At 37.8% G+C, this 144,179-nt stretch overlaps 9 protein-coding genes across 9 annotated transcripts; 5 read left to right on the top strand and 4 right to left on the bottom strand.

The window, feature by feature from the left end:
• The first annotated feature begins 33,597 nt into the window (after positions 1 to 33,597).
• LOC107828826 (aspartyl protease AED3) lies at positions 33,598 to 36,214 on the top strand. Its single transcript, XM_016656205.2, has 3 exons — positions 33,598 to 34,115; positions 35,122 to 35,596; positions 35,681 to 36,214. Exons 1-3 carry the CDS (start codon positions 33,624 to 33,626, stop codon positions 36,040 to 36,042), a joined length of 1,329 nt encoding a protein of 442 aa, XP_016511691.1. The 5' UTR covers positions 33,598 to 33,623; the 3' UTR covers positions 36,043 to 36,214.
• A 1,882-nt stretch (positions 36,215 to 38,096) lies between these two features.
• LOC107828824 (uncharacterized) lies at positions 38,097 to 41,625 on the top strand. Its single transcript, XM_075218684.1, has 6 exons — positions 38,097 to 38,388; positions 38,555 to 39,364; positions 39,487 to 40,407; positions 40,576 to 40,723; positions 40,841 to 41,512; positions 41,595 to 41,625. Exons 1-6 carry the CDS (start codon positions 38,097 to 38,099, stop codon positions 41,623 to 41,625), a joined length of 2,874 nt encoding a protein of 957 aa, XP_075074785.1.
• A 4,289-nt stretch (positions 41,626 to 45,914) lies between these two features.
• On the bottom strand, positions 45,915 to 47,283 carry LOC142162339 (uncharacterized). The gene is made up of 2 exons (XM_075218683.1): positions 46,839 to 47,283; positions 45,915 to 46,753 (listed from the first exon to the last, which is right to left on the bottom strand). Exons 1-2 carry the CDS (start codon positions 47,281 to 47,283, stop codon positions 45,915 to 45,917), a joined length of 1,284 nt encoding a protein of 427 aa, XP_075074784.1.
• A 2,197-nt stretch (positions 47,284 to 49,480) lies between these two features.
• Positions 49,481 to 50,775, top strand: LOC107775514 (U-box domain-containing protein 4). Its single transcript, XM_016595252.2, has one exon. It carries the CDS (start codon positions 49,634 to 49,636, stop codon positions 50,573 to 50,575), a length of 942 nt encoding a protein of 313 aa, XP_016450738.1. The 5' UTR covers positions 49,481 to 49,633; the 3' UTR covers positions 50,576 to 50,775.
• An 8,868-nt stretch (positions 50,776 to 59,643) lies between these two features.
• Positions 59,644 to 66,116, top strand: LOC107775513 (uncharacterized). Its single transcript, XM_016595251.2, has 2 exons — positions 59,644 to 60,386; positions 65,527 to 66,116. The coding sequence occupies exons 1-2, from the start codon at positions 59,808 to 59,810 to the stop codon at positions 65,932 to 65,934; spliced, it is 987 nt and encodes a 328-aa protein (XP_016450737.1). The 5' UTR covers positions 59,644 to 59,807; the 3' UTR covers positions 65,935 to 66,116.
• A 4,069-nt stretch (positions 66,117 to 70,185) lies between these two features.
• On the bottom strand, positions 70,186 to 72,842 carry LOC107792569 (uncharacterized). The gene is made up of 5 exons (XM_075218682.1): positions 72,497 to 72,842; positions 72,123 to 72,327; positions 71,381 to 71,931; positions 70,642 to 70,907; positions 70,186 to 70,356 (listed from the first exon to the last, which is right to left on the bottom strand). The coding sequence occupies exons 1-5, from the start codon at positions 72,840 to 72,842 to the stop codon at positions 70,186 to 70,188; spliced, it is 1,539 nt and encodes a 512-aa protein (XP_075074783.1).
• A 353-nt stretch (positions 72,843 to 73,195) lies between these two features.
• Positions 73,196 to 76,256, top strand: LOC107775512 (thioredoxin-like protein CITRX1, chloroplastic). Its single transcript, XM_016595249.2, has 4 exons — positions 73,196 to 73,523; positions 73,885 to 74,007; positions 75,587 to 75,667; positions 75,890 to 76,256. Exons 1-4 carry the CDS (start codon positions 73,308 to 73,310, stop codon positions 76,004 to 76,006), a joined length of 537 nt encoding a protein of 178 aa, XP_016450735.1. The 5' UTR covers positions 73,196 to 73,307; the 3' UTR covers positions 76,007 to 76,256.
• Positions 76,257 to 76,629: 373 nt separating this feature from the next.
• LOC107775515 (E3 ubiquitin-protein ligase KEG-like) lies at positions 76,630 to 94,768 on the bottom strand. Its single transcript, XM_075217791.1, has 16 exons — positions 93,719 to 94,768; positions 90,136 to 90,498; positions 89,790 to 90,020; positions 89,443 to 89,565; positions 88,779 to 89,115; positions 87,876 to 88,033; positions 86,202 to 86,359; positions 85,929 to 86,050; positions 85,043 to 85,177; positions 81,889 to 82,013; positions 81,654 to 81,758; positions 81,311 to 81,544; positions 79,454 to 79,787; positions 79,024 to 79,212; positions 78,524 to 78,829; positions 76,630 to 78,351 (listed from the first exon to the last, which is right to left on the bottom strand). The coding sequence occupies exons 1-16, from the start codon at positions 94,450 to 94,452 to the stop codon at positions 77,128 to 77,130; spliced, it is 4,878 nt and encodes a 1,625-aa protein (XP_075073892.1). The 5' UTR covers positions 94,453 to 94,768; the 3' UTR covers positions 76,630 to 77,127.
• A 1,161-nt stretch (positions 94,769 to 95,929) lies between these two features.
• Positions 95,930 to 104,681, bottom strand: LOC107775511 (sphingoid long-chain bases kinase 1). The gene is made up of 9 exons (XM_016595248.2): positions 104,262 to 104,681; positions 103,343 to 103,899; positions 102,901 to 103,251; positions 100,797 to 100,890; positions 100,655 to 100,692; positions 99,383 to 99,529; positions 98,984 to 99,083; positions 96,644 to 97,584; positions 95,930 to 96,354 (listed from the first exon to the last, which is right to left on the bottom strand). The coding sequence occupies exons 2-9, from the start codon at positions 103,763 to 103,765 to the stop codon at positions 96,205 to 96,207; spliced, it is 2,244 nt and encodes a 747-aa protein (XP_016450734.1). The 5' UTR covers positions 103,766 to 103,899; positions 104,262 to 104,681; the 3' UTR covers positions 95,930 to 96,204.
• Positions 104,682 to 144,179: the final 39,498 nt, after the last annotated feature.

The following is a 144,179-nucleotide window of genomic DNA, read 5'->3' as shown; positions in this document are numbered from 1 at the left end:
GAACCGATGCATCTCTATGACAAACCAGTATAATACTTGTGATGACAGAATCAGAGGCAACAGCCTCGGTATGGGTAGGAAGGGCATAGTATCGGGCATGGCCTCCCCCTCTAGGGCAACCTCTACCACCCCAACCTCCACCTCTAGCTGGCTGAGCAGGTGGGGTAGCAATTGGAGCTGTAACCATAGCCTAAGAACTCTGCGGGGCACACTATAGCTGAGAAGTCTGTGGAGGTGCACCCCTCCCAAGTCTAGGGCAATCGCTCACCACGTGGCATGTGTCACCACACTCAAAACAAACTCTGGGAGGACGTGGCAGCTGTGACTGGCTCGGGCCAGGCCTACTGGACTGACCTCTGAAAGTATCCCGCGTAGGAGGTGTGCTAGACACCAGAGGCGCATAATAAGGATCCTGAGGCATAGGAGGAGCTGGAGCACTACTTGCTGCTGGAAGAGCTGAATGAACAGGGCGACTCATATAACCCCTACCATGACGACCTGCAGCTAGGGTACGGGCACCAGAGAAGTGGCCTGACTCTCGAGACCTCTTGGCCTCCCTCTCCTCTCTCTCTCTAGCATGCATACCCTCAATCCTCCTAGCAATGCTCACCACCTACTGATAAGAAATATCCATCTCCAACTCACGAGCCATGCTAGATCTGATGCTGGGAATAAGGCCCCCAATAAACCAGTGAACCCTCTCGCGGACAATAGAAACCAAGGCTGGTGCATGTCTAGCCAAGCTGGTGTAATGGATTGCATACTCTGAGACAGTCATAGAACCCTGGTGCAAATGCTCAAACTCAGCGCGCCATGCGTCCCTAAGGCTCTGAGGAGAATACTCTCTCAGGAACAGATTTGAAAACTGAGTCCAAGTTAGTGAAGCAGCCTCATCCGGACTGTCTAACTCATAGGTGTGCCACCACACATAGGCGGCTCCTCAAAGCTGGAAGGTAGTGAAGGAAACCCCGCTCGATCTTAATATACCCATGGTACGAAGAATGCGGTAACTCTCATATAGAAATCCCAGAGTATCCTCTGATGTTAGGCCGCTGAATACAGGAAGCTTGTACCTCTTGAATCTCTCAAGCCTCAGCTGCTCCTCCTCGGAAGCCGATGCCCTATCCTCGGGCTGAACTGGCACTGCAGGCGGTACAGGAATAATCTTAGGGACCTGCTCAACATGCACTCACTTCTCGGGAGTGCGGGCAGCGGGAGTCTGGGCTCCTCCCCCGGCCTGACATGTGGCTGCAGCAAGGGGAAGCAACCCTGCCTAAGCCAGAGTGGTGTACATGCTCATTAACTGTGCCAAAGTCTCCTGGAGAGCTGGAGTAGTGGTAGCAGTAGGCGTGTCAGGTGCCTGGACTCCGGCTGGAACTGCTGGTGGTACCTCAGCGGCAGCTCGCACATGTGCTCTGGCTGCACCACGTGCGCGTCCTCGGCCTCTACCCCGTCCCCGGCCTTTGACGGCTGCAGTAAGGGGCGCAGGTGCCTGATCATCTCGAGTAGCACGTGTCCTCACCATCTGTGAGAGAATAGAAGATAGAAGTTTATAATTGTGATGTCAAAATATCGCACGACAAGGAAATCAAATGAAGTGGAATTTTCCTAACAGCTACATAGCCTCTCGTAGATAAGTACAGACGTCTCTGTACCGATCAGCGAGACTCTAATAAACAGGCTTGTGATTCATGACTCCTATGAACCTAGAGCTCTGATACCAACTTGTCACGACCCCAGTTCGCCCTCCGTGAACCATCGTGATGGCACCTAGTCTCTACGACTAGGTAAGCCTAACAAATACGGAAAATGAACTAACTTGCGGAATAAATAATCAAAAGCTGAAAACAACTGAAGGAAATAATATTTAAATGTCGCTCGGCATATACACATTACTTCTCATAATCTGATACACTATCCAAAAACCGGGAAACTCACGGATCCACAAGCTGAGAAAAACACTACATAGCTCTAATCTTCGGAATGTCTAACAAGAACAAAAGTACAGAAGGGCTAAATACCAAATGCAGGAATAGAAAGGGACTCCTCGGTCTGCGGACGCGGCAGATGTACATCGAAGTCTCTAAGTAGTTGCCTCCCTCAAGGATGGTAGGCCTGAGTAGCGGTACCTAGATCTGCACATGAAAAGCATGCGTATAAGAGGCATGAGTATACCACAGCGGTACTCAGTAAGTGCTAAGCCTAACCTCGGTTGGGTAGTGACAAGGAAGGTTAGGGCCCTACTGAGATTAAATAAGAAATAAGGGTTAACAGTGTGGACTAAAACAGTATAAATAAGTGCAATAACAAGAAATAACATAGGATTGAAAGAACAAAAACAACTAGAACAGAGTCAGAATAAATCACGGAAGGGAAATACAGCTCAACACAGAGATAACAATCGAGCATCTTCCAGGATACCGTCTTGTGGTCCCAATTACAACTGTCCAGTGGATCTCCCGGGATACCATCCCATAGTCCATCATATATATATCTGAAGGATCTCTAGGGATCCTGTCCCGTAGTCCAACTATCAGTGCGCGGGGATCTATCGAGAATCTAACCCGCAACCCCAAATGTAAATACCTAGTACTGGGGGAATCTACCGGGTGCATTCCCGTAGTTCTATATAACTGTGCAGGGGGATCTATCGGGAATCTAACCCGCAGTCCCAAAGCAAATGTGCATGGGAATATATCGGGAATCTAACCCGCAGTCCCAAAGTAAACAGACAAGGGGGAGCTACTGGAATCCCACATCCGTAGTCCCAAAATAAATACACAGCAGCAGCAGCAGGAAGATATACAGAAATGACAATATTTCATATTGAGGCAACAAGTGATTCTAGCCTAGCATGCTGCACATAATTCAAGTAAGGCAGGTTGAATAAATAAAGCAATTAAATCACTTACATGCTTTCCAAAGCTAACAACAGACTTAATAGTGCAAGTAATAGAAACAGGAAAGTAAACATGCTAGTAATTACTTAAAGAAAACTGGATTTCCAATAATTTGCACAAGTACACACTCGTTACCTCACGTACAAGGCATTTCAATTACTAAATATATCAATCCTAAGGGGAAGGTTCCCCACACAAGGTTAGACAAGCCACTTACCTCGAACTAGCTCAAAATCAACCCGACACCACGTCTTTGCCACGAGTACTCGACTCCAAATGGCCCAAATCTATTCAATTTAATTTTATAACATAAATAACACTTCAAGGAACTGATTCTACGATAAAATTCTAAGCTAATACGCAAAATTATGTAAAATGACCAAAATGCCCCTCGGGCCCACATCTCAGAATCGGGTGAAATTTATATTTTCAGAAACTTCGTACTCTCACGAGTCTATACATAACAAGAATACTGAAAGCGGAGTCCAAATGGCCCCTCAAATCCTCATTCAAAGTTCTCTTAAATTCAAGCCCTAATTACCCATTTTTTCTAAATTTTCCACCACTAATTAGGTCTTTAATCACATAAAAACGAGTTATGAAGTCAAGGATGTTACCTCCAAGTGATTCCCCTCGAACCGTTCTCCTATCCCCTTCAAGGAGTTCTAAAAACGATTGGAAATGGTGGAAATAAACCCCCAAGTCACGGAACCCCTTTTAAAATAATGCCCATCAGTTTCCGCATCTGCGGTCCCGCTTCTATGGAAAAAGTGTCGCATCTGCGACTTCCCACCTAAAGGACAAATTTCGCATTTGCGGCCCTTTACCCGTAGATGCGGTACTGCTTCTGCGGAAAATATGCCGCATATGCGGTTCCTGGAGAGATGGCCAATTTTCGCTTCTGCGGCTCCGCATCTGCGGTCCCCAAACCGCAGATGTAAAATACCAGAAAAACAGCTGTTGCAGCAACTTCACTCCAAAAATTTCCTCTGTCAACCATCTGAATTCATCCCGAGGCCCCCGGGACCTCAACCAAAGGCATCAACATATCCTAAAGCCTTATTCAAACTTGTACAAATCTTTAAAACACTTCAAACAACATCAAAACAACCAAAATACCTCGGATTCAAGCCTAAATTTCTAAAATCTTCCGAATTCCATTTTTGATCAAAAACCTAACCAAAACACGTCTGAATGACCTAAAATTTTGCACACACATCCCAAATGACTTAACGAAACTACTGCAACTCTCAGAATTCCATTCTGACCCTCGGATCAAAATCTCACTATCGAACCGGAAACTTACAAAATTCAACTTTCGGCATTTCAAGCCTATATTAGCTACGGACCTCCAAAATACCATCTGATCATGCTCCTAACCCCAAAATACCCAACAGAGCTAACATAACCATCAGATTTCCATTCTGAGGTCGTCTTCACACTGTTCCGACTACGATCAACTTTCCAACACTTAACCTCTCATTTATGGACTAAGTGTCCCAAAACTCCCCGAAACTCAAAACCGGACATCCCGACAAATCACATTAGCAGAAATAAACTTGGGGAAAACAGTTAATAGGGGATCGGGGCGTTAATTATTAAGATGACCGGCCGGGTCGTCACAAAAGTACACTTAACCAGGAGGATCCAAGACGTAGTAAATGTCAAAGAATGTCTACTTTATTTGGACCAGATTTTGTGACTTTCTTATTGAAAAATGAGCCTCAAACATTTAAAGAAGCTATATCTTATTTGGAATCATTGTTATGGAAAGAGGCAGTCAATAGTGAAATAGAATCCATATTGAACAACCATACATGGGAATTGGTTGATCTTCCTCCTGGAAATAAACCATTGGGTTCTAAATGGATCTTTAAGAGGAAATGAAAGATGATGACACTATTGATAAATATAAGGCAAGACTTGTGGTCAAAGGGTATAGACAACGAGAAGGTCTTGACTATTTTGATACATACTCTTCAGTTACAAGAATTACGTCAATACGAACGTTAGTAGCGTTAGCTGCAGTTTATGGTCTTGAAATTCATCAAATAGATTTTAAGACGGCCTTCTTAAATGGAGAGTTGGAGGAAGAAATCTACATGGAACAACCTGAAGGGTTTGTGGTTCCAAGTAAAGAAAAGAAGGTCTGTAGACATGTTAAGTCCCTTTACGGATTAAAACAAGCACCCAAACAATGGCATGCGAAATTTGACCAAACAATGTTGTCAAATTGATTTAAGATAAATGAATGTGATAAATGTGTGTACATTAAAAATGTTCCAAATCACATAGTCATTGTTTGTTTATATGTGGATGATATGCTCATAATGAGTAATGACATTGCCAACATAAATTCTACTAAGAGTATGCTAACTAACAAGTTTGATATGAAAGACTTGGGAGTTGCTAATTGGGAATTAAGATCCATAAGACTTCTCAAGGTCTGGCATTGTCACAATCTCATTATATTAAGACAGTACTTGAAAAGTTCAAGCACTTGGGCTTTAAAGTTGTAAAGACTCCAATTGACGTGAATCTTGCATTAGCAAAGAACAAAGGCCAAAGCATATCACAATTGGATTATGCTCGTGTGTTGGGTTGCTTAATGTACATCATGAATTGTACACGGCCAGATATAGCTTGTGCTATAAGTAAATTGAGTCGATATACGAGCACTCCAGGTCAATCTCATTGGATGACCATGAAACGAGTTTTGGGGTATTTAGTACATACCCAGGACTTTGCTTTACACTACAGTAAATATCCTGCGGTCATTGAGGGATACTGTGATGCAAATTGGATCACCGGATCAACTGATTCCAAGTCCACGAGTGGATATGTATTCACTATTGGTGGAAGTCGTCCAAACAAACTTGTATTGCCCACTCTACAATGGAGGCTGAATTCATAGCCTTAGATAAAGTCGGTGAAGAAGCTGAATGGCTCCGGAATTTCATGGAAGATATTCCATTTTGGCACAAACCGTTGGCACCAATATGCATACATTGCGATAGTCAAGCGGCAATTGGAATGGCTGGGAGCATTAGGTATAACGGTAAATCTCGTCATATACGATGAAGACATAAAACCGTTAGACAATTAGTCTTTATAGGAATTATCATTATTGACTATGTAAAGTCAAGTGATAATGTGTCGGATCCACTTATAAAAGGCCAAACTAGAGAGGTAGTTGAGAAGTCATCAATGGGAATGGGACTGTGGTCGAGAACAAGTCATAGTGGCGGTAACTCTACCTAGAAGACTGGAGATCCCAAGATCTAGGTTCAAGGAGATCAAACAAAGTCATTTATGACGTTTCAACATTGTCAACTAAACCTTTGGTCCATTCTCGTGATGAGACAATGTTCAGTACCAAGGATAAAGCATTAAGGCTTTTAATGATTTCTAAATTTGATACGGGGTATATTAAATAGTGTATCTACGGGATGACACGTTTAGAAATCACCTATGTAAGTGTGAAGTGTTATCCGCTTCAAGGAGAACTTTGTAAAGCCAGTTCTCTACGCACTTATGAAACCAGGCGGTGTTCATGACTAAAATGAACACAACAATGACAACCAAAGACGGTTAAGGGTTGGTTGTGTGACTTGTGGTTGTCTAGGTATACACCAAAGTTTGACGGTTCAAAGATATCAAATCTACCGATTGATCGAGTATATCCGACATAAGTTCACTACGGAAAGTTCAAAGGGAAACCTACTTATCCAGATGCAATTAATCCTTGCTTGTGAATCACACAGTTTGTCATGCATACTTCCATGATATAGCCATTCCACATTCATGTGGGGCATTATTGGGTTTTTTATGTATTTAATACATAAAAGAGGGTGAATGGGAAATGGAGGGAAATAAAATTTTTGAGTGAAATTTTAAGTTTTCCCCCTTGGCAAAGGGACATTGTCCCATATTGGAAGACGAAGAGGTTTTTTATGGGTATATAAGCAATTGTTCTTCTCTAGCTCTTAAAGAGTTGAGAAGAAGGCAAGCCTCGCGCCGTCGTCGTCGCTCGCTCGCTCGGCTTGGCTTCAGATTCATATTCGTATTTGGATTTGGATTTGGTCAAATGATCGATTGAGTGATTAACATTTTGGACCAAATTTATTTGTTAATAGTAAAATATTAACAGAAATGTTATTAAATATTTGTTTTAATAAAAGAATATTAATATTAAATCCCCCAATCCGTTTTTTCTGTTTTAGTAACAGAAAATTAACTACCCTATTCAATATTTCCTCTTTATTTTCCCTCTTTATTGTTGAGTAAATTGTCATTTCTGTAATGACATTTATGCTATGGCCGTTTTGCACAAACAACCATTCTGAAGAGTTGCACCTCTTCAGATTTCAGCCCAACTTTGTCTATAAATACAAGGCTATTCTGCTCAGAATTTCAATACGATTTTCCGAGTTTCTCCTCCTTCTTCTGCATACTTTTAGCATCAAACAAAGCAACAGTAAGTGTGATTTGCTACCGAACTTTATGTTCGCTGAAACACTGGGGTTTGAAGTACCACTACACCAGTGTGTAATTCGTTCTATCCTGGGAGGAAATAATCCATAACCTTGAGTACTAGGAGGGGATTAAATTCCTTAAGGAAACACTGTAAATTCAGTGGGCTCGAATTGGTTTTCTGTTATTTCGTAGTTCATTCCTGTTTATGTTCATTTATATTTCCAGAATTATTTAACAAATACAGTATACTAACAAGCTTAAGGAATTTAATATATTTTCAGTATTTGTACTCATTGTTTCTGGAGAGTAAAACCTTTGTGGTTTTGTACTCTATTGGAGATAAAAATCTACGTGATTTTAACGTTTGTGTCATTCTTTTACAGAAATGACTAATGATAACGAAAACCAAGTTCTTCCGATGGTGACTGCCAATGCCTCAACGAGCTGAACAACACTGGCAGCATTGGCACTGGCAAAGAAACCCGAAAAAATTTTCGGGATTGATTTCAAGCGCTGGCAGCAAAAGATGTTCTTCTATTTGACTACTCTAAGTCTCCGAAAGTTCATCAAGGAAGATGTTCATGTGTTGTCCGATGAAACTCCAGAAAATGAATGCTTTCTCGTGACTGAGGCGTGGAAGCATTCAAAAATTTTGTGCAAGAATTATATTCTAAGCGGGCTGGAGGATGCTTTGTATAACGTCCACAGTGGCGTGGAAACGTCAAAAGAATTATGGACTGTGCTTGAAAAGAAATACAAAACCGAAGATGCCGGGTTGAAGAAGTTCGTTGCTGCAAAGTTTTTGGACTACAAAATAGTAGATAGCAAGTCTGTTATTACCCAAGTCCAGGAATTGAAATTGATTATTCACGATCTCCTTGCTGAAAGTATAAATCAAATTAATATTGATGTTGAAAGTAGTAATCTTAGTATTTTTACTAACAGAAATTTCATTGAATGTCTTGTCATCAATGAAGCATTCCAAGTAGTAGCAATGATTGAGAAGTTGCCTCCTTTGTGGAAGGACTTCAAAAACTACTTAAAACACAAACACAAGGAGATGTCCCTTGAAGATCTCATTGTTCGGTTGAGAATCAAAGAGGACAACAAAGCTGCTGAAAAGAAAGGTCGTGGGAACTCAACAATAATGGGAGCAAATATTGTTGAAGAGAAAAAAAAGAGGAAGAAGGATTCTGGACCAAAATACAACCCAAGCAAGAAGCGGTTCAGTGGAAACTGCTACAGCTATGGAAAAACCGGAAACAAATCTACGGAGTATCGTGCTCCGAAGAAAGACAAGAAGAAGGGTCAAGCAAACATAGTTGAAAAGCATGATGATGTTGATGACTTGTGTGCCATGCTTTCCGAGTGCAACTTGGTGGGCAATCCTAAAGAGTGGTGGATTGATTCTGGAGCCACTCGCCATGTTTATGCTGTTAGAGAAGCTTTTTCTACTTATGCTCCTGTCGGACCCGATGAAACGATTTCAATGGGAAATGCTGCAAAGGCCAAGATTGAAGGATGTGGGAAGATATTTCTCAAAATGACTTCCGGCAAAGTGGTGACTTTGAACAACGTCCTTCATGTTCCCGGGATTAGGAAGAATTTAGTCTCTACTGGACTTCTTGTTTTGAATGGTTTCAAATGTGTTTTTGTTTCTAATAAGGTTGTAATAAGTAAGAATGAAATGTTTGTAGGAAAAGGTTACCTCACTGAGGGCCTTTTCAAGATGAATGTAATAGTTGTCAAAAATAATAACAAAATTTCATCTTCGTCTTACTTACTTGAGTCAAATGAATTATGACATATACGTTTGGGTCATGTCAATTATAAAACCTTGCGGAAAATGATTAATTTAGAAGTATTGCCTAAGTTTGAATGTGACAAATCAAAATGTCAAGTATGTGTGGAATCTAAGTATGTTAAACATCCTTATAAGTCAGTTGAAAGGAATTCAAATCCTTTAGACTTAATTCACACAGATATTTGTGACATGAAGTCAATACCATCGCGCGGTGAAAAGAAGTATTTTATAACTTATATTAATGATAGTACTCAATATTGCAATGTTTACTTACTTAATAGTAAAGATGAAGCAATAGACGCATTCAAGCAATACAAAAATGAAGTTGAATCGCAACTTAACAAGAAAATCAAAATGATAAGAAGTGATAGGGGTGGTGAATATGAATCTCCTTTTGAACAAATATATTTAGAATATGGAATTATTCATCAAACAACGGCCCCTTACACACCCCAATACAATGGGATTGCAGAAAGAAAGAATCGTTCATTAAAGGAGATGATGAACACATTATTGATAAGTTCTGGTTTGCCACAGAACTTGTGGGGGGAAGCCATTCTTACGGCTAGACGAATACTAAATCGAGTACCCCATAGCAAAACACAATCCATTCTATATGAAAAAAGGAAAGGAAGGAAGCCCAACTTGAATTATTTTAAAGTGTGGGGGTGTTTGGCAAAAGTGCAAGTTCCTAATCCCAAAAGGGTAAAAATAGGACCGAAAACCGTTGATTGTGTTTTCGTAGGATATGCGATTAATAGTAAAGCATATCGATTTCTGGTTCATAAATTAGAAAATCCCGACATTCATAATAATACGGTTATAGAATCAGATAATGCTGAGTTCTTTGAAAATATATATCCATATAAAAAGGAATGTGAGTCGATTGGTGAAGGATCTAAATGACCTCGGGAAGAAACAAAAGAAAGTACACTTAACCAGGAGGATCCAAGACGTAGTAAACGTCAAAGAACGTCTACTTCATTTGGACTAGATTTTGTGACTTTCTTATTGGAAAATGAGCCTCAAATATTTAAACAAGCTATGCCTTCTTCGGAATCATTGTTATGGAAAGAGGCAGTTAATAGTGGAATAGAATCCATATTGAACAACCATACATGGGAATTGGTTGATCTTCCTCCTGGAAATAAACCGTTGGGTTCTAAATGGATCTTTAAGAGGAAAATGAAAGATGATGACACTATTGACAAATATAAGGCAAGACTTGTGATCAAAGGTTATAGACAATGAGAAGGTCTTGACTATTTTGATACATACTCTCTAGTTACAAGAATTACGTCCATACGAATGTTAGCAGTGTTAGCTGCAGTTTATGGTCTTGAAATTCATCAAATGGATGTTAAGACGGCCTTCTTAAATGGAGAGTTGGAGGAAGAAATCTACATGGAACAACCTGAAGGATTTGTGGTTCCAGGTAAAGAAAAGAAGGCCTGTAGACTTGTTCAGTCCCTTTACGGATTAAAACAAGCACCCAAACAATGACATGCGAAATTTGACCAAATAATGTTGTTAAATGGATTTAAGATAAATGAATGTGATAAATGTGTGTACATTAAAAATGATCCAAATCACATAGTCATTGTTTGATTATATGCGGATGATATGCTCATAATGAGTAATGACATTTCCAACATAAATGCTACTAAATGTATGCTAACTAGCAAGTTTGATATGAAAGACTTGGGAGTTGCTGATTTAATTCTGGGAATTAAGATCCATAAGACTTCTCAAGGTTTGGTATTGTCACAATCTCATTATATTAAGACAGTACTTGAAAAGTTCAAGCAATTGAGCCTTAAAGTTGTAAAGACTCCAATTGACGTGAATCTTGCATTAGCAAAGAACAAAGGACAAGCATATCACAATTGGATTATGCTCGTGTGTTGGGTTACTTAATGTACATCATGAATTGTACACGACCAGATATAGCTTGTGCTATAAGTAAATTGAGTCGATATACGAGCAATCCAGGTCAATCTCATTGGATGGCCATGAAATGAGTTTTAGGGTATTTAGTACATACCCAGGACTTTGCATTGCACTACAGTAAATATCATGCGGTCATTGAGGGATACTGTGATGCAAATTGGATCACCTGATCAACTGATTCCAAGTACACAAGTGGATATGTATTCACTATTGGTGGAAGTCGTCCAAACAAACTTGTATTGCCCGCTCTACAATGGAGGCTGAATTCATAGCCTTAGATAAAGCTGGTTGATAATGCCCAACTATGTCTTTTAAAAGACAAAGTGGTCGCTGCAAATATAATCTGGTTTTAAATCCGGAATCGAATCCTCATGGAACTAACCTATCTATTACACTTTCCAGCAATATTATTATCAACTCAATCAATCTCTAGATGCAAGATTTTTGATCAATAAAGATTGGGCTTTTGTTCAACGACTTCAACTACTTATAAAAAACAATAATAAGCTAAAACAAGGATAATCAATGGTAAATAGGTCTAGGGCAGTGATTTCCCCAATTGCTAGTTTAGGTCTTGACTCTTCCGCTATAATCTCGTCGTAATATTCTATGAGGATTAAGAGTTATGGGCTATCGTAATTATCTCTCGATCAACTACGATAATTTACTAGAGAATTCTTTCGAACTAATCTAGCTGACTATAGGTATACAATTCTAGATTATCCCACCAAAGTTTTGTTATCTCTAAACCCATTTTTAAGTTCAAGTAATGAATCTCTTCAATTACCCAAAAGTGGTGTTGTTCAACAGCTATCTAACCCAATATTCTTTCTCAAGCAATATAAGGTGATTAGACACGATTAATCAAGGGACCATTCAATTAATCATCATACAAAACATAGTTGAACAATCATATCATAAATCTGGCTCGATTATAACAACTTGAGTCAAAACTTCAACCAACAATTGGTTCCATCAACCCTAGATAATTGTTTAGCTACTCATAACAAAATAAGGAATAACTACTAAATTGTTCATAATGTAAAATTGCAAGAATTAAAAAGAGATAGAAGAACTCTAATGTTTGGTTGATCTTCTCACACTTGTTCTTCCTCCCAAAAGTAGTCTAAAATTAGCCTTTTCTTTCAGTTGGGCGAATGTCTAAAGCTTATAAGGGTTTTACAAAAGTTTTCCCAAAATTACACTTTGGTCCACAACTTCCAGCGATTGAATAGTTCACCGCAGTCGACCGCGGTGAACGCTGAGCTTTCTTCCTCCTTGAATTAATCTACCGCGGTCATGGTGGCCTTCTTGCCCGGACCATTTATGCTTCTTGATGTTCGGGTACTTCTCGAGTGCGCGTTTTTTTCACATTATCGCCCCCAAAACACTCCATATTGCTTCCTCTCATATAATATTCCCTGCTAAATAAAAGAACACTATTTAGAGCATTTTGTTGGCAATATATCTATAAAACAACAACAAAGTATGGTCATATTAAGGTTTAAATATCAACTATATAGCTTACTATCAACACCCCACACTTAAATCATTGCTAGTCCTCGAGAAATCCACCACACTTCATCAAGATTTCTTCCCTAAGCTTCTCCTTTAACAACTAACACTATGAACATTTTATAAAAATTTACACCTAGTAGTGAACAACCTTTGCTCCAAGAGTCAAATCTTTTGTACCATGACATCCGCACTTACTCAAACTACTATATATAAGAGTCAAGACTTACCTTTCCTTTACGAATCACATGCCCTCACATCAAACAAGAGAGTAGTTCCACATATATATATAATTAAAACAAGTAGGAACTGAGATAGACAGAATTCGCTCACTCTCAGAAAGAAAGTTCACATGCCACAAAGATGCACCATAGGCTTGCCCGTAGTGTACTACTTCGCTAATTGAGCTCATTCAGTATAACATCAATAGGACTTTACTTGGTTGTAATGTAGACTAAGGGACGGGTAGGATATATTTAGGTATAGTGACTAACCTCCCTAAGAACTTTTTAATACAATCACCCTTAAGGATCATAATTGTGCCAACCAGCACTCCACCTCATTTGTTTAACACATCCCCTTCTAAAGTACAATTTGTACAAACCACCACTTCTCCCTCATTCAGAATATTATTATTATTTTTTTTCGTGGTGCTTTTTCTTTTATGCATCCAATTCTACCTCTTTTCTCTCTTTCAATGGTTCCACTCAAAAACCAAACCACCACCCCACACTTTTACTTTTGCATATTTCCATTACCGTTCAAGTGCTTATTGGGGGTAAAAGGGTTCAAACAGTCAGCTATTCAAACAATTGGGTAAGGTTCGCAATGTGGTTGCCAAAGAAGTAAGCTTATAGGCTCAACGGGGTTAACTACGATGTATTGCATTCAGGTGGGTCACTTTATATATCTGGCTCAACAACAAATGCATATATCATTTCTAAAACTAAAAGAGACTACCATTTCGCTTTGCAAACACACAGGGCAAGTTCTAGGCATCAAATATGAAACATGGAACACAGTAAAACTCACACACATATGGCACATGACTCACTCCGGATTGGGTTATCAAGACATTCTCTTTTGAGTGTTCAAGTTAGATGCAAATGTACAAATTTAAGGCACTGTAACAGGATTTAACTAATGAAGCTAGGTGTTGAACTCTAGTGTCTATTATGTTCAGGTGTAGCAAAATCATTTTTCGCTCGTGGCCCATAAATCCTAACCTAAACTAAAAAGGATCAAAGATAAAAACTACCTATACCCGGTTCAAGCTAAACCCTTGGAAAAGAACCGTGGCCAAAAGAAAAACCAAGGGGGAGTAACTACACTACCTAAAAATAAAATAAAAAATCTTTTTGGTCTTTTCTCTAGACTACTTCCCTCAAGAAAATTATCTAACGGATCCGTCATTAGGAAGAGTCTCCGTATTCTAATTTTTTTTTCTTTCGATTTAGTCCCTCAAGAACTCCACCGAAAGAGATCCGTCATCGGGACAAGTCATTTACTATTTAAGCTTTCCTAATGAACTATTACTCTTCATCAAAACACTCAAAGCAAGACAAAACGAGCAAAATCAACAGTCAATTATTACAATTACAACATACAATGAAGTATCCCCACCCCACACTTAAAATGAAGACATGTCCCCATGGCTCAAAAATTAAAGAACAGTGAGGTTAAGGAACTTCCCTGAAAGCTCACTCCTGATCGGAGACAGTGTCTGGGTTCACGTTGCATGCACGTCCCAGCGCTCTCAACCAGCCCAAGAATTTCTTCTCCGATTTCACTTGCCTCTTGGCCACCGCATCAACACGGGCACCCAAATCAGTGACTGAGGTACGCAACTCAGCCATATCCTGCTCTAAAGCTGTCATACGAGTGCTCCGGCGTGGCTGGGACGGGCCTGCCACATCAACTCTCGGAGGAGGGGGAACCTCAGCTACCTCAGCATCATCATCATCATTCTCAGGCGAATTAGCATCAGAGTCATCAACATTCACCACCGGTTCTCGTCCAATTCCAATTTTTCTCGCCTGAAATGGGGCTTTTAGTGGAAATTTCCCATCAACCCGAGGGTCTTCAGGGACTCGAGCAATACGGCACAGCCGGGTGATTAGCGAAGGGAAGTAGTGACCCTTGATAAGCTTAGGTGATCGAATGAACATCTCTTCATGAATCAGCCGTGCCACATCAAAATCAGTATAGGACATGAAACAGTGGATTACGGACGCTCATGGTAGATTAACATCTGTCGTGTTGCTGGATGGCAACAAACGACTGTTGACAATGGTGAGCCAACATTTGGCCTCCCAATTTAGACAGTGGGAGTTGAGAGTAATCTTGTGCTTGATCCATAGGTGCTCTCCATCCGGCCCACAGATAGTATCCAGAAGAGTGCCCCGCAAGGCCCTTGTTCCGCTAAAAGTACAATAAGGATCAAAGTCACTTGGCGTCAAGGGATGCATTTACCAGGGTATTGCGCACCATCACAACCCCATTCTCATGTTCTGGCAGGTTTGCATATAACTCCCTTACTAATTGAACATTAGCTTCTTCCGGTACTTTGAAGAAAATGTCCAGCTGACACCTCTGCAGCTCATTCAACATATTAGGACATTCCACCTCCAAAGCCATTCGATCAATGTGTACCTCTGGTTGTAACTTCTTAGTTGCTTTCTGGTTGTACCTATTCTCCGTTGTGCTGGAGACAAATCGAGTGATGTCGAACTGAGGGGCACTGGTGTGGCTCCTGGATCATGAAGAGCTGCCCGGTCCATTGATAGAAGGTCCGGTGTTTCGTCTTTTCCTGGAGGAGCTCATTGTACCTGTCATACAATGAAACGCCTATTAGTGAGTGTGCAAAATATGTAACTATGGATGGTTACTCAAACTTCACCATATCCATGTCACACTAGCTCCTTATATCCCCATTGGGGCAATTTTCCAAACACCTTGCGAGAAAATTGCCATCTAGACACATCTAGCCCTCATGGGTACATCCAAGCTCCTCCCAAATAAGTATACTACCACACCAACACACCCCACACTTACTTTATTCAATCACCCACCAATAACACCGTTCAAACATGCAATTTACAGGCCCTTCACCAATCATCTCAAAGACAAAATTGAAAAACAAAAATAAGAAGATTGAAAAAAAATATAGACCAACAATTATATCTCAACACCACATAAAATCACATAATAACAACACAATACAACACAATGCCAAAGAAAAGAGAGAGAAGAGTTAGAATCTTACCTTAAGGGGGAAAGGAGGAGAGGAATGGAAGATAGGGGTGGTGTGAGTGAAGGAGAATAAGAAGAAGAAGAAGAAGAAGAGAGGAGTTGGGGAGGTTAGGGATTAGAAAGAGAGAGAAAGTGGGAATATGGGCGAGGGGGTCGTGGTTTTTGGGGTTAAAAGGGGGGGGTTTGGGTTGGAAAAAAAATTAAGAGAAAACGGAAAAAAAAAATTAGACTTACCTGGACCGACCGCGGTCCACCGCGGCCGTGGTGAGTTGGAAAATCTGAAGCAGAAAGTTTACGCCTCACCGCGGTCATGGTGGGATTAAAAATCCAAGGCAGAATGTTTTCCTCCCACCGCGGTTCACCGCGGTCGCGGTGGGATTAAAAATCCGAGGCAGAATGTTTGCCTCCCACCGCGGTTTACCGCGGTCGTGGTGCTGGGTGCATTTTTTTTAATCACCTAATTAACACACCTGTGGGTTTCCTCCCACACAGTGCCTGATTTAACGTCGCGGCACGATGCCAGCATTTGACCATCACTCCTCATCCGCGTACTGGGGCTCTCCCAAAGTGATTACCACTCTATCCCCTTTTTCATCAGACATGCCAAGGTAATGTTTCAACCTTTGCCCATTTACTGTGAACTTGTTTGTCCCATCTTCTGATTAATCTCTACAGCTCCACTTAAGAACAATTGCACCACTCTGAAGGGTCCTGACCATCGGGATTTTAACTTACCTGGGAACAATCTCAATCTCGAGTTGTATAACAACACTCGATCTCCGGGTTTAAAGTTTCGATCCAAGATGTGCTTATCATGCATTAACTTCATCCTTTCTTTGTATAATCTAGCACTCTCAAAGGCCTGAAACCTGAATTCCTCGAGCTCATGTAGTCCCGTGACTCTGTTAGTGCCTGCTGTTTCCATGTCTAAGTTCAACTGTCGCAATGCCCAAAGTGCTTTATGCTCTAGCTCAACTGGGAGATGGCATGCCTTACCAAACACCAACTTGTACAGTGACATCCCAATAGGGGTTTTGAAGGCTGTGCGGTATGCCCAGAATGCTTCATCCAATTTCTTTGCCCAGTCAGTCCTTGTTGCATTCACTGTCTTTGTAAGGACACTTTTAATCTCCCTGTTGGACACTTCAACTTGCCCGCTCGATTGTGGGTGGTACGGGGTGGTCACCTTATGCCGAACTCTATATTTTTCCAGCAGTCGTGCGAATACTCTATTGTAGAAATGGGTCCCGCCATCACTAAGTATAGCTCTTGGGGAACCAAAATGCGTGAAAGTGTTCTTCTTTAAAAAGCCTAGTATCCCCTTAGCATCATTTGTTGGGAGAGCCACTGCTTCGACCCACTTGGAGACATAGTCAACTACTACAAATATGTCTTATTACCATACGAGCTGAAAAATGGCCCCATGAAGTCAATCCCCCACATGTCAAAAATCTCCACCTATTGAATTGTGGTCATTGGCATCTCATGTCTACGAGATATGTTGCCAGTTCTTTGGCATTCATCGCAGCTTTTGACCCAGGCATGAGCATCCTTGAACAGAGTAGGCCAGTATAAGCCGAACTCCAACACCTTCGCTGCTGTCCAAATTCCTCCAAAGTGCCCACCATATGGTGAAGCATGGCAAGCCTACAAAACAGAATGTTGATCTCTCTCGGGGATACACCGCCGGATCATGTTATATACACATATTTTGAATAATAGAGGTTCATCCCAATAATAATATCGACAATCACGGAAGAACTTTTTCTTTTGAATTGAGGAGAGTTCATAAGGTACAATACCACTTGCTAACTAATTAGCAATATCAGCATACCAAGGTGCCTCCTCCATTGTCATTGCCAGTAATTGTTCATCCGGGAATGTCTCTGTTATATCCTCAACCTCTACGTTCTTTTCAGCTCCTTCCAACCTTGAGAGGTGGTCGACTACTTAGTTCTCTGTCCCTTTTCGGTCACGTATTTCTAGATCAAATTCTTGTAATAGAAGAACCGCGAATCAAGCGCAATTTTGACTCCTTCTTTTCTATCAAGTACCTAATTGTTGCATGGTCAGTGTAAACAATAACTTTTGAGCCAATCAAGTATGACCTGAATTTGAGAATGCAAAAACAACAGCCAGCATCTCCTTTTCCGTCACAGTGTAATTGAGTTATGCACCGCTCAGCATTCTGCTTGCATAATAAATCGGGTGCATCAGTTTACCCTATCGCTGCCCCAAGACTGCTCCTATGGCGTAGTCACTGGCGTCGCACATGAGCTCAAACGGTTGCTTCCAGTTGGGTGCAACAATGATGGGTGTAGTCACCAATCTCTTCTTCAGCTCCTCAAATGCCAACCTGCATTCATTAGAAAACACAAAAGGGTGATCCTTTTCAAGGAGTTTGCACAATGGGTTAGCAATTTTAGAGAAATCTTTGATGAATCGCCTGTAGAACCCGGCGTGTCCAAGGAAACTTCTCACCGCCTTGACCGAAGTGGGTAGTGGTAGTTTTTCTATCACGTCCACCTTGGCATGGTCGACCTCAATTCCCTTACTGGACACTCGGTGTCCCAGGACTATCCCTTTCTGTACTATAAAATGGCATTTTTCCCAATTCAACACTAAATTTGTCTCCACACATCTTTTGAGCACTCTTTTTAAGTTGTGAAGATAGTCCTCGAATAAATATCCCACCATGGAGAAATCATCCATAAAGACCTCCATAATATCCTCCACCATGTCTGTGAAAATGGCTAACATGCACCGTTAAAATGTCGTCGGTGCATTACAAAGCCCAAAAGGCATTCTCCGAAAGGCGAAGATGCCATATGGACAAGTGAAGGATGTTTTCTCTCTATCTTCAGGGGCTATGGATATCTGATTGTGCCCCGAATAACCATCCAAGAAATAGAAGTGCGAGCGCCCGGCCAGCCTGTCCAACATTTGGTCAATGAAAGGTACGGGAAAGTGGTCCTTCTGGGTGGATGCGTTCAATTTTTGGTAATCCATGCAAATCCGCCATCCCGTGACTGTACGAGTTGAGATCAACTCATTGTTCTCGTTTTGCACAACAGTCATTCCCCCCTTTTTCGGTACACATTGGACAGGGCTGACCCAATTGCTATCTGAGATGGGGAAGATGATTCCCGCATCTAACGATTTGATCACTTCCTTCTTTACTACCTCTTTCATGTTCAGGTTCAGCCTTCGTTGATGTTCTCTAGAAGGTTTGTGCCTTTCTTCCAAGTGAATCTTGTGCATACAGAAGGCTGGGCTGATACCCTTTATATCTGCCATAGTCCAGCCAATGGTAGTCTTGCTTTCCTGCAGTACTTGTAACAGCTGTTCTACTTGTACATCTAACAAACCGGATGATATAATCACAGGCAATGTAGAATCGGGACCTAAGAAAACGTACCTGAGGTGAGCTAGGAGTAGCTTCAGCTCCAACTTGGGTGGTTCCTCTACCGATGGCTTTGCTGGGGGTGTAGCTTTTTTCTCTAACTCAAGGGACTCAAACTGAGGTTCCCTTTTCCAAAATCCTTGTCCTTCTAGTGCCATAACCCACTCAGCCAACCCTTCACCATCCATTTCTTCTAAATTTATTAGACATGCCTCCAATGGATCCTTAGCAGTCACGGTCATATCATCTTCTTGCAGGATCACATCCACTGCCTCCACTAAAGAGAAATCCCTATATTCACTGGGTCTCTCATGGAATGCTGAACATTGAATATGACTTCTTCATCGTTCAGTCTAATTTTTAATTCCCCAGTCTCACAATCAATCAGGGCTCTCCCAGTGGCCAAAAATGGCCTACCTAAAATGATAGGTATCTCCTCATCTACCTGACAATATAGAATAACAAAGTCTGCAGGGAACACGAACTTCCCCACTTGCACCAATACATCATCAAGAATCCCAGTAGGTTTTTTTACCGTGCGGTCGGCCAGCTGCAGCATCATCGAAGTCGGTCTAGCTCTGCCAACGCCCAGTTTGGTGTATACAGCCAACGTCATCAAATTTATGCTAGCTCCCAAATCACATAATGCCTTTACAAAGGCGTAACTCCCAATTGTGCAAGGAATAGTGAAGCTACCTGGGTCGGACATCTTTTGAGCCATTGGTCTGGTCACTACTGCGCTGCAGGTTTGCGTCAGAGTCACTGTGGATAGATCCTGAAAAATAAAACTTCCCTGACATTTGGTCTTTCATCATCTTTGCATAACCTGGCATCTCCCTCAAGGCATCCATTAAAGGAATATTCAACTGAATTTGACGCAGCATCTCCATGAATTTCTTGTATTGGTCTTCCTTCTTTTGTTTTACCAATCTTTGAGGGAATGGTGCAGGTATCACCCTTTGTGCACTGCTTGCTGGCTTCTCTCTGTTGGGGTTCTGTGGCACAAGAGGCACCACCTGTTCTGCAGCTTGTTCGTTTACCTTAGCCTTACCCTTTTCATCTTGGCCCTGTTCAACTACCACTTCATTCAGATTTGTTGGTTCATCTACCTCTAGTGGAGTTGGAGTGGCTGGTGTAGTCTCCTTGCTGGCTTGTGCAACCTCCTGCTCCTTGTCTAAATCTCTCCCATTCCGAAGACTGACTGCCATTAGCTGATTCGGGTTTTGCTCCTTGGGGTTAATATTTGTATCCGCTGGCAATGTTCCTTGGGGGAGATTGTTCAAAGCCATAGATAACTGCCCCAACTGAGTTTCAATGTTCTTTATAGCTGAATCATGTACTGCCAACTTTTCTTGCATCTTACCGTTTGTCCCAATGAGTTGCTGGAGCATCCCCCTGATCTCTACCATGTTGTTATCTTGCTGCTGAGGAGGTGGCTGATATGTAAACTGTTGCTGGTTCTACTGTGGTTAGCCTTGTTGTCTCTGGTGGTATGGCACCAATTGGCCTTGAGCTTGCATGCTCCCAGGCTGAGGCATGTTGGGTCTGTATTGCTGATTTTGTGCAGGTCTCTACTGTTGTCCTCCTTGTCTCTGACCCCCAAAGTTGTTAACATAATTCATATCTTCCTTTGCCCCTTGATTTTCGCCTTCTCCGCTCCATGAACACACGTAGGACTGATTAACACAGGGTGTACACAGTCCTCCATTTGTCGTGTCAACAATATGCACCTGTTTGGTACCCATCTCATCTATCTTCTTTGTCAAAATACTCATCTGCGTTAAAAGTGTGGCCATGTTCTCTACCTGCGAATTATTTGGGTCAAGAGGCACTGAATTCACTATGGGTGCTAGTGTTGTACCTCTAGTCATCTACCCTGAGTTCAGGGACATCTTGTCCAGAAGGACCTTGCACTCAGTGAATGTCTTACTCAAAAATGCACCTCCAGCTGAAGCATCCACATTGACCTTTAGATTGTCAGCTAATCCCATGTAGAATCTCTGGCCAAGCATCTGGTTTGGAATGCCATGGTGAGGACACTTCACCAGCATCCCTTTAAATCTTTCCCAAGTTTCTTGCAGGTCTCCGTCAGCTGTTGCTTGTACTGCAATATTTCATCAATCTGCCTTGCAGTCTTGTTGGGTGGGTAGAATTTAATCAAAAACTGCTTTACTAATTCCTCCCAGGTGACAATGGAATTGATTGGGAGCGAATTCAGCCATGTCTGAGTTTCCCTAGTCATAGAGAACGGGAACAGTAATAGCTTGATAGCTTCTGGGGTCACATTTGGCTGCCTTTGAGTCATACAAATTGACAGAAAATTTTTCTAATGTTGCTGAGGGTCTTCAATGTGTGACCCGGAGAACAATCCCTTATTCTGCAGTAGATGCAGCATGTTGTTGGTGATCTCGAATGTCGGCTTGTATTGCAGGTACAACTATGACAGTTGCCAGGTTGTCAGCTGTGGGTTAAGCCCAGTCATAAAGTGCAGCTTCGGGCACAAGAGGTGCCACCACTCTGACATTTGGGTTAGCTTGCTCGTCCCTAATGTTTCCGTTGACGTTCTCTACGTCACCCATGTCAAGGTCAAGCTGAGATGGTTGTTGTGATTGTTGGATCCTCCTGTTGGCATAGTTTAATGCCCTGAATGTTTTCTCGGGGTCTGAAAGTCCTTCAAGCAGTTCTCCAGTCCTCAAAGAATTTCTAGGCATACACCTGAATTCCACAAGAGTTCAAACGTTAGAATTTCAATAAAAATTTGTTTAGCACCTTTGAAATTTGATTTGAACTAATAATTTTAACACTACTTATAAGTTGTAATAAATAACACTGTTAGCTCCCCGGCAACGACGCCAAAATTTGATAATGCCCAACTATGCCATTTAAAAGACAAAGCGGTCGCTGCAAATATAATCCGGTTTTAAGTCCGGAATCAAATCCTCAATGAACTAACCTATCTATTACACTTTTCAGCAATGTTATTATCAACTCAATCAATCTTTAGATGCAAGATTTTTGATCAATAAAGATTGGGCTTTTGTTCAACGACTTCAACTACTTATAAAAAACAACAATAAGCTAAAACAAGGATAATTCAATGGTAAATAGGTCTAGGGCAGTGATTTCCCCAATTGCTAGTTTAGGTCTTGACTCTTCCGCTATAATCTCGCCATAATACTCTATGAGGATTAAGAGTTATGGGCTATCGTAATTATCTCTCGATCAACTACGATAATTTACTAGAGCATTCTCTCGAACTACTCTAGCTGACTATAGGTATACAATTCTAGATTATCCCACCAAAGTTTTGTTATCTCTAAACCCACTTTTAAGTTCAAGTAATGAATCTCTTTAATTACCCAAAAGTGATGTTGTTCAACAGCTATCTAGCCCAATATTCTTTCTCAAGCAATATAAGGTGATTAGACATGATTAATCAAGGGCCCCATTCAATTAATCACCATACAAAACATAGTTGAACAATCATATCATAAATCCGGCTCGATTATAACAACTTGATTCAAAACTTCAACCAACAATTGGTTCCATCAACCCTAGATAATTGTTTAGCTACTCATAACAAAATAAGGAAGAACTACTAAATTGTTCATAATATAAAATTGCAAGAATCAAAAAGAGATAGAAGAACTCTAATGTTTGGTTGATCTTCTCACATTTGTTCTTCCTCCCAAAAGTAGTCTAAAATTAGCCTTTTTTCCAGTTGGGCGAATGTCTAAAGCTTATAAGGGTTTTACAAAAGTTTTCCCGAAATTACACTTTGGTCCACAACTTCCAGCGATTGAACAGTTCACCGCAGTCGCGGCCAACCGCGGTCGACCGCGGTGAACGCTGAGCTATCTGCCTCCTTGAATTAATCTGTCGCGGTTCACCGCGGTCGCGGTGGCCTTCTTGCCCGGACCATTTATGCTTCTTGATGTTCGGGTACTTCTCGACTGGGTGTTTTTCTTCACATTATCGCCCCCAAAACACTCCATGTTGCTTCCTCTCATATAATATTCCCTGCTAAACAAAAGAACACTATTTAGAGCATTTTGTTGGCAATATATCTATAAAACAACAACAAAGTATGGTCATATTAAGGTGTGAGGCTGAGTTCATAGCCTTAGATAAAGCCGGTGAAGAAACTGAATGGCTCCGGAATTTCTTGGAAGATATTCCATTTTGGCCCAAACCGTTGGCACCAATATGCATACATTGCGATAGTCAAGCGGCAATTGGAAGGGTTGGGAGCGTTATGTATAACGTTAAATCTCGTCATATACGACGAAGACATAAAACCGTTAGACAATTACTCTCTAGAGGAATTATCACTATTGACTATGTAAAGTCAAGTGATAATGTGTCGGATCCACTTACAAAAGGCCTAACTAGAGAGGTAGTTGAGAAGTCATCAAGGGGAATGGGACTGTGGCCGAGAACAAGTCATAGTGGCGGTAACTCTACCTAGAATACTGGAGATCCCAAGTTCTAGGTTCAAGGAGATCAAACAAAGTCATTTATGACGGTTCAACATTATCAACTTAATTTTTGGTCCATTCTCGTGATGAGACAATGTTCAGTACTAAGGATAAAGCATTAAGGCTTTTAATGATTTCTAAATTTGATACGGGGTATATCAAACAATGTATCTACGGGATGACACGTTTAGGAATCACCTATGTAAGTGTGAAGTGTTAGCCGCTTCAAGGAGAACTTTGTAAGACCAGTTCTCTACGCACTTATAAAACCAGATGGTGTTCATGGCTGAGACGAACACAACAATGAGAACCAAAGATGGTTAAGGGTTGGTTGTGTGACTTGTGGTTGTCTAGGTATATACCAAAGTTCGACGGTTCAAAGATATCAAATCTACCGATTGATCGAGTATATCCGACATAAGTTCACTACAGAAAGTTCAAAGGGAAACCTACTTATCCAGATGCAATTAATCCTTGCTTGTGAATCACACGGTTTTTTATGCATACTTCCGTGATATAGCCATTCCCCATTCATGTGGAGGATTGTTGGGTTTTTTTATGTATTTAATACATAAAAGAGGATGAATGGGAAATGGAGGGAAATAAATTTTTGAGTGAAATTTTAGGTCTCCCCCCTTGGCAAAGGGACATTGTCCCATATTGGAAGAGGAAGAGGTTTTTTATGGGTATATAAGCAATTTCTCTTCTTCTAGCTCTTAAAGAGTTGAGAAGAAGGCAAGCCTCGCGTCGTCGTCGTCGTCGCTCGCTCGGCTCGGCTTCAGATTCAGATTTGGATTTGGATTTAGATTTGGTCAAATGATCGATTGATTGATTAACTTTTTGGACCAAATTTATTTGTTAATAGTAAAATATTAACAGAAATGTTATTAAATATCTTCTTTAATAACAGAATATTAATATTAAATCCTCCAATCCGTTTTTTCTGTTTTAGTAACAGAAAATTAACTACCCTCTTCAATTTTCCCTCTTTATTGTTGTGTAAATAGTCATTTATGTAATGGCATTTATGTTGTAGCCGTTTTGCATAAACAGTCATTTGAAGAGTTGCACCTCTTCAGATTTCAGCCCAACTTTGGCTATAAATACAAGGCTATTCTGCTCAGAATTTCAATACGATTTTCTGAGTTTCTCCTCCTTCTTCTGCATACTTTTAGCATCAAACAAAGCAACAATAAGTGTGATTTGCTACCAAACTTTGTGTTCACTGAAACACGGGGGTTTGACGTACCACTACACCAGTGTGTAATTCGTTCTATCCTGGAAGAAAATAATCCATAACCTTGGGTACTAGGAGGGGATTAAATTCCTTAAGGAAACGCTTTGAATTCAGTGGGCTCGAATTGGTTTTCTGTTATTTCGTAGTTCATTCCTGTTTATGTTCATTTCTGTTTATGTTCATTTATATTTCCAGAATTATTTTACAAATACAATATACTAACACGCACTGACATGCCACATTTAAGGGGAGGTGTTTTGGTGTATGTTATTCGATGATGACATAGTTCTGATCGATGAGACGTGAAGTAGCGTTAACGAGAGGTTGGAGATTTGGAGACAGACCCTGGAGTCTAAAGGTTCAAGTTGAGCAGGACTAAGACGGAATACCTAGAGTGCAAGTTCGGCGCAGAGCCGAGGGAAGCGATCACGGAAGTGAGGCTTGAATCGCATAGCGAGGCAGCTTCAAGTATCTTGGGTCGGTTATCTATGAGGATATGGAGATAGACGAGGATGTTACACACCGTATAGGGGTGGGGTGGATGAAATGGAGACTAGCATCAGGAGTACTGTATGGCAAGAAAGTGCCTCTGTCACTCAAAGGTAAGTTTTATAGACCGGTGTAACCACCGGCCATGTTGTATGACGCTGAGTGTTGGCTAGTTAAGCACTCACTCATCCAGAAGATGAAAGTAGTAGAAATGAGGACGTTGAGATGGATGTGCGGGCATACTAAGATGGATAAGATTAGGAACGAGGATATTTGGGAGAAGGTGGGCATAGCTCTTATGGATGATAAGACACGGGAAGCGAGGCTCAGATGGTTCGTACACATATGGAGGAAAAGCCCAGATGTCCCGATAAGGAGGTGTGAGCGATTGGTTTTGGGGGGTAAGAGGAGAGTTAGAGGGCGGCCTAAGAAGTATTGGGGATAGGTGATTAGACAGGACATGGTGTGGCTTCAAATTTCCGAGAACATGACCATTGATAGGAAGGTGTGGAGGTCGAGCATTATAGTTGTAGGTTAGGAGGTAGTTGAGCATTGTTTTTCTTTATACAGGTGTGAGGTTAGTCTGATATGATTTTGTCTTAGACTGCTAGTGGTACATGCTTGTGTTCACACTATTCTACTGTTTTTCTTTGTGCCGAACCTTATCTACTTACTATTGTTACTGCTTTGCATCTATTCTCTAGTTCTTATGTTGTTGTCATTATTTCTATTGTTGTCTATCAATAGTACTGATATATTGTCTCTCTTTTTGTCTCTCTTTTCGTCTTCTTGAGCCGAGTGTCTTTCGGATACATCCTCTCTACTCCCTTGGGGTAGGGGTAAGGTTTGAGTATACTCTATCTTCCCCAGACCCACTTGTGGGATTTTACTGGGTTGTTGTTATTGTTGTTTGTTGGTTTCATACCCGGCATCCGGTACCCGTATTGGGGCCTAATTAAATTCGAATTCACTTCCGGAAGTCTCACATTAGGGGGTAAAGAGCTCCCTACTAAAGACGATCAATGCACATGGTTCGAACCCGAGATCTCTGTTTAAGGATGATGGAGTACTTACCACTCCACTACCATCTTTGTTGGTATTAAGAATAAGGGAAAATTTCACATAGGAACAACTGGGATCCCTGTTTTTCAATTATATAGCCCATATTTCAATTTATAAGTAACTAGCCCAAAAATAATAGGCTAAGATTCAACATCCAACTCCAATAAATTCTCGAAATTACTATTTAATTTTTAAAAAAGATTGCTCAAGCTTTTAAGTTAATTTTCGAATCAGTAACTATAACTCAAATATTAGTTCAACAAACTAAATCCATTTGAATGGTGAAAATTAGATTTTTAACAAGCTTAAATATGTGGGTTTAGATTCCGAATATGATTTTGTGAGAAATTTGGAGTGAGTGTTATTTAGAATTGTTAGAAATAGTATAAGGAGGTTGTATATAAAATTTGAAGTCATTTAATCGAGATTTGGACTGGTTTTAAACAAGAATTGCAACTGAAAATCGTGGAAGAAGTTCATCTACAGACGCTTGTATAAAGGTGTATAAAAGTATATTATAGTGTATAAGATGTGTTTATACACTCATATACATTGTTATACAAGATTATACAAAAAACTGATTGCGTCTTCTTCCTTGCGTCTTTTCTGAAATTTAACTCAAATCTTGTTCAAGTCTACTCAAAATCACTTCAAATTGAAATTTTGAACTCCTTTTGATATTTTCAATCAATTGGAACAACACTCAATCCAAACAACTAACAAACTAAAAAAAATCCTATTTTCGAAAGCAAAGCTTTGAATAACCTTCAATGGTGGACTTCTACTCTTCAATTTTCTTACATTGCTAGGTGATACAGGGGGAGAAGCAGTAATGGTGGATGGCTTCTTGAAGCATACGTAGAAGATGTGAGAAGAAAAGAGAGTGAAAGCAATAGTTGTGAGAACACAAATTTAATTTCATAGATTTTGAATTTGCTAGTGCTTTCAACATATGTAGAATATGGGCTAGGTCGGATAAAACTTAAAAACATGAGTCATTTTTATTATGGTATGATGTCAAGTGTATTTTCTTGTAATTTTTTCTACGAATAATTGTTACTATGATTTAACTAACCATATGATTTACAAGTTTTAACTAATAACTAATGGAGTAATTTTCTTTGAGCTTGTTCGAAAAGTGAAGTTACATACAAAATTAGCTATATCTCAAAACGAATTTGAATTAAAATCAGTTTTTGTTGGAAAGTCATCATTATTTTGGATTAATTTGTATCTTCTGAGAGGCACTGGATTAGAAAGAAGGGGAATCCAATGATTTAGCATAAATATGTAGGAGAAAAGGTTGTAGCTTTCTAATGCACAAGGTTTTTATCTCTTTTTTATTCGCAAGTGAAGGAAGTGCCCCTCTTAATTTATTCCTTTGAAAAAAAAGAAACAATATCTAGGAACTTACCATTCAATTATCTACAAATTTAACTTTCAAAAAGTGAATCGGCAATTCTCAATTAAACTGAAATTAATTTTTAAGCATTATGATACGGAGTATTATTTTTATGAAAAAGGTGGTGTGAGTGTGTCGGACCTGTCGGCAGATCAATACGGGCATTTCTCGTGAACTTAAAGAATAGAAAAGTGCTGACATTAAAGAAGGGGAAAGTGGGGGGAAAATTGAACAGAAAGAGCACAATGTAAAAGGCTGCAACGGACCAGAAACATATATATTATTGCGTGCTATTCTATTCATTCACATTCACAAAGGAAAATGCCTTTTTGTTACTTTTTCTTTTTTATTATGCTCATCTCAATTAATTCTACAGTATATCTGTTATTTTCCATTAATACAACTATTGAGATTGGATAAATAAGAAAAAACCGCGTACTAGTAGTATTTTCGCTTTCATTAGGATTCAATTTCATTAATCATTAGATGCAAAATATTTGACAAATGCCTTTTTCTTTTTCTTCTTTTTTTGGAAAGGAGAGGTAAAAGTGAACCCTACCGGCTACCATAACCCCATATGATGGGATCGGATATGTGGTTGCACTTACCTTATGACTTTCTGAAATTGACTTCTTCTTTTTCTGGCCCTTATTTTATTCCCCTCCCCCCCTTAAAAGGTTAGATGAGCAGCAATATTGCTAGATCAATAGTAGTCGTTTAGTTCAAGGATTAGAATGATATTGTACTGAAAAGAGATAACGAAATCTAGGGTATAATAATACTTAGAATTAGAGTGAAGGAATTAAGAGGCAAAAGAAATTATAAACTTGAGACAAACAAAGAAGATTACCCAAAAACAGTTGTAGAAGGTGGATAATTCGACATTATTTAGAAAATAGGTAATGCCTGTCGGCTGACATCTGCTTTCATACCGTTTAAAAATACCAACATAAAAGAAGTTAAATTGACAAAAAGAAAAGGGATCATGTAGCAACTTATAAATAAATTCTTAAAAGTAGATTTCAGAAAGAAAGAAAAAAACTATAGACATTTCGTTGGAGAAATTTATGGGCATTTGATACAGCAAAAGAGCTGGAATGTTCAGCTACGTTTGTGCACAGTAGACCAAGAATCTTTAGTTTTAGACAAAATTCTCTCAACCGATGAATCAATTATTAATTATTCATTTGAACCATAATTTTGTAATCTTAAAATTTTGCACAGAGAGTCAATCGCTTAAATTAAAAATAGCCAACAATAATAATAGGTCTCAATTAGATAAATGTGACAGACATTAACCAAAAGAAGAAGTCTAAATTACAACTCCCAACATTATCACTTAATGTTGGAGTAGTAATTAAGGGGAAGCTAGATCGAATTGGACCCAAAAATAGGCCAAAGATCTCATGTTTCTGCTGCTCTCAGCCAAAAGGAGAAGTACAGTCACATGCCAACTTCTTCCACACAGTGACCATATTCCTAAGGTGGACTAAGTGACAAATTGAGCAGTTGACAGATCTTGAAAGTGTAGCTGAGCTTGTCTGCACCAAAGCCCTCTCTCTATTTTTGTTGTCTTTCCTTGTTTGACTATACTGTCTATCTCACCTAATAGTCTATGGTAAAATGCAGAAAAAGGTAAAGCATATTCCATCCCACTACTCCCCAATCCTTAGCACCGACAGACACCCCAAAGGCTAGGGTTATTAACTTATAATATGACGCTTGAGTCGACTTTATAACAATAATTTCATTTCGTATCGAATTTAATCGTAATAGAGTTATATACATTCTCATTATAAGAAATGGTCATTCGAATATATGAATAGATACAGGTGTTCCAATCGAACCGAAAAACTGCACCAAACCAAAAAGTCAAACCAAACCGATTAAAAAACTCGATTAAGTTTGGTTTGATTTGGTTTGGTATTGAGTAAAAAAACTCAAACCAACCCAACATATAAATATATAATTTTTATATATGCTTTTAAGATTATATAAAGAATTTTCTTTAGAAAACGTCTAGAAATATTTGGGATTCTCTCATGTGATGTAATATTTAATAGAACTATGAAGTGATCCATATTTATTTACGTTAAATAATGAGTACTTGTATCATCATTTTCTTATCAAGTGTTATTAAAATGCGTCAATCTCTTTATTCTTTCGTATTCATGTGTTAAAATCTGTTAAATTCTTATATCTTTTTCGATTTTGAAATGATAGTTCGATAATTTTAAAAATAAATAGAACATATCATTATTTAGGTTTTATATTGATTTTATGCTTAATTATGAAATTCGGTTAACCTTAAAAGCGTACATCAATAAAAAATTATTGTTAGACGACTAAGAAAATAACTATCATGTGTTACTAAAAAAAATCTACCATAAGAAATTTTAATAGATCATATGTTAGATTTTTCAAGTTTTACTAAATATATACACTTATCAAAACTTTATCTACAACTTTAATGAAGTAAGATTGTAACAAAATTAATGTAACAAACAAAAACCCAAAACCTGAAAAAACCGACAAAATCGAACCAACCCGCGGGTTCATGTACACCCCTAATAATACTATGTATAGATGAAGAACTACACGATTACCCTTCTTATTTTGAGATGACGAAGATAATGTACCACTTGAGTCGATTTTTTTTACTTGAAACCTTTTTTGGGGCGTCTAGGAGGGTCTCTTGACACCTAAACGATTCCTCAACTCCATCTTATTTTTTCTAAAAAGAATTGGGAGGGAGTCCTAATTAACTTTTCCAATTGACATAAAGTTAATTATGTCAGGAAACTTGCACGTGATCTGGTTCTCACGAACCTGAGTTAAGCTGTCGATTGATAAATCAATTTTCAGTAAAATAGAAGGAAAGGGAAAATAATTTAATAATTGCACTGTTCATCTGAAATTTTTAAAAAGCTGAAGCCCTTCTTGTTCTTCCTTTTGTGCACAGAGATGTGTTTTTACTTTAAGATAACTCAATGATTTTATAGAAAGTTAGGAAAACGGAACTAACCTCGCAAATGAAAATCTGCAAACAAATGTATTTGGTTTTGCAGAGAAGACTTTTACCTAACTTTTCAGGTGAAGAGTTAATCATCAGATTCTTCTCTTTTTTTTTTTTTTTAGTTTACGGAAAAATCTTTATTAATCCAAAGAAAAATTAACATATATATATAATAAAATTTGCCCATGGATTTTAAATTTCTGTTTTAAAGTTCGTACTAGGCCTAGACTCATTAAGTCCTTGAGAAGGATTTATATGCATAATAGGCAACAATTGTACAAATTACAATTACTAACACCTCCTTTTGTAGCTCAAAAATTCAATGCAATTACCTCAATTCAAAAAGGCAATTCTTCTCAAGCAATTTAATGTTTCGTTATATTGGTGTTACCTACCTTTCATCCCTATAACTGGAATTGTTAAAATCAATGGTAATATTTACTATCATTGATCCAGCTTTGAAAAAAATGTTAAATGTATTATTTACTATTTACCTAAAAAACATGGAGATGAAAGAAGAAAATTGAAGCTTGTTGCTCACCTTAAGAGATAAGACAATAAAAGTTAAATAATTTTTGATTTGTTATATACGCCTCAAGTTTAAGATCAAAAGATTCAAAAATCTTATTTAAATTTTTATATTTCATGCATGTTTATTCTAACAAACTTGGTCAGTTTATTCTAACAAAATCTAGGGCTTAAGTGGGTTTTCCTTTGGTACATAGAGTATGGTATCAAATCGAGATCTTACTCCATTTGTATAATCACTACTAATCTTCTTTTATTGGTTTTTGGTGTCCCTACTCTAATTTGTCTATTAGTATTCCGAATCTCACAATGCAGCGCACTGACAATCATTCCCTCATGTGCTAATTAATGTTCACTAAATTACACACTAATATTATTCTCCAACGGTACGTTCATCTTAAACTACAAATATATTCCTATTATTGTCTGGGCAAAATCCAAATTAGATTTGATAATGTCGACATTTTTAATGCAACGTTAAATATGTATCTTTTCAATTTCTTCATGTAAGCCATTACGTCCTTGATTTATAGAGATATATTATAAATTAGCGATTTGACAAAAATACTTTAAAATGTTGGTTCTTCCACTGAAATTTACATATCGGCAAATACTCCCTCCGTTCACTTTACTTGGCATATATACTAAAAATAGATTTTTGTTTTTACTTGTTACATATCAAGAGAAGACAATTTTTTTTCCTGTTATACCCACAATATTTATTACTCACTTCAAATCATTTTCTCAAATCCAATAAAATATGCATCAATTAATATGGGTATCATGGTAAATTATGTACTTCATTTATTATTTCTTAAGGGACGTGAAAAGTCAAAATGTGCCAAGTAATTAAAAGTGAACGGAGGAAGTATATTTAAGACAAAAAGTCCTAGCGAAAATCAAACCCGATTTGACTGATGTTAATTTATGGCAGTTAGCAAGGAATTACCTAAATGTTTGGGAGGAAATAGACAAAATGGATAGAATGTTATCAAAGATTGTTTATAGATTTGGCAGATGGTTTTAAAAGTGACAGTTCACTAAGCTTGTTGCTTAATGTATGTCGATATTTCCATATTCCATTGGTCGTAAAAAGAAAAAGTTGGAAATAAATTAAAATCGCCAAAAAATTGAATAAGAAATAATATCATCTTATCTATCATCTATGTGGAGAACAGAGAGATATCATACACAGGTAAATGGAATACAGTCTGTATGAAACTAGAGTCCATAGACACTACACTACACTACACTTCACACCTCCTCGAGTACTCTCCCACCCATGTTCAAATAAAGAAAGATAAGTGAAAATTTCATGGTATAATATCCAGTTTAATTTTTTTTTTTCAAAGTTCGTTCTCCATATTTTCCCAAAAAGAGTGAAAAAGGAAAGGATCAATTGTACTTTTGATCCCTCAGTTATGTAGATTTTGTATTGATCCATATGATATTCCACTAAGCATATTTAATCTTGATTAATCGAAATATTTATTTTGTTTTTCCTTAGATAGAAAATATATACTATATAAATTATAGATTATATTTAAAAGTATACTAGCCGCAAATATGAAATAACATTACCAATTTAATAGTATAACATATGAGTAATTAAATGCTTTAATAGTTAATAATTTATTAAGATCGTAAAGTTTTACAAGAAAAAAGATTAAAAGTAAAGTGCATATTTTAATTAATTTAGAATTGAATGTGCTTAACTATAAATCAAAACAAAAATCGGAACTTATCAAAATTTCAGAGATTAAGTAGGCGTTTGGACATAAAAATTATAATTTTTTAAAAAAGTAATATTTGGAGCAAAGTTGAAAAATTGTATTTGAAATTTGAAATTATATTTGGACATGCATTTTATTTGAAATATTACAGCTTTGGTAGCGGGTAAAAAAGTTTTTCCGAAAACGTTGAAAACGTGGCCTTTGAAAAACTCATTTTCAAAAAAAAAACGAAATTATATGGACAACAGATTTTTGAAAATTAATTTCGAAAAAAGATTTTTTATTATTTATAGACAAACGGAAATAATCAAAAGTACATCTACTCAACTATATATACATGTAAGCAGACCCTCTTAAACCACACCAAATTAAAAGCCAATGGAGGGCTCTATCATTTTCTCACTATCCCTTCTCTTATTTTTCACCCTAGCCCAAGGGCAGACCAACACCAACCCCAACCCCAAATGTGGCAGCAGCTTTCACCAAGCAGACAAAGGCTCAACACTACAAGTCCTACATGTGAACAGCCCTTGCTCTCCTCTTAGACACAATGCTCCACAGTCATGGGTTGATACTGTCCTCCAAATGCAGTCCAAAGACCAAGCCAGACTTGATTTGTTTGCTAGTCTTGTGGCTGGTAGATCCTTTGTTCCTATTGCTTCGGGAAGACAAGTTATACAGACCCCAACTTACATAGTGAGGGCCAAGATTGGAACCCCACCTCAAACTTTGTTGGTTGCTGTGGATAATAGCAATGATGTTGCTTGGTTCCCTTGTAGTGGTTGTGTTGGTTGCTCCTCTACTGTTTTTGCCACAGATAAGTCCACCACTTTCAAAAATGTTAGCTGTGGAGCTGCACAATGCAGCCAGGTATTCATTATACCCTTCAATCCCAACACTATACTCCTAATGTGATTTTTGACTGGACATATAATTTAATAAGTAACAAAAGGCTTTTGGCACGTATTAAATTAAAAGTGTCCTGTAATTTTAACCATATATATAACTACATATCTTTAGCTATAAGAGGTGTATTATCTTAGGGTAAATAGAAAGTTTAGTATTAAAGAGTTCATGAAGGTGTTATTCTTGTTAAAAGAAATTAAAATGGAAAGAGTGTCCGTACAAAATGGAATGAAGGAACATCATTTTGAAAGATTTCCGAAACTAGTTTCAGTACATTTAACTTTGAACATTGTAAGTACTAGAAATTATCTACATTTCTGCAACGATAGCATATCGACCACATGTTTTGTTTTATATTATATCAACCACATCTAACACTTGCCCTTTCTCTGTCTTCAATTTAATGATCCTATTCGCCTCAAAAGAGCAGTTCATATTTTGTTTCGATTTGTAACATTGATTGACTTAAACGTTGAAAAAATAGGATTAAACAGCTTATAACATAATAATCTATCAAGCACAACTTTTAGGATAAGAAAATGATCATAATTTGAGAAAACCTAGTCAATTTTTTAAGATTGAGAAAGTATGGCCAAGTATCTACTAGGAGGGCGAGCTCGTAATTATTGGGTAAAATAGGAAACGCGCTACGTATGGCGCGTGAGGGCTGAAAAGTTGTTCCCTGGCTTTGTCGACATTGGAGCAATTAGCGGTAGTGTTATAGTAATCCCGTGACCTTTGTCACATGATTTGGCCAACATTCTCATTCCACTAAAGGACATTATTTATTTATTTATTTGTAAGGACACTTAATATCAGATGTCATGTCACTAGTAAAATGGACAATAGGAATTCCAGCAATTAAGGACAATAACTACGTTTCAGTATTAAATAAGTTCAGCTGGACTACATGACACAACATGATTTATTTGTGTATATGCTAATTATTATTACTAAAAATATTTTTCAGGTACCTAACCCCACATGCGGTGGCAGCAGTTGCGGTTTCAACCTAACCTACGGCGGCTCCAGCATAGCTGCAAATCTCTCACAAGACACATTGACACTCTCCACTGACGCCCTGCCTTCATATACCTTTGGTTGTGTACAAAAGGCCACCGGCAGCTCTGCACCACCCCAGGGGCTATTAGGTTTGGGCCGAGGCCCATTATCATTTTTGTCCCAAACCCAAAGCTACTACCAGTCCACTTTCTCCTATTGTTTGCCCAGTTACAAATCTCCCAACTTTTCCGGCACACTTAGGTTGGGCCCAAATGGTCAGCCCAAAAGGATTAAGACAACTCAATTGCTAAGAAACCCAAGGAGATCTTCCTTTTATTATGTTAACTTGGTCGGAGTTAAAGTCGGCCGGAGAATCGTTGACATCCCCCCCAGTGCTTTGGCTTTCAACCCTTCCACCGGTGCCGGCACCATAATTGATTCCGGTATTTAATTTAACAACGATGAATATATCAGTAATTATAATTCTATGTACCAATTTTCGCTAAACCAATATTTTCAATTGGCAGGGACGGTATTCACGAGGCTAGTGGAGCCGGTGTATACAGCAGTGAGGAACGAGTTTAGGAGGAGAATGGGAAGGAATACGACAGTGACAAGCCTTGGCGGATTCGACACTTGCTACACAGTCCCCATTACAATTCCAACAATAACGCTGATGTTTGCGGGCATGAACGTGACGCTGCCGCAAGACAATTTTTTGATCCGCAGCAGTTCCAGCAGTACCACTTGCCTCGCTATGGCTGCTTCCCCTGCCGATCCTGTCAACTCCGTCCTCAACGTCATCGCCAACTGGCAGCAGCAGAATCATCGCTTCCTCTTCGACATTCTTAATTCTAAGCTCGGCGTTGCTCGTGAAACCTGCAGCTGAAGTACTGCTTTTAGATTTTAATGGGATTTTCTCCTTTTCCGTTTTTTCTTTTTTCTTAATGTGGGGAATTAATTATTAGAGATAGTTTTCACGGCGTGGCACATTGGTATTGTCGGTGCATTTTGCTGTTTTGGATTTATCTTATCTATGTCACGGGTTGAAAGTTACTACACCTGTTTCCAACTTCCAAGTATTATCGTGCTATTTATTTCTTGGTTTCCACACCTCGAAGGAAAACAGAAAATGATTGCTCGTCCATTCCAATTCTACTAGATTATTACTACTACCATTACAGAATGTTGATTGGGCGTGATTATAATTTCTGAATCCATTTGTCTTTAATCCCTTATTCGTAATAAATGACCATTTTATCTTTGGCACACCCATTAAAGATATTCGAACTTTAAAGAATAAAAATGTATTCATTGAATTAATCTTTATTAATAGTTATCTTGACACATTGAAATATATAAATAGGGACATATTTTAAAAAAATAAAATTAAATCCATTCTTGATTATGTAAATAACCACTAATTTTGAACGAAAATAAAAAATAAAATTATCACTTATTATGGACCATGGGAGTAGTAAAATACATCTCTAAAATTATACCCACGAGTAAATTGGACCCATGAAAATTTATCAGAGATTTGAAATGTATTCAAAGTTATCGTTTAAAGAAGTAAAGGATGTTAAGCAGGGCTAGCTAACGTACGCTTTCAAGCCATGACTCGACGGAAAAACAAAGGCGAGACACCGACGACGGAAAACAGGAAGAAAGAAGTAGAGTAGTAACACCAGAGTCTGGAAAACCTCAAACATTAGGACAAATTCAATTAGGTCAATGGATGACGGGAATGGGAAGTGCTCCCACGGTGATGCAGACTTCAAAATGTATTGAAATGGAGATCCAAAAGCAAACGGAAGTAGAAGCTAACTCAGCGGCGAGGAAATTGACATTCTCTATGCAGAAAGGAAACCCTAGTCAAACAACTCCAACGATGGCTGAGGTAGTCAAAGGAAATCGATCTCAACAGCAAGGGCTTCAATTGGAATACTATCTGCCGATTATGAAGGAAGGAACAAAGATTGTGCGATTAAATCAGAATGAGGTAAATGAACAAACCCAGAAATGGAAGGCAGCTTTAATCGGGTATGTTCTGGGTGGATCCCCATCATTTAAGGAGATGCTCAAATTTGTGTATGGAGTGTAGAATTTTGTCAATGTCCCACAAGTATACCTACACGACGAGGGCTATTTTATATTCAAATTTGATACTGAAGACGATAAGAACAAAGACATTCAACAAGGGCCATACACAGTTCAGAACAGACCTATGATCCTGAAACAATGGGATCTTGATTTTCAGTTGAGTAAGGAATTGACAAGGAATGTGCCTATATGGGTTATTTTCTCTACTCTACCAATTCAATACTGGAGCAAGGAAAATTTGGGTAGGATTGCGAGTTATCTAGGCAAACCTATTTGTTCAGACAAATTAACAGCTAACTGTGATAGAATTTCATATGCTCGTATCCTAGTTGAGATGGATATAACACAAAAGTTGCCTGATTCTCTGATGATTGAAGTGGCTGATGGAAAATACACGGAACAAATGTTAGAATATGAGTGGAAACCAATATTCTGTGAGGAATGCCTTCAACTAGAGCAACATAAAGAAGGGTGTACAAAAGCCCAACAAGCACAAAGGTAGATAGATCAACAGTCTATGAAGCCAAAGCAACAGCAAAGGGAAAAGAAACCAGCAGGACAATGGAGAGTAAAGGTGGTGGCAGAGAAAGATCAGAAAGAAAAGGAAGACAGCTTGGAGCCAAAGCAAGGGGAGATTATAGAAGCAGAATTCCCACAGCAAAAGAAAAGAGGAAAACAAATCATGAAGGAACAAGGAAAGCCTAAACATCACGGGGCATTGTCTGATAAAAATTTAGAAGATCTATTGAATAAGAACAGATTTGGTCCTCTGATAATTCAAGAGATGTGCAGTACTGACAAAGTGACTGAAAGGGTTGTCCTTGATAAGGAGAATCCACCATGATAGTTAGCTCATGGAATATTAGAGGGCTGAATAAGCCCTTCAAGCAGAAAGAACACAAGGCATTTCTATTTGAGCAAAAAATAGCTTTACTAGGCTGCCTTGAGACAAAAATAAAGCCTAGGAGTGTGACTAAAGTGAACGCAAAGTTCAATAGAGAATGGAAGATTTATTCTGATGAGGCAATAAATGAAAGGGGAAGGATCTGGATCCTATGGAAAGATCAGCTGGTACAAGTCAATATAGTAACAACAAGTGATCAATTAGTCCATTGCAAAGTAAAGGATAAAAGTACACAAAATACTTTTGAAGTTACTTTTGTATATGGGAAGAACACTGTTGCAGAAAGAAGGAACTTATGAGATCAATTGAGGAGTATTCAGAGTAATATTCAAGAGGCATGGTTGCTAATAGGAGATTTTAATAGTATGATGTGATAGAATTAATGGATAACCAGTACAACAAGCAGAATTAGTGGACTTTCAGAGATGTGCTATTGACATTGGGGTGGGGCAGCTAAACAGAAAAGAAAGTGAATGGTCTTGGTGTAATAAGAGGGATGCAAATGACAGGATCTATAGTAATAAGGACTGGGCATTTGGTAATGTTGCTTGGCTGACAAAGTATAGTAGTATAGAAACTATATTTGAAAACCCAGGTGTCTTAGATCATACTCCTATTGTCATTAACACAATGGTAGTCAAGTCCTATATGCCTAAACCGTTTAGACTATACAATGTGTTATTGCATAATAAGGAGTTTGATCAAGCTGTTGAAGAAATATGGGGGCAACATATAGAAGGACACAAAATGTATTTTGTATGGATGAAATTGAGGAGATTAAAGGATAGAGTGATAAAGCTGAACAAGGAGATGTCATCATTAAAAAAAAAGCTGGATAGCATAAGTCAACAACTGAAGATAACTCAGGAGAAGCTTGACAAAGATCCATTCAATGAGGAGTTAATTACAGAAGAAAGAAATCTGATAAGCCAAAAAATAAAGTGGGAAGAAGTGCATGAGAAAGTGCTGAGACAGAAATCTAAAGCAATCTGGATAAAAGAAGGAGATCAAAATACCAAGTTCTTTCATGCAAAGATGAAGGCAAGACAAGCAAGAAATATAATTGGTTCAATATGCAATGAACAAGGGGTCAAAATTACAGAGCCAAGAATGATAGAACAAGAATTCACTAATTTTTTCCAATCCTTACTTGGAGAATGTGATGAAGAACTAACCTGTCTAGATCTGAAAACAGTTAGGAAGGGCACTTGTCTAACTAATGAACAACAACATGACTTGATCAGACCAATAACAGAATAAGATATAGAGTTGGCTGTAAAAGAGTTACCTAATGACAAAGCACCAGGACTGATGGATTCCCTACAGAATTCTTCAAAACATACTGGGAACTTGTTGGAAGTGAAGCCAAACAAGCCATTAAGGACTTCTTTGAGAATGAGAAATTGTTGAAAAGTATAAACTACACAACAGTAACTCTAGTGCCTAAGGTGAATACCCCTACATATGTAAAGGAGTTTAGACCAATAGCTTGTTGCTCCACTGTCTACAAGATAATTGCAAAAATCCTGACAGAAAAGCTGAAGATGGTGGTTGATTATATTGTGGGGCCATCCCAGTCTGCATATATAGAGGGGAGAAATATACTGGATAATATGATCATAGCCCATGAGTTAGTTAAAGGATATACAAAGAAGGGAGTATCACTAATGTGTTTGATTAAGGTGGATATAAGAAAGGTGTATGATTCAGTCGAATGGCCATTCCTAAGAATGATTCTGATTGAGTTTGGTATGCCTATGAGGTTTGTGCAGCTGGTTATGGAATGTGTAACAACAGTGAGTTATTCCCTATTGATCAATGGAGGATTAACTACAATATTCCAAGCAAAAAAAGGGCTTAGACAAGGAGACCCTATGTCTCCTTATTTGTTTGTATTGGTAATGGAGTATCTCAATCGATCCTTGAAGACATTGGAAGGAATACCAAACTTCAATTACCATCCGAGATGTGCCAAGAAGAAAATAACTCATATTTGTTTTGAAGATGATCTTATATTGTGTTGTAGAGCAGATAAGATATCAATCAGATTACTCATGAGCAGATTCCAGCACTTCTCAGAAGTATCAGGACTGAAGACAAATATGGAGAAGAGTGCCTTATACATAGCAGGAGTTTCAAAAGAATTTAAAGAAGAGATCATGACAGAGATGAAGTTTGCAGCAGGGGAGGTACCATTCAAATATCTTGGACTCCCATTGTCAGCAAAGAAGTTATCTATACAACAATGTATGCCATTAGTAGAGAAGATTACAGCTCGACTCAAATGCTAGACAACAAAATTTCTCTCTTACAATGGTCGAGTTCAATTGATTAAAAGTGTGATCTTTGAAATGCAAACCTACTGGGCCCAAATATTCTTACTTCTAAAGAAGATATCTAAGCTGATAGTAACAGCTTGCAGAACATTTCTATGGACTGGAAACACTGATATCTCGAAAAGAGCTCTGGTTGCATGGGACAAAGTTTGTATGCCTTACTCAGCAGGAGCATTGAATGTAATTGACATAGTGAACTGGAATAAAGCTGCACTTTGTAAGCTCTTGTAGGCAATTACTGAGAAGAAGGACAATCTTTGGATACAATGGATACATAGCTATTATATAAAAGGAAAGCAGATTATGTCAATTCAAACACCTAAACAAGCCTGTTGGTTGATTAGGAAAATATTTGATACCAGAGAATGGTTGGTTAAGTGGGATCCACGAGCTGACTTGAACAAGTATTGTAGCAAAGGGAAGTTGAGTATAAAGAAACTATATGTTGCAACAATGTCCCAATATCTTAAATGCAGTTGGAAGAAGATAACAATTGGTTCAAAGGCACTGCCAAGACATCAATTCACACAGTGGTTGGCTATGCACAAGAAGCTCACAACAATTGACAGATTAAGAAAATGGGGCATATCAATATCTACTGATTGTGTGCTATGTGAAAAAGCTAGCGAAGAAACAATGGAGCACTTATACTTTGAATGCGACTACTCCAGACATCTATGGGCAACTCTATTAAAATGGCTGGGGGAAACACACACCATAAGGAGCTGGGATGCAGAAACAGAATGGCTAGAAAAGAGAAGTTCAAGTAGAGTTAAAGCACAACTAGTAAGGTTCCTATATGCAGCTGTTATATATCATGTTTGGACAGAGAGGAATCAAAGGAGATTTCAAGACAAGAAGATAACAAGCCAACAGAGGATGAAAAATATTATCTTAGAGCTTCATACAAGAGGGCAGAGGGAAATCAAATGGCAAAAGGAGCTGGACAAACTGAACTATTATCCTAGTTATTTGATCGGTAGTAGCTGTGCGGATCATCACGGTGGAGACTCAAGGTAAACCTGCCGCTGCGTTCGCAGGCCTCGGAGTTACCTTCGATTGTACTTATTTTCATTGGTTCCTTTTGTTCTGGAACAGTGACGTATTTACTTTGCATAACTACTCTTAGAAAGGCTTATGACCTGTACCACCGGTTTTAGGAAATTGTAATTGTTCAGAGTTATTCAATTTAAAGTTAGTAAATATCAATATTATTTCTGTTAATACTAGGCTTACCTAGTTTAGAGACTAGGTGCCATCACGACTCCTTCGGAGAGATTTTGGGTCGTGACAGTTCGAGTCACCAATAGGAATCATTTGGTAGGGTGTATAAGAATAATGTTGAATAGGGTGTATTAGTAATGCGTGGGTTGGTAATACAAGCATTACTTATGCATAGATTATTTTTTATACACTACATGGTGTGGTGTATTAAAAATTAAAATGCATTGCATAATTTTAAAAAAAATTAGTTGTTTACAAAAATGCTCTATATATTCTGTAGCTTTAAGGGACTTTAAGGACAATTTTGTCTTTAATCATACTAATACATACATTAATAGCCTTGGTATTACTAATACCATGGTTTGTTAAGCATTAGTTATACATAAGATAATATCAAATAGGATGTATAACTAATGCTTGTATTAGTTACACATAGGTTGAAAAAGTGTATCAAACAAGGTGTTACTAATACACAAAGCTAATGCATGCATTATTTTCTCCAATGCACTATACCAAACACACTAAGGGGTCGTTTGGTTTGAATACGACTTATGTCGGGATAAGTTGTACTGGTATAAGTTATGCTGTGATTAAGTTATACTGGGATTAGTTATGATGTGATTGTGTTTTATCCATTGTTTTGTATGTTGTATTAAATATGACAATTGCATAATTTGTAAGAAGAATGTACAAGTTATACTGGTACTAATTACCCCACCCTCTATAAGGTATAAGTTATCCCGGTGATAATTTTAATCCTAGGATAACTTATACCTGGTTTGCTAACCAAACGAAGTATTAAGGTGGTATTAAATTTTTATACCAGTATTATACCTTCTTATACCTCATATCAAACGACCCCAAAATGAGTAAATAGCTCCAACACAAAAGGGTTTTAAGGGGAATCAAAGGTCAAAAAAATGTATAACATATATATTTTATGCATAACTAGTTTTAAATTCTTTTAATATATTTGGCTAGTAAATATATTTATTTTTGATCGACCAATAGATGTATAAATAACCCTTATTTTTTTTATGAATACTTTTTTTTTCAAAGGAAATCTCAAATATATTCGAATATCCTATGGACTCAATTTCTTGATTGGGCTTCCTCCATTGTCTCCATCGTTCCTATTGTTTTCTCTCTTTACAGTTAAAATAGCACGGTCTATTCGGTTTTCAGACTTGTAATTAAAAAATAGTTAGCGCTTGCAAAGTTATTGAAAAATAGTCACTATGTATCTATGTATGAACTTCCAGCATGTTATGCTGGAACTTCAACAAATTATGAAATTCCAGCATGTTATGCTGGAAGTTCACATGTAAAAATTCGAATTCCAACATATTATGATGAAGTATTTTCCGAATTTTGAATAGTGTTTTTGTTTAGATTTATCTTTACATGAAAATACTAAATTTACTTTTGTAACTATAACTATTTTTCAATTATCACTTGTAAATCTGGCTATTTTTGAATTTCACCCATCTTCACACCACCATACATCTTCGCCAACTTTCTCCATGAGTCATTCAACACTCTCAACCGCATTCCCATTAAACTAGGGGTGGTAAATGGGCGGGTTGGGCTGAATTTGGGCGGGTCAAAATGAGTTAGGTAATAAATGGGTCATTGCCCAACCCAGCCCAAAGTGTATTTGGGTTAAGATGGGTTGGGTCAAGATGGGCTAAACAATGGGTCATAACCCAACCCGCTCAACTTGACCCATGTTTTAGAACCATGTTTATCTTGCATACAAAAATATATTTTACCTTAAAATATGTAAGTTGACAAATATTTTATGGGTGGGGGTGAGGGTTGGGCGGATGGTGTAGAAAAACGGAAAAATATAAAACAGAAAACAGAAAATTGAAATAATAAAAAAATAAAAAATTAAGGGGTTTTGCGAGCGGGGGGTGGGGGTGGGGTGGGGGGTGGGGTGGGTGGGTGGTAGGGCTGTGCACGGATCTGATCGGATCGGATTTAGCATATTTCGGATTCGAATTTCGAATTTCGGATTCTAGAAAATGCAATCCGAATCCGATCCGAATTATATCGGATCAGATCGGATTTTAAAGTTTGGATCGGATCGGATATCGGATCGGATTATTATGCCTCAAAGTTAAACTAATATGTATATTTTCTTTGTAAAAGAGACAATACATTTAGAAAAATGCATGTTTATGCAATTATGAGAGTACTATGGTGCCAATATAGCTAAATCTAGCAATTGTAAAGGTAATAACTTGGAGGTTGATGTAAATTAAAGTGTAGTATTTATACATGTCCTAATAATTTCGGATTTCGGATTGGATTGGATTAAAATATACCAATCCGAAATCCGATCCGAAATTCGAAATTTTAATAAACATAATCCGAAATCCGATCCAATCCGAAATTCAAAATTCAATGGATCGGTTCGGATTTCGGATATCCGATCCGAATGAACAACCCTAGTGGGTGGTGCAGAAAAATAAAAAATTGAAAATATTTTTTTTGAGGGGGATTGCGCCGGGGGGGGGGAGGGTAGGGGAGTGTGGGTGGCGTAGAAAAACAAAAAAACAGAAAATTGAAAATACAAAAAAAGGTAAAAAAATTTTGGGGGGTTTTGGGAGGGGTGTAGAAAAACAAAAGAACAGAAAATTAGAAATACAAAAAAAAAAAAAAAAATTGGGGCAACTAAGTAAATTTCTAGATATGTTGGGTTGAGATCCTTTATTTTGGGTGAGTTTCATGGGTTGTATTTGGGCTGTTAAATAGGTCAGAATGGGCTATAAAAAATAATAGGTTAACTTGGGCTCAACCTAAATTGACCCATGAGCTAAAATGTTTGTAGCCCAACCCATTAATCTCTGGGCTAGTTGGGCGGATTAGATGGGTTTGGGCTCAAATTGTCACCCCTACATTAATCCATAGAGAAAATTAAAGAATGGATATAAGAAAAATATTTTTCAAGTAATACCTTCACATACAATTCAAATTCAAATTCAAATTCAAATCTCATTTCAGTGTTAATCGTTCGACTTCATTTGGGAATCACTGATTGGTGACTTTTGGAGTTTTTAGCCAAAATTATCCCTTATCTTTAGGGCTAGGATTAATGTTGTCCTCTAAATATAACCCTTAGCATTATTTGTCCTTTAAGTTTACAAAACTTGAGCAATTTTAGTCTCACTAACAGAAAATACTCACTCCCGTTAAAAACCTTCACTAACAGAAACCTAAAAAAATTCAGTTAAAAAACTAACAGAATGTTCTTTATAAAAAAAGGAAGAAAAGAAACAGATTCAGCAGAATTGAAGTATCCAACAGAAGAAAAATAAATCTTTGCAACAACAAAAATAATCTTCATCATCGACAACATTTCAATGATAAAAAGCCTTCAAATTGCAAAGGTATCAGCTCTTCAGCAACAAAAATCAGCACTCCAACAGCTAAAATCAGCATTCTATAAGTAAAAAAACATTCAAAGTTCAAAGCTATCAGCATTTCAGCACCCAAAATCAGCATTCCAGCAGTAAAAAAGCATTCAAAGTGCAAAGCTATCAGCTTTTCAACAGCAAAATCAGCATTTCAGCGGGAAAAATACAGCATTTCAACAGCAAAAATATCAGCACTTCAGCAGCGAAAAACAACATTTTCAGCAGCGAAATCAGCATATTAACAACAAAAATTCGGCATTTCAGCGGCAAAAGTACTCATTCCAACATTTCAACAGCAAAATATCACCATTTCAGCAATAGCAATATCAGAAATTCAGTCATGTTAAGAATCAAATTCTTGAGCACATTGCATATGTTCATGCGCCACATGTCCTCTTCTTACCTGCAAACAAAATATATGGTACTATTACTCGTTCATATTATAATAACTTAATAAACAGAATTCAATTGTAAGTTATTGATACCGGAAGCTTTGCACGAGTTGACGAGGCAGGAGCATAAGATAAAGGCTCATCAACTTGGGAATCTGGCTGAACAATATTAAATTTGCATGTTCTTTTATTGTGGCCAGCATTATGACATAAGCTACAAAGCAAGGAATTCTGCTTTCTTTTCATTTTAGTTCTACTTGCTCCTATTTCATCTGGTTCTTTTCTCCTTAGTTTTTGCTTTCTTCCTTTTGTGCTTGTTCTTACTAGTTGTGGAGGCAAAAGAGGGACGTTGGAGGACTTAGGCCACATATGCTGACCATTCATAGGAAGAATAGCAAAGTCATAGACCCTTCTATATGTTTCCACCTTGTAGCAATCATGAACATAGGAATTAATCTCATCTTTTTAGCCCAAATTGCAGCAATGGCATGCTTGCAAGGAATTCCTGTCAGATCCCATTTCCTACAACTACATATTTTGTTTAGCAAGTCCACATCCCACTTATCATGTATGCTTGCCCCTATAATTTCGTAGTTCCACTCATTAGATTTTCTAGGAATGAATTCCGCAGCACCCGCTTGATTTTTATGCAATATATCCTTAATCCTAAGACATATATCACCAATATCCCACCTGGCAGCTTTATCTCTATTTGCCTGCATTCTAGCCATAAGTAAATACCTTATATTTTTCAATAGAGTGATTATTGGCTTGTCTCTAGCTTCGAGGATCATTCCATTAAAATTTTCACACATGTTATTAAGTAGGATATTAGATTTTGCATTTTCAGAAAAGTGAGATCTAGACCATTCACTTGGTAATTTGTCTCGGAACCAATTAGCAACTTCAGAGTCTAAATAAAAAATCTCAACCATGCAAGTATTAAACCACTTCTCTGTTGATGCCCTTGCGGCTTTCCAAAGTGCATTCTTCAACGAGATACCACTAAATCCCGCCCTCTTAAAGTTATTATGCAAGTTCCTCACACAAAATCTGTGACTAACAAATGGCAACACCTCATTAAATGCTTCAATCAAACCTTTTTGTTTATCTGACATAAAAGTCCAAGTATAATCATCATCAATCTCTAAGTCACACTTCAAATAATTCAGAAACCAAGCCCATGACTCCATTCTTTCCTTCTCCACAACTGCATATGCTATTGGAAAGATATTATTATTAGGATCAATTTCCAATAAATGTCAATAATTGAGTTCCATACATTGGACCCTTAAGCCAACAACCATCTACTCCAACTATCCTTCTACAAACACTCTTGAAACCTTCCTTACAACCCCCAAAGCAAATATAGATTCTTTGAAATCTATTAGGTTTGTTAGGAACCTCATTTTCAAGCAACTTCATATGTATAGAAGTATTTGGATTTGTCCTCCCAATTTCATTACAATAGTTCCACATTACCTTATATTGAGCATTTAGATCTCCATCAATTATTTTGAGCGCCTTTTGCTTAGCTCTTCGACATTGATGTAATGTCACATGAGCTCTTAGCTCTATACTCACATGATCTCTAAATTCCTTGACATTCCAATCCCGGTGCCTGCTAATGTCATCAAGATATCTTCTTGCAATGTAGGAAGAAGTTATGGTGTTGTTCCTATGGTTCCATCCTTTACAACTATGATAATCATTGTATGTCTTGATCTGAAATGTTGTATCCCTATGCATTCTTTAAGCCAAAATCTCCCATTCGCAACCTGAATGTCTACAAACTACTCTCACTCATGTATTGTCATTTTTTCGCCATTTTATGTATTTTCCTTGACTAACTTCATGAGTTATTACAACATGTATGAACTCTCTCTTGTTTCCAAGTGTTAACTCTAATGCCAATTTTGGATTTTTTTTCCATCTATTTTGGGGTTGAACTTTGAAAAGTTTAAACTTTCGGTATTCGAATCACTTTGTAAGTTCATCGTGTCATCAGAGTTGCAGCAGTCCGACTCCCCATCTTCAACATTCAACTTTCTCTGTAGCTTTTCACTAACCTCATATCTACGCTTCTCATTTCTAATTTTTTCTGATAAATCATTTTCATCTAACAAGTCATTTTCTGAATCTTCAAAATCTTCACTACTTGAAGATTTTTCACCTCCAACTTCTTTTTGATCTTCTTCAACAGTAACATGATTATCATTCCTTGAATTGCTTTGTCCCTCATAAATAGCATCCTCAAAACCCATTTCTATATACGAATCCAAATGCTCAAAGTACACATCAACTACCCGATCAATGGGAATATTTTTTGCAACAACAGCGGCTTCCTTATCAGTTGAAACTAGCCTCATTTTGTCACCTAGACTCTCGGGCTTGTGCCAAAAAGTTACCGAGTCATTCCCATAACCGCATAGTTCAGCCATAGATTTGAATATCGACAACTTTAGTTCAGCCCCATTGACATAGTCAATAAAATTCATCTGCCCGCAACATAATGCCTTGTCGGCTTGAGTTTCATTAAACCAACGTGTGTTATTTTAATGGTAAAATAATCTGCCTCGTACAAAGGATTTGCATAAAAAAAATTGAAAGTTTATTTAAACATACTATATGAATTCGAGATAAGGGCCACATATTATAGAATTTCAAAGACAGTAAAGTATTGTAAAAATGGTGGAGATTTCGAAAATAAATTAAGAAGGAATATTTACAAAATACAAATAGCAAGAACACTCATCATAACTTGGGTTTATTTCACCATTGCTCCTAATAATCATTGCTGGGATCGCAAGTAGTAAAGACTTGAAAAGTAATTAAGAATGCTAGAGTTTTTTTAATTACTGTAATAGAGATAAAAATGAGTGAATTGGAGAAGGGGCTCTTGAAAAAGGAGGGAAATTGACTGAATTGGGGTTGAAAGAGCGGGTATTTCTTTCCCTTAAGCATCACGTACAAATCACGTGTTATGTCTCTGTTAGGTTTTTAACGGGAGTGAGTATTTTTTGTTAGTGAGACTAAAAGTGCTTAAGTTTTGTAAACTTAAAGGACAAATAGTGCTAAGGGTTATATTTAGAGGACAAAGTTAAGTCTACCCCTAAAGATAAGGGATAATTTTGGTTAAAAACTCGTGAATTTTGCTACCATAACTTATTTGACAAATAATCAACTCGGAAACTTTTGCCCATCAACAAAATTTGCTAGAGCTTTTTATATAATGTATAATTGTATACTATAGAAAATGAAAACTCTAAGAAGAGAACGATCAAAATAGAAATTCATAAGGGCATGAAAAAATGGAAACTCTTTTGGGCAAAATACAAAGTCTGCCGGTTGATCCTAACCAAAAAGTATATAAAATATACTTATTATATGTACATACAAAAAAATATATATTTATTTTTTGGAACAATTAAAAATATATATTTCTCAATTGTTTTTGGTATGCCAGAAAAATTAGAATTTCTTATAATGTTTCATAAGCTACATAACTTATGTTTATCTGTAGAACAAACTTAATTTTATCTTCCCATATTGACAAATCGTTTTTATGTATATGTATTCTCTCTGTTACAGTTTATGTGAATCTATTTTCTTTTTGATTTGTTCCAAAAAGATTAATCCCTTTTTAAATTTGAAAATAATTTAACTTAAACTTCTAATTTTATCCTTAACGAAATATTTTTGTAACTACACAAATACTCTGACCCTTAAAAAATTCCGTGTACAGTCAAACTGGTTCATAAGATTAGAACGGGGAGAGTAGTTTATTTGTAAAAAAAGTCTTCATATTCCTCCATTAGCTTTGTTAATTCCAACAAATGTAAAGCTAAAAATTTAATATGCAAGTATTATGAAATTGTCATTGAGTTTCATCAAAATAAAGAGTTTTAAAGTCCAAATGGTAATTATTAATAGTTTGACTGACATTCAAAAACCACAGCACACCAAACGCTCTAACACAAAGTCAACAATGGCGTATCTAAATTGTTAACGTGAAAATTCCCTATTTAAAGGAAATTGTGATCAATTCAACCAATAGTAGTGCTGAAATTTTCCCAGGAGATATCGGAGAAGGCTGGAAATGGAGGTCAAACGAAGGGCGGTGAAGAACCTCGTTACGAAGCTGAGTTCCGTCTCGGAGCAGACACGTACAGAAGCAATTTGCGAGCTAAGATTGATCTCAAAGAACGATTCCGACAGCAGACCGTTGATCGGCGATGCCGGCGCTGTTCCGTATTTGGCGGAATCGCTCTACTCGTCGAACAAATTGTCTCAGGAGAACGCAACCGCCACGTTGCATAACCTCTCGATTTCTTCCAAGGACTTGCTGATGTCCACGCGCGGGGTCCTCGACGCACTCTCTCACGCTCTCCGGAATCCTTCTTCCCCTTTTGTCGCCCAGTGCGCCGCCGCCACCATCTTCAGCTTATTGACGGTCGAGTCTTATCGGTCCATCATCGGCCACAAGCGCGATATTCTCTTCGGGCTTGTAGATGTCATTAAAAGCCCTAATTCGGATTCTAGAACTGTAAAAGATGCGCTCAAAGCCCTTTTTGGTATTGGGCTTTACCCGCTGAATCGTGCTCAAATTATCGAGCTGGGGGCTGTACCCGCTTTATTTTCGTTGCTGTGTAATGACGGTAGAGCTGGGATATTGGAGGATGTTACAGCTGTCATTGCTCAAATTGCAGGGTGTGAGGAGAGCTGGGAGGCATTTAGGAAGGTATCAGGGGTGGGGGTACTGGTCGATTTGTTGGATAATTCGACTGGATCAAGCAGTCGAACTAAAGAGAACGCGGTTTCAGCGTTACTGAATTTGGTGCAATGTGGTGGAGAAGAGATTGCCGATAGTATTCGTGGCGTAGTTTTAGGGGCAGTGGATGGCATTATTGAAGTGGCGGAAAATGGAACGGATAAGGGCAGGAACAAAGCAATGGCGTTGTTGAAGATACTTGATGCGAGTTCCTGTATGTTTCAAGAGGAGCAGATGGGCTGCTTATCAAATTCAAACCATTCATTATGAGTATGTAAAATATATCTCTTTGGCTATGTTTGTATAGATACCTTTCTTTTAGATTTCGTGTTTGTACTCTTTGTGGTATTATAACAGTGAATGGGGAGTGAAAATGCATTAATGTGATTGGAAGAATTAGTTTGGATTGAGTACTAACAGAAACAAATGCAATACCAGTTGATTTGAATTTTCTCTCTTTTTAGTTCTAATTTGTGGATGCAACATTTCTTTTCACTTACCTTAAAATGTTTGAGGCGCTTCTTATTTGGTATTAACAGAATATTCAGAAATGTATTGTAGCAACAAGATATTGTTAAAAGGATCATTGCGTTACCTGCTTGATGATAAAGATATTGGCTGTGTGAGTGAAAACCAGAATTCAGTCTATTGTGTATGGACTTTACTGTTGGCCTTGATATGTGACCGGAATAATTATACATACAAGACGGTTAGTCTATTCTTATGTGCGCCAAGGCACTACCCTTTATAACTTCAGCAGGAGTTTGTTGGTTCATCAATGTTATAACTTTAATAGGTTTAACTCATTATTTGTTGTTCACAACACAAAGCACATTTGATTCAAGGCACTACATCTACGTGTCTAAACCCAATAGCTTGTGTTTCTTTTCTCCTAAACTTTTGAGATATGTGATCCTGCTTATTTAAGAAGACTTACTTGTTCTGTTTGGTGCATTGCAGATGAATAATTTTAATAAGTTCCAAGTATGGTTATTAGCATTTAATTCCCATGCATCTGTAATAGTTCCCGATTATCGATGTAGTGGCTGCATCACTTTAATTACATGTTCCATAGACAGAGACTTGAATTTGTAGCTTGTGGAGACCATCTTGTTAGACGACACATCTTCTGTTCAGCGCTTCAATAGCTATATATTTTTTCCTTGTTCTGTTTTGTGAAACATCTGACGTTATTTCTTATAAGCTTTGTTGGAGTTAATTGCTCACATTTCACAGTTAGTCTACTGTAAATTTGCACATTTCCCATTCTTGTCGCTAGATCAAGAAAGAACCATTGGAGTAGATACACAACAAATGTATGAGAACTATGAAATCCAGTTATTCTCTCTCTCTCTCTCTCTCTCTCTCTCTCTCTCTCTCTCTCTCTCTCTCTCTCTCTTGCTTTTGCTCTTTCATCCGTATTTATGGTTTTGGAACTTCAATATGGCTCTCTTAAACTAATATTCTAAATATTATTTCGAATATTAACAATGGCTGAGAAGATATTTTTAAGTAGTCTGCATTATTTCTAGCGTTTTTGGTTTCTGTAGGTACGAGCCTAAAATTTGCCTTTTGCGATGAATGAGCTTGTTATGCATACTGTAGAAGCTTAAGCAGAAGAACCAAACATTTTCCATGCTTTTGACGCTCGAGCTTCAGTGACTTGATTGACTTCTGTGCTTAGATCTAAAAGATTAGGTTTCGTTAGTTAAATAGATACTTTAACGCACTTTGCATTGTTATGCAATAGCTCGTTAAATACTAGCTTTATACTCTTTGTACTCTTTGCTCATTTACTTTTGGGATCATAAACTGGTAAGCAAGGTTTCTAAATATTTTCTTTACCCATGGTGACATCTCTTACTGCCAACAACATTTGACCTATGTAGACTTGCAGATTGGCTATGCTAGAACAAGTCAATAGAAACTGCATGTATCTTCACAGCGAACAACCGAGTAGTGATAACCATCAGTAGATTGATGGACTTTAGAATGTAATTAGGTTGTAACCACTTGATCCTTATCAAAAAGTTGCAAGCACTTCAAAAAATATGTACCTTCAAGTGGAAAAACAATGCAATTGCTGTATAGATGATTAATATATATCAACTTTACATATTAAAGAGTAAGTATATGAGTTGATTTGTCACTTATTGTTGTTGATTAGATTCTCTGTGACTTGTTGTCTTGTATGTTGTCACCGCACTGTAGTTGAATAATCTCATACCAACTAGATTAATTCAGGGGAAATCATCTGAGTTGATTTGTGTTTTCATGTGTTATGGTTAGATTAGATTGGTTTGTAACTCACGCCTTTATAATTGATTGATTACATGCCAACTTGTCTAATTCAAGGACATACCTGAACTGTTATCTTTTTTGCATATATTGTGGTTATATTAGATTGGTTTCTCCATGTTTAACAACTAAACCCATTACATAGTGGTGCCTAAGTTCTAAGGCAAAGAGGAAAACAGGGTAGACAGCAACTTAGAAGTATCATAGGCAGACAAAAGCTGTTGAAGCTTGAGGAAGAATTATTTATTTACTTAATTATGTCTTCAACACTCTGATGTGGTTAGTTGCTCTTCATCTGGAGAAAACTGCTCTTGGAATATCAAACGTATGAAAATGAATATAGTAGATGGACCTCGAGATCTAAATTTGTATTTACTTACTTAGCTTAAGTTTCGGACCTTTAGTATTAATTTAATATCTTTAGGTAGTGTTGAGCTTGTGAAGGTAGCAAATGAGGTGACACCATTATGTACCCACTGCACAATCTTGGAGTTGCTTCTCTAGCAATTTGGAGCTTATATGATGCATTATTTCAATTCATGTTTTTATTCTCAGTCATTCTCGAATTTGTATCTTCTGCCAGTTGTCTTAGCTATCCTTTTCCCCTCCTAGAAAAATGAGGTACCTTATGTCTGTACTGAACTCGGCCAAGGTTCCAATACTTTGCGTAGTCTTGTCCACTTAAAATGAGGTTTAGTTGCTCAAAATGCATTGACTATCTGATCTATTAACCAAGTGCCTATTCATGAAGTGTGAAACTCCAAATGGCTTTTTGGTGCATGGAATTTTGCTTTTGAGGAACTTTATCTCATTTGTTTTCTCAAGGGGGCAAATGAGAAAGAAGACATCCGTTAAATGAACGTCCTTGTACCTTTTCCCTTCAATTCGAGCTCACGATGTTCTGGCTTTCCAGTTCATTCTAAGTCTTCATATTTCTACATAAGAAGAGACGGTTCTATATAGACGCAATACTGATTTGCTACGATTTGTGTAGGAAAAGGTAAGCTGTATGTGGACTCAATACTGTTATATCTGGTAATAGTTTTATATTCTAAAGATTATTCACAATTTTCTGTTGAGAATTTCAGTAACAGAGGCAATTTGAGACTAGTAATTGTTGAGATGTTTTTGATATACAAAAATCTGTGACAAGCATGTAAGAATTTCACATATCATGAGACGACGTTATCAATGTAATCAACGCGACCTTCATGTGTCTGATATAAACTATAGTATTTGTGTATAACCATACTGTTTACCCCAAAATTCGAGTAACAATTAAAACTTATATTGTGGTTTTAAGGATATGTGATTTAATTCAATGCCAATTGATAAACAAAGAATTAAATAAAGAATAAAATAGATCAAACCAGCGTGTAAGCTAAATCTCGACCTCGATCTGTGATAATCACGAGGTATGATAATGGGAATAACAAATGATAAAACAACTCTGATGAATAGTAAATGAAATAACAAGAGAATGATGTGCGTATATTTTCTTATCAGTGAACAATGTGTTTTACAAACGGATGGGATGGGATCCCCCTTTATATAATAGGGGAGTCCTAAATAAGGTACATTTCTAATTATAGTAGGAAATCATATTTGACAACTGTTTAATCACTGAAGATCAATCCATTCTGAAATTCACGCCGTGGTCTCCGATCCGTTGCGGATATCTCGCTCTTTCCGTTACTGAATCTTATCGGCATCATCTCGAAGCACGCCTTCTTCTGACCTCGGTAAGTGTTATCGACCTCGACCTTAGAAAAGAACTTTGACCCCGAACTCGACGTTCTGGTCTTCCGACGTGATATCACTTTTTCCATTGAGGGACGAAATTGGGTAGTCCCGATTTCCACCGTATACACATACATAAGTCATAACTCATAACGATCTCAATACGATGAGTCAACAACAACCACCAAATATATAATACTATAAGTGGGGTATGAGAAGGATAGTGTGTAGATAAATCTTACCCCTATCTTGGGGTAGAAAGATTGTTTCCGATAGACCCTCGGCATATCTCAATACGATGAGTCGATGATTGATATTATAACGATGCTTTTCCGAAGAATATGTGTTGGTTTTCACGAGTCAGTCGATTACTCGTGGTGCATGATCGACCATGTGGCAATTCCAACAGCTCTATCACCGTTGATTTAGCGGTTCTCGTATGTGTCATTTAAGCATAAATATCTAAGAATTAGATCAGCTGCAGCTAATCACTGCCTATAGCAATTTGCAATTTGCATCCCATAGCGAATCGAGCACGAATGTCTCACCACTAAGACTAAGACTATAAGTGCTCCAAACCATTATAGGAGAGATAACGACTTCCTTGATACGAGAGTACACCACTTTTAGGCTAAATGTCAAATGCATAATTGTCGAGATGTTTTTTATTTACAAAAGTCAGTGATTTTCCCATTTTACTTAAATTGTGTACAAAAGACACACCAAATCGGACAAGCACTATAACGAACAAATCCTAATGGTAATTAAATATGCTGATAAATTGAAAGAAAAGGTTGGCAGCAGTAAAAGGCAAAAGCCTTTGATGGAGAAAAGATCTCGCCCTAGAATATCTTTGGGTGGATAGTCCCCACGTGTACGTGAAAAGTCAGCAAAATGTGGAGAATAGGCAAAAAGGTTGAAAAGTGAGTGGTAATGCCCAAAAAGTTAAAAAGAAGCAGCTAATAAGTTGGAATGACGAAAGCGCATTGGCTAGTGGCAAAAATTAAAGAGAGTATTACTGTACATTATAAAAGTAAACTACCGAGGGTCAGGGTCTGTTTGGTGGTGTAGTTTGTATTGTTTTCAGATGTGACTCACTTTTGCATTTGAATCCGCCGTGTTAGGTTTGGCTATCGTGATAAATTAATGCCGCTGTGAGCTATTTGTAACAAGGTGGCCATATTTTTCAGTAAATTGGTGAGCATTTTGCAAAGAATTTCTATCTCCTTGTTTACTTATGTATGCTATCTTAGTATTTCTGATATCGTACAAGATTTGTTAAGGATCGACTCATTTTTAAAGATAATTTACAATTATTAAATAAAATTGAAATAAAATAGTAGGAATCAAAAGCGATTTGGGGCTTTGATTGGCAAAAGCGATTTTGGTTTTTTAGCCACCAGTTGGTGGATTAGCCTCCAGTAAGCTAATAAACTTCCTCGTAGCTCCAACTTATATAAGGGGATCATTAAATCGCCATATATTAAGCATTAATTCTATCCTGACTAAGCAACCAAAATTTTATTTGTCGAGAATGAAGATAGTATATTTTGTTTACTTCGTATAATTTTAACGTTTTCATTTATCATTTAAAAATTAGAAAATCTAAAATCAATTCATTTTGATCCTCAAGTAAAAGTGTAGCGTTTAATTTTATAGTACCCGTAAATCTTAAGTACAATAGCTTGAAAACAAGTAAACGGCGAAATTTCCAAAAAAACCCTTTAAGCTAACAGGTGAAGCATACACAGGGGTGTGCATTCGATTTATCGATTCGATTTTGACCCTTATCGATTATCGATTTGTACATATGCTTATCGTTTTCGTTTCAATAAGGTTTCAATTTTTTCGATTTCGATTTATCGATTTTTGGGGCTTACCGATTCGGTTATCGATTACACCAATAAGAAAATTTGTGGAATTCCACGGAAAGTATATCGCTATAAACACGCCTAACTAATATGGACAAAAAGAAGCTAAAATAAGACGAACACCGTTTATAATATAAAAATTGTGTCAACAAGCACATGCAACGAAACTAAAGTAAGAGATCAAATGTATGTCACCAACACTCCAACGGTATAAAAAAAACAAAACAAAATACATCATCACGGCTAATTCTGTTTTCCATTAATTTGAACTTCATTTCCTTGAGCTTTAAATATGATCATTCCTTAAATGTGGTAGAGGAAATAATAGGGTTAGGGATTTAGGGTAAAGGAAAGGGTATTATAAAATAAGGGTAATTTTTTTTTGTTTGTTTGTCTTTTTGGTATATCTTATCGGTTTATCGATAAACCGATAACCGAAGAGGATAAAATCGAAGTCGAAATCGATAACTCGATAAGGAAAATTTCGAAATCGAAATCGAAATCGATAAATCGATAAACCGATAACAAATAATCGATTCGATTTATCGATAAACTGATTCGAATGCATATCCCTATGCATACATGTTGACCCTAAGCTCCTCAAAACTCCCCCTTGTTAATAGTAGGAATATAATTGGCAATCAAACCTGATTTTCAGTAAATTGTGCAGCAGTCCATTAGATATTCTTTGGGGTCGTTTGGTACTTGGGATAATATGAGATAAGATGCGGGATTAAATTTATACCGTATTTAGTTGGTAATATAAATTTATCACGATATAAATTTAATCCCAGATTTAGTTCAGGATATCTCATCATATCCCACGTTATCTCATCAAACTTGGGATTATTTTATTCCACCTCCCATATGGTATAAATTAATCATGAGATTATAATCCCGGGATAATTTAATCCGCACACCAAACGACCCCTTTTTGTATCATTCTAGAGACCTATTCTAAAAAGTTTTCTCAAACGTCGATTTTTTTTAATTATATATGCATGTTTGGAATTTTTTTCAGTAGTTTTCTCCGAAAGGTATTCTCAATTTTTTGTAGTAAAAAGGGATTTTAAATTTTTTTTTCTTCAAAAAGTTCTTCTTCCCTAGTTAATACTCACAAATACATCAAAAACTATTAATACAAACAAAAATTTTTTGAGCAAGTATTTTTATACAAACAATACTTTCAAACAACTTTTTCTAAAGTTGTCCAAACAGCAAAATTTCGATTTACGCTATAATTTCACTTTTGCCATAACACTATTGAAGGTAAATAATGACTAAACATCGACAGTTAATTTTAAATCAAAATGGCATATACCTGAAATAGTTAAAAATACTTTGGCTACTGTCAAACTAATCTTTGCATCTTTTTAAGTGGTTAGTATGTTTTGAGGTCTCAAGTGCTCAATGATACTCCACCAAAAATTGAGAAATTTCATAAAAAGGCCCACTGCCTTATTTAAGTGGCAGGAAATTATGCCGGATGTAACTTTCTAGAAGCAACATTTATATTTTGAACCCTAAATTTTTGGTAATATAACCCCAGGCCAGCATTTTAAAGTTTGTTGTCACAATTTTGACACATGCTGTCAGATGTCAGAATTCTAGCAGCATACAGCGTACTTCAAAATTCTAGCAGTATACTTTAAGATTATAGCACGATGCTCCAAAATTCTAACAACGTGCTTTAAAATTCTGGTAGTGTACTTTAACATTATAGCAGGATGCTCCAACATTCTAACAATGTGCTTTAAAATTCTGGCAGCGTGCTTCAAAAAATATTGATAGTGTACTTTAAGATTATAGCAGGATGCTCTAAAATTCTAACAACGTGCTTTAAAATTCTGGCAGCGTACTTCAAAACTCCGGCAGCGTGCTTCAAAAAATGTTGGCAGTGTACTTTAAGATTATAGCAGGATGCTCCAAAATTCTAACAACGTGCTTTAAAATTCCGACAGCGTGCTTTAAAATTCTGCCAGCGTCCTTTAGTTTCATTCTCCATTTGAGTAATAAGACACAAAATGTGATGTGTAGGCTAAGTATACACTACAAAGTGAATTATATCGATCACAAGCAAAAACTTAGTATTTAAGTGTAAAAAAATAAAATACGAATTCATTATGTATCGAGCTTTGCACTGTGCGCGGCTAAAAATTTCAAAGTTATAGAAAGAGAAAAAGAATGGTAGTGATAAAATGAAGTGGGTGACAGTCCCACGTGACTGGTCACCAATTATCGGTGGATGTCATGGTTGGCTTCATATCAACGCTAACAGCCAAAAGAAATATGCCCCAAAATCACATTTCAAACAAAGTCACAAAACCAACACCTTACTCACCGAAAAAGATAACACTAACAAAAAGTTGGAAAAAAAAAGTTGGATTACTATCATTAACTCATTTGACAAAGTTAACACTGCCCATCTTTCCTTCTATCGTTTTGGTTGGGCACTATAACTTTCTTTTCCTTTTACTTTACACTAATAGGCTAGTGGTTTTTCTCCTGTTGTCTCTCTCGTTTGTTGGACAAATTAGGTGAAATAAAGTAAATCGGTGAATTATGGTTAATTAAGTGTAGGTGACATTATGCTTAACAAATTCAAATCTTCTTGCTGTTAAGTGGAGTATTTTTGTAAAGGATGTTTTTGCAAATAGCCCGTTATACTCATTGTTTATTGTTTATTTTTTTTAATTATATACTCGGATTATACATTGATTATATATAATTATACATATATATTACATAAATTATGCATATATTATACTTTCACTGAATATTTTTAGTTTAAGTGATTAAGTGAGCGGTTATTTGAGTTAATTTTTTTTTTTTTCCTTGAGACCTGAAATAGTAAATTTTTTGACATGAAATATAGGGAGCGAGGTTTGCGTACATTCTACCCCAAACTTCATTTCGTGGGATTACACCGGGTACGGGTATGTATGTTGTTGTTGTTGGTGGTGAGACCTGAAGTAGTAAATTTTTTGACAGGAAATGTTGTTCTGATAGAGTATATATACACATTTAGATCAAGCAAACACATTTAACTATTTTCGTTCATATGATAATAACCAAGTGAAAGAGATCGAATTGAACTTTAAATGTGATAGTATTTCAGTCTTCTTCTTTCGATTACCTTTATATGACTATAAGTACTCACATTGGTAATGTATCTTCTTTTTTTGCCTATGTATAAGTCTAGTCACTGAGATTCTAAGAGAATAATAATTAAGTCGTTTAAAATGTTTATAAACAATTACAGCTGTCCAACGCGAGCATAAAGTTTGATTCGGTTATTGTGATATAGCAAATATTATCTTAAAACAATCACTAACAAGATTTTTCTTATGTCACTCTCTATATGTTTAAGAAATTCCATGATTCTCCTTAATGCATAAAGTTGACAACCTTTTGAAATTACAAGAGCCTAGCTATGTCTCAATTTACTTAGCTACTATTATACTCTTTCCTTTTTAATTTCCTCTTTCTTTCTACCTCTCAATTCCTCTCCCCCATATATTGCTAGCGCCTAGCGGTTATGTATAACAACTAGAAGATATTAGTCATAGGAAATGAAAGAGGATTAGATACATATGGATCAAGAAATCTCTAATAAAGATGATTTCTTTCCAAGAAATAAGCAGCAAAATTACCATGTTGCCACTGGCAATAATACGAGTGATAGGCTGAAGAGAGATGAATGGAGTGAAGGTGCAGTTTCATGCCTACTCGAAGCTTATGAAGCTAAATGGATACTTCGTAACAGAGCTAAGCTCAAGGGACAAGATTGGGAGGACGTGGCTAAACACGTGTCGGCGCGTGGTAATTCCACGAAATCTCCTAAGACTCAGACGCAGTGTAAGAATAAAATTGAGTCAATGAAGAAACGGTACCGATCGGAATCCGCCACCGCCGCTGATGCTTCTTCGTGGCCGCTTTATCCTCGCCTTGACCTTTTGTTACGTGGAAATAATGCTTCAGCAGCTTCAACTTCTGTTATTCCTCCTCCACCGCCGGCTGTGGTGGAACCGCCGCAGCCAGTGACAGTACTACCACCGCCACCTCCGGCTCCTGTCCCTCCGCCTCCTCCACCGCCGCCGCCGATGGCTGTGCCAATTGGGAATGGTGGTCAGAATTCGAATGGGTCTAATGGTGTTGATAGAGCTGCAAAGGTTAGTCAAGCGTACTCTATATGCATCCATTTTCTCAATTATTTGTTTTACAATTTTAACTACGATTATTCACTATTTTCAATTCAAAAAGAAGAAGAAGAGAGAATCTTAATTTGAAACAATTATGATCTTGATAGAGGGAGACATAAATCCCTATATATGTCACTATGATTTTTTAACGCACTCATCGCCACCAAGTTTCGAGAATATGGTTCAATTCAAATGGTTAGTAGTTGAAATAATTGTAGAAGAAAAGAGATATAGCGTTGGTGCTTAAAATGATAGCTTTGCATTATTGCATTATTAATGTTAAGAATTAACGACGGAGAGAATTTTGAACCCCACCTTTTGCAAAAAGTGTTTTTATGCTCCCTCATTGTGTACTTTTGTTTTCTGAGGTCAAAGAGTCGTTATGAATGTTTAATGGTTTCGCGGTTCACTTTTGACTTTTCAAGTCTCTTAAAAAAAATAATAAATAAAGTGCATAATTTATTATAATATTCATATTAATTGATACATATTTTATTGGATTTGAGAAATGATTTGAAATGAGTAATAAATACTGTGGGTATAATAGGAAAAAAATTATTTGCGTAAAATGACAAGTAAAAATAAAAATCTATTTTTAATATACATGTCAAGTAAAAGTGAAGGAGAGAGTACAAAATAGAAAATAATAATAATACTATGATAATAATAATAATAATAATTAAGCAAGTAATTAATTAATGGAATTGCACAATGAACCACCTTTCAACACAGAGAGCTCACTCGTTAGCGATTTCACTAACAAATACTTCCCGAAGGAAATGTTTGAAGTAGCACACATTTCATGTATTTGGTGTGTGTATGATTAAGTAAATGATCATCATTTGAAGATTACATCTGGATAAGAACATATTAAAGTTGGATTTTATTCATTTTCAATATGTGAAAAAGGATTACTTTGGAAAATTAACACGGTCTAATTTTGAGCTATATATACGAAATTGATCTTTATAATTGAAGTTATATACTCTATAATATAAAACTTAGCCACACAAGTAACAAGAACACACAAACTTTGAAATATTATTTTCAAGCACTAGCTAGAGCGAAATCCATCACATCTAGCTTCCAATATGGACATGTCTGAAGTTCACATTGTGCATTCGACAATCTTTTACTCGAATATCTGTATTTTTTCCTTTCGTCTTCTTTTACTCAAGTATCTACATATCAAATTTGTCTGTAAAAAAAGTTACAATAACGAAATTAACTTGCACGATAGTAGGAGTTACTGATAAAACCATGCTTCAAAATCTGCGCAGTTCTATACTAAACACATGCTTCTCGAAAATTAAGATCATCTCGAAAATCCATAAACTCTTTGGATTTTTATAAATAGATCAAGGAAAATCCATAAACTCTTTGGATTTTTATAAATAGATCAAGACATCAAATTATGTCTTTCTCAAGTCTGATTGTTCTTCCTCGAGATCAACTAGGAGTGTGGCCGGACGCTTCTTGATAATTAATCTGTTGTTTGTGGCTTAAAAACCCATTGTCCTAATAGATTTTGGAAAGGAAAACCTATAGTCCTTGTCAAATTGGGAAACCTTTCTCTTATATGTTTGGGACCTTTTGGGATCCATATATAGGAGTTGTAGTTGGGGATTCTATAGATTGTATTATGTTTTTCTTCTCATTCATAGTGGAAAACTCTCTATGCTTTTGTCCCGAGGATTAGGCTTAGCCGAACCTCGTTAAATCCTTGTGTTAATTTTTCTTCTCTATTTGCTTTGTGTGTGATTGTGTGCTAGTTAACTCACGATATTTTGCAACAACTGTTATCAGAGCAAGGTTTGGGCTTCTACATATAATCTAGGGTTAAGATGTCTTCATCATCTTCAACAAAGTACGAAGTAGAGAAATTTGACGGAGGTTCTAGTTTCAATCTATGGAAGATTAGGATGAAATCGTCCCTGGTGTTACAAAAATTATGGAAATCAATCGATGAGGATTTTCCTGAAGATATGAAAAGACAAAGCAGGAAGACCTGAAGGAGAGGGCTTTGAGTGCGATCTTCATGAGCGTTACAGATAGCGTTCTTCGGGAAATTGCTAAAAAAACTTCTGCAGCAACGGCATGGAAGAAGTTGAAAGTTCTGTATTCTAAGAAATCGGTGACAAACCGCCTCTACCTGAAAAAGAGGTTATACAATCTCCGTATGAACGAAGGTACACCTGTTAAAACTCACTTTGATGAGTATAATTCAATTATAATGGACCTGAAGAATGTGGATATCAAAATTGAGAGTGAGGATCATGCCTTGATTGTGTTATGTTCTTTACCACAGTCTTATGATACTTTTCCCGATACACTGCTATATGGGAAAGATAGCATTTCACTAGAAGATGTTAGTAATGCACTAAAATCTAAAGAGTTGAAAAAAAGCTTTCCAGACAGCAGAATTGAGGGCGATGGTCTTATGATTAGAAGAAGAACACAACAAAAGGAATTTAACAGGAAAAAGTTAACCGCAAAATCAAAGTCCAGAGCAAGGAAGCAACACTGTTATGAGTGTGGGGAGCAAGGTCACTACAAGAGAGATTCTCCTAAGTTGAAGGAGAAAAGAGGGAAGCAGAAAATAGATAATTCGGCAAATATTGTTGACACTACAATAATTCTGATGATAGTGACTATGTAGGGAAAGTTTGTGCTGTGAGTTCTAGTCATGGACAAAATTCTTGGGTTCTTGATTCTGGTGCTACTTTCCACATTTGTCCATACAAGAATTGGTTTGTAACTTACAAACAAATGAGTGAGACTGTCTATATGGGAGGTGCTAATCCATTACCAGTAGAGGGGGTTGGTAACATCAAATTGAGAATGTTCGACGGAATTATCAGAAACATTGAGAGTTGGCATGTTCCTCGGATAAAGAGAAATTTGATTTCTCTTTCGACTTTGGATAATCAAGGGTATAAATTTCACTCCGAGAATGGAATACTTAAACTGTGTAAAGGCCCCATGGCACTCAGGAAGAGTAAACTACATTCTAAATTGTATTATCTTCAGGCCAGTGTAGTTGAAGGGGAAGCTGCTATAGCTTCTGGGAAAAGTGATCTGAATCAATCTTAGTTGTGGCACTTGCGACTTGGCCATATGAGTGATAATGGATTGTCTTTGTTGAGTAAGCAGAATTTGTTGAATGGGTACAAAAATTAAGTTTTGAATTTTTGTGAGAATTGTGTATTTGGTAAACAGACAAGAGTAAAGTTCATCAAGAAGGCCGAGCACAAGACCAGAAACAAGTTAGATTATATACACTTTGACTTGTAGGGTCCAAACAGAGTTCCCTCCAAGAGTGGTGTCGGGTATTTTATGACTTTGATTGATGATTACTCAAGGATGGTGTGGGTGTATTTTCTGAAAACAAAAGATGAGGCATTTTCGACATTTGTTAAATGGAAAACGATGGTTGAGAGGCAGACGGAAAGAAAAGTTAAGCGTCTTCAAACTATCAATGGGTTGGAATTTTGCAATTCTGAGTTCGATAATTTCTGCAGCATGGAGGGCATAGTGAGACATCGCACTTGTGTCGGAACACCACAACAAAATGGTGTTGCAGAACATATGAATAGAACGCTTTGTGATAGGGCACGAAGCATGCTCTCACCCTCATGTGTTAGCAAAGATTTTTGGGCTGAAGCAATCAATACAACTTGTTATTTGGTCAATAGATCTCCATCCACAACTATTGAGTTCAAAACTCCTTTTGAGGTATGGTCCGGTTCGCCTGCTTATTATTCAAATTTAAGGATATTTGGTTGTCCTACTTATGCTCATGTGAGGGATGGAAAACTTGAGCCGAGGGCAAAGGAGTGCATATTTCTAGGGTATGCAACTGGAGTGAAAGGTTATAGGTTGTGGTGCACAAATGAAAAGACTCCAGGGCTAATTATTAGTAGAGATGTAACATTCAATGAATCTGCCTCACTGGACAGTCAGAGGAAGAAGGCAATAGTAGAAATAGATCGTGGTGTCAGTGACCGCATAGAGCTAGAAATTGAATCTCCACTAGCTCAGCCTAGTAGTTCTAAAGTAGAGGAAGTGGAAGAGGTGCAAAATATTGATCAAGACGATAATGTTGATGCACCTGCGCAACAACAACCATATAGCATTGCAACATGCAGAGAGAAGAGAGTGATCAACCGACCGCAAAAGTTTGCAAACGTAGTTGATGGGAATCTTCTTGGATATACGAATCATGTGGGATTTGATTTGGTAGTTGCAGAGACCGCTGATGCGTTTGAGTGTTATAGCTATCCAAAAGCTATTTCGGGTACAAAACCAAATCGACGGATTAGTGCTATGGCTGAAGAGATCAAGTCTCTTAACAAGTTTAGGCATTGCCTAGACTTGGTTGATGCGTGCGGCAATCAATAGAGCCCTTGCGAGGGCTGAGGGCAAGGTAGAGAGACGTTGTTCCTGTTGATGAAGAAAATTCAAGCCAAGGGGAAGATTTGTTATTTGTGGCTTGAATTATTTCCTTATATTTTTTAGGAAACCCATAGTCCCTATAGGTTTAGGAAAAACCATTGTCCTAATAGATTTGGGAAAGGAAAACCTATAGTCCTAGTTAAATTGGGAAACATTTCTCTTATATGTTTGAGACCTTTTGGGATCTATATATAAGAGTTGTAGTTGGGGATTCTATAGATTGTATTGTGCTTTTCTTCTCATTCATAGTGGAAAACTTTCTCTGCTTTTGCCCCGAGGATTAGGCTTAGCCGAACCTCGTTAAATTCTTGTGTTAATTTTTCTTCTTTATTTGCTTTGTGTGTGATTGTGTGCTATTAACTCACGATATTCCGCAACATAATCAAAAACTTTAAGAAGAAGATCTATACAATGCTCGATTTTTATGGAGATGAAATACATAGGGAGGTCCGCATATACGTTCGAAAAATACATTGATCTAGCCCCGAAATCACGGAGAATAATCCGAAAGAAAAATTAAGAGAACAAATAAAATTGTACCCACAAGTACTCATCAATAAAATTACTTTATCTTCAAAAGAAAAAAAAGTTGTACACTATGTATCTTTTATAAGGAGCATGAAATTAAAGTTCCCTAATTTAGTTCTTTTTTCAGGAAGACACAATGGATGCCAAATTGTCGGACAATGCAGCAATATCAGACAAAAATGCAATGGATACAAACAGCAGCACACCGGCCCTCTACAGCGACGACAAGAGCAAGTCGAAGAATGTGAAAGTGAGATCAATGGAGAAAAGATCAAAGAACAAGCGAAAGAGGGCGGAAGGTTGGGAAATTGGGGAGAGTATAAGATTGCTAGCAGAAGTAGTAGTGAGGTCAGAGCAAGCAAGAATGGAGACAATGAGAGAGATTGAGAGAATGAGAGCAGAAGCTGAGGCCAAAAGAGGTGAAATGGACCTCAAACGAACAGAAATAATTGCCAACACTCAACTTGAGATTGCTAAGCTCTTTGCAAGTATTGCCAAAGGAGTTGACCCTTCCTTGAGAATTGGAAGAAGTTGAGAAATAATAACTAACGTTGTCTCCATCTTTAAGATTAGGACTAGCAGTTCCATTTATCTTAATGATGATTTGTATCTTAAAGATCTTTACAATATCGATCACTTCTTCCTTTGAAAATGACAGAGGAATAATCCATCAATTGACCGTGTCTTAATCTCAAACTAGTTAAAATCGTGTCTATGAATCATCTATACTCCTTTTGCTCTATTGATCATACTCATTTTGTTTAAATAACAAATAATTTGTTTTTCAAGACACATTAAAGGTCAATTCAATGTTGCCTAAATATCACGCATGCACGGAATATATGTATGTTTCTAGCGAACATCAGACCAAGTTTTAGTATAAAACTATAAATACAACTACTACATCAGAATCACAAATAATTGGTATCATTTATATGAATTTTTACCTTCTATTATATATTGTTGTTAGTTAACTTCACATTAAGTTTTGAGAGCTTGTACGTTATTTTAGACAACTTCCATCCATATGCCTTTTTATCACATTCAATCATTATTATATAATGGAATATGGGTGTTTAATTAGACCCCGTATATAATTGAATTATTCAAACTCTTATATATGAGTATACATACATACTACCATTTATTGGTTTGAGCCCTGGGTATGGACTCGTCTTTGTTAAGGAGCGCTTAACCCTCCAATGTGGGACTTCCCGGCGCGAATCCGAATTTGGTCGGACCCCAATGCGAGTACCGTATACCAGGTAGGAAACCAAAAAAAAAGAGTATACATACATACTAGGAGTACCATTTAACATTTACACTTCCATGATATTTTCCTTATGAGAAGGCCCAATCCATAACAATGGAATTGAAGTATTTATTTTTATTTTTTTTGGGATTTTTCATTTCTATACACTATTTGAAACTTTATTATCCTTAATGTCTATGTTTAGTTAATTACCCGGCATAAATAAGTTTTGTTTACAAAATATATACAATCCACCTTAAAAGGTCCACAATCCATTATTTGTAGTGTTTTTTACCTTCCTATACCATATATGAAACCTTATTACCCTCAATGTTTAAGGATTGTGTTAATTACATTTCAGCATACCAAATTACCATTTATATACCACAATTCAAATTAAGGGTATAATTAATGCTTCATTTATACTATGCGTTAATTTAGGAGCGTATATTCTCCCATTTTCGTTTACCCGCCTCTCTCTCCTCCCACCCTCCACACCCCCCACGTTTTACCTTCAGTTAATTCCCACATTTTCGTATACTCGCCTCTCACCCATGTTTACCATCAGTTACTACGATTCTACAATTTTCTTTTCCAGTTAATTTCACAAAATCCTATTTTGAAGTTGCATCTGTTTTTTCAAGTCCCAAATCATGAAAAAAATCAGCACTCCAAAAAAAAAAAGCTTTAAAAGCTACAATAGCTGATATCCCATCCTTTGATTTGGGTGTTTTAACACCAAAATCACCATCCAAAAACGCAAAATCGACACATGCAAGTGAACCTACTACTAGTATTTCATCTCCTAGACAAATTCGTGTGGAGATGAGAACCAAGCATTTGCACGATGTTGATGCTGGTGGAGGTGATAAACCAGTCGAGAAACAACTCAAACGAAAGGGCAAAGAGTTGTGTGCAAATGATGATTTTGTTGAACATTCCCCTAAAATTCCATCTGTGAAAAAACCCAAGGTCTCTCCTCCTTCATCAAAACCGAAAAAGAAGAAACCCTCCAAAAAAGTACCAAAATTGGTTCACAAAAAGATTTTGGTAAAGGTAAACACTAATTATTATTTTTTACAGTTTTTTAGTGTGATTTTGGTTGTAAAAATCTGTTGTTCAAGTGTTTTTTGGTAAAATGTGGAATTGTCCAAATTTTGTAGATTGTTTGTCTCAATTTTGTAGGTTAATTGTAATTGTAATTTTTAGACAGTGCATAAATGTAATCATTTTGTAGTTGTTTTGTAGTCTGCTGGATAAATTGTAGATAAGGTATATTTTTTTTGTATGTTGCTACATTTACCTTCATACTAACTACAATTTATCTACATTTTGTGAGTTACTTGAGCTAACTGTTATATTTTTGTAGTTATAGAGCTGTGGTGACCTTTTTCGTCCTTATTGTTTTAAGATAATGTTTACATGTGTAGATGTCCTGTATTGTTTTGTAGTTATAGGTGTGGGTAGGCTGTTCTTCTATTAGTTATATTTTGTAGTTATCATGTAGTTATATGTAGATTACTACTTCTTTTTTATGCTAACTATTAATGTTCAATAATTTTTTATTTTCTGCAGAATGGCCATTACTTTGCACCACAAAATGTTGATTGTGGTGTGCTTAGATTCCACAGTTGTGTGATCCGAGCATACCTAGCCAGATAAAAGCTTTACTCTCTCCAAATGCTTTAAAGCTTTTCCAAAAAACTTGTTTTGGTTACTTATTTGGTCTCCCCACAATCAGTATGCAAAACCAAGCAATTCATCTTCTGATGAAGTATGAATTGTCAAGTCTACTGACTCATATTTTTCAGTACTATTGAAGGGTGAAAAATTGAATTTTTCCTTGAGAGAATTTGGGTTGATTACTGGTCTAAATTTTGTGAATAAGTTTTCAGACTATGGTTACACTTCCACTTATGAATTGGGTATAGACTTCTTGCTAATGTTGCCTGGGATGTAGTTGACTATGTCATCATGCCTGTGAACATTGTAGAGAATTTCCATTGGTTGTTGCTCGTTTTTGACATAGCGGACATGCAACTTTATGTTTATGATTCCATGGTGTCTTCAAACCGTCATAATACTATTGAATCATTGGTTGATAAGTTTTCAATCATTATCCCTTTATATTTGTCTTGCACTGGTTTCTACAGGAAACATAATGACATTGACTTCAAGACCACAAAGGCATACATTGAGAAACCAATTACAGACCCTCTCAATATACAGTGGATGGTTGCGGAGATTCCACAGCAAAAGGAAGGATCACTGTAAAAAAACTATTCTCCTTTTTTATATGTTTAATTATTTTACTTTAATCAATTGTTACATAATAAAAAAATTTGATCTTATGCAGCGATTGTGGTGTATTTGTGGCGGCTTTTACGGAGTATGTTTGCCTTGGAGATTTGGCAATCCCAAAAGAAGATCTTTCTGATATCGACCAACACCGTAGACGCTATGGAGCTCTACTATGGGACTATGCTACAAAGAAGCAAGAAGATGGGTCAATCAGTGAAAGTGAGGTTACAGGCAGGCTAGTAAGGAGGAAGGGTGCTCCTGCTAAAAATGAGAGGACTAGAGTACAGAGAAAGAAGAAATAGAGTCTTGTGTTCCTAGTTTAGTTGATGTCATTTTGTAGTTGAAGTGGAATACACTGTAGGAAATATGTCATTTTGGTTGTTTACATCACTTTATCTTCATTACATTAAACTCGAGTACTCTGATTTGCTAGAATACAATTTGCCTTTAATCTTCAAGTAATTTTTATGAAATACCTTCAAGTTCTAGGTAATTTCTGTATATAACTGTCATTTGTAATTAAGGTACACAGCCAAAATATGAAATAAATACAGGAATCATATAAATAAATTATCCACAATTAATCTACAAATCATCTACAAATTATTAACAAGACAACAATTTAAATACATTTAAACTACAGTTTAACTACAAATCATCTACAAATTATTAACAGGACTACAATTAGACTACATCTAAAGTACATTTTAACTACAATCTGGAAACAGTTTACATTAAATGAATTCTTCATTAATATTAGTTGTTTTGTATATAGTAAATATTAAAGTTTAACTAAGCTATAAAAAAGACAAATTTAGATGCCTGACAGAATACATAAAATCATATTAAACGCAAATACACAAATTGTAGTATACTTCATAATCATCTTCAAAAACTTGAACGATTACACAAAAAAATCAGATAATTTGAACTCACTAACATTTATTTTGAATAACTATTCTAACTACAAATTGGGCGCATTCTTGCAAGTTCTTTTGTTATGCCCTTCACCTCCACAATTTCCACATGACACCTTGTACTTCTTTGACTTTATTTCATCAAATGTTTTATATCTTTCCTTGTGAGGCCTCCCTGCTGCCTTTTATCTCCCGCCGGTGGCTTTACTACCTCATCCAAAATATGTTGTGGCACATCCCATTTGCTTTCATCAGGAAGAGGATTTACTGGCATTTCATAGGTAAGCAGAAGGCTCTTCCTTGTGTAATACGGAGATCAATAGTTTTCGTATGTTTCCTTCTTGTGCCTTAATGCTGCCAAAGCATGCGCACATGGAAGTTCATCAAGTTGGAATTGTCCGTAGCTACATTTCTTGTTTTCTAGACACACAATGTACCGCTTCACACCATCTAATACAGTATGTATATGATCTGTTGAAGCCCTCACCTACAATTGAAGAACAAATAGAAATAATAATATATCAATCGTTAAAAAGGATTATCCACAACTTACCTACAAATCAGCTACAAATACATTACAACTTATCTACAATCTACAATTACCCACAATTTGACTACAGTTTATCTACAATCTGGAAACAATGCATATTAAGCAATTTATTTATTTTTGCACCAAACAAACAGATCTTACCCTTAGTTTCTGAGATAATATATTGTTGTCATCCAATTCTTTGTTGAATTTTTACCCAAGGTATGTGAAAGTACCCTTTGCCTTCAATAACTTCTCTTTCGTCCAACGTTCAAGAAGCGTCCTCATATACTCTAATAGATCAAATATTGGCAGCTCTCTTGCCTCTTTTGTTACAGCATTCAACGACTCGGCAATGTTGGATGTCATAGTAAAAGTTCTATTCACCGTTGCATGTACTCTTGACCATCTATGATAGCCAATATCATATAGGTAAGATTTCACACGCGGGTCTACCTCTTCAATCTTCAACATTCTTTCATTAAATTCATCCAGAGTGTATGACCGTGCTGTAGCAAAGTACAATTCATGTAATTGTAAATGTCCCTTCTTGAATTTGGACCTTATATTTGTCCAAATATGCTACATGCAAGAGTAGTGTGGCATGCCCGGATAGACAATTAATGTTGCCTTCAGTATACTCTCATTCCTATCTGAAACAACACACATTGAAGGTCTTTCACCATATGCCTCCTTGAATTGCTCAAAGAATCACTTCCAAGACGTTTCGTTTTCAGAATCAACCACAACATATGCCAAGGGAAATATAGTACCGACATTTTTAATTTATAAAATATTAATTGGCAGCCCTGAAAAGGTATATAAAAATATAATTAAATAACAACTACAATATATATTCAGAATATAGACAATTTATCTACATTTTTTTCCTTTAGCTACAAAATAACTACAATATAACTACAATTTAACTGCATTTTATAGACTGCCTACAAAATAACTACAAAATTATTACATTATTTACCTGTTGCATCCATGGTGCTTGTTGTAAGCATAATCCCCCTGTAGGCTGACTTTAAGAATGTCCCATCAACCACTATTACTAGCCTACAATGTTGCCAACCACTTATTGATGTACAAAGAGCAACAAATGCGTATAAGAAGCAATCATCTGCTGCCTTCTTCAATTTAATAAAAGAACCAGGATAAGTCTCCTCAAGAATATAAAAATATTTGGGTAATTTGCTGTAGGAGTCAGACGGATTCCCTCTCAAAAACTGTAAAGCCTTTTCCTTGGCTCTCCATGCTTGCATGTAGCTTAGGTTCAGTCCATGTTCGGATAACATGTTAGTTTGTATGTCCTTTGGTGTGTAAACAGTCTTAGGATCACAATACTTTGGAACGACCATGCTACCAACTACAGTTGCAGTACGTTTGCGTTGTATGAATGTTTCGTCCAATAAGGAGCATGTGTGTTGTCGGTTGAAACTCCTTATCTTGAACATTGCCGAATCATTAATTGACGTTGCCTTGAAGTGCCATTTACAGTTTTCAGCAACGCATATAAGCCAGTAGCTACAAAAAAAATACAATATTTAATACAGGCTATAGATGTAGAAGCAACAAAAAGGACTGTTTTAACACAAATTCGTTAAAAACTACAATTCACTACAGTTTAACTACAATTAAACTACAATTTATAAAAACCACATATCTTCACTAAAACACTGCTTTTGTTGATATATTCTCCACAAATAAATCCATACCTTCTATGACTAGATCTTTTTACTCTGAACTGGAACTTGTGCATCACAGAAAAATTCTTCATTGCAGCAGCTACACTTTGCTTGTCTTGATAAACTTGTCCTTCTTCAATATATGTTTGCGTAGATTCAGTTATTATTTCACTTTGATATTCCTCTATAGCTGGTGAGAATGGAATTTCAAGTAAGTTTAGGGATCCAGACGAACCTGCAGCAACATAGAGATAAATATAGTAACTATGTAGATAATTTTGAAAACAACATTGCTTTATGAGCTTCAGTACATTGTTTTTTGTAGTTAATTTGTAGATAAATGTTGTAATATTGTAGATAACACACTAACACAATAACTCTCTGCAATGTCGAATTAAACATACCTGCACTTGTGTTATCGTTGGTGATTGCCAATTCCATATTGAAATCTCTTACGCTTATACATAAAGGATACGAACCTAAGTTATTATTCTCCTTTTTGGTCTCCATATACACACGAACCCCCATATCATTCCTAATCTCCATTGGAGGACAATTGTTGTTCACAATGTATTTGATTTCTACAATTTTATCTAATGTATCAATCGATAGTTGTTCTGCAATTGTAGAAATCAGAATTCCGTTGCTTGCATTCTCATCTACCACAATGGCATCAACTTCAAAATCTCTAAATCTGCCATAGTGATCCCAATTTCCATTCAATTTTAGCATTATTGGGATTTTTGACATGATTTCGTGTAGTTGAGAGAAAAAAGATGAAGAACAGATATAGGTTCGACAATTTGATTACTGAGGTCGATGAAGAACAATTTTGAATTCTACAATTTGTATTGCGTTGTAGAATTTGTAAAAGCAATTTGAGTACTGGAGCTTCTGAAGCTTGCGTTGTTTTAGAATTGTAGTGAACGAGAGAATTACGCAGCAATGAGATCTCTTTCCATTTCAAAATTCGAATTTAATGTGGAAAGAATCAAACGCAGATTTCGTGCCTTCTTTTTAGCGCGTTTCAAAATTCAAAATTCTAATTATGGATTGGTATATATAGAATTACTATATAGTCCCTCTCTTCGCCTCTAAAAGATTTTGGATAATTCTTTCTTTGCTCCTTCTCCCCTTAAACCCCTAACAGAGTCTCTCCCTTCACATAAACACAGAGAGTAGTGAGTGAGGCAGAGCAGATAAAGAGAGCTAAGAATGCAAGCTGCGACCCTCTCTTTTCACCCTTTGGCTCCGCCACCCCAAACTTCAGCTTGTCACTTCTCCTCTAATCAGCGTAAATATTCACTCTTCTCATACACTTGTCCAACTCCTAGGCCCTCTCTACTCTCTACCCAAACCCTTTCAAGAAAATCCATTTGCAAACCCCCAGCTGTAGCAACTGGCAAATATGTCAGAGAGGATTATCTTGTGGTATACTTTCCTTTTTTGTTGTTCAATTTCATTTAGCTTCTCAATTTTGATTCAACATTTCCAAATTTCGACTATTGGGTTTTATTCTTCTGCTCGAAAAAAATAAATTCATACGAATTTGGGGAGGTGGAAGTATGTGCGTGCTTTCTCGTGCAGAACATTGTGGATAAGGTTCTGTAACAGTGGATAAAAAAGTACTGACAGGAACTCTACTTAGCCCCTGTGTTAGAATCATTTATATTTGTTAATTCTTTTAACAAAGTATTGTGAATTATTTTAATTCTTTTGTTTTTAATGAACATAACTATGTAACATTGCTAATTCCATTTCTTTTATTTTATTTATTGTTTTGGGATTGCAGAAGAAGGTGTCTGCAAAAGATATTCAAGAACTAATAAAGGGAGAACGGAATGTGCCACTGATTATTGACTTCTATGCCACATGGTGTGGTCCTTGTATTTTGATGGCTCAAGAACTTGAAATGGTTGGTTCTGATTTCAAACCACAATGTCTTAAGCATTTTTTAGTTACTGCTATAGATGCTTTAATTAGTTCAAAGTTGGGATTGTTGGAATGAATTTTCTAGAGGATTGTACCATAGTTCAAATAGACTGGGTATCATTACATGGAATGTAAACTTTTCGTTTATCTAAACCCCATATATGAGGACAAAAACATCCTTGGTCTTAGAGTGGAAAAAGCGAGGGTGTCAGTTTGAAGTGGTAAAATTTGAAGGAGTGGACATTTTTCTATCAAAGTCGATAGTGTATGTAAGTTAGTCCGGATAATTTTGGGAATAATCACCATTTGTCGGTCCCTGGTAGGCTTTCTTTCTGAACTCTAGGGAAGCCTTATACTCATTGTTATGGTATATTTGAAGGTATGGCAAGTCGAATTTGTGCAATTCTAAGTGCCTACACTCAATTGTTGAAAAGATAGAGACAAATCTCAGGTGATTATAATAGCTGTGTAATCGTCAATCTACCGTAGCTTTCACTTGCTTGGGGAAAAAAACTTGTGTGGGCCTTTTCTTAAGAGTTCATGGTTTCTGTGAGAAATGAATATAAGTAGAATGGTAGACAAAGTGCATATTGAGATGTTAGTGATATTCACTTTTCCTAGTTGCTTATTTAACTATGTCACATTGATGGTGGTGCAAATCGTCCATTATCTAGCTAGTATTAATATGTGGAGCGGTTAAAGTCTCTACGAGCAGAGGGTTTGTGTTAAATGGATGAGTGCTTCTATGCAGTAAAAGAGAACTATCAGCTAAAGAATAACTATTCTTGTTGCAAACTTCTTTAGAATTAAAAGTTTGTACATTGAAACATTTTAAGTTGAGAAGCTATAAACAACAAATTTATGGTCTGCTGTCCAGTAACTTTTACCTACTTTTGTATTCGAAAGAAGATTGGTGTAAACCTTAACATTTTGTTTAAGTGCGTAATTTTTCAGAGGACTGTACCTGAAAGCCTAAAATAAATAGCACGTCACAAATCGCAATCAAAGGATTCACTTACTTCTAGCTTTTATTAACTTTATCCTCTTGAATTGGAATAAGCAAGAGTAAACACCCCTCTGTTTATGTGATTGCAAGATTGGAGATCATGCAATCTAATTCAAGGAGGTCATGGGTTCAAGCCGTGGAAACAGCCTCTTGCAGAAATACAGGGTAAGGCTGCGTACAATAGACCCTTGTGGTACGGCCCTTCCCGGGACCCTGCACATAGCGGGAGCTTTGTGCACCTGGCTGCACTTTTATGTGTGTATCTGTATATAGCTCAGAGGTCTTTGCTATTAGAGTTTATCTTTCTACTAATAAGAAGAGAATCACGGCATTACTGATTTGAGACATATGCTTTTTTATCCTTAGTTGAGGTCCATTTGAAGTAGTTCTGCTGGGAGGTCAGTGATATCTTGCTACACACACTAGGTTATCTTTTCCTAACGTCAAAATTGTTCTAATCAGAACTAATTGCTTTAGGGATACTATCTCGCTTGATAAATATGTTATTTTGGTTTGCAAAATTATTCTGTAGTATAATTGCAATTTCATCTGACAGCTTGCTGTAGAGTATGAAAGCAATGCACTTATTGTGAAAGTGGACACAGATGATGAATACGAATTTGCACGTGATATGCAGGTACAACCACTTACCACCCTTCTGCTTTGAATCAAAATTTGGTCTATTTCAAAACTACTACTACCAATTATGAAGAAAAAGATCTGTTTTCTCCCCCGTCACTCGTGTGCATACTTGAGATTTATCAGAACTCCTTGTTCTCATCACATATTCTGCAAGTAAATATGACTATCTGTCCAGAATTTGCAAAGCTGTCTGCTAACTGAAATAATCCTTTCTCAGGTTCGAGGACTACCAACGTTGTATTTCATAAGTCCAGATCCAAATAAGGATGCTATTAGAACTGAAGGACTCATCCCAATACAAATGATGCGGGACATCATCAATAATGATCTGTGATGAATAATTCATTAGGTTCTTTGTTAGTGGAACTGTGCATGTCATGCTCTTTACTGGAGCTCAATATTATGTCTCAGCAATTTCTTTTTGAATCTCAGGTTTGGTGTCTGCCTAGCAGTTGTAATACTTGTAACACAAATTTTGCATCTAAAATAATTAGAACAAGTAGTGCAACAAAATGCATTTTCTGATGTTAAAATAGAAATGAGTATTTACAAGCTCTCTAAATTGAAACAGAGTGTTCTTTACTCTTCACGGATGTTCTCAAAGGCTAGCTAGCTGGTCTTTGAATTTGATTAAGCTGGATTTTGATTTAAGGTTTGATAGTTTGATCTTGAATTATAAACTCGCAGTTGGTTGAAGGAGTTGATAGTTAGATTCTGAATTTATATTATATGCCATGAGCATTTCAACTATAGTCGTTAAAAATAATTTGGATTTAATACCGTGCACAAATAATTTTAGCTTTGGGAAAAACGCATTTTCTATCTCTATAATTTAGGTACCTAAGTTTTGTCCTTTAATTTCACAAGTTTGAACAGACATTTCATAAAACTCCGAACATGAAGGAAGGATTCTTTGAGACCCAATACTCTAAGTTCACCAATATAAGAGGAAAGGCATTAAATTCACATGCTTCTCTATTCAAACGGCTAAATAAAATTTTACAAGATTATGAGCAGTGGCCTCAGCATTTTTTAAATGACAAGATAGAGGAGAGAAATGTTCAAATCTAGTGTAAGTGAACTATGTTTGAAAGCTATGAGACCCAAAAATTTCCTTGTGATTTGTACAGAATAGAAAACAAACATATTCCTGTTAATGCAGCTAAAGGAAACACTCATTATGCAGAAAAATCTCCAATGCGGGCCCCAACGATGACCACATCTAACTTCAGCAATGACCCCAAATCCATCCCAGCTTCTTTGTAACCTTTTACCCATCTCTCCGTCATCACGTCTTCTCTGGGTACATCCGTCCTCATGGCTGTCAACTGCCCTGGGGCAGCCTCTAACGCCATCGCACAGCCAGCACAGTGACTGCCTCCCATATATATAAAACAGGCTAAGGGTTGCCCTGCCCATTATCTAGTGATAGGAGAAGTAAAAAAGACAAATGTTTCACTGATCATTGCGCTCATCAAGAGTAATATCAGCAGGGTCTCCAATCCATGGCCGCCCTTCTCTCCATTGAAATTTAATTCTTAGCTTCCCATTAGCATCTACTCCAACAACCTCACCTCTACTCGCATGCGTCTCCATCCCCCATCCCCATCTAGGTGCCACCAGCCCATCTCTGATCTTCACCTTGTCCCCAATTTTAAATGCTCTAATTTTTTCCATTTCCGAGGCCTTGCAGAGCCATAGCCTATCCATAAAGCAGAATGAAACCCAAAGATCACCATCTTCTATGCGGTGCACGACCCCCATACTAGAATGACAGACATCCCCCCACTGGTGTGTTGGGTTAGACACATTCTCCTTAACCCTGACCCAATCACCAACTTGGATTTCCTCTTCCTCAACAAGGTCTACTTCTGAAGGATCAAGCATCCAAGATTTCGAGCCTGCTGGTGTGTAGATTCTTAATTTGCCATCTGCATCAATTGCTGATATATTTCCAACACTTGCATGACTGTGATTTGACCACCCAAACCTTGGCTGCTTTACAGAGTTTCTTACTCTAACACGCTGACCGACTAAGAGCTTATTCACTCTCTCAAGATGGCTGCAATATCCCACCCATTGGTCCTGCTCTCCACAAAAGGCGACAAAGATATTACCATCCCACTTATCTCCTTCATAACTCATTCCTTGCACAACTCCAATGCTACCTGGCCCTACAGATTTCCAACCGCTTGCAATCTCTCTCAACTTGACCCACTCTCCGACTTCAAATGTTGGCTCTATCTCAAGGTCTGCAGGATCTGCTTTCCAGAGACACTGCAAACCAAAAAATGCAACCCTAACTTCTCCATCAGCATTAACACCAGTTATAACACCTCGAGAATCTGGATTAGTGCCTCTCCAGCCCCATCTTGGTTCTACCAGCCCAGCCCTAAACCTAACATGCTGCCCAATTCGAAATCCAGAAACCTTTTCAACGTCAGTGTAATGAGTCATCAGGCGTCCTTTGCGAAAACAGCATGCAAGCTCTAAATAACCAGTGTCTTGAACACTATGCACAACCGCTAGACTTTCTTTCCCAATGCTATACCAATCATAACTGGGTCTAGTTCCCAGGCTTGGTTTAGAATGTACCCAATCACCTACTTCAAATCCCGAAAGCCTTTCTGCGTCTCCAGGAGAAACCTTCCACAAACTGTCTCTCCCAGCAACCTTAACCTAGAAAGCATCAAAGGTCACATTACTTGTAGTTAAGGTTTGAAGCAATTCATTAAAAATAATAACTAATGAATTGGAAGTCAATTCAACCTTCACTATATTTTATGCCTACTTATAAGGTCAATAGATTCTTTCCACCAAATTTTAAGTGATACAAGCAAGGCATGCTTACGTTTAGAGCACCATCCATGTCAATTCTTACAATCTTTCCAACCGTTGCTGGTGTCTCACTGGACCATCCAAGTCGGGGCTGAGAAACGGATGGCAAAACATGAATTTCTTGTCCAACTTCAAAAGGTGGCACCTTCTCCACATCTGTCACTGAACAAGAGAAAGGCTTGCTCCGGAAGCAAAAAGCGATGCCAACATCACCATCTTCTTCCAAACTGTGTATTATACCTACGCTGTTCCTCGTGATATCCTCCCAACCATATTTTGGTGAGGGAACTGAAGCTTTTACCCTTACCCAGTCACCTACCTGTTAATGTGCACAGAACAAACAAAGTTGTTTGAGAACGCTACCAACACGCTGTTTATATTTCACACACAAAACCTTTTTTCTTCCATTCTCATTTCCACAACCCCCAAAACAGAACGAAAGCTCCTAACTACCAACAACATCAGCTAGCATCCTCATTATAGAACAAAATACTGATCAATTACAAGTATTACCTTGAAATCCTCCAGCTTCTCCATGTCAGAAGGATCTGCCTGCCACGGGATTGGCCGATTGGGGATTTCTATGATCAACAGACCATCAGCCTCTATATCAATTATTTTTCCTACACTATGATGTGTTTCACCACCCCAAGCATATCTTGGCTCTGCGACAGTGCGCTTCACACAGACCCTATCAGCAATCTGTGAAAAGGTACAGAATGTAGAATTTAACCAAGGGACAGGATAATAGGAATTCTGAAAAAGGTAATCTCTCTGTTCATTTAGTATGGTAGTACTTGAATGTACACTGTAGTTTAAGAAAAAAGGGCTTTCAGCATAGTACCGTCAGAACTTGTGGTCTTAAACATGACATGACATTTCATATAAAATGAAACAAAGGGAGTAATGAACTATCAGACATCAGTGAAGTTATTTGTCTTACTCTGAATGGCTCAACAGGTTCAACCTCTTCTGGTTCACAATGCCATGGATGAGGAAGATAGCTTAGCTCCACCATCAGACTACTGTCTGGCTTGATACAGTACACTACACCAATGCTTCCTGGCGTTGCAGATCCAAATCCATGTTTAGCTGTTGTGAGTGTAGGACGAATCCGAACCCAATCTCCAACCTTAAATTCCTCCACACGTTCCATTTCCGCAGGATCAGCTTTCCACCCTCTAGATGCTCCAGGAAACCCAACACGAAGCACCCCATCCTCATCAACACATAATACAGTTCCTATGCTATCATGGGCATGGCCGCGCCAACCAAACCTGTAGCAAAAGCAAAGCTAGTTACAATTAGCCTCTCAAAAATGCTAATGCTTTCCTGAGTCAGCTTGAAAATTTTCAACTTAAACCTTGTAAGCAGAAATTGGCAAGACAAAACTACGGGACAGGAAACTTGACTAATCTTATAATTAATACATTTTTTGTCCTCACTATCCTGTTTAATCCTCCTAAAATGGGGAGCAGTTCCAGAGGAACATCATGCTTAAGGCTAGGGCTGTGCATAATATGGTAAATACCGAATTACCGTACCGAAACCGAAAATTTTGGTATATAATTCGGTATTCGTTATGGTATTTGGTTTAGGTTTTTAAAAATAATTTGGTATGGTATTTGGTATTTTAAAAAGTAATATCGAAATACCGATACCGTACCGAAATATATACTAAATTACACATTACTGATATTATTGATTAACATACTAAGTTACACAATACTTTTCTTTGGCATTCATGTTGAGGTTGGTTGTAAAGCCCATGTACTTCTTTAGGAAAATAGAGGAACAAGGTAGGATGCAGATTCTAGGTTGCCAAGTAGCTTAACATAATATTTCAATGGTTTTAGAGTGTTTTTTACTCCGTTACTCTTGTATTGTTGTTGCATATGTTGGATTAGCCGTTGTATTCTCTAATTTCAATAGTTAACTCTAAGCAAGTAACATGATATTTCCAACGATCAAATGTATTCCTTTATGCCTTTTTTCTCTTAGTTCATACTTGATGGTTTTGGACAAAATTTTTATCAACGGTCAGGTGAGCTTAGAACGTTTTCATTGAGTACTTTAATTAAAAAATTACAGTCTATGACTCTATGCACTAGTTAATATTCAACCCGAATAAACCGAAATTACCGGACCGAAAAAATCGAAACTGAACGGAGAAAAGTCAAACCATACCGAATAAAATGGTATCGAAATGACTAAATACCGTACCGACCGACGAACACCCCTACTTAAGGCCTGGTTTTTTTTGGGTGGGGGTGGGGGTGAGGAATTAGATTTTGGTTAGATAAGTGGGTGAAAGAGGGCAAGCTGAGGGATAAATTTGCATACTTTGTACAGCATAGCTATAAATAAAGTTGTATTGCTGATATAATTTCTGACTCTGGTTGGCAGCTGCATTTTAGAGGATGTTTTTAATGATGGGAGATTGGGGAAGTTGGTAGCTATTGAACTTTTTGGAAACAGTAAATCTTAGATGCCAATAGTAGGAACTCACATATCTGGTTGGCCAGTAATGATGGTGTTTTCACAGTCGAGAGTTGTTATAGCTTGATGTTAAAGCAGGAAGGTAGTGGGATAAGGGAATGGAAATGGAAATTGTTAAGGGAAAAGGCTCTGCCTTAAGTTTCCTGTTTCGGATGGATTGCTTCTTACAGTGCTTGTTTGACTCACAATTTCCTATAGAAGCAAGGTATTTCTATGTGCACTAAGAGCAAAAAGGACATAAGAAGAAGCGCATAACCCTGCTATAAATACGGCGGGATAACAGTTTTTAGTTAAGTCAAACCTTGGTTCTTTGACATCTTGCTTGAGCTTCACGTGTTGCCCTCTGTCTAATGGAATCACTTTTACAACTTCATCTACCAGTACTTGAGCTTCCCCAGAGCAAAAGGACACAACGAGATTGTCTTTGTCAAGGACATTTTGCACAAAACCAACACTCTTATGTCTTGCACCTTGCCACCCATAAGTTGGTGTCACAATGCTTCTCTTATATTTCACCCAGTCTCCTACTTCATATCTGTATAGCATATGAACATGCAGCTCTTCAAAACCTCAAGCACAATCAACAAGCATTTTTACAAATATTATTTGACAAAAATTAGCAACAAAAAAAATCTTCTGCTCACACTGTGGGAGATAAATGGACCCCCTTCTCCCTAAGTGCCTCTATCAAATCTTCTGAAATCCATTCACGAGGCAGAGTCTCCAAATAGTCACATAAAGTTTTGCCGCTGCAACAATAGACATTGATGAAGTTAATGCCAAGCTCAGATACAAGAGTGTTTTTTGATAAGTAGATACAAGTCGTCTCCATGATAGCATAACCCATAGAAAGGAACCATACGGCTAATTGGAACTTGCCTGTGATTCCTAACTTCAATAGCAGCATCTGGATACCTGAGCATAATTACAATCCAATCAAGATTTTCACGTATCATATTGGCAGAGAATGCTGCTACATGGAAAGCATTATCACCTTCATCATCCTGATATCAGCGAGAAATACAAAATTAGCTCAAAGAGGAATATAAGAAATAGACTAACAAATATCAATAAGCATTGAAAAGCAAACTAAAAAGCCATGAGCAAATCAAATACAGAGCCATGACCGTAATGTTTGACACTAATTTTCATTGAGGCGCCCACACAGGGTTATGAGCCTCACAAAATAATTTGCAAAAGTACATTTTCCTTCAGGCTCATTCTAGTTTGAGTAGGAACCTATGCAAAAAAATTCCAAGACCATCATAAACTACAAAATTCAGAAAAGTCTCGAGTTTGGGCCGTATCTGCTGAGGATTTGCACATCCAATCTCTTAGTGAAGAACTCCTCAACCTCACACTTTGCAGTTATCAAAGTCCAGCAAAAGTTGCAACAGAAAAGCTTCTCTTAGATTTCATTCTGGACCTTGGTTCCTGCAATCCTAAACGCTGATACAACCTAAGGATTCTATTTAGACATCGGGAATGAAGCAAAGGAATATTTTTCAAAACAATATGAGACTAGAAGTATGTCTGCATAGCCACATCTCACTTCAGAGCTAATTCCCTTCCTTATTCACACACCTTACCTATACACTTTTCATAATGCAAAAACTAAATGAATTGAGAAGCTCCAAATGAATAAAAAAACTCCACATTAACATTTGGTGGAGCTAAGACTCGGGTTAGGACTGTGGGAGGCAACTCAGAGCATTTTTCGGTTGTTATGGGGTTACACCAAGGATTTGCGCTCAACCCGTTCTTATTTGCCCTGCCGATGGATCAGTGTTGTCAAAGGCGCGCTTAAGCCCTGAAGCAAGGCTCAAAACACGTTGAGCGCTTCGCCTCGCTTTGTGGGCGCTTTTGTGTCGCATCAAAGCTCTAAGACATACTTTTCCTTGCCAATGAGCGTAATCTTGAAAAGGCGACCTTAAACAATTGATATTTCACTTTATCGTAAAAAAAATTTCAATTTCTTTGTCTATATATTTGTTATTCATGCTTATAATGATTAGTCTTGGACTACATGCATATTTTTACTTTTTCTCCCGTTGCACCTTTTTTCATTAAAGCTCACGCTTTATTTGCGCTTTGTGCTTAAAGCCCCAACGGACCTTAGAGCTTTTTTGCGCTTTTCGCCTTTGATAACACTGTGATAGATACACTAACACACCATATTCAAGGAGAGGTGCCATGGTGTGTTGTTTGCTGATGATATAGTTCTGATTGATGAGTCCTGAAGTGGCTTTAACGAAAGGCTGGAGGTTTGGAGACAGGCCATGGACTCTAAAGGTTTCAAGTTGAGTAGGACTAAGACAAAATATCTAGAGTGCAAGTTCAACAACGTGACAAGGGAAGCGGGCATGGACGTGAGACTTGACTCACAAGTCATCCCTCAGAGAGGAAGTTTCAAGTATCTTGGGTCAATTATCTAAGGAGATGGGGAGATCGACGAGAATGTCACGCACCGTATAGGGGTGCACCGTATAGGGGTGGGGTGGATGAAATGGAAGCCAGCGTCTGGTGTCTTGTGTGACAGGAAGGTGCCTCCAAAACTTAAAGGCAAGTTCTATAGAGCGGTGGTTAGACCGGCCATGATATATGTTGCAAAGTGTTGGCTAGTCAAGAATTCACATATCCAGAAAAAGAAATTAGCATAAATAAGGATGTTAAGATGGATGTGCGGGCATACTAGGCTGGGTAACATTAGGAATGAAGATTTTCGGGAGAAGGTAGGCGTGGCTCCCATGGACGACAAGTTACGAGAAGCGAGGCTTAGATGGTCGGGAACGTGCGGAAGAGAAGCCTAAATGCCCCGGTTAGGAGGTGTGAGCGGTTAGCTTTGGCAGGTATGAGAAGAGGTAGAGGGCGGCCTAAGAAGTATTGGGGTGAGGTGATCAGGCAGAACATGGCACGACTTCAGATTTCCGAGGACATGGCTCTTGATAGGAAGGTGTGGGGATCGAGCATTAGAGTTGAAGGTTAGGAAGCAGTCACCAGTCGAGCGTTTTTCTTCTTTGTTCCGGGGGTGGGGCTAGTCGGTTAGTGTTTTGACTTGGACTGATAGTGGTTTATGTTGTGCCCACACTATTTTTCCTTTTTTATAGTACTGTGGCATTATTAATGGTCGTTGTTATTGTTTTTCCATTTATTTTGTCTCTTACGATGCTGATAATATATTTCTGGCTTCTGTTGCTATTATTGATCTATTATCTATTTTCGTCTTCTTGAGCCAAGGGTCTTTCGAAAACATCCTATCTACTTCTCTGGGGTAGGGGTCAGGTCTGCGTACAGTCTACCCTCCTCAGACCCTACTTGTGTGATTTTACTGGATTGTTGTTGTTGTTGTAGACTTGTAGTAGCAGTAGTATTAACATTTGAACTTTTTTCCTTAACAAGTAACGTATTTTGTATGATAACAGCACCATCAGGTGCAGATATGTGCAAAGCAAAAGACGGACCTTTTATAATGGCAGGGCGCTGAAGACTTCTAACAAAGCATACATATCACATACATTCAGTAAATTAATGCCAAAAAGGCAAAAAATACAAACCCCTGCACTTGAGCTTGTGCAGAGTTTTTGGGTTTCTTTCCAGTAATAAAACAAATTAACAGTTTGTACTACCATTATTGTACGATTATCCTTATCAAATAAAAATTATGATATATAGTTATGATTTACAGTTAATATCTCTTCTAAATACTTACTGATTTTTATTGTCTTGCATTACACTCAATACATCTTGCTCCACGAAAGCAGGATGCATAGAACTCTAATCATCTATTATTCCCAACCCAAAAAAATCACACTCTTAACAATAGATGCGTAAGAACTGAACTCTTTACGGAAATCTGCTAGATTAGTCTATTATATTAAGACCAGAAGAAAATATTATATATACTAGGTGCTCTAGTGATAAAAAATACGACGACCAAAGAAGATAATCGGAAAGTTTTCAGAAAGTAGCTGCCAAAAGACCGAATTCACATATTTGTATCAAGTGATAGAACCAAAAAGTGATTAGGACGGACCTGGAAATTACAGTTTGCCCCAGCAGACAAAAGCAATCCCACACATGATTTCGCACCTCTATTCAATGCCACATGAAGAGGTATTGTATTATTCACATTCTTGATGTTTACATCAACTCCAGCATCGAGGATGATCTAAAGAAAAGTTGGTTATTATGAGACAATAAAAATAATGATGGTTTCAAAAGTATTACAATCAAAAAGAGAACCTCGCTTGACTACTGTGCAGAACTACGAAACTAGTCACTTGGCAGCATAGGCATGCACCCGCTAACAAGGACATGAAGACATGCATGTTTTCAAATAAGTGGGGGCATAACAGAATAGGAAAATCAAATTACTTTTGCACCTATTCCTTTATGTCACTTCTTGAATGGAAAGATATAAATTATTTTATATATCATTGATCTATCAAAACAAGATTAAGAATCCTCATCCTGTATGAACTCTCCCCCAGCTAACTCGTCGAACAAAAAGCTGTTCGACGAGTTTAAGTTGGAAGCAAGCTTTAAATTTTTTCTGACAAGTAGAAAGCAAGCTTAAGTTGAGCGACATGAAACCATGTCAAAAATTAGTTTCAATCCTTTTTTTTATAATCTATTAACTATCAAGTTTCGATCCTTATAGTAATGACCCCATCTATTCGCTCAAAAATACTTTGATATCCCTCCTTATCTATATCAATGGAAAGCAAGAGAGCTAACCAATATCATTAGAGGGTAGTGTCTTGAAGACTAACATGAGATCAGCGAAAAATGAGACACTACCGAACTGATGATAAAAAGAGTGTTACTGGCCAGCCGAAGCACGACTTGGACATACAACCTAAGATTTGCATATTTTCTCCAAAATAGCACTGGTCAAACTCAAGTACATATCAGCCTACCTTGACCAACTCAACATCGTTTATCATAGCAGCAGTGTGCAAAGCAGTTCGAAAATGTTGTGTGTCTTGTGCAGCTGGATCTGCTCCAGCAGCTAAAATCAAACGTACCAGTTCTCTTCCCTCTACAAAAAGTACGCAAGATTACTGGTAACAAGAAAACAAGAACAGGTACAGCTAGTAAAAAGGAAGTAAAAAAGAGGTACTATCAACTGCTATATCTTGTAAAAACAACTACATTTATGTTCATCCCTGTAAAAAGAGTGTCATACTCACCTGCCTCACGATCTTTCTTTAAGGCTGCTGCCATGCACAGTGCAGTACCAACAGGACTTGGAATATCAATAGCATCAGCGATCTCTTCAATAGATGCAAGTTCCACCCACTTCTTGACAACAGCAACATTCCAAGTCACGATGCACAAGTGCAGTGGCCTGTAGAAGGCAAGACACAAAATATGCACCACGTGTGAAAGAGGGGAGGAGATCAAAGAAAATATAAGGCCAAAACATGCTCAAGCATCACCCTTCACAAGCAGCCAATTTTCCTCCATTGCTGATTAAAAAGCCAAACTATTAACAACTAAAGTAGAAGCAGCAGATTTAAAGAGCAGTTTCCAATAGTAAACTTATATGGATGCACCTGAAAAAGCTGCAAGATTACCAAATAACCTATCATCATTGTTCCACGCATAGATCATCCCAGAGTAAACCCATTAGCCACATAATTAATCTTCTTATTACTATTATCCCAACTATTCTCTTTGGAAATTCATGATTACTGCAATTTTGACAAATTTGAGTGATTAAAAATGTGAAACACATCGAAAGAGATATTTAATAACTAACTCTCTGTTTTGTTTCAATGAATAAGACTTAATTCGGACAATATACAGGACCCCCTAATGTATATAATACAATAAAGACATGATAGTGACACTAGAACCCAGTAGATAAATTATAAAGCACCTTCTAAGTACATAGAAGGGGTCACATCAAATTCCTTAAAATAGTTTTAATATGATAACTCAGGTCCAACAATTTTTTTCAAGCGCCGTTCTTTAACTTAAAGATGCCACAAGCTCAATTTGGTTCCATCTAAGACACCATAAGTCAAACAAGTGGACCACAAAGTCTTCTTGCAAAGGAAAGGCCCATGCTTTTCCTAGTAAACTTCGAGTAATTTCTTCATGAATTATTTTTGATGAAGTAAAGGAATTTCACTCAAAAGCAAGCTCTTTTCTTCATGAATTCCCTTCCTATAGATCTTCATATTTGAATGAATTAATAAATCTTACTGACTTAAGAGTCTTAAAGGGGGAAATAACCTAAAAGAATTTAGCAAGCTATACTCTACTCCTTGGGAGACACAAATTTAGAAAGTAGTACTTTTTTTAGAATGATAACATTTTATAAAGAACATCACAAAGATTGTGCAGTTAAAAGTGACAAAATACATTTTAGATCTTCACTTTTGGTGTAAAGAGTTTTCTGTAGTAGATGCTGAATCTATTTTGCAATTTTTGGAAGCCTTGTAAAGTACACAAGGGCTGTAGCTTGTAAATACTGTTGCCAGTACATTTTGTACTGATGAACACAATGTTATCATTCCCAAAAAAAAGTGACAAAATACATACTCCAAGAAAAAACAAAAAAGATAAGAATCCCCCTACAGCAAAAACTTACAGGGATTCTATGATGTCAAGTATGGAGTCACTATCATTTACAAGGTATTCTTTACGCAAGATAAGAAACTTGTACTTTAATTTTGAAACTCCGAGAACCACCGAGATTCTCTTTTCATCTTGTTTTCCTATGATTTCATATTAGATTTCTTTTGCACTTTTCTCTATCCTAATTTTTTCCACGCTTCCAACTATAGGGTTCCCCTACTAGAATTTTATTTCCAAAAATATTTCGAGGAATGAATAAGAATCATATTTGAACTTACGTCAAATTTTTGGAGTTCAAGATAGCCATTGATTTACAGCCTCCATTTTCCAGTATGACCTTGGCACAGTCCGTATATTTCTTAGCAACAGCTCGATGAAGCACCGATTCACCTTCATCATCAACTGCATTTGGATCAGCCCCAGCCAGTAATAATTCCTGTTGCAATGAAACATAAAAAGGAAGATAAGTACTAACATAACAAGTAACAACCAACAACAACAACATACCCAGTGTAGTCCCACAAGTGGGGTATGGGGAGGGTAGAGTGTACGCAGACCTTACCCCTGCCTTTAAAAAGGCCGAGAGGCTGTTTCCGGAAGACCCTCGGCTCAGGAAGGGGAGGGGCAATAACAAGCAAACCGATCTGACAACCAAAGCATAACAAGTAACAACCAAAAGATACAAAGAGCTAACAAAGATATCTATCCAAAAGAGTGATAAACAAAACATAAACTTAGCCCTTAGTTTCTATTTCGTTTTTTGTGTGTGGGGGGGGGGGGGGTGGGGAGAGGGGGGGGTTACTGAAGAGAGAATAGAAAGGCCTGCTAAGGACAAACCTTGGAGACCTGAAATGCAAAGTAGGAGCTTTTACCAGTGAACAACTATAAATCTCAAATTGGACTATAGAACCTCATGGATTTTGTTTTGCTCTACTTTTTATAGCAGAAGATTAGAGGACGTGGGGCAGAGTAGGGGAAGGACAAGAGGACGAATAAGAAATCAAAACGTCATCTCTAGGAAAGCCTTTTAGTTTACTTTTCTAACCTAAAATTGCATTTTCATCTTATCTCGCTATTTAAATCTCATCTCTTTAGTAGCTTGACTTTCCATTTGTTCCTCCACATTTCAGTTTCAGCCTAACATCTTTCTCAACATACACATAAAAGGACAAGAGACCTACACGCATGCAATCTGGTTGGCCATGGTATGCACAGACATGAGCAACGGACGGACCAAGCCCCTCTCTCAGTCTCGATCTCACATTGGCGTGCCTCCTGATAAGAGCACGAACACATTCAGGTGATCCAGCAGCGAGAGCAAACACAAGGGGCGGATCACCATCTTTGTCTAGGACATCCACATTTGCCTGCGCGTATTCCAGAATGGCCTCAACAAGTTCAACACTTCCTCGTCTACAAGCAAGGTGGAGAGCAGTTTGCCCATCAGCATTTTGCGCCTCCAGTAGAGAACAGAAAGAGCTAATACTTTGTCCTGAAATAGTCTTCGCTAGCAAGTCTCTGCGTCGAGATGAGTAAAAGAGATGAAGTATATAGGAAAAATAATTTTTAGGAGAACTGCCAGAAGTTGCAAAAAGACAGATATAGCGAATAATGTTCCTAAAATTTCTTGAAGGGATATGTGCATTAAGCACAAGTAACTTCTATAAATTCCCTTTCCAAATAGAAAAAAACTTGATGACCTGAATCTTTTTTCTTTCTTCCTTTTCTTCTCCTTTTTTTTCTTTTGTTTGAGTTATGAAAATGTTCCTTTCAAATTTCTGGTAGTCTCTTTGATGATTTTGCAAAATATGATACCTACTACTTGAAAAACACGTTAAGACTTACCGAACTCCATTTACATTGCCTTCAGAAATGAGTCTGTGTAGAAGACTGGGATCATCAAGAGAAACCTCCAATTGATACGTAGCAGATGGCACTACACCATTCGTTCCCAAGTACTGCAAGTTACTGCATTTTTACAGATAATAAGCAACATTTATCTGAACGGCCAATGATTAAACTCAAAAGCAACTGTAAAACATTAATCTTTAACAATCAGAATAAGGAACACAAAGAGCACTGCTGCAGCTTAAGAAGCAAGATAATCAAGTGTTAAATGCTACCTTCCAACAGCTAACCATGTTCATATGACAATCCTGTTACAAAATATCAGCTTAACTAAATGTTCTTACTTATCAGGGCTGGCAGGAGGGCTGCGAGGGATCTCTTGCAAGTGGCGAAGAAATGTGGCTAACATTGAACTAAAAGTTGGTCTCTTGGAAGCCTTGAACTGCAGACACTCACCAATCATCTTCCACAACTCTGGCGGTATTCCAACACCCACTACACTTGCATATTGAGGAGGTTGTCTCCTTGCCTTTATAACAGCCCGATAAATTTCCTCTGCATTTAAGCCAGCCCATCTGCATAAGAATGACAAAGGGTTCTCTAAATAAATCATCACATGGAGTAGAATAACTTATATGCTAAAACATGGTAGAAGTGACACATCGAAGAACGTTAAGTTCAGTCACTTACGGAATAGAACCAGTGCACATTTCCACCAATGTACAACCAAAGCTCCAGGCATCTGATTCCGGAGATATACCAATGGCACCATCCCAGAAAAGATTAATTGATTTCTTTACAGGCTCCCATGCTTCTGGAGCAGTGTAGTTTGGGCTAAGCATTGTACAATCCATGCATGAATGGGTTATTGAGGACTCACACTCCAATCTAGCTTTCCTACAGGCAGGCTTCTTTAGAATTGCTGGAAGTCCATAATCAGAGACCACAGCATGACCATTTTCATCTAAAAGAAGATTGGACGGCTTAATATTCATGCAGACAATACCAGCTGCATGAAGCTCAGCCACCCCACGTGCAATGTCTGCTCCATATCTGCATTTAAGATGGGATAATATATCAATGCTAGGAGATACGTGAAATGCTAAAGGCACTATCTCAAACAGACTACATACAGAAAAGTGGCTAGATCAATTGCATGTACATCTGGAGACTGGACTCTTTTCTTAGTACAACTTTACAAGCAATGAGGAGCCCAGGGAAGAGGAAAAGGCGATGGAGAAGGGAAGCACTGGTTGGGAATTGAACTCTTGCTGACTCTCTAGGGCATCTGTAAGCTAGAATTTTGATAAGTTTTACAGTTCGAAAAGTTGATTCAAGCCCTAAAATTCTAAGATGGCTAACCAAATTCATTTCTTTATTGTTTTACCCTTTCATTTATCGAGGATGTAAAGATCATAATTTAATTGGGGAACACTGGTGACTGGCTTAGCTTATATAGAAAAGCTTCCAGAGCTCCCACGCAATAGAAGTGCAGAAACAACAACAACAACAACAACCACCCAGTATAATCCCACTTAGTGGGGTCTGGGGAGGGTAGTGTGTACGCAGACCTTACCCCTACCCTGGGGTAGAGAGGCTGTTTCCAAATAGACCCCCGGCATCCTTCCCTTCAAGAACTTCCCACCTTGCTCTTGGGGAGACTCGAACTCACAACCTCTTGGTTGGAAGTGGAGGTTGCTTACCATCAGAGCAACCCCTCTTGTCATAAAAGAACTGTCAATTATAGTTGAGTTTGTCAATCGCATTTCATACAAAAGCTTCAAAAAACTTGTCAGCTGGGTCTTGCACCTTCTATATAGAACCTTTCCCATACCTTTATGCTTCTACAGCTAACAAACAGGCTTATGCTGATATTGTTTGATGAGACAGAAGAACTGCACCATGCAGTGTGAAGATCAAGCTTCATAATGATGTATCAACTGATAGTGAAACTATCAAGATTTCTTGCACTTTAAGACGCTATTTTGACAGCATAAAAAGAAGAGGACTGGTGATATGAATGCTGTATTACTAACAGTATCAAGTACAACAAACCCGTCATTAGTGCAAAACCCCCGATTAAACTGTCGACATATCAGCATCTCAGGGGAAGTGAATCACCAACTAATACACTCTCAGACAGCGAGCCAGTTATAGTGCACAGCAGTGAATCACTTTGGTATTCATTGGATAATGCCAGCTGCGATGAAAGATGTTATGTCCAGCTGGGCATTCAGACGTCGGAAAAAGAAAAGACGTCGAGCATGGGATGTAGCTCCTTCGGAGCTAATGTGGATACTATGGAAAGAAAAACATGAGAGCTTCTGAGAAGATGGAGAATACTGTTGCACTAACTAGGACAAATTTTTTGGGTTTGGTGATCTTTTGGTGCACCCACGAGGTCCCATCTAGCATGGACGACTCGGTGTGATTTATGGAGAACAATGTCTTGGTGTCGGTTCACCACCTTTGTGTACAAACTTGAATATCGGGGTTTTCTTCCCCACCATATCAATGAACTTATATGTATCAAAACAAATATAAGCATCTTTGTATGGCCTAATAGTAATTAAAGTGGGAAAAGCCATGGAAGTCCAGGGATGGTCCTAATCCCACCAAAGACAAGGAAAAACACTAGGTGCTTTTGTGTTTTCTTCCATCTACCTAAACTTTGGCGGGCATTGTTACCCAATACCTATGTTATAGATGTGCTAATTGGCGGTAGCAGTAGCACGTGCCCAGTGATTAGTCGAGTGTGCGCATACTGGACCGAGCACCACCATTATCTATCTATTTTTATTTTTATTTTATATAATGCTGGCCCGAGATGAATTTTAATTGGAGAAACATAGTCATTGAGGATTCATATAGTCGACCCAACGTATTTGGGCCTGAAGCATTATTGTTGTTGTTATTAGTATAGTAATGCTAAGCATGACAAATTTCTTTTTCCAAAAAAATTTTCCAATCAGTCTAGCAAACAATGTGGTCTTGAACTATTGAATTGTCTAAGTGGAAAAAGTTTCAGTTGTTTAAAGTTTGTCACGCACTACAAGGTAGTTCTCTTTTACTTCTTCATTTAAAATCAAAAGATAGACACCTAGGATACTTAGACTCAGCCCTCTCTCTTCCATTCTGCTTACAGATAGTTCATTGCTTTTACACCTTGATAGTGGATACTTCAATTCAACCCGCCATTTCCACTTTGTCTATGTTAGTACAGCTTTCTATCGTGGTAGCTTTAGCTCATTTGATTTATTCTGCCAATAGGCAGAATAATTTGTTTTTTTTATTTTTGGTAAGTATAGACAGGATGATCTCATATAGCGATTTACTCTAAATGAAGAAAACAATAAATATAATAATGTTTATTATATTTTCAACTAATTGTTGTCGCCTATATATATATATATATATTGCTTCCAAGATGGCACAAATGGAGGAACAAGATCAATATAGGCAATATAAAAATACTAGGTAGGTTATTTCTTCTCACTCGTACCTGTGCTAGTGGGAGGTTGCACATACCCGGTTAGGAGAGGTGTGTCCAAGTTGGCCCAGACACCATCATCATCAAAAACAAAAAAATCGATTAATTTGGAATATGTTTTAGTCATGTTAGTACATTTATTTTAGGTCCTATACTTCCTGGTTGTCTTTTAGTCTTGTCAGAGAGTTATATGCCAATAAAAATATATAGAAATTCTAGTGCTTTTTCTTTTATTTTTAGTTTGTTTAATATTGGCTTGAGATGAGTTTAATGGAGAATCCTGGCCAGTGAGGAATTGACGATTCATATACTGACCCTAACTGGCGTGGGATTTAGGTGTAGTTATTGTTGTTGTTGTTTTAATAATGTTTTTTTTCTTTTTTCTTGGAGTAGCGTTTACTGAAAGCTAGTTCCTACTTTCTCAAAATGTCATTCTCTGAGATGAGGATTTCTTGCAAATCAGGAGGTGATGCTACTATTTTTCCCGTTCTTGTTAGTATCTCCACAATTTCATGTATCTCATCAAAGTTTGGGCATATGAAACATCAAATGCAAGACAGCAAGAGATGACAACATTTCCGCTTTTGATGAGCATTGTAAAGTGCATGTGATAGATAAAGGATGCCAAAGTTCTCACATAATTTTAGAGCTCGATTACTCATAAATTCCTGTTTCTTTTTCAATTCTCTACTAAACCTCCAAAATTTGGAACAACATAATCAACAAGGTAATGAATCAAATGGAAACAGGAGTAACCCTTTATCGAAAAATCACACATTATACCTCAGAATTTGCTCAAGAGTGAGACGGCCTTCGTTGCGCTGCATCTCGGTCTGTACAGATCCTTTACACCTATCCATAATCAAGCACAAGCTTCTTTCTAATTTGGAGACACCATGAAAAGCACACACATTTCTACACCACATAGACTCCCGCCTCAACTTCTCCAACTTCTCTTGAACCCACACCACATCCATTTCCTCTCCAACTCCCACCTTCTTCACCGCCACTTTATGCCTACACCGGCCCCGACCACCACCACCACTACCAGAAACAGTTGCTGCCCACATCTCTACTCCATGCCTCTTGGACTCACCACCTATCCTCCTAATCAACCTAACTTCGTGATGAGCACCCACCTCTATCCTCCCACCCCCACAACCCGAGCTGGACGCAGCACGGGCGCCATGCCTCCTTCTCGAATCGTTCTCCTCATTATCATCACCATTCTCATTGAAGCCCCCCTCTTCTTCATCTTCCTCATCATCGCTTGAGTACCTGGAACTAGAGTCGCGGATTAAAGCGAGGATCGCGTAGTTCTTTTTTAGGGCAGTAACGGAGTTGCCCACAAGGGACACGTGGCGACACCTGGGGCACGATAAGCTAGTATCCGGCGAAGCAGAGAACATTCTAGAAAGACACTCCCTGCAAAATCCATGACCGCATTGGAGCAGCAAAGGGCAACGCTCCTCCTCGTCATACCTATTCTGACAAACTGAACAACAAGGTACTCTCATAATAATAAAATTAATACTACAATCAAACAATCAATAAATATTAACCTCTTTCTGCCTCAACAATTGGGCAGAAATTTGGGATAATTAAATCCGGGTTTGATTGATGAATGGAAATTGAAGTAGGTACAGATATTGTACTTGCAGATCCAACGAGGAAGAAGAGTGTAGAGAGAGAGAGAGAGAGAGAGAGAGTTAGTAAGGGTTTAGAGAGAGAAGGAGGGAGAAAATGGGGGTGGGTGGGGTTAATAGTTGAGTTAAGGAGGAAGACGGAAGCTTTACTGACGGGTTTTTCTTTTTCTTTTTTTTTTTGGGGGGTATTCCTGTTAATGCCGGGGAAATTTTCATCTACATACACATCTGGAGCAGTATGCTACAAGTACAACTCCTTTAATGCACGTGTAGTAAATTTTCATCTTGCTAAAGAACAGTACAAATATTGATAAGAGTAGTTTGAGTTTGAGTTCAAGTTATATAGTACAAACCCATTAATGTTTAATGCACCATTTAGGATCGGAGAGGATGTAACCTGATGAAATTCTCTTCTTCTTTTTTTAAGTTTTATTATGCACCGACTTAGAAATAAAGAAAAACAAATAATTTACATAGTAGCTTAATATGATAATTAAAGTAATTATTTGTTATAACTGATGGAATTCAATTAATTATTTGTATAACTGATTGGATTAAATTAACGATACAATTATTCAGTGTATATTTATAACTTTTTTTTCCTCAAGCAATTTGGAAATCCTGAAACACACTAGTACGTACATAAATTCTGAACGTGAATCTCTTGGAGTGAGTAATTCATCTTAATTTTGTAACTAAAATATCAAGGTTTGATTAACCTTAATGGAGGTTCTACAGAGGAGTTTTGTGTTTTCTTATATTTGTTTCTAAGTAATGCCTAAGAATTTCTCATCTTGCTAGGAGCCTTTAAATTTATATTTATAAAAATATTTCAATCTTACGATGTAATTCAATTAAATATACAAAAGAATAAATAGTTTAGTCAGTAAATATTTGGGTTTAAATCATTTATTTTACCATCTAAAATCATTTGGCATTGCATGGTGTAAGAAAACCCTGCATATAAAATAATACGAAGTCTGGCTAGTTGCATAAGAAAAATAATCGCTGCATTACTTAATGTAGCATTTGCTTGTCAATATCAAATAATGCATGCATTAAATTATACAGGAAGTTACATATTATTTATGCGAAAAATATATGTATTAGCAAATTTAACAAATTATATGGCTAGTTGCATAAGAAAAAAGAAAAATTCAACAAATAATTAAAAAACGTCAAGAGAACAAAGAAACACACCCCTCTTTCGGGCCTCCCTTTTTTTTTCCCTTCCATTCCAGCTAGTGCTAGGGGGTTTTGGGGGGGGGGGGGAGGGGGGAGACGAAATAGTCTAATGGAGCAAAGAGGGGGATAGAGGGTAAGTGTTAGATAACCAAAAGAGTGAAAGTTCCTTCCTCAACAAACGCAAACCAATAATTTACACGCTTTGTCAAAAGAGTACAAGGAATAAGGCCAATATCCATACAAACTACAAAGCCAACTCTCAAAGGCATTAATACAAGTTACGACAAGGGTACACGTTAATATATAAGCTGACATATAATTTGAAAAAATGTAAGCAACATTGACAAAATTTACAAGGACCTCAATGACAAATAAAGAGCTTAATGCTGTAGCCGGAAGGTAGAGAGACCTATTGAAGATATACAGGGACTGCATCAATCACTTGCAATTACCTGGGGCACGACCAATAAGCCTGCACTGTTCTGGAAGCAAGGACGAAATCACTTGCTCGTTTACTGGGAAAAGTTCCCCATCAATACCACAGCTACTGTGTGAGTGCTTTCCGGGCTTAATCTTTACTGCTTTAACCTGCATTGCATAGGAATGAAGCTTATTTTGAATTCAGTGAGCACCAACCAACAAAACCTCATTATAAGTCTCTAAACCAGATTTTCTGAAAAAGATGGGCGAGCTCTAAACTGAAACTGTAAGTTTCTTGGGGCAGTTTATCTTTACTAAGTAGATTGATGTTTTGAAAATATCCGTACAGTAATGGCCTCCATGTAGACGGGAAACCTGTATTAATGCACTCAAAAACTCTCTGCCTTAGTAGGAAAAAAAACAGTATTTTGCATCCAAAATCCATTTGCTGCTTTACCTTGACATATTCAACGTATGGGAGGGAAAGATGTCGGCCCATTTGCAGACGCAAGAAGAACCTTATAAGCTTCAGTCTTCCACTTCCATGGACCAACAACAGATCTAACGTGTTATCATCAGGCTCTGCTTTTGGGGCCACAACCTGTGAACTTAAGCTTTGAACAGTTTTGCACGAATGGTTGCATACCAGGACACCAAGAAATTGACCTTTGGTAGTCACCCATTCTTCTGCAGACTTCTGGACGATATCCTTCCGCACAGCATCTTCAGTGTCATCTGCTGGTCCAGGCAATTCAATAGGATTTTCCATATTCCAATGAGGTTCTGTGTCCCATCTTGGTTCCGTCTCCCAAATTGGGCCAGGGTCTGACATCGTTGATGAGATATCCTCTTTATCATTTGTAGTTGTATTTGCCCAAGAAGATCTAGTGGGGTCATTTGTAGCAGTCAACCCACTCCATCCTTTATCTGTTCTTGATTTAGACCTAGTCCTGGGCCAATTCGGGGTTGCTGAAAGTGGAAGCTGAGGATGGATAACTTCTGGTTCAGAAGTTGTATTACCACTCCGTCCGGCAGATAAACGCTTAGATTTTGCATCAATGGCGCGCACATATTCTGATGGCTCAGTGCTACTACATGTAGTATCCAAGTCTGCTGCGGACATTCTACTTGGGGTCATTATTGAATCAATACTTGATAAGCTAGAGGCTCTGGGAAGCCCTTCCTTGCTTGATCTCCTCATGATGTCTGTGTACAATTCAGACATATCAATGACTTCCCTCTCAACCAAACCTTTCCCTTCTCCAGTTGCTTCTTTCTGCGCTGGAAGATATTCCACTTCAAAACTGTACTTTGGTAAGCACATGAATTTGAGGAAACCAGCAACAAAGTAGCGCAATGGACCAAACCGCTTCTGGTATTTCTCAGATAGTTCCAGCACTACAATAGATAATTGAAGTACACTTACTATCTGAAAATATATGCAATTCAGACAGAGATACCATATTATACTAATAAATACTAAATATCCATGCAAAACACAACTGCTACTGCTACAACAATGGAACGTAGAGAATTCAAAGAGACGCGGCAACCTGTTCCTTTTTTCTTTTTTTTGATAACCGAGAAATCTTCGACAGTCAATGGCACACGGTTCGGGACTTGGTAATCAGCCCCTCTACCTGTATCTACTTAAATACCAAGCTTTTGTTTGCAGCACGGTTCGAACCCGTGACATGTGCCTCAGCCTCACCCACACGTCACAGTTGTGCTCTCACCACTAGACCGAAGCCAGACAGCCAACATGCCAACCTTTTCAATCAACAAATCAACCTTTTACATTCTCAAAATTACTTAAGTCTTAATAACCTTTTTATTTATCTTCTTCTGTTACGGCAAAGCTAATAGTTCAAAGAGGATACCCTCCCAAAGGCAGCTCACAATATTTACTAATGCAGAGTCCAACAAGATAGTTCCCATTGTATCTGAGAGGAAACGAGGGCAATACCTATAATAATCTGCAGCAAAAACTTCTCCATAAAACCATAACCCAGATGATACATGTCAGCTTTTCAAGTGACAAGTTATGAAGCACATACACCAAATCTATGCATGTTTTTAGTGTAATCGTCAGGCACAAATGCTCTTACAAGTTACAATATCAATCCAGTTAGTTGCATCCAAAATTTTTCCTTGTATTTAGGCACCATCTATTCAAGAAGGAACAGGATCCCGCAGTTGGAATACAAAAAGAAGGCAAGATAATTATCCATTTTTCCCAATTCATAATTTTGGAGCCAAAATATATTAGAAAGGGCAGATAGTATGCATTTTAAATGTAATAACAACAAATTATTCAATTAAAACACAGAAGTAAAAGGAGATAGAAAGAACAGTAGACAAAACTCGAAAAAGAAAAAAGGAAAAAAAGGAGTTGCCTTGAGTCTTAAGCAAACACATAATTTGAGATGCTTTCACGTAACTGAATGTTAAGTTTGATAGACTCTTCTTTTGTTAAGTAATCCTAGCAAACTCTGTCATCTGGGACATTTTCAGTGATATAGGCACGTTATGATTTGTTGATAAATATTTATTATAGTTCTTGATTTAGACATTTTAGGCCATATGAAAGATCAAATGTCAATAATCGTGTTCTAGGATAATGCATACCCTAGGTTTCCAAACTTCCTCTTTCGTGTCCGACTCCTTATCTTACCCTACTCAAGTATCTGCATTTTTATAGGTAATAATCACAAAGTTATCATAGCACATGATTATCTTACCAAACTATTGTAAAGCATAAACATTAATAACTGCTAGGAATTAAAAGATTTAGTACCATCGCTTACAAAGCCAAAGTAGGTGACAGTCGTCCCAAAGTGAATTCTACCACTTTGAACCCACTCGACAGCAAAAACATCTGTAGCTGTAAGCCCTCCCTGAAACAAGAAGTCGACACTACATAAAAGGAGTAGATAACCTAGCAGCAGTAGTGATATATTTCAAATAATATTTTGGATGTTTTGATGGAATCAACTCCAAATCATTCCCTGAAGGCTAGATGTTTGCTTAATTTGTTCAGTTGGAGTAACTTAACTTCTGTAAATAGCACTGATCAATTTTTTGACTTTGTTAGCTCCTTAATCCTAGCATAGTATTTTTGTTTGTACTGGAGCAAGCACGCATCTTTTGTAACCTATAATCAGCATGAAGACGCATCAAGAGAGATGAAGCATACCTTGACAATTGCTATGGCAGCGGACACGGGATCTCTAACTCCAAGCACAGTCCAGACCAGAGAATTATCAGAACCAGCAGGAATGATTCCAATTGGAATTGAAATTGCTTCTTTCTGGTTATCCCTACTGAGTAGCCCGTTTAAAACCTGAATCAGAAAAGTTATGTAAGAAAGTTTAACTTAATTTTCTGGACGAGTAAGCTAGATTAACTAATTCTGAGCACATCTTTTAAATGTCAACCAGCAAATATTGGTAAAGTTCACTTTTTGGTTCAGAATGACCAGCTTAGCAGTTCAAAGATGTCAAGAAACTATAGTAAAATTTATCAGCATGCAGTTTAGCTTAAGGCCATAATTCAACAAATGTGAAAATTCTATTCTGAACACAAAATCAATAAGATATAGGGTGACTAAGAAGCTCCCAAAAAAAAAAAAGACGAGGCTGAGTGTAACCAAAAGAAAAGAGCATTCTGAAAATGAAATTGCAAGGGGCGGAAAGCTGGTGGAAGATATAAAAACGGAAAAGAATCTAGGAGACTCATCAAATCTTGTACTTGTTGTGCCAAATGATGCTCCAGCATGTTAAAGATGATTGGCCAGATCCCATTGAGAGAAATCCCTTTATAGGCTTTACTCACTCTATACTTCATGTATAGAGGATCTTCCCCCTTTTTGTATACTATTACTTGCTTGAAGAAAACACAAAGGAGTGAAAATATAATGAAGGGGCCTCAAAGAGTGATTATATTTTCTAAAATCAAGGGCGACTTATCAGGCTTTATTATTCTTTAAACTTTTTGTGTAGCCTTTATCAAGATTGCCAACCCCTTAGATGAAACTGCATCCAACTATTAAACGAAGCACTATCTCAAATAGAAAAGCATCCAACTTAATGACTCATAATTGACAGATCTTATAGTTTGTTTAAAGGGTACAGGAACTTTGCACAAGGTCAGTAATCGTACTAAATCTCAAAGAAGCCAGCCATCTAAGGTCTTAATCGACTCAATATAAGCAATCCATAACAACATAAAGGCTGTCTCTATCATAAAGAAGAAACAATATGCTATTAAAGAAAAAAATAGCAAATCAGGTAACTTTGTGCACACCTAAATTATGTCACGATAGCTCTCTCAATTTAATGCTACTCAAAAAACCTTTATTGAGCATAGAAACTGACTTATTGATGCAAGAAAGGAGAGTAATTGAGCTATATATGCACTGCAGACATACACACTTTGTGAAGTTGGAGAAAGACAGACCATAACTAACCTCATTCACTATCCCATCGCCTCCTACACATATAATGCCTGAACATTGTCCAAGACAGAGAATATAAGAAAAAACAATGATGAACATGGTCTTAGACAGCTAAAACTGAATAGCAGAAAAACTAAAGCATTGAAAGAAATACCATCAGGACATGTACTGAAGTCAACCGTGCTTGCAAGTTTCTTGGCATGACCTGCAGATGTGGTTTTGACTACTTCCAACTTAAACCCAGCAAGCTGTTAATTCAATAGAAACAGAGCTAAAACTTGAGAACAAGAACGAACAAGGATATCCAGTCGCAAGGAGAAAAAGGAAGGGATCATGCATTTACCTACCTTATTCACACACACCCCAAAAAAAAAGAGAATGATGCATGGAATGAAATTCTTTTTGCTCGACTCTAATACCTAAGCTGGCAAGGGAGACATGTAAAGTTATTTTGTATTTCTGTCAAAGACACGAGAGTTACCAAAGATGAAAGATAACTGATGGCTTAAATTATCTCTAATAGATTATTTATCTATTGGAGAACGGAAGCTAATTTCTTTTGGGAAGATCGTTCATCGGAGCAGATAGATATTCTCGCAACCTTCAAGGTTAAATAAATTCTAGGTGCTCATTCATAGTATATATTACACTTCTACATCACTCTTGGAAGTTGTAGCTCGTGGAGGCTTAGAGAGCATTGTTTATTGTTACTTCATAAGTTGTTGGATATTTTAGGCATTCGGATAGAGTGGAGCTTGCCGAGGGTCTACCGGAAACAACCTCTCTGCCTTCTTGAAGGTAGGGATAAGGTCTGCGTATACTCTACCCTCCCCAGACTCCACTAGTGGGATATACTGGGTTGTTGTTGTTGTTGGATAGAGTGGAGAGCTAAACCCTTGAAGCGTACATCGCATTAAACATGACTTGTAAGCTTAGTTATACTTGCAAGTAGATGACACTGCCTCACAGTCACTTTTTTAGCAATCAAATGATGCTTTTAAAAGTTTCCACTTCATTTACTCAAGATCATATTTTTCTTGTTTATCTTTTTTAGCAATCAAATGACGTATTTTTCCTTCTCTTTTTTTTTTTTTTTTTTGATGGAAGAGTAGCAAACTAATGGAGCTTGAACACCACGATACCAAAAAGTTCTTCCTGAATAGAATGTTTCTGAAATGAACAATATTCAAGCCAATGAAATGGCTTACATTATGTTAATTAGCTAAGCTTTTGATGATTTTTGTGTAAAGCTTCACGGAAAAATAAATGTCTCGTTACCATCTCTCAACCCTTCTTTTTCTATAAAAAATTATATAATTCCTATTTTAGCCCTTACAGATTGAACTCTTTTGTGATTTGCGGAGAAATAAATAGGTCAAGGGGCAAACTGTTAAAAATAAAAAGACGGTGCAAAACGAAAAATGATGCATACAATAGGGGTATAAAACGCTAAGAACTCATTATAGAGCTTATTCCAAAAAAAAAAAAATGAGGGATTGAACGGTAGAGACTTCAGACCTATAAATCCATAAAAAGCATCTACAAGATTTTTGTAACAGTGCTTCAATTTTGACATTCTACAGCATCAATTGCAAACACAATAATTGATTCCATGATAAAAAATCAAACTGAACTAGGATAAGGCATATGATTATGTAAATTGAGCCTTTCTGAACTTCATAATTGAGAAGATTTATAATTTGTAAGGAAATATCTGATGACAATTATCAAGAAAAATAGTTATTGTGATGACAACATTTGCTGGTTATTGTGAAAAGCAGTTATCAATTTTTTTTTTCTGGTTAAGTAAAATTTGTGTTTGTTTTTCTCAATCATTTTACAAGTTTTGCCAACCCCAACCAACTTTTTAGAGTTGTATTTTGCAAGTCGTGACAGTTGGGGACGGGGAAAATATAAGAGACATGTGGACAAGCAATGGAACAACTAATTGGATAAACAATAGAAAGCAATGAATAATGACCATAAAGGAAAATAGGAATTAGGGGGGCAAATCAGATCGTCTGCATAACGCAATGAACAAACACATCCCCTTTCTAACAGCAAGGAATGTTGGCTAAGAGAGAATGCTATTAGAGCAACGATTTATTTCATTTACATCCAGCGGTATCATCACGAGATGATTGCGACCACTTTAACATTTTCATGCATTTAGCTTAACTTTTAAAAAAAATTATGCAGTTAGAGGCGCAAATAAAATTGTCAGCTAGGTAATAACAGATTACAGTTCTAGAACATACCTTGAATATAGGTTCAACCTTGCCATGGAATACTTTACTTGAACGACCACGGCCAGACCTTGGGTTCAAAATGACAAGCATTCTAGGAGGACTTTTACATCGTACATATGACTCGAGAGGAAATTCATTAGTAACCAAATCAGAAGCCTGCTTCTTTGATGAAGCCAGAGGATGAGGCAATATATTCACATAACACTGTTGATCTGCAAATGCATTTACCCATTGAAGTGCTTCCTCTGATGAAGAAACTAAAAAGCGAAAATCCTTCTGGCTTCTTCGAGTTTTTAAAAAACCTCTTCTAAGGGGATATGAATGGATGGTGAAATGTCGGAGTCCAGGACAGTATGATACCTGTGGTACGTGCAGAACCTACTGCTTAGTAAAACTCAAACGGAAGTGATACAAATTCTGACAAAACCCATAATCCCTTAAAGAACCTTACCGAAATAACATCTTCCAGACGCAGCATACCAGAACCCCAAACCATAGCCTTGCTAGTAAGTTTGGCTTCAACAGCATCCTGGCTAGTAACCTCCTTTGAGGCTTCTAACTCAGAATTTTTATTTGCCTTCCCCTTGTCCAAAACCAGCTTTCCAGAAAACACTTCATATCCGAGCAGGTCAGACTGCTCATCCCCGATGTCAATCCTGTGCTCCTCATTTTTCTCTTTCTTAGGGTCATTATTACTCAGACTAAGTTCTCCACGTATCGAACTTCTTCCTTTGCTTCGTTTTTCAGGGAAAACAACCGGAGATGAATGCTGCCCTGCTGTTGTAATCTGGGAACACAGCCCGAGACGTCGAAGAGACTGCTGAGTTGTAAGTCTCAAAGAATTATTTTTAGCAAGACTCCCACTCTTCTGCATATTTCTCCTCACCGAGCAAAAGAGAGAGAATACAGTTGAACAATAACGGATTCCTCTAATGCTTAAGTGTATCAAGATCCAGAAAATAGCTAACTCAGAGCCTAAAAAATTCACATCCAACCAAATGACCAAACCTGCATCATGATAATTTCAAATTGGTGAATACATTTTAAATAAATCATTATATAATCCAGAGCAAAACAACGAATCACACTCTCCGGATCAGAATAACCAAAATTCATCTAGAAAACAACCACCCAATCGACTAAAATTCTCAAGCCAAAAACTAACTGTAATCTCTCAACAGCAAAACTTTCATCAGAGATTACATATTATGAAAGCATTCACTAAATCATATGAAAATGCAAACAGCACGTCACTCTCCAGATCAAAATTACCAAACTGGTTAAAATTGACGAACCTGAGATTAGCTTTAGGCGTTCCACGAAGCAAAATATGGGCACGAACAAAAAATAAAAGGAAAAAGAATACAAACCTGATTGCTAGGGTTTTTATTCGAAAATTGAGAACTTTAGTCAAAATCTACGGTTCTCGAATGCTGTGGTGAAAATCGGTAATCCTCAATTGATGTTAGCAGCGAAAATCTCATCGGAGAAAATGCGTTTTGAACCGGCGGTTCACGGAGAGCCGAGGAGAAATGACCCGATACTTCACATATGGGGAGAGTTTGGAGAGAAGGGAAAAGGAAAATACAGAGAAAGGAGAAATCGCTTTTTCCGTCCACTTTCTCTCATCTACCAAACAGGAGCAAATAAAAAAAAATCCTTCTCTTTTTTCCCTAATGATAAAGTGTTTCCTCTACTGTGGGATGATATAATTTGTTACTAATTTAAATGGATCTACTTTAGCTTTAGCTTTAGGACATGGAACAAAAAATAATTTGTCAATTGTTCTTGTTTTATCTAAATAACCTAATGTTTTTGTTTCAATTGAATATCTTAATTTGGTTTTGTGCTTGGTATTAGGTATGTGGACGAGTAGTTAGTTGGTGTATTATGTGACGTCATGCCTTTACTTTTAATATTATTATTATTTTTAGATGGGAATAAAATGAATTTTTTTTTAGAAAATAACATAAGAAGAATGATTTTAAAATATCCCTTCTTCAAGAGGTTGACATTATTTGACAACAACAAAAGAGAAGATGGACATTTATTTTGAAAAACATAAACTAATATATTCTCATGCATAGGCGCATATTACATTAAAACTGAATGTGTTACAAAAGAAACTTCAAATTATAGTTAAATCGTGGTAAATTAATACTCCCTCTATTTAATTTAAGTTGCACCATTAATTTAGCACGGAATTCAAATGTTGATTTGGTGTATACTTGATTAAAGTAGTAGCGAAAATATTGTGAAAGTTAGTTAAATAACAGAAAATCGCATTAAAATTTTCTTAGCTAAAAACCCACATTACAGTTTTCACTTGAATAATTAGGTAGACTTTTAGTCCTAAGTTTCTGAAACATGTAATGGATAATAATTCTCTAATTACTGGTGCCAAACATTTGGATATTTCAAATTTATAAAATGGATAATATAAATTTTGATGAACTACTTACTAATGTATGTGTATGTTTATGTGACTAGATATTTGTATCACTGTATGTATGTACTTATTTTTTTGTATATATATATTTCGATTACCTATTGCTTGTGAAATTATTATTAGACATTGAAAACATTTCATTACCCTTTACTAAAAAAAATGATGTAATTATAGAAGTTAACTTGAAAATATATTTCATATAATGAGTTAGATATATCTACAATATTCAACATTAGTAAAATATGTCTCGATTCAATCTCAGAAGCTTATTACTTATAGAACTCAAAATTAAAAGATTGCGTGAAAGTAAGGACAAAATTGGAAGAATGTGTAGTACCCCAATGTATAAAAACATGTCTAAAACTTGAAACAATACTGTTTTATATCTAATAAAATCGATATATGATTGGTTGAAGGAAAACTCCAATGGAAAGCAGCAATGGTGATGCACGTTGAGTATCAACACTATGAAAGTGCTTAATGCATCACGTGCGATTATAAAAAGTCTAAACTCTACATAAATTATAGATCTATTGTACCACGTTGCATTAGAAGGTACTCAATTTCAATATATACGACTAAGTTTGGTGTTGAACATGAAGAAGCCATCACCTAAGACACATTATGGGCAATGATCTCCATTTCATATGATGCACGAAGTGTGGACATTCAAGCATGTTATACTTGTTAAATATGAGTTTCCATGATGAAATATAATATATCACGTTTGGTGCATGATCACAAGGGATAAAACAAAGAAATCAAGATTCCTTATCATTTAAGCATGAACTAAGGAAACAATCTATCAACGGAAGCAAAAGAAAGGAAAAGTATCAATGATTAGCTATAAAAAAAGGAAGAAGCGACGAAAATCCGGAAGAAGAATCAATCAATAATTTGATAGATGATTGACGGAAGCTAGTATAAGAAGATCCCAAAATCAAAGGAAAATAAAAATGCAAAGCTCTACACTGGAGATCATTAAAGCCCGAAATCAGGGAATCCATCATCAATCACTCAAGTAACGAAAAGATCTGCCCAGCAAAAGGAAAGGAAAGTCTATCAAAGATACAAGTCAAGGAAGATCAACGAAAACGTGACCTTATTCTTTGAAAGAATCAATTTGCGATTCGGTTCAAGGATCAATTCCCTTGGGTTTGCAATCTCTCAAGATTCGCGTCAATCAAGAGTCAAGAAGGTCTCACGAAGTATATATATACATCTATTCCAGACTTGAAGAAGATATACTTTGAGCGAACCATTATCACTCTTTTTGTTCTACTCCAAACAAGCATTATATATTTTTTAGATCTGTTGTATAATTAACGATAGTAGAAAAAGAGATAAACACTGGTGAGACATTATATCAAAAAGGGAAAAGTGACATAGAGACTAAGTTGTTGGTGTAAAGCTACATCAATCATCTTGTACTCGAGAAACTTCAAAAACTGAAAGAGATCACCCTTGCAACCCAAAGGGACAAAATATGATTCACATTGAATCTGAATCAGTATAAAAATCCTGGCGTCTTTATTTCTTACACTTTATTTCTGCATTATTATTGTCCTCCACTTCCAACCAAGAGGTTGTGAGTTCGAGTCTCCCCAAGAGCAAGGTGGGAAGTTCTTGGAGGGAAGGATGTCAGGGGTTTATTTGGAAACAGCCTCTCTACCCCAGGGTAGGGGTAAGGTCTGCGTACACACTACCCTCCCCAGACCCCACTAAGTGGGATTATACTGGGTTGTTGTTGTTGTTGTTGTTGTTGTTGTTGTTGTTGTATTGTCCTGTTCTTATCTCTACGCAACTCATTAGTAAACTAGTCAACTACTTAGAATACTGAAATTAAAAATTGTCAATTCACTCCCTCTTGTACTTTTAATACTTGTGATAAGCAACTTTGATAGCCTTTATGAAAATAACAACTTTTATAAGGATACACACATCGTTTAATATTTTTGCATAAAGATGTTTGGCAAAAAGAAGTTGTCGGTTTTAGGATTAAAGATCGACATTTTATCACAATCATACAAAAATGAACCATATAATCTTTGATATAAAAGAGCCATATATAGTTAATCCTTTAGGCTTCACGGACAATAACCATAACGATGTTTAGCATAAAAGATTCAAATTTAACCACCTAAGGCAATTCTACCATACAAAATATTTTAATTTATCATATGTTATACAGTTGGACAATTTTTGTACTTTTACTATTAACAATTTATCTCGTACTTAGTTGTATTTGATCTTGACAAAATTAAAGCTCCAACGTAGTTTTAGTGGAGTCCAAATATCAAAATACTTCAGGAAATTAAAGATTCAAATATTACCCATGTGTTTTGGATATGGTTTGAATTAGCTTTTTTGAATGGCATTTTATCTTGGAGCTATGTTACAGCGGGTCTGATAACGAATATTGGACGATTTACCAATAATAAGGATATGTAAAATATACCCATGAATAATTAAGCTAGCGTTTGAACATAGATTTAGTTGAAATTTGGAAGAAAAAAAAATTTGAAGTTGTGTTGAAATTTTTGGAAGTTAAAATTGTATTTGGACACACGTATTACTTGAAAAAATATTGAAATTTTGTGACTGCAAGAAAAAATTTCACCGAAAAACTAGCCCAAAACGGTTTTTGGAACTTGATTATTTATTTTAAAAAAACTAATCAAATTCCATGAAGAAACAATGTTTTTAATTTTTTTTGAAAAAAAAAATAACAAAATCTATGTCCAAAGGGAACTTAGTTATTTTATATAATAGAGACGTATATTGACCAATTTCCCAAGAATCCAAGCCGATAGACTAGTTAGAAAATGGTTCGAGTTTAAAAGTTAGATTTTTAATGATTTTTATATGTATACGGTTAAAACTGGGACTACCCGATTTTATCATTTGATCGGGCTAGGGAATTGAGTCAAAGGTCGGCCTCACAACAGACCAGACCGAGGCGTTTATCGAAGATCGAGGCCAGTAGCGATCAAGATCAAAAGAGACATACATCGAGCAAAATACAATAACGGAAAAGCGAAATATCCGTGATTGGCCGAAGATCATGGCGTAAATCTCGGAAGAGATAAAATCAAGGGCGGTTATTTAGTTAATCATGGGATTTACTTCCGTAATTAGAATTGTACCATAAATAGAATTCCTTTACTATATAAAAAGGGTCCTAATCATCTTGTGACCATCTTACATTCTTGCATATCAAAGCAATACATTACTTTCTAACTTATATTCTTGTTCATCATTTTGCTTTTTTATTATTTTGGGCACCGATCAGTTCGAGGGCACTTAAGCTTGAGGGTTGAATCACGTTTCAAAACTGGTTTGATTTATCTCATTGTTAATCTTTACTACTAATTTCTACGTTTATCAATTGGTATTAGGTAAAATCACTTGTCCTTAAAACCACATTATAAGTTTAATTGTTATATGATTTTTAGGGTAAACAGTTTGGCGTCCACCGTGGGGCTAAGAATAATAGTGATTGCCTAGTATTAATCCTCATAACGCACACTACTTTATGCTTGTTCTCATAAGTGTCTTTGATTTCAGGAATCAACATGTCAAACTCTCAAGCAACACCCACTCACACAGAAACTAGCCTTGAACTTCACAGCGAGAACGAGAACATAGTCGCCCCCGAAAATGGAGCACCTTCAGCCAATCCCGATGGACCACCGACCATAGATGCAGTCGATGTTAGTGCTCGTGTTTCCATTCATGGAAATTTAGGTGCCGACCCTGAAAATAACGTTCGCAGAGACGCTCGGGCAGCCGATCAGAACGTATAGAGCGGTGAAGAAGGCGGGATTAACCTTCGAATGATATTTGAAATGCTGCAGACTCAGCAAGCTGCGATAGCGCAACTCCCAAATCAAAATCGAGCACCAAGCTGAATTGAGCTTGATACATCATAAGAAGCTATTCATAGGGTTGAACATGTACCGAAGAAATCGAATGATAATGGATCGGGAACTGACCCCGCCATTTGAAGATGCTCGAGGAGCTCACTAAATGGATCGAATCGAGAGAAAAGAAAATCAAGGCTAATGGCAAGAAGGTAGAAACGTACAATTCACGGGTTGACCAAATACCGGGGGCACCCCCGATTTTAAAAGGTTTGGATTCGAAGAAGTTTGTGCAGAAGATTTTCCCTCAAAATGCGGCTCCGAAGTTCATTCCAAAGAAGATTCGCATGCCAAAAATTCTCTAATACAATGGAACCGCTGATCCTAATGAGCATGCCACTTCTTATACATGTGCGATAAAAGGAAATGACTTAGAAGATGATGAAATTGAATCTGTTCTGTTGACGAAGTTTGGAGAAACTTTATCGAAGGGGGCAATGATATGGTACCACAATTTGCTGCCCAATTCCATCAATTCCTTTGTCATGCTTGCCGATTCGTTCGTAAAGGCACACGCCAGAGCAATAATGGTCGCAACTAGGAAGTCTAACCTCTTCAAAGTGCGACAAAAAGACAATGAAATGCTAAGGGAATTCGTATCTCGGTTCCAGATGGAACGCATAGACTTACCCCCGATCATCGATGATTGGGTTGTCCAAGCCTTCACTCAAGGTTTGAACGAGCGAAGTTCGATAGCATCACGACAACTAAAGCAGAACTTGATTGAATATCTAGTTGTGACCTGGGATGATGTACATAATCGATACTAGTCAAAGATCAGGGTCAAGGATGATCAGTTAGGAGCTCCTTCCGGTTCCATCTACCCAAATAGATTCGACGGTAGAGTTCAAAGGGACATCGACAAGGAGCACCGGTCAAATAGAGATCGATACCAACCATAAAGCACAGAACATAGAAACAACGGACCGGGACGTAATCCTATTCAAAATGACTGAAGGAATGATCTAGGATAAAACTCCCAAAGGATCATAAGTAAGAGTGTCTTCGATAATCATATCAAGCCTAAAAAAGCACCACGGTTATCAGAATACAACTTCAGCGTCGATGCATCGGGCATTGTATCATATATTAGAGGAATCAAGGATACCATGTGGCCTAGACCCCTACAACCAATCCAGCTCAAAAGAACCCTAATTAAATGTGCAAATACCATGGAACCCATGGTCACAGAACCGAAGATTACAAACAGTTAAGAGAGGAAGCAACTCGTTTGTTCAACGAGGGTTATCTTCGAGAGTTCCTGAGTGACTGAGCTAAAAATCACTTTAGAGACAGGGATACAAATAGGAAAAACGAACAGGAGGAACCATAACACGTGATTCATATGATCGTTGGTGGGGTCGATACTCCTCAAGGCGGGATGCTTAAACACACCAAGGTGACAATCATGAGGGAGAAATGTACCCGGGACTACTTACCAGAAGATACCTTGTCTTTCAACGATGAGGATGCAGAAGGAATCGAACAACCTGACAATGATACGCTGGTAATATCTATCCTTATGAATAAAATTCAAGTTAAACGGGTGTTGATTGATCCAGGTAGCTCAACAAACATTATTCGATCGAGGGTCGTAGAGCAACTTGACCTCCAGGATCAAATCGTGCCTGCAACTCGAGTACTCAACTACTTCAACATGGTAAGTGAAATCACCAAAGAGGAAATCATTTTCCTAGTAAATATGGTCGGGACTATCCAGGAAACAAAGTTCTATGTAATCGAAGGAGACATGAGATACAACGCGCTGCTCGGAAGACCCTGGATTCATAATTTGAGGGCAGTACCCTTAACGCTTCATCAAGTCTTGAAATTCCCAATATCAGAAGGAATCAAAATGGTGTACGGCAAACAACTCGCCGCCATCACTCATCTTCCAATTACCTTTTCCAAAAATTGCCCTCCGGTCTTATCTACCATCCCCAACAATGAACACCTACTCAAAGCTTATGATGCCCAATATTACCCCTCAGAGGTTGCCCACAAGGTTCCCAACTCATACAAGCAGGGTCCGCGGGATGGGCCCCATATTTCAAATGAAGAGTTCACAGGAAGAAAAGGACGAGATGGGATACCCAGGAGGCTGAAAGGCATAGAACAATCCTTAAAGAACAAGCAAGGAACCGGAGACCAGGGTAGCATGTCTTACAAAGAATTATCTATGTCCCCTGACGTTCGTCTGCCTGCGGGGTTGAAAGTGCCAAAGTTTAACTTGTATGATGGGTGTGGGGATCCGGTAGCCCATTTGATGGATTATTGCAATAAAATGAGAAGTGTTGGTGAGAAGGATGATTTGTTGATGGCGTACTTCAGTGAGAGCCTAACTGGGGCAGCGTTGGAATGGCATAATCGCCAAGATGTTGGTAAGTGGCCTACATTGGGTGACATGGTTCAAGATTTTTTTTGATACTTTCAATACAGATCGGGTGTTACCCCAGACCGCTCCTCCCTATCTAAAATGGAAAAGAAACCGGAGGAAAGCTTTAGAGAGTTTGGGTTCAGATGGAGGGAGCAGGCTGCTCGAGTCAATACCCCGATTGGTGAAGAAGAAATGGTTGAGCTTTTCCTACAAGCCCATGGGCCCACCTACTTCAGTTATTTGATCCCGGCCTTGGGAAAGCCTTTCAAAGATGTGTTAAAAATGGGGGAGCTAGTAGAAGAGGGAATCAAGTCAGGCAAAATCATGAGTTGTTCGAAAGACATTCAGAACACCCAAGTAAGCTCGGGTGGAAGAAAGAGAAACAGAAAAGATGATCCGATGGGCTTTCCCGATCAACACTTCCAGCCTCGACGTCGTCCCCGTGGATATCCTTATGCACCAGATGATCCTCCCCAATGCCACCTCTCTCCAAGGAGCTCCCAAAATCGTACATCACTTTCCCAGTACCCAGCTCCACAAAATGTCTATCTACCCCCACGAACCTACCGAAAACCCCATGGATCAGGTTTCCGGCCCAATCAAGCATTTAAGAATGAGAGGTTGCTGAAAAAAGAAAAGGCTTTCACCCCTATTGGAGAATTATATGCCCGTTTGTTCCAAAAGTTGAAGCAATTGGATATGTTGAAGTCGATTCATATAAAAATGTCAAACCCTCTGTCAAAGAAGTTTGATTTTTCTCAAAGGTGCAGATATTGCTCAGATGCCCCGGGGCATGACATAGAGAAGTGTTGGAATCTGAAGAAAGCAATTCAGAAGCTTATTGATGCAGGTGACATTATCGTGCAAAATCCAGATGCAGCAGACACTAGCCAAAGTCTATCGCTTATTCGTAATGAGACGCATATGGTGAGAATGATCTGTTTTGAAAAGGAATATGAGAATTCTTCTGAGATCCTCAAAGGTCCACGCGCTGCAAAGTTTTCAGTACTATCAGAGGTTGATCTTAAGAACGAGCCGGCAAAAGGAACCCAAAAGCAATTTGTTAAGAACAATGTGATGAAGACTTGTGAAGTTCCTATTATTGTTGATGCAGAATTCAGTGGCTAAGATACCGTGCTTGGTAATTGGAAAGACGGTCTTTTCTTGGTTAGCCAGGGAGGAGTTTTGGTGGTTTTGTCATTTCTGTTGTCCGGGTTATTTCAGGGTTGTAATCCGGATATTGTCTTTTGACTCAAACCCTTCTATCCTTTTATTTTGCCTAGTTTGTTTAGTCATAGTAGCCCGTTTAGTGTTGTCTAGGTTTGTTCTAGGTTTGTAACCCTAGTTTAGTCTGTTTGTTTTGTTGTCCAAGCCCTTTCACCACTTGTTTAATGCAATTTTCTATTTTCTGTGATTTCCAGTCATTTTCGTTTAGTTCTCTTTTCTTTTTATAGTTCTTTTCCTATTGACTCTAATGAAATGACACGCACGCGTAATTCTTAGCATGGTTCTAAAAGTCAATTTAGTCATGAATGAATGAAACAATTTTGAAGATGATATGGACATTTGAGGGAAATAAGTAAAGGCATTTTGAGATCACTTCAAGCCCGAATTGTGTGAAACTAGGGCAGATAGAACATAAAAATACATTATTGAAATGCATCATGCTGCATCAGGTGAAGATAACGGCAAGTTTGCCCCAATTTGTAGGGGGCCGTTCGTGGTAGTGAGAGTGAGAGTGTTGTCCAATGGTGCTTTGTATGTAATAGATGTAGAAGGCCAATGTGTGGATATGGTCATCAAGTCTGGCGCAATCAAAAGATATTACGAATGTTTTCCTTGGTTTGTTTAATTGTGTTGTTCGTACTTGGTATGTTTTGAAGATTGGAATGACGAAGTCATTTTGTTCTACTATCTAAACACCTTATCCTTCGTTACTCCTTTGAGCCTTGTTTATTTTCTTTCATACCCCTCTTTCGGAATCAGTAGCAAAGATCAGAAACACAAGCATGAAAATTAAGTAAAGGAAAAGGAGAAAAGAAAAGAACGAAAAGGGAGAGAGGAAAAATGAAAATCAAAAAAAAAGGAAGAAAAAAGAGAGAAAGAAAAGAATTAAAAATAAGAAAAACAACTAAAAGAGAAAAAGAAAGCAAAAAAAAAGAGAAAGAAAAGAAAGAGAAAAGAGAAAATCACAACAACAAAGTAATTCCTATGTCATGAACTACATTCGACCTGATTCCTTTTAAGGATACGTAGGCAGCCTCACGGTTCGGTCTCATCAAAATAAAAATTCAAAAGTCCCCAAACAGGAAACTAGGGCAGAAGTTATGGTTGTTGTAAGAAATCTGATTCTGAAAGTTGTAAACTTTGAACCCATTCAAATTGTTTTGAGCCTTCTATACCCTTTCTTTCTAATCTCGTCCAAAAGTCCACGTTACGGTCCAAAGAAAGACCTTTCGATCAGTCTTCGAAAGGTGCCAAGTCAAGCAAGGAGAGGTAATTCATATCAGGGGCAACACTCTGGTCCAAGCAGAAAAATAATAAAAATGAGAGAGTCTTATTGGTGAAAACCCTCATGGCCACCGTAAGACGACGAGAGTTGAGAGAAACCAAAAATGAAAGAGTCTTATTGGAGAAAACCCTCGCGGGCACCATAAGGCAACGGTAAGTTAAGAGAAAGAACAAAATGAGAAAGACTTGATGGTGAAAACCCTTCAGGCACTACAAGTCGAATAAGGATTGTGAATCAGATTGGATGATCGGAGCTTTGAAGCCCAGTTTCACGGTTTAGAGGTATAACAGGAGCTGAACATCAGACTTGCTCAACAGAACAGGCCACAGGTGCATGTCATGGTCATTAGAGTTGGTATTCACATCTGATAGGTTTCTACTTTGTAGTTTTCTTGTTAGGAATCACCTCTTTCGTTTGTCCTTTACTCTGTTCCTTTTGTCTTGTTTACTTCCTTTTTCTGAGTCTGTTTGGTCAGAACAAGTGATAAATGACTTCAAAATTTGCCACCAGCTTTCCAATTGCACAAAGCGGGATCTAGCCAGCACATCAAAGTGGCATAAGTTAGGAAAGAACAACATGCACACTGAGTTGGTAACAATCAACATGCTTTGGGATTCATGTGAAATACAAAGGTTTGGTATGTTTTAATTCGTGAACAGTGCAACAGACAGAGGATGTTGGGTGAACGGGTCAAAGGTATTCTCTGCGATGAGATCAACAATGAAAGTGTTTAACTAGTGACAAGCGAAGTCTTCCAAGCAAAAATAAAAGTTATCGGGACAAGTGAGGGAACAATAGACTTCAAGGCCAAGGCCAGTGATTTAAGTCAGGAAAGAACGACATGCACACTAAGTGGATGGCAATTAACGTGCTTTGGAATTCATGAGAAACACAAAGGTGCAGTACACATCAACACAGGAGCATGATACAACAGATGGAGGGTGTTAGGTGGACGGATCAAAGGTATTTTCGGTGAAACACAAAGGTTGGTAAATGTCAGTTCATGAGCAATGCAACAGATAAAGGGAATTGGGTCTGAACAGAGAAGGGGTATTTTCTGTGATAAGAATGACAGAGAAAGTGGTTAGTCCATAAGCAAGCAAGGTCCTCGAGTGGAAATCAGTTATCATGGGAAGTGAAGGAGCAATCGCCTTCAAAGTCAAGGCCATAAACCAACCATCACATTTTAAACTGAGAAGATTTTCCTTTGATTGAAACAGGGGCAGAAAATTTCGTTTGTTTCGGAGAAACCCTCCGTAAGGAAAGGCAAGCACCAAAAGAGGTTTGACAGTAAATTTTTAGGACCCTCCTGGAAAATGGGACTTAATTTAAAATTCAAAACAATCATAAGTAGCAAAATCTAGCATAAATGTACCCCAAGGAATATAAGTTGGTTTCAAAGTTTGCATGTTTGAGATAGGATTCAATTAGGAGTTTTCAGGACCCTCCTGGATAATGGGACTTAGCTTAAAGATTTCCATTGGATAACAAGGTTTAGAGTAAGTTTTGTTGTAGGGTAATATAATTCAGCTAAAAATTGTCACTCTTAGGATAAGACTTGACTTGTAATCTTCAGGACCCTCCTGGATAATGGGATGTAGCTTTAAGACCCTCTTAGATAACAAGATTTAGCGGAAGTCACACCTTTAGAAGATATAACTTAGATTTATAATGGTCGTTTAATTGAGAGTTGTCAGGAGCCCGCCTGGAGAGCAGGGAATACATTCAAGTTCAGCAATCAGGAGCCCGCTTGGAAAGCATGGGAATATAATTCAAGTTCAGCAGTCAGGCGCCCACCTGGAGAAGCACGGGAATACAGTTCATGTTTTGGCAATCAAGCATCCACCTGAAGAAAAGGGAAAGCATCTCAGATTACAATTCAAGTCAGCAACAAAAAAAGCTCAAGCAAGAATGCGAGTCAGCAGTACGAGGTGATCAACAGAAGTTAGTCACAATAAAGAAAAAGAGAAAGGCAAGAAGTTAATCCAAATGCAGAAGTTGATGAAAGATATGAGCTTCTCAAGACATGGTTGAGGTCACAAGCACTGCATGCCCGGTTTTGATCCGGAAAGCTGAAGAAGAACGAGTTAGCACCTGCAGCTAACAAGCGCCAAGGTTCAAATCTAAAGTCTGCATGAAGAACCATTCAAGACTCAAGATCAAACTTCAGAAGACTTATAGATAGGAATCTTGTAACTCGTAGTTGACAGGTTTAGTTAGTCTTTTTCATTTGATTTTGATGTAATAACAGGGACCGCGGACCGAAACCTCGGTGGAACGGTACCTCGACCGGCTCTCCACCTCGGCACACTCCATCATCTCACTCACCTCTGAACTACACGTGGCCTAATTCCTTTATAGCCAAGGATATGTAGGCAGCTCAGATACCAGAGCTCGGTCACATTCCCCTTTCTCTTAGTTTTAGTCTCTCCAAATAAGGGTCGGGTCAAAACCTGTTTAGTCGTTCTTTGTCTGAAAATACTTTGTCTTTCCAGTCAAAGAGGGGCAACTGTAGACATGTGATTTTTGACCCTCCCCGAAATTTCATCCATTTTTAGCGTAAAATATTTAGTTTAGGCCTAATATCGATATTTCAATTAGTTTTGACTCTTTTACTTTATTTTTATCAAAAAATAAAAATTACAAAAAATATTTTTTCTTTTTCGTTTCTTTTAGTTTATTACTTTTCATAAAACTAAAAAAAATATACAAAAATCGTACATTACTTTTATTTTAATATGATATTTGAAAATACCAACAAAAAGTAGGTTTGTTTTAACGATTAATCTTATTTTAATAGTATTTTATTTAAGTAAGATTAATTAATAAATGAGGTCGTATTTTAATCTCATTCGCGTGGAAAGAATCAATTCGGGCTCAAACGACTCATTTTTAGGCTTAATTTTTGGACCTAGCCCATAATTCCCAAGCCCATAATTCCTAGGCCCATACCCCTAACCTAATTCCTACCCCTATATAATAGTACATAATCCCTAAACTAAGACCTATGCCTAAAACACACAATCAGCCGTTTCCTTTCTTCCTCGTTAGACTGAAAAATCCAAAAAAAAAGAATGGCCACTCATACCCTCAACGAGTTCCAGAGCCAATAAGCTCTCTGATTTGAAAAAGGATTGAAGACAATTCGAGATTCCCTAAAATAAATTCCAAAGCGGACAATACTAAGAATAAAAAATTGTGCTATTGTCAGACATTACTCTAATATATACTCATTTGATCAGAGGTACAAGGATTTGTCCAAATTTTCAAGAATTTTCGAGCTGTTTAGTGGCCCAACATACTCTTTCAAGTGCCGATTCACCTCGAAGAAGGTGTGGCCTATTAAGAGATCAAGTTTCAATTAGTGAAAAAAAAGCAACTTTGTTCGTTATGAGACAATCCCAATTCGAGGTCAACTATCATTTGAGAAAGGTTTCTTTATAGTTATCCGTGCATGCCAGTTGTTGGTTCAGAAGAGTGAAGATGATTGTCGGTGGGGATCAAGGCTTAGGGTGTCGATTCGAGGTTCCGGTTTGGAATCGCGATGTTTCGGTCCAAGGATTGTTGCTTTGCTTAACCCGATTGATTTGCAATTTTTAACGTTGTTCACCAATAAAAGGTCCATTTCTCAATTTTTATTCTCATTTCATTATGTTATGATAGCTTGCTGCGTGTGTTGGTTGATTTGTGATTCTACGTTGTTTGAGCAGCATGCCTTAGTTTTCATTTTAATTGTTTTAATTAGTTTTTTATTTCGAGTGTGATGCATGTAGTCTTGGGTTCTTGAATAAATGCTTTTAATCGGGTAGATAGAAAAATTGGAGTTGTTTCTTTCTTGGCAAGGAATAAGAATGGACCATAAGGTGGGTCTTAGACCATAAGGAATCTGGCCAAGTTATTATCATGTCAGCTAGCCTATTTGCCCCAATAATATCTTGTTCATAAATTTGGCCTCGCAACAATCTCAAAGATTAGGAAAATAATTCAAATGCGTAGTTGCTTTAGGCGCGTTATTTTAATAATTTACCTTCCTAAACTCGGGTGCGCATTTATGTGACCCAAATCCAAAATCTCAACAATGTCAAGATATGTCGAAGACCGCGGGTGCATTTATGTGACGTGATTTGAAACATATTTTAAATGACATTGAAATCTTCATTTAATTAATTAAATAAAAGCGGATTAAAGTAAAAATGCACATAGGTTTAGAATTGTTTAAAATCAGATATTAAGCCAATTATCACAGTTGAGCGACCGTGCTATAACCACGGAACTCGGGAATGCCTAACACCTTCTTCCGGGTTAGCAGAATTCCTTACTCGGATTTCTGGTTCGCGGACTGTTAACAGAGTCAATCTCTTCCTCGATTCGAGATTTGAACCGGTGACTTGGGACACCCTAAAATTATCCCAAGTGGCGACTCTGAATTTAAATAAAATAATCTTGTTTTGATTGTCACTTTAAGTTGGAAAAAACTCCCTTATATACTCCTCTTCCGGGGGTGTAGTAAAAAGGAGGTGTGATAGCTCTGGCGACCCTGCTGGGGAACGAACCAAGAATCTCTGGTTTAGGGTTCAGAATTCAAGCTTAGATGAATTGTTATATTTGGCTTTATTTATTATCTGATTTTATTACATGTTTGGGCCTAATGTGCCAAATGTTGTTTTTATCACTTTGATATTATCTAAACTGTATATAAACTACTACGAAACCCCTCTCTTCTCTCTTCCGAGGAGTGCACGCTGGTCGTGACTTCTTTCTGTTAGTGTCATATCCCAAATAGAACGAGGTTCGGATAAGTTGCAAAGCCGGATGATCTTTTGGTTACCGGTACGCAGTCCCCTCTCGGCTCGAGTTGTCCGCTCGGGTAAGCCAGGTCTAGAACAATAAACTCAGGTTTTAAACCTAGTATATAATGCCTCATGTCGGATCCCTAGTAGGAACGCTTGTTTGCATCATGTGCATTTTGACTTTGGGGACTCAACACAGGTGTTGGGTCCGTCTAGGACAGGTATACCCCAAAAAATAAAAGACCGTCCTGATGCATCTTATGTGCTACATGTTGCATTTATTCAATGGTAAAAGGGTCATTTGGCGGACCAATGATAGCTGAGGGTAAATGAAGAAATGAAAAAAAAAACAATGAAAAAGAAAGAAGAAAGAAAAAAAAAGAAAAAAGAGGGTGAAATGTGAAGATAAAGCGAGTGAGGCCTAATTATGTTTTCTGTTACATCTTGTTAAGAGAAAAAAAAAAGCTTGGAAAATTCAAAAGATTTTTTGTACTTTTCATCATTTTTCAAAAATCAAAAATCAAAAAAGGGGAAAAAGAAAATAAAAAAAAAGAATTTACATGTTTCATCATTTTTCAAAAAAAAAGAGAAAGAAAAAAAAATATATTTTTCTGTAAATTAGTTGTTATTTTTATTTTTCGCCCGTATCCTATCTGCCCGAACTACGCGAACCTGATTCTCGTCTCTCGGAGCGGGATACGTAGGCAACCGACATAGGGTCCGGTCTTCCTAGTAAATCTTAGGTTCTTGGCTTTGCGGGGTCAAAGCCAAATTTTGCACTTCTAGCCACCTTTTGGCCAAATAAGCCATTTTGCAAAAATAGCTTCAATTATGTCTTGCATGTGTCCAATAAGGAGTGTTATTGTCTCATCTAATGTTGGTTTGAGTTTTTTTTTCATACAGGTGTGGATCTACTTACCGGAGTTTGAGCATGACAGATACCCCAGGACCACCGCATTCAGGAGTTGCTTAAGAAGATTCTTTTATATTTGTTATTTTTTTTATGTTTTGAGTATGTTTTTTTTATGTCGTCTTTTACTTTCTAGTTTTGTACAGCAATGTTGAGTTTTTTTTGTTATTGTACTTTTATTTTGTATTTGAAAAGGTGTGGTGTAACTCAAAAATCCAAAAAAAAAAAACAGATATTTTGTGTTTTTATATTTCCGTTAGAATTTTCTTTAGAAATACTACTCCTAAAAATCAAGAAGAAAAAAAAGAAAGTTTGAGGTGGTTTTATTTTAGGAAATTAGTATCTAGAATTTTTTTTTTAAAAAAAATTGCTTTTATACTTCCCTTAGTATATAGGGACCAAAATTCAAAAAAAAAAAGAATTTTCTTTTAGTACCTCTTTAAAAGTTTTTTTTAAGGCATTAATTCCAAAATCCAAAAAGATTTTCTTGTGAGGTGTTTCTTTGGGAAATTAATGAAAGATGAAAAAAACATTCTTTTTATTTTCATTAGAACTTTAGGATATTGTACATAGGGAAAACAAAAAGCATACTTTATCTTTTGTCTATCATTAGAATTTTTTCCTTTAGGCAACCAAAATTGAAATCCAAAAATATTTTATTTTATTTTGTTTATTGTTTGTTTCGAAATTTTGCGTCAGGATATCAAATGAAAATTCAAATACTTTTCTGTGGTTTATTCTTTAGATTTTCTTCGTAAAAAAAATGATGAATAAAAAAGGGTTTTTCTCTTCTAGGATTTTCCTTAATAGAGTATTTGTTTCAAAAAAAAATCATGCTCATTAAGCTTGAGTTTAGAATAGGTTATAGAGCATTCAGTCTAAAAAATTCAAAAAAAAAAGATTTGCTTCTTTTATTTCTCTTTTCTCATCGTATTAGTCACTAAGGTAAAAAGGAAAAAAAGAAGAAGAAGAAATTGAAAAAGAAAACGTTAGTTTATGTGCTTTACTCTCGATCTTCCCGAACTACGCAAAGATCTGATTCATGCGGTGTCATGATACGTAGGCAACCTATATAGGGTTCGATCGAATTATTTTTTTATTTATTAAAAGAAAAGGAAAAAGAAAATAAAAGAAGAAAAAAGATGGTGAAATTATGAGATGTGAGAAATGAGAAGGAAGAAAAGAGCGATAATCAGAAAGAAAAAAGGGGAAAGAAAATGAGCGAGCTAAGAAGTGCGAGGAAAGAAAAGAAAAGAGAAGATTCAAATGGACAATTTGGGATGATGCCAAGTGACCTTATGACCTTCGAAATGATTCTAGAATCATTAATTGTTGATAGGTGCATTGCACGCAATGTGATATGTTTGTTGTTAAATGCCCTAACGCTAACAGGATGACCCCATTTTGTTCCTTTTGATATCTTCATAGCAGAAGGGTGGTTGGTTTATGATTTTAAAGTGGTAACTCTTCTCTACAACATAAAGTCAAAAGGCAATGGCAGACAACAACAAAACTGAGTTGGTTGATATAGGTACCCAAAAGCAATTGGTTGAACAGGACAATGGGTTAGTTGAAGAGGTGAGGATGTTAAGACAACACATGGCGGACATGTATCAGGCCTGGATGACTGGAAAGGCACCAGCCCCGCCACCACCTAGCTTCCTAAATGCCACCCCTACCCAAACACCGGTCACAGTGCCAGATGACCCCCCATACTCTCCAGATCCACCCGCTTATTATGGCTCTCCCAACCACCCTAGTAGCTCCATCACTCATCTTCCAATTACCTTTCCCAAAAATTGCCCTCCGGTCTTATCCACCATCCCCAACAATGAACACCTACTCAAAGCTCATGATGCCCAATATTACTCCTCAGAGGTTGCCCACAAGGTTCCCAACTAATACAAGTAGGGTCCGCGGGATGGGCCCCATGTTGCAAATGAAGAGTTCACAGGAAGAAAAGGGCGAGATGGGATACCTAGGAGGCTGAAAGGCATAGAACAATCCTTAAAGAACAAGTAATGAACCGGAGACCAGGGTAGCATGTTTTACAAAGAATTGTCTATGTCCCCCAACGTTTGTCTGCCTGCGGGGTTTAAAGTGCCAAAGTTTAACTTGTATGATGGGTGTGGGGATCCGGTAGCCCATTTGAGGGATTATTGCAATAAAATTAGAAGTGTTGGCGAGAAAGATGATTTGTTGATGGCGTACTTCAGTGAGAGCCTGACTAGGGCAGCGTTGGAATGACATAATCGCCAAGATATTGGTAAGTGGCCTACATTAGGTGACATGGTTCAAGATTTTGTTCGATACTTTCAATACAGATCGGGTGTTACCCCAGACCGCTCATCCCTATCTAAAATGAAAAAAAAGCCGGAGGAAAGCTTTAGAGAGTTTGGGCTTAGATGGAGGGAGAAGGCTGCTCGAGTCAATACCCCGATTGGTGAAGAAGAAATGGTTGCGCTTTTGCTACAAGCCCAGGGGCCCACCTACTTCAGTCATTTGATCCCGACCTTGGGAAAGCCTTTCAAAGATGTGTTAAAAATGGGGGAGCTAGTAGAAGAGAGAATCAAGTCAGGCAAAATCATGAGTTGTTCGAAAGGCATTCAGAACACCCCAGTAAGCTCGGGTGGAAGAAAGAGAAACAGAAAAGATGATCTGATGGGCTTTCCCGATCAATACTTCCAGCCTCTACGTCGTCCCCGTGGATATCCTTGTGCACCAGATGATCCTCCCCAATGCCACCTCTCTCCATGGAACTCCCAAAATCGTACATCAATTTCTCAGTACCTAGCTCCACAAAATGCCTATCCACCCTCATGGATCAGGTTTCCGGCCCAATCAAGCATTTAAGAACGAGAGGTTGCTAAAAAAAGAAAAGGCTTTCACCCCTATTGGAGAATCATATGCCCGTTTGTTCCAAAAGTTGAAGCAATTGGATATATTGAAGACGATTCATATAAAAATGCCGAACCCTCTGTCAAAGAAGTTTGATTTTTCTCAAAGGTGCGCATATTGCTCAGATGCCTCGGGGCATGACATAGAGAAGTGTTGGAATCTGAAGAAAGCAATTCAGAAGCTTATTGATACATGCGACATTGTCGTGCAAAATCCAGATGCAGCAGACACTAGCCAAAGTCTATCGTCTGTTCGTAATGAGACGCACATGGTGAGAATGATCTGTTTTGAAAAGGAATATGAGAATTCTTCTGAGATCCTCGAAGTTCCACGCGCTACAAAGTTTTCAGTGCAATCAGAGGTTGATCTTAAGAACGAGCCGACAAAAGGAACCCAAAAGCAATTTATTAAGAACAATGTGATGAAGACTTGTGAAGTTCCTAGTATTGTTGATGCAGAATTCAGTGGCTAAGATATCGTGCTTGGTAATTGGAAAGACGCTCTTTTCTTGGTTAACCAGGGAGGAGTTTTGGTGGTTTATTTTGTTGTCATTTCTGTTGTTCGGGTTATTTCAGGGTTGTAATCCGGATATTGTCTTTTGACTCAAACCCTTCTATCCTTTTATTTTGCCTAGTTTGTTTAGTCATAGTAGCCCGTTAAGTGTTGTCTAGGTTTGTTCTAGGTTTGTAACCCCAGTTTAGTCTGTTTGTTTTGTTGTCCAAGCCCTTTCACCACCTGTCTAATGCAATTTTCTGTTTTCTGTAATTTTCAATCATTTTCGTTTAGTTCTCTTTTCTTTTTATAGTTCTTTTCCTATTGACTCTAGTGACATGACACGCACGCGTAATTCTTAACCTGGTTCTAAAAGTCAATTTAGTCATGAATGAATGAAACAATTTTGAAGATGATATGGACATTTGAGGGAAATAAGTAAAGGCATTTTGAGATCACTTCAAGCCCAAATTATGTGAAACTGGGGCAGATAGAACATAAAAATACACTATTGAAATGCATCATGCTGCATCGGGTGAAGATAACGGCAAGTTTGCCCCAAATTTGTAGGGGGCCGTTTGTGGTAGTGAGAGTGAGAGTGTTGTCTAGTGGTGCTTTGTATGTAATAGATATACAAGGCGAATACATGGATATGGTCATCAAGTCTAGCGCAATCAAAAGATGTTACAAATGTTTTCCTTGATTTGTTTAATTGTGTTGTTCGTACTTGGCATGTTTTGAAGATTGAAATGACGAAGGCATTTTGTTCTGCTATCTAAACACCTTATCCTTCGTTACTCCTTTGAGCCTTATTTATTTTCTTTCATACCCCTCTTTCAAAATCAGTAGCAAAGATCAGAAACACAAGCGTGAAAGATAAGTAAAGGAAAAGGAGAAAAGAAAAGAACGAAAAGGGAGAGAAGAAAAATGAAAATCAAAAAAAAGGAAGAAAAAAGAGAGAAAGAAAAGAATGAAAAAGAAGAAGAAAAACACCAAAAAGAGAAAAAGAAATCAAAAAAAGAGAAAGAAAAGAAAGAGAAAAGAGAAAATCACAACAACAAAGTAATTCCTATGTCATGAACTACGTTCGACCTGATTTCTTTTAAGGATACGTAGGCAGCCTCACGGTTCGGTCTCATCAAAATAAAAATTCAAAAGTCCCCAAATAGGAAACTGGGGCAGAAGTTGTGGTTGTTGTAAGAAATCTGATTTCGAAAGTTGTAATTTTTGAACCCATTCGAATTATTTTGAGCATTTTATACCCTTTCTTTCTAATCCCGTCCAAAAGTCCACGTTACGATCCAAAGAAAGACCTTCCGATCAATCTTCGAAAGGTGCCAAGTCAAGCAAGGAGAGGCAATTCATATCAGGGGCAACATTCTGGTCCAAGTAGAAAAATAATGAAAATGAGAGAGTCTTATTGGTGAAAACCCTCATGGGCACCGTAAGGCGACGAGAGTTGAGAGAAACCAAAAATGAGAGAGTCTTATTGGATAAAACCCTCGGGGAACCGTAAGGCGATGGTAAGTTAAGAGAAAGAACAAAATGAGTGAGGCTTGATGGTGAAAACCCTTCAAGCACTACAAGTCGAATAAGGATTGTGAATCAGATTGGATGATCGGAGCATTGAAGCCCAGTTTCACGGTTTAGAGGTATAACAGGAGCTGAACATCAGACTTTCTCAATAGAACATGCCACAGGTGCATGTCATGGTCATTAGAGTTGGTATCCACATCTGATAGGTTTCTACTTTGTAGTTTTCTTGTTAGGAATCACCTCTTTCCTTTGTCCTTTACTATGTTGCTTTTGTCTTGTTTACTTCCCCTTTCTGAGTCTGTTTGGTCAGAACAAGTGAGAAATGACTTCAAAATTTGCCACCAGCTTTCCAATTGCACAAAACGGGATCTAGCCAACACATCAAAGTGGCATAAGTTAGGAAAGAACAATGTGCACACTGAGTTGGTAACAATCAACATGCTTTGGGATTCATGTGATATACAAAGGTTTGGTATGTTTCAATTCGTGAACAATGCAACAGACAGGGGATGTTGGGTGAACGGGTCAAAGATATTCTCTGCGATGAGATCAACAAAGAAAGTGTGTAACCAGTGACAAGCGAGGTCTTCCAAGCATAAATCAAAGTTATCGGGACAAGTGATGGAACAATAGACTTCAAGGCCAAGGCCAGTGATTTAAGTCAGGAAAGAACGGCATGCACACTAAGTGGATGGCAATTAACGTGCTTTAGAATTCATGAGAAATACAAAGGTGCAGTACACGTCAACACAAGAGAACGATGCAACAGATGGAGGGTGTTAGGTGGATGGATCAAAGGTATTTTTGGTGAAACACAAAGTTGGTAAATGTCAGTTCATGAGCAATGCAACAGATAAAGGGAATTGGGTCTAAACGGAAAATGGGTATTTTCTGTGATAAGAATGACATAGAAAGTGGTTAGTCCATAAGTAAGCAAGGTCCTCGAGTGGAAATCAGTTATCATGGGAAGTGAAGGAGCAATCGCCCTCAAAGTCAAGGCCACAAACCAACCATCACATTTTAAACTGACAAGATTTTTCTTTGATTGAAACAGGGGCAGAAAATTTCGTTTGTTTCGGAGAAACCCTCCGTAAGGAAAGGCAAGCACCAAAATAGGTTTGACAGTAAATTTTTAGGACCCTCCTGGAAAATGGGACTTAATTTAAAATTCAAAACAATCATAAGTAGCAAAATCAAGCATAAATGTACCCTAAGGAATATAAGTTGGTTTCGAAGTTTGCATGTTTTAGATAGGATTCAATTAGGAGTTTTCAGGACCCTCCTGGATAATGGGACTTAGCTTAAAGATTTCCATTGGATAACAAGGTTTAGAGTAAGTTCTGTTATAGGGTAATATAATTCAGCTAAAAATTGTCACTCTAGGATAAGACTTGACTTGTGATCTTCAGGACCCTCCTAGATAATGGGATGTAGCTTTAAGACCCTCTTAGATAACAAGATTTAGCGGAAGTCACACATTTAGAAGATATAACTTAGATTTATAATGGTCGTTTAATTGAGAGTTGTCAGGACCCACCTGAATAACGGGATTTTGCTTTCAAATTCTTACGAATATTTTGTAACATTGTTCAGTTTAACACTCACATATGAGCCCAGCCACCAAACTGGAGCAGAAAGTTTTCTTTGTTTTGTCTATTTTGTTGAAATTAGGTACCCGCTTGGAGAACAGGGAAAAGAATTTCAAGTCAGCAATCAGGAGCCCGCCTGAAAAGCAGGGAATACATTCAAGTTTAGCAGCCAGGAGCCCGCCTGGAGAGCAGGGAATACATTTCAAGTTTAGCAGTCAGGAGTCCGCTTGGAGAGTAGAGAATACATTTCGAGTTTAGTGGTAATGTGATCCATTTTACACTTACATCTGTGCCCAGCCACCAAACCGGGGCAGAGAATTTTCTTTGTTTTGTCTATTTTGTTGAAATCAGGAGCCCGCATGGAGAGTAAGGAATACATTCAAGTTTAGCAGTCAGGAGCCCGCCTGGAGAGCAGGGAATACATTTCAAGTTTAGCAGTCAGGAGCCCGCCTGGAGAGCAGGGAATACATTTCAAGTTAGCAGTCAGGAGCCCGCCTGGAGAGCAGGGAATACATTCAAGTTCAGCAGTCGGGAGCCCGCCTAGAGAGCAGGGAATACATTCAAGTTTAGCAGTCAGGAGCCCGCCTGGAGAGCAGGGAATACATTTCAAATCAGCAGTCAGGAGCCCGCCTGGAGAGTAGGGAATACATTTCAAATCAGCAGTCAGGAGCCCGCCTGGAGAGCAGGGAATACATTCAAGTTCAGCAGTCAGGAGCCCGCCTGGAGAGTAGGGAATACATTCAAGTTCAGCAGTCAGGAGCCCACCTGAAGAGCAGGGAATACGTTTCAAGTCAGCAATCAGGAGCCCACCTGGAGAACAAGGGAGTATAACTCAAGTTTTAGCTTTCAAATTCTTATTAATATTTGGTAATATGATACACTTTAACACTCACATATGTGCCTAGTTACTAAACTGGGGTAGAATATTTTCTTTGTTTTGTCTGTTTTTTTGTTGAAATCAGGTACCCACTTGGAGAATAGGGAGAAGCAGTTCAAGTTTAGCAGTCAGGAGCCCGCCTGGAGAGCAGAGAATACATTTCAAGTCAGCAATCAGGAGCCTACCTAGAGAACAAGGGAGTATAATTCAAGTTTGAGTTTTCAAGTTCTTATTGATATTTGGTAATGTGATTCGTTTTACACTTACATATGTGCCCAGATACCCAAACTGGGACAGAAAAATTTTCTTTGTTTTGTCTATTTTGTTGAAGTCAGAAGCCCGCCTGGAGAGCAGGGAATATATTTCAAGTCAGCAATCAGGAGCCCGCCTGGAGAGTAGGGAATACATTTCAAGTCAGCAGTCAGGAGCCCGCTTGGAGAGCGAGGAATACATTTCAAGTCAGCAGTCAAGAGCCCGCCTGGAGAGCAGGGAATACATTCAAGTTCAGCAATCAGGAGCCCACCTGGAGAACAAGGGAGTACAATTCAAGCTTTAGCTTTCAAGTTCTTATTGATATTTGGTAATGTGATTCGTTTTACACTTACATGTGTGCCCAGATACCCAAATAGGGGCAGAAAATTTTCTTTGTTTTGTCTATTTTGTTGAAGTCAGGAGCCCGCCTGGAGAGCAGGGAATACATTTCAAGTTCAGCAGTCAGGAGCCCGCATGAAGAGCAGGGAATACATTTCAAGTTCAGCAATCAGGAGCCCGCCCGGAGAGCAGGGAATACATTTCAAGTCAGCAGTCAGTAGCCCGCCTGGAGAGCAGGGAATACATTCAAGTTCAGCAATCAGGAGCCCGTTTGGAAAGCATGGGAATATAATTCAAGTTCAATAGTCAGGCACCCACATGGAGAAGCACGGGAATACAGTTCATGTTTTGGCAATCAGGCATCCACCTGAAGAAAAGGGAAAGCATCTCAGATTACAATTCAAGTCAGCAACAAAAAAAGCTCAAGCAAGAATGCGAGTCAACATTCCGAGGTGATCAACAGAAGTTAATCACAATAAAGAAAAAGAGAAAGGCAAGAAGTTAATCCAAATGCAGAAGTTGATGAAAGATATGAGCTTCTCAAGACATGGTTGAGGTCACAAGCACTGCATGCCCGGTTTTGATCCGGAAAGCTGAAGAAGAACGAGCTAGCACCTGCAGCTAACAAGCGCCAAAGTTCAAATCTAAAGTCTGCATGAAGAACCATTCAAGACTCAAGATCAAACTTCAGAAGACTTATAGATAGAAATCTTGTAACTCGTAGTTGACAGGTTTAGTTAGTCTTTTCATTTGATTTTGATGTAATAACAGGGACCGCGGACCAGAACCTCGGCGGAACGGTACCTCGACCGGCTCTCCACCTCGGCACACTCCATCATCTCACTCACCTTTGAACTACACGTGGCCTGATTCCTTTATAGCCAAGGATATGTAGGCAGCTCAAATACTAGAGTTCGATCACATTCCCCTCTCTCTTAGTTTTAGTCTCTCCAAATAAGGGTCGGGTCAAAAACCTGTCTAGTCGTTCTTTGTCTGAAAATACTTCGTCTTTCCAGTCAAAGAGGGGCAGCTGTACACATGTGATTTTTGACCCTCCCCGAAATTTCACCCATTTTTAGCCTAAAATGTTTAGTTTAGGCCTAATATCGATATTTCAATTAGTTTTGATTTTTTTACTTTATTTTTATCAAAAAAATGAAAATTACAAAAAATATTTCTTCTTTTTAGTTGCTTTTAGTTTATTACTTTTCGTAAAACTAAAAAATATATACAAAAATCGTACATTACTTTTATTTTAATATGATATTTGAAAATACCAAAATAAAGTAGGTTTGTTTTAACGATTAGTCTTATTTTAGTAGTATTTTATTTAAGTAAGATTAATTAATAAATGAGGTCGTATTTTAATCTCATTCGCGTGGAAAGAATCAATTCGGGCTCAAAGGACTCATTTTTAGGCTTAATTTTTTGACCTAGCCCATAATTCTCAAGCCCATAATTCCTAGGACCATACCCCTAACCTAATTCCTACCCCTATATAATAGTACATAATCCCTAAACTAAGACCTATGCCTAAAACACACAATCAGCCGTTTCCTTTCTTCTTCGTTAGACTGAAAAATCCAAAAAAAAAGAACGACCGCCCATATCCTCAACGAGTTCCAGAGCTAATAAGCTCTCTGATTTGAAAAAGGATTGAAGACAATTCGGGATTCCCTAAAATAAATTCCAAAGCGGACAATACTAAGAATAAAAATTTGTGCTATTGTCAGACACTACTCTAATATATACTCATTTGATCAGAGGTACAAGGATTTGCCCAAATTTTCCAGAATTTTCGAGCTGTTTAGTGGCCCAGCATACTCTTTCAAGTGCCGATTCACCTCGAAGAAGGTCTGGCCTATTAAGAGATCAAGTTTCAATTAGTGAAAAAAGCAACTTTGCTCGTTATGAGACAATCCCAATTCGAGGTCAACTATCATTTGAGAAAGGTTTCTTTATAGTTATCCGTGCATGCCAGTTGTTGGTTCAGAAGAGTGAAGATGATTGTCAGTGGGGATCAAGGCTTAGGGTGTCGATTCGAGGTTCCGGTTTGTAATCGCGATGTTTTGGTCCAAGGATTGTTGCTTTGCTTTACCCGATTGATTTGCAATTTTTAACGTTGTTCACCAATAAAAGGTCCATTTCTCAATTTTTATTCTCATTTCATTATGTTATGATAGCTTGGTGCATGTGTTGGTTGATTTGTGATTCTACGTTGTTTGAGCAACATGCCTTAGTTTTCATTTTAATTGTTTTAATTAGTTTTTATTTCGAGTGTGATGCATGTAGTCTTGGGTTCTTGAATAAATGCTTTTAATCGGGTAGATAGAAAAATTGGAGTTGTTTCTTTCTTGGCAAGGAATAAGAATGGACCATAAGGTGGGTCTTGGACCATAAGGAATCTGGCCAAGTAATAGATCATGTCAGCTAGCCTATTTGCCCCAATAATATCTTGTTCATAAATTTGGCCTCCCAACAATCTCAAAGATTAGGAAAATAATTCAAATGCGTAGTTGCTTTAGGCGCGTTATTTTAATAATTTACCTTCCTAAACTCGGGTGCACATTTATGTGACCCAATTCCAAAATCTCAACAATGTCAGCTGAAATGTGTTACGAATTGCGGGTGCATTTATGTGACGTGATTTGAAACATATTTTAAATGACATTGAAATCTTCATTTAATTAATTAAATAAAAGCGGATTAAAGTAAAAATGCACATAGGTTTAGAATTGTTTAAAATCAGATATTAAGCCAATTATCACAGTTGAGCGACCGTGCTAGAACCACGAAACTCGGAAATTCCTAACACCTTCTCTCGGGTTAACAGAATTCCTTACTCGGATTTCTGGTTCGCGGACTGTTAACAGAGTCAATCTCTTCCTCGATTCGGGATTTGAACCGGTGACTTGGGACACCCTAAAATTATCCGAAGTGGCGACTCTGAATTTAAATAAAACAATCCCGTTTCGATTGTCACTTTAAGTTGGAAAAAACTCCCTTATATACTCCTCTTCCGGGGGTGTAGTAAAAAGGAGGTGTGACAATACTGCCTGAGCATCTTCCCAATCAAAAGGTATACTTAGGTATGGGGTTAACTCCTGAGCTCAGGAAAAAACGCGTTCAATTCCTTTTAAATAACATGGATTGTTTTGCTTGGTCCCACCTGGATATGACAGGAATCCCACCGGAGATCACAACACATCGATTGAGCCTGGACCCGAAGTCAGACCGATAAAACAAAAGAGAAGGCCCTAGTCCGAGGTGAAACATGCATTCATCAAGGACGAGGTAACCAAACTTCTAAAAATAGGATCCATTCGGGAAGTAAAATATCTCGAATGGTTAGCAAACGTAGTTGTAGTCCCTAAAAAGGGAAACAAACTTAGAATATGCGTAGATTATAAAGATTTGAACAAAGTATGCCCCAAAGACTCTTTTCCTTTGTCGAATATCGATCGCATGATCGATGCCTTGACCGGCCACGAGATTCTTAGTTTCCTCGACGCTTACTCCGGGTACAACCAAATTCAAATAAACTCGGAGGATCCAGAAAAGACATCATTCATCACTAAGTATGGCATCTATTTTTATAATATAATGTCATTTGGGCTAAAAAATGCTGGTGATACTTACCAACGCCTAGTGGGGATTTGCTAAAAAAAACAAAAAACCAAAAACCCATAGCCTTCTCCCGACTGAACTCGAAAACGCTCTCTCTTCTCTCTTCTTTCTCTCTCTAGGCGATTTCATGCACTGTTAGGGCAGCCATGGCTGCTGTGTCCTCTCCCCAGCCTTTGGCTATGGGAGAGCCCTCTAAAACTATCGCTCCAAACCCTAATAACTCCATAAACAACAAACCTAATTCATATGCAGCAAGTTTGATCCATAACCAAGCGGCTGGACATATTATAAAAACAGTTTTGAAGCCAAACGAAGTAGTTCATGGAATCCCAATGTTACAGTTTACAATGGAGGAACGGGAAGATTTTGCAAGGGAGGAAGGTTTACATCAAGCCATTGTTGTGAAGGTTTCTCCTAATGCTCCAGATTTGCAAGACTTGCGCACAATTCTTCCAAAATAGTTTGGCGTCAAAGGCCACTGTTTGATTGGACTTCTTGCGCAAAGATAGATCCTCATATGACTGGATCAATACGATGACTTCGTAATTTGTCTCACCATGTCAGTTACTTATTTTATGAGCAAAGGAAAAGAACATCAGGGTAGAGTATTCCCATGGACGATTGGATACAACCCAAAAGAAGAAACATCTATGGCAGCGGTATATATTTTTTTCCAAGTTTACCCCCTGAATTGTTTGCTAGGCGTGCCTTAATGTCCATTGCAGCAGCTGTTGGAAAGCCTATTGCTATTGATAGGGCTACTCAACTTAGGTCTAGGCCTAGTACAGCTAGGGTCAAGGTGATCCTGGATATTTTGAACAAACATCCAGAACAAATAAGGCTCAAATATGTTGATGGAGGAACTAGAAAGATTGTTAAGCAGCTTCAACAAACTTATGATAATTTACCTTTGTATTATAATCACCGCAAGCATCAAAGACATGACGAATCTACATGTCGCATCCTTTTAGGAAAAAACTTGCAGTCCATGATGAACATGTGGAGGAGGAATTTGATGCAACAGGGTGATGGAGAAATTACAAGGTGATGCAAGGGATTATTTGAATTCTAAAAGAGCTAGCCAACAGTTGATTGAAGGACCTGGAAAAAATACAATTTCTGGGCAGCAAAGTACTTTGAAGGCCACTGTGAATGATGGTAGTAAAGGGGTGGTTGTGAACAACAAGATTGATGACAGACAGGTCCAACAAGTGCAAGATCAAGCTGGGCAAAAGGTTAAGGGTGTAGTCATTGAACAGGTACAGAAAAAACAGGTTGTAGAGGATAGGAGGTTGATGGATATTCCTGCTTCTACTATTTTTGAAAGGATGCATACAGCGACTTCTGGTGCTTTGAAGGCTATTCCTGATCGAGGTGAGGTTGATGTACAAATTGAGAAGAAAAAAATGACACAAAGGCACTGGAACATGTAACAGGTGCAAAGACTATTAATAACACTGTGCAAGGAGCAACTCCAATGGTTATTTGTGATGATGAAGCCCAGTTTTTTGGAGGTAAAGACATAGAGAATAAGAGCGTGTCTTTGGAAGTTAAGGCTGGGGATAAAAAGATTGATAGTAAAGGAGAAGTTACAAATAAAAAGGAAACAGTTTGAAATGTGGTTCCTACTAGAAAATCACACACAAAGAGGGTGGTATTGCCAAAGGAAAAAGCTGCAGGTGCTCGACAAAATGTTCTTAACAATTTATCCAGCTCAGATTATTTTGAAGCACTGGCAGCTGTGGAGAATGATGTTCTCGTTTCAACAACTCCACAAGATGACATGATGAATAAGCAAATTGTTCCAGTTGCTAGCAGTAAAAAAGGAGTACAAGGTAATGAGGTTGTGGCCAAGGAAATGAGTGTTCGACGAAGTGTTTCAAAGAGTAATTTGGTGGAGGAGAAAAAGGACAATGCACATAGTTCTATCACTCCGACATTTCATTTTTCCAGCCCACATGTGGAAAAAATTATTTACGACACCCATGCTGCAATGCTAACGCACACTAATTTGGTTAAACAACCATTAGTGACGTTGAACATATCCGTCTTTGAGGTTCCTACACAATCAATGGAGTCTTGTGGAGAGCATGGAGATGAATTTGGGCAGCTGATGACATCCACTGGAAATACCAATGAAGTTATACGAGTAAATGTAAGGGAAATGGCTATTAAATCCAAGCTTTGGCGTGACCAATGAAAGGAGGATGATGAAGAGGACTGGGGTGATGGTTTTGCTGGGTATTCATCTGAAGAGGCTGAACAAGAGGAAGATCAGGAAAGTGCAGGTGAAGAACTGGACTCAATAGCACTGCCTAAGCAAGATAGTACACCAGCAACGACTCACAAAAGCAAGTTGAGCCTCAATGCCCCAGTTTTCATTCCTAGGAACTCTCCAGTTGCTGCTCTAAAAGTCCAAAATGCAGTACCTGGAAACATTGTGCAAAATGCAGCAACACCTAATAACCACATTGTTCCAGTTGGTCAAAATTCTAGGCAGCAGCAGTTGAATGCAAATAAGTCTGGAGCAAAGTCGACTGGGCAGCAACATTTTGCAAACAAATCTGGAGCAAAGTCGACTGGGCAACAACAGATGTTTACGACCAATTCAGCTGCTATTTGTGTGGCTGATCAATATGCTGTCACACCTCCTTTTTCACCACACCCCGCAAAGGGCATGAACGAGTTTTTCCATTTAAAGGATAATCGGAACGGGATTTAATTATTAATTATTCAGAGTCGCCACTTGAGAGATTAATGGTGTCCCAAGTCACCGGTTGTATCCCGAACCGAGGAAACATATGACTCTGTTAACAGTCTGCGAACCAGAAATCTGAGTAAGGAATTCTGTTAACCTGGGAGAAGGTATTAGGCATTCCCGGGTTCCGTGGTTCTAGCACGGTCGCTCAACTATTGTCTTTGATTTTATCTGATTTCAAAACGTGTTCTTGCTTATGGGCTTTTAATTTTGAACCGCTTTTATTATTATTATTATTATTGTTGTTCATGAGAATTGCAACGTCGTGAAAACGTGTCTCGAACCACGTCACATCAATGCGCCCGTAGTTGTTGACACATTTCGACTCCGTTGAGACTCGGATTTGGGTCACATAAATGCGCACCCGAATTTAAGAAAGTAAATTATTAAAAGTGCGCTAAGCAACAACGCACTTTCAACTTTGCGAGGGCCATGGAAATTCAACTAAATGGCACGCCTCGATTTCTAAGGATTAGCAATTAGTTAAACTACAGATATTCATTTTTTACAACTAATTAATTTAGGTATCACAACCACGCCACGGGAACCGTACATGTAGTTGCAATGATTTAATTACGTGCATAAAAGTCTTCCTACCCACATGTGGTCAACCTATAACATGCTAAAAGCAAACAATAAAATAAGCAACTTAAAATAGAACTAAATAAAATAAAGCTCAATTCATCTCCACATATTAACAACCCAAAATTAACGATCAACCAACCCAAAATTTAGTGAAACTTCTATAGTACTCCTTTTTCTCGCAATCACACTCTTGCCATGGAGACATGAATATTCCTTGCCCTTGATCAGTCACAATTTGAACCAGAAACATAAATTAACACAATTTGTCCAAAAATAGTCTATATTGCTTCGGTTCAGCATTTCAATCTCTCACAGTGTATTTCAACTCATCATCATGGTCTAACTTCTTTTTCATTAGAACTCTGATTTTATTTTAGCAATAATGACAAAAGGGGAAAATTAATTCAAACTACATATGCAAAGAATCAACCAAAACATAAATTCAAAATTCATGTTAAACTTATATCACAACTGAAGCACTTAATCACGTAACAGTAACGAAATGAAACATAGGAAGAAGAAAACCTTGAACAAATTGTTGAGCTTTCCAGTATGTGAATCCAAGAGCAAACGAGACAACAGTTCAGGACCTCGATGAGGCGGAATCTCGTCGGACGACACTCGAACCTCGACGGAACCAACAGACGGAGCTTTACTGCAACACACTTTTTGAAAGAAGGACTAAGAAAAGAGCACCCAACAAGCCTTTACGAGCAAATGAACCAGTGACCGGAAACTCGACGCGACACCCTCGAACAAGCTTCGACCAAAGATCAACAGAAACGACCGTCGACACTCAATCGGAAAACTCGACATTCACAGGAACTGTGACAGCGTTCAACGACGGGCCTCGTCGTGAACTCGAATCGCTCAAGCAAACTCCGTTCATGGAGAAGCAAAATCTAACACTAGGAAGATGAAACAGATAGTGTTAGGGATCTTGTATTTGGTTGAAGTTCAAGCCATGGAAGGAGGGGGACAGGGTTTTTCGTTAGTTTTCAATTGGAGGAGAAGAAGCGACACAACGGGGTGGAGTTTGACTCGTCGCTGTTTTCTGGCGGACAGGCGGCGTGGCTGACGGGGCTGGTTCGTCGGTTTGGTTGCCTGTGGAAACGCTACTTCCACCTAAAGACTACGCTGCTCTTCAACTTTTTTTTTTCTTTTTTTTTGTTCCGTTTTTCATGCATAGCTTTGCATGTTCTCAGCCCTCTGCGTTCCCTTCTTGCTGGTTCGATGAAGTCAGGAGGGGTCGTTTTAGAGGTATGGTCGTTTGGGTGGGCCAGGAAGATGAGATCGTGAGGGGGGATTATTTGAAGAAGACGACGTCTGGGGGTGGGGGGTCCAAAGCTGGGCAGTTTTTCATCTTTTGTTTTTCGTCCCCCCTCAATTCTTTAGTCTTAGCCTTCTTTTTATAGTGTAGAGTCTAGGTTGTAGGGTTTTAGGTTAAGGGGTATGGGCCTAGGAATTATGGGCTTGGCAATTATGAGCTAGGTCCAAAATTAGGCCTAAAGATGGGTTGCTCGAGCCCAAGCTCTATTCTTTTGACGCGAATGAGATTAAAAATACGCGTTCATTTGTTAATTATTCCTACTATTCAAACAATTATTAAAATAAAACTAACCATTAAAACAAAACTATTTTTGGTATTTTCAAAATATCATATTAAAATAAAAATACGGTACTATTGTTGTATATATTTTTAAGATTTTTTTTTAATTAAAAATGACCACAAAACATAAATGAACCTATTTTTGTGATTTTGTTTTCTTGTAATAAAATAGAGTAAAAGAGTCAAAATTACTTAAAATATCTATATTATGCCTAAATTAAATATTTTACGCTAATATATAAAAGATCTTGGGGAGGGTCAAAAATCACATGTCTACAACTACCCCTCTTTGACTGGAAACATACAGAGTTTTCAGACAAAGACTGACTAGACAGGTTTTTGACCCGACCCTTATTTGGAGAGACTAAGACTAAGAGAGAAGGGAGTGTGACCAAGCCCTGATATCTGGGCTGCCTACATATCCTTGGCTATAAAGGAATCAGGCCATATGTAGTTCAGAAATGAGTAAGATGACGGAGTATGCCGAGGTGGAGATTCGGTCGAGGTGCCGTTTCGTCGAGGTTCCGGTCTGCGGTCCCTGTTATTACATCAAAAATCAAAAGATGAAAAAGACTAGCTAAGCCTATCGACTACGAGCTACAAGATTCCTATCTATAAGTCTTCTGAAGCTTGATCTTGAGTCTTGAATAGATCTTCATGCAGACTTTAGATTTGAACCTTGACACTTATTAGCTGCAGGTGCTAGCTTGTTCTTCTACAGCTTTTGGGTCAGGACCGGACATGTAATGCTTGTGACCTCGGCCATATCTTGAGCAGCTCACATCCTTCATCAACTTCTGAATTGCATTCTGAATTGAATTCCTTTTTTTTTAGGTGGGCGCCTGATTGCTGAACCTGAACTGTCTTCCCTTGTTACTTGACACTATTTTCCCTTACACTTTGAACCATTTTCCCTGAAACTCGAACTATCTTCCTTCGAAACTGTTTTCCCTAGAAACTTGAGTTGTTTTCCCTTGTTCTCCAGGTGGGCGCCTGATTACAACAAAATAGACAAAACAAAGAAATTTTCTGCCCAAGTTTGCACTAGGAAGATTTGTGAGTTGTTAGCAAAATTGTTAACCACCTGTATTATTAATGCAATGATGAAATTAAACTAAAAAATAGACTAGGAAAACTGTAAACTAAGCTTGACTAAAGTAAAAACTGACCCTATTCTCCAGGCGGGGCTCCCTGACTGCTAACTTGAAATGTATTCCCTGCTTTCTAGGCGGGCTCCTGACTGCTGAACTTGAAATTGAATGTATTCCTCTGTTATCCAGGCGGGTTCCTAACTGCTGAACTTTGTTATACAGGCGGGCTCCTGATTTCCGAAACTTGAATTGTATGTCTCTATTCTCCAGGCGGACTCCTGACTTCTCAGTTCTTCAGGTGGACTCCTGACTTTCGAAACTTGAATTGTATGCCTCTGTTCTTCAGGCGGGCTCTTGATTTCAAGAAGACAAAAAAAAGTCGATTGAAAACTAAAATTTGAATTGTATCACCTCTGTTCTTCAGGCGGGCTCCTGATTGCTTAAAATTTGAATGTATTCCTCTATTATCCAGGCGGGCTCCTGACTTCACAAAAAATAGACAAAACAAAGAAAACCTTTTGTCCCAATTTGGAAACTGGTTGTTTGTTACCACATACTAATAAGAACCAAAACTTGAATTGTGATAAGACTGGAATGCAACTTTTTTAAAAATTTAAAGACTAAAATGTATCTTAATTAGAATTTATCTTAGGTGAAAAATTCATCAGACTAAGATTTTCATCTTAGGTGAAAGATTCGACTGACTAAGATTTATCTTTATCTTAGGTGAAAAATTCATCAGACTAAGATTTCCATCTTAGGAGAAATATTCAACAGACTAAATTTTTTATCTCTATCTTAGGTGAAAAATTCATCAGACTAAGATTTTTATCTTAGGAGAAAGATTCAACAAATTAAGATTTTTATCTTTACCTTATGTAAAAAAATTCATCAGACTAAGATTTTCATCTTAGGAGAAAGATTCAACAGACTAAGATTTTTATCTCTATCTTAGGTGAAAAATTCATCAGACTAAGATTTTCATCTTAGGAGAAAGATTCAACAGACTAAGATTGTGACTCTAGGAGATAATTCATCAGCTTAGGTCCATTTTTGGGATCCCGACTTTCTTAATTTTCCAAATTCCAGCTTCCATTCTTTTCAAATTCTGCCTTCCTTTCTTGTTCCCAAATTATGTCTTCCTTCTCTTTTTTTCGACTTCTGCCTTCCCCCTTCTTTAAATTATGCCTTCCTTTCTTTCTCCTCAAATTCTGCCTTCATCTTTTTCCAAATTATGCCTTCCTTTCTTTTTTTCGACTTTTGTCTTCCCCTTCTTCAAATTATGCCTTCCTTTCTTTTTCCTCAAATTCTGCCTTCCCTTTTTTTCCAACTTTTGCCTTTATCTAAATTATGCCCTCCTTTCTTTTCCAACTTCTGTCTTTATCTTTTCCCAAATTATGCCTTCCTTTCATTTTTCCAACTTTTGCATTTATCTTAGGTGAAAGATTCATCAGACTAAGATTTTTATCTTAGGTGAAAAATTCAACAGACTAAGATTTCTTTATCTTAGGTGAAAGATTCAACAGACTAAGATTTCTTTATCTTAGGTGAAAAATTCATCAGACTAAGATTTCTTTTAACCATTTTCCTTCAAAAATTTGTTTTATCTACCCACTAACTTGAATTATCTTCCTTCAGAACTGCTTCCCTAAAAACTGGTGTTGTCCTCCTTCAAAAAGCCACTTCCCTAAAAACTAGTGTTTCATTCCTCCAAAAATTACTTTTCTTAGAACTGGTGTTTCTTTCCTGAAAACTACTTCCCTCTCTTTTTCTCTTTTTTTTAAAACACTTGTATTGACCTTCATGTTCTTCAGATGGGTACCCGAAAAAAATGAAAATTTTCAACACGACAGAAAATTTTCTGCCCCAGTTTGATAATCCTCCTGTAGCATATCTTTCTGCCATCAATAACATTTCCATGCCCCTGTTTCAAATCAAAGAAAATTCTGTCAGTTTAAAAGTGCGGTGGTTGGTTGTGGTACTCCCGCTGGGATAGCTTTCCTTTTCTCCTTTCCAGGCTTTGCATTGTCCGACCATCTTTGAAACTTGGCTGATAACTTCCACCCTTCTTGACGACTATCTCTCAATTATTACTTCTAGTCTTCTTATCCGACCCCATATGTTTTCTGTGACAACTGATTCTTCTTGAAGGTCTTGCATGTTTACTGATTAACCACTTTCCCCGTCATCTGTGTCACTTAAATACCCTTTTTCCTCGTTCAATCCCAATACCCTCTATCTGTTGCATTATTCCTGAACCGACATCTACCAAACTTTGTGTTTCATAAGGATCCCAAAGTATGTTGATTATTACCAGCTCAGTGCTCTTGTTATTTTTCCTGACTTGTGATCCCATTTTGTGCAATTGGAAAGCTGGTGGCGAATTTTGAAGTCATTCCTCATTTGTTACGACCAAAAGACTCAGAAAGGGGAAATAAACAAAACAAAAGGAATAGAGTAAAGGACAATAGAAAGAGATGATTCCTAACAAGAAAACTACACAGTAGAAACCTATCGGATGTGGATACCGACTCTAATGACCCTGACATGCACCTGCTACTTATTCTGTTAAGCAAACCTGATGGTCAGCTCTTGTTGTTCCTTTTTGCCGTGAAACTGGGCTTCATTGCTCCGCTTATCCAATTTGATTCACATTCCTTATTCGGCTTGTAGTGCCCCAAAGGGTTTTCACCATCAAACCTCTCTTATTTCGTTCTTTCTCTCAACTTACTGTCGCCTCAAGGTGCTCGTGAAGGTTTTCACCAATAAGACTCTCTCATTTTTTATTTCTCTCAGCTTTTGTCACCTTGCGATACCCATGAGGATTTTCATCAATAAGATTCTCTCATTTTCATTTTCCTTGTTTGGACCGGAGTGTTGCCCCTGACAGGAATTACCTTACCTGCTTGACTTGGCATTTCTCAAAGACTGATCAGAAGGTCTTTTTTGGACCGTAATGTGGGCTTTTGGATGGGTTAGAAAGAAAGGGTATAAAAGGCTCAAAACAATTTCAAAATGGGTTAAAATTACAATTTTCGGAATCCAACTTCTCACAACAACCACAATTTCTGCCCCAGTTTCTTGCTTGGGGACTTTTGGATTTTTGTTTTTGTATGACTGAACCTCAGAGAGGCTGCCTACGTACCCTTTCGTGATCAAGTCAAACGTAGTTCACGTCAGAGGAATTACTTCTCTTTTTTTCTTGATTTTTTCTTTCTCTTCTTTTCTTTTCTGTTCTTCTTTTCTTCTTTTCGTTCACTTTCCTTTCTTTTCTTTCTTTTCGTTCTTTCCTTTTCTTTTCTTTCTTTTCTTTTCTTTTCTTTTCTTTTCTTTATTTTCTTTTCTTTTTCTCTTTCCTTCCTTTTTATTTCATTTGCTTATTTGTGGCACTTGCATTTTTTAATTGTGTCATTGATTCCGAAAGAGGGGTACGAAAAAAAATAAACACGGCTCAAAAGGGTGACAATGGAAAAAAGTGTTTAGATAGCAGAACAAAACGCCTTCGTCATTTCAATCCTCAAGACATGCCAAAGGCAAACCAATACGATTAATGCACAGAAACACATAGTATATCCTGACCGCCTCGGAGTTGATGACCATTTTCACACATTTTCCTGCTACATCTGTCAAATATAATGCACCATTGGGCAACACTCTTACTCTTATTACCACGACCGGCCCCCATGTCTATTTGGCCAACTTGTTTTTAGGGTTTATTTATATTCTATTTGCCCCAGTTTCACATGGTTCGGGCGTCAAACAATCTCAAAACGTCCAAATTTGTTCTTATTTCCTCAGGTGCCCCTATCGTTTTCAAAATGGTCTCATTGCTTCACAACTTTTGAAGATCAGATTGAGAATTATGCGTGCATGTCATGTCACTAGAACCGGCAAAAGGCAAAACAAAACGATAGAAAAGAACTAAACGGAGAACAATGATTGGAAGTAACAAAAGGCCGGAATTTGCACTAGACAACGATGAAATAACTCGAATAACAAAAAAAGCAAACAAACTGGAGTACAACCCTAGAATGAACCTGAAACACCCATGGACAACACTAAACGAACCACTACGACTAAACAAGCTAGACAAAAATGAAAGGATAAGAGGGTTTGATCACAAGACAATATCCGGATTACAACCCTGCAAATAACCCGGACAACAGAAATGGCAGCAAAATGGATCACCAAAGCTCCTCCCCGGCTGACTTAGGAATGAAGCGTCTTTCCAATTACCAAGCACGACATCTTAGCCACTAAGCTTTGCATCCATATTGCCATGACCACTATCTGCGTCAGTATCTTCAACTTCAGTCAACAAGTTCCCTAGAGGATTCTCATACCCTATGTCACCGGGCATCATCCCCACCAAGTGTGCCTCCTCATGTAAGGGATGTAGCATGATATTCTGGATGCCACTGTCTTGAATCAAATTTTCCTGGATCATCCTTTCTATTTCTCTTTTCAAATCCGACAATTTTCCACATTGTTCCCCAGAGCATTGGAGTGGTATTCACACCTTTTAGATGAGTCAAAGCTTCTCGCACGCCGGTCTACCTGATTTGGAGGAATGAGTGCAATCATGTCATGTTGTTTTAACTTCTCAAATAAGTTTGCATAGGACTCTCCTATTGGTGTAAAACAATCTTTAAACTTTTGTTCCCTTCTATACCCTTGGCTTGGATGTGGGTTATAAGGTACTTGAACATTTTGCGGAGGCGGGTGGAGATTTTGTGATACTCGTGCTCGCTTTCTTGGGTGATTTGATGGCTGGGCAACATACTTGGAAGGATCAATAGAGTATTGGGAGTTCGAAGGCGGATAGTAATGCTTAGGGGGGGTCATGGAAAACCTGATGAGGCTGCACATACCTTCGAGATGTTCTCCTAGGACCTCTTACCGACCCTGATATCATCATGATTTCTTCATCCCTCTCATTCGTGTTACCAGATTCAATTTGGATAGCTTGAGCTGCAGCTTTGAGAGCTGTTTGACTTATAATTCTGCCTGTCTTAAGACAGTTCTCCACCATTTCTCCCATTTTGATTGCTTCCGGGAAGGATTTACCCACTGCGGACGTCATGTATTGAAAATAATCTGGCTTTTGAGCCTGTATAAAGACAGTGATTAACTCGTGGTCATCCATGGGTGGCCTAGCTCTAGCTGCCTGCTCTCTCCATTTGATGGCATATTCCCTGAAACTTTCAGTTGGTTTCTTTTTTAGGTTAGAAAGGGAAATGCGGTCTGGGGCGATGTCGATGTTGTATTGAAACTGTTTGACAAAGGCTCGTGCCATGTCATCCCAGACGTACCAGCAAGATGTGTCCTGATCCAAAAACCATTCAGATGCTACTCCCTTGAGGCTTTCCCCAAAATAAGCTATAAGCAATTCCTCATTTCTTCCCACACCTCTCAATTGGTTGTAATACCTTTTCAGGTGGGCTATGAGGTCTCCATGTCCATTGTACTTTTCAAATTTGGGAACCTTGAAACTAGGCGGCAAGTGGACATCGGGGAACATGCATAGATCTCTGAAGGCAACGCTCTTTTGACCTGCCATTGCTTGCGTGTTTTTCAACCGTTGTTCTAATCTTTTCACTCTTTGGGTTATTTCTTCCTGTACTCTCTTCCTGGCAGGCTTCTCGATGTTTACAGGAAGCTCAAACGAGTACGAGTGGTACTCAGGATAGTGGTACTGTTCTTGCTGTGTAGCAAATTGTGACTCGTGACAAGGCTGTCCTTGGCCATTGGCCCAGGCTTGACGCATTTTGGTCATTTGTTGTTTCAGTGTTCTATTTTCCTCAACCACAGTAGACCCTTGTTGAACCCTCTGACCCTGAGTCTCTTGAGCACTCGTAACAGCTTCGATGTCAGTTATCATTTTCCTTGGATCTTGTGTTTCCAGCTTACCACAACCGACCACCTCAACTTTCTTCACAATTCAAAACAAAACATGTTAGAATGGATTGGGTCGGTCCTCATTACTCACAACATCTTTTCCCATTTTTCTTCAATTCTTCTTTTCCATTTTTCATTTTTACTTTTCTTTTGGTTGCGGTCGAATCTTATGGAGATTGCCTACGTATCATGACCCCGCATGAATCAGACCGTGCGTAGTTCTTGCAAATAAAAGGTAAACGACAATAAAACATTTTTTGGAATTTTCCATTTTCATAATAACAACAAAACTGACCAACTTAATGATGAAATACAGACTCGAAAATCAAACGACCCATATACTCTAATCAAAAGAAATACAAACCCCAAAAATGACAGATTCCTTCCCCTATATGCCAATTTTGACCCAAAATCTGAACGGTATTCACTTGACCACTGACTCTTTTTCTTGTTTTTCCAAATTAAATTAAACGACCCGGTATTGCAAACACGACCTTCCAGCGCTTCGGGGACGAAGAGTATAAGGCTGTGAGGGTCAGAATAAAAAAATGACCAAAGGTGGCTGTTTGCGCAAAGTCAACCTTCCGGCGCCCCGTTTGGGAACATATGGCTATTTTTGACAAAAACGGTATCACCTGGTTTATTTATGACAAAAATTAAAATTTTGATATTTTTTGGGCTATTTTTGTAAAGGGGAGGTTGGACCCGATGAGGGTTGCCTACGTATCTCACGCCCTGTGAGAATCAAACCATGCGTAGTTCGGGCGAATTAACCG

This window comes from Nicotiana tabacum, chromosome 7 (assembly GCF_000715075.1).
Source record: "Nicotiana tabacum cultivar K326 chromosome 7, ASM71507v2, whole genome shotgun sequence".
In the NCBI taxonomy this organism is placed as follows: domain Eukaryota; kingdom Viridiplantae; phylum Streptophyta; class Magnoliopsida; order Solanales; family Solanaceae; genus Nicotiana; species Nicotiana tabacum.
The sequence above is the reverse complement of the archived record's forward strand: the minus strand, read 5'-3'. Positions and strand labels throughout refer to the sequence as shown.

Coding starts and splice junctions, on each gene's coding strand:
- LOC107828826 (XM_016656205.2), top strand. CDS start 33,624: ATGGAGGGCTCTATCATTTTCTCACTATCCCTTCTCTTATTTTTCACC. Junction 34,116..35,121: donor GAGCTGCACAATGCAGCCAG/GTATTCATTATA, acceptor AATATTTTTCAG/GTACCTAACCCCACATGCGG. Junction 35,597..35,680: donor CGGCACCATAATTGATTCCG/GTATTTAATTTA, acceptor TTCAATTGGCAG/GGACGGTATTCACGAGGCTA.
- LOC107828824 (XM_075218684.1), top strand. CDS start 38,097: ATGATAGTTAGCTCATGGAATATTAGAGGGCTGAATAAGCCCTTCAAG. Junction 40,408..40,575: donor GAAGTTATCTATACAACAAT/GTATGCCATTAG, acceptor TGATAGTAACAG/CTTGCAGAACATTTCTATGG. Junction 40,724..40,840: donor GCTGCACTTTGTAAGCTCTT/GTAGGCAATTAC, acceptor TTGGTTGATTAG/GAAAATATTTGATACCAGAG.
- LOC142162339 (XM_075218683.1), bottom strand. CDS start 47,283: ATGCATAGGGATACAACATTTCAGATCAAGACATACAATGATTATCAT. Junction 46,754..46,838: donor AAGGATAGTTGGAGTAGATG/GTTGTTGGCTTA, acceptor TCTTTCCAATAG/CATATGCAGTTGTGGAGAAG.
- LOC107775514 (XM_016595252.2), top strand. CDS start 49,634: ATGGAGGTCAAACGAAGGGCGGTGAAGAACCTCGTTACGAAGCTGAGT.
- LOC107775513 (XM_016595251.2), top strand. CDS start 59,808: ATGGATCAAGAAATCTCTAATAAAGATGATTTCTTTCCAAGAAATAAG. Junction 60,387..65,526: donor GTGTTGATAGAGCTGCAAAG/GTTAGTCAAGCG, acceptor TTCTTTTTTCAG/GAAGACACAATGGATGCCAA.
- LOC107792569 (XM_075218682.1), bottom strand. CDS start 72,842: ATGTCAAAAATCCCAATAATGCTAAAATTGAATGGAAATTGGGATCAC. Junction 71,932..72,122: donor AAAAGATCTAGTCATAGAAG/GTATGGATTTAT, acceptor TTTTTTTTGTAG/CTACTGGCTTATATGCGTTG. Junction 70,908..71,380: donor AAGCACCATGGATGCAACAG/GTAAATAATGTA, acceptor ACTTTGCTACAG/CACGGTCATACACTCTGGAT.
- LOC107775512 (XM_016595249.2), top strand. CDS start 73,308: ATGCAAGCTGCGACCCTCTCTTTTCACCCTTTGGCTCCGCCACCCCAA. Junction 73,524..73,884: donor TCAGAGAGGATTATCTTGTG/GTATACTTTCCT, acceptor TTGGGATTGCAG/AAGAAGGTGTCTGCAAAAGA. Junction 74,008..75,586: donor TGGCTCAAGAACTTGAAATG/GTTGGTTCTGAT, acceptor TTCATCTGACAG/CTTGCTGTAGAGTATGAAAG.
- LOC107775515 (XM_075217791.1), bottom strand. CDS start 94,452: ATGAGAGTACCTTGTTGTTCAGTTTGTCAGAATAGGTATGACGAGGAG. Junction 90,499..93,718: donor ACTCTTGAGCAAATTCTGAG/GTATAATGTGTG, acceptor TCTTAAATGCAG/ATATGGAGCAGACATTGCAC. Junction 81,759..81,888: donor ATTGAAGTTAGGAATCACAG/GCAAGTTCCAAT, acceptor CTATTGTTGCAG/CGGCAAAACTTTATGTGACT.
- LOC107775511 (XM_016595248.2), bottom strand. CDS start 103,765: ATGCAGAAGAGTGGGAGTCTTGCTAAAAATAATTCTTTGAGACTTACA. Junction 99,530..100,654: donor GCGATGGGATAGTGAATGAG/GTTAGTTATGGT, acceptor TTTCTGATTCAG/GTTTTAAACGGGCTACTCAG. Junction 99,084..99,382: donor CTGCCATAGCAATTGTCAAG/GTATGCTTCATC, acceptor TTCTTGTTTCAG/GGAGGGCTTACAGCTACAGA.